At 40.6% G+C, this 144,179-nt stretch overlaps 1 protein-coding gene and 2 pseudogenes across 2 annotated transcripts; all 3 read left to right on the top strand.

The window, feature by feature from the left end:
- LOC129083478 (NADH dehydrogenase [ubiquinone] 1 alpha subcomplex assembly factor 4-like) overlaps positions 1-7,999 on the top strand; it is a 9,104-nt pseudogene extending 1,105 nt beyond the window's left edge.
- A 15,649-nt stretch (positions 8,000-23,648) lies between these two features.
- LOC129083524 (lysine--tRNA ligase-like) lies at positions 23,649-25,611 on the top strand (annotated as a pseudogene).
- Positions 25,612-40,195: 14,584 nt separating this feature from the next.
- Positions 40,196-141,488, top strand: GRAMD2B (GRAM domain containing 2B). 2 transcript variants are annotated; one of them, XM_054589885.1, is made up of 14 exons: positions 40,196-40,440; positions 115,919-116,038; positions 119,119-119,230; positions 122,041-122,107; positions 123,007-123,110; positions 126,406-126,501; positions 128,328-128,399; positions 128,499-128,579; positions 131,428-131,539; positions 132,080-132,202; positions 133,060-133,147; positions 134,038-134,142; positions 136,853-136,946; positions 140,298-141,488. In XM_054589885.1, exons 1-14 carry the CDS (start codon positions 40,316-40,318, stop codon positions 140,337-140,339), a joined length of 1,341 nt encoding a protein of 446 aa, XP_054445860.1. In that variant the 5' UTR covers positions 40,196-40,315; the 3' UTR covers positions 140,340-141,488. The 2 variants fall into 2 exon arrangements, with proteins under 2 accessions (XP_054445860.1, XP_054445861.1); XM_054589886.1 differs by lacking the exon at positions 40,196-40,440 and adding an exon at positions 83,425-83,638.
- The last annotated feature ends 2,691 nt before the right edge of the window (positions 141,489-144,179 follow it).

Genomic DNA, 144,179 nt, shown 5'->3' with positions numbered 1-144,179 from the left:
GAAATGAGGGAGGGAGGGAGGGACAAAGAGAGAGAGAGAGGGAGGGAGGGAGAAAAGAAGAGTGAAAAAGAAAGGCAGTAGAGAGAGGAAGAAAGAGAAACAAAACAAAACATCTAGCATACTCTGATGCAAGGTGCAAGAAAAAGGGCTACAGCTTCTAGAAGAATTTATGACATAAAACTAGGTGAATCCAGACAGAAAACAGGATGTCTCCCCGTTCACTTTCTAGCCTGCAGGTCCCAGGTCCACATTTACCAGCGATTTGGCTGCTGCTCTGCCCTGAGCCTGTCTTCACACCACAGGGCTCTGCAGCCAGCTTCCTGATGCCAGCAGGTACTTTGAGCCTATACACCTCTCCAAACATTCACTCATTTCTGCAGCTGGTCCAGTCTCACAGCCAAGATTTTCCTTGTTTTAAGTAGATTGTACACCTTCAGTTCTGCAATGTGGAAGAGCATCCCACTATGGTCCCCGGTCAGAGGGACACCTTGACCTGGCTCCATCCAGTATCTCCTTGGTCCTTCCTTGGCTAGCCATTGGAAATCTTCCTTCCCCACCAATATCCATTTTTGAACTTTCAGTCTGGGTATAAGGGGAGGTAAAATGAGTCACACTTAAGATTATTCTGAGTCATGAAAAGGGACATCTCCGCTTAAGAAGATGAGACACATATTGATGTCAATAGTGATGGGCAGGTACTGGCCACTTGAGATCCTGACATGAGAGCAAAGAAGAGGACAGTTACTATAGATCTGTTGCTTACGTGACATGCAATACCACCTTGGTTCACACCAATGATAATAGTTGATACTTTCAAGGGTTGTTGCTCAAAATCTTAAACAATGAGCATCTTTGGAAACATGTGTTCCTTGTGCTAAACCCACACCTGAGGATGCTGGAGTTGAACGAGGCAAAGGCATGGCCATAACTAGGACAATGACATTTAGTGAAGTCCTGGCATTTTTGTTACTAAGGTAAGGGTACATAAGGCCATTGTTACTGTTCTCACTCCAATTCAAAAATGAGGAAGAATTCCCCTCTATACTTTCATATTATTGCCACTTTTCATTCAGAATTTTCAAATCTACCTTGTTCAAAGAAAGAACCTTCAAAACTTAGTCTAATACTTGATTCCATTCTTTTAAAAAAAAAAAAAAAAAGCTTGGATAATAGAGGGCCTATACGTTTCTTGTATTTAGTTTATAACCTTGGCCATCATGGGCCCTCAAAATCCACATACCAGTCTTCATTTTACATTAAAATTAAAATACTTGGCCTTGAGATTATACTGAGCCACAGAGGACTTTGTACCGCAGGTCCTCCCACCTGCGTCTGTTTCCCAGCCTCCCACACACTCCACTGCACAGGCCTTAAATCATCCCGCACACCCTGCTCTTGTACCTGCCAACATCATCCACTGTCTAAATGCAGCTAGCAGCTGTTTATTTACAATTAGATCTGCCAGCTGGAAAGCAAACATTCTACATTACCGAATCAATCAATGTTACAGGGAGAGAAAAAAATCAGGTACAGCATGAAATGGAGGACAGGAACATTACATTATATTGCAGCTGTCCTTGTCTAATGCCATTAGATGTTCTCAGCACCAAAAATTAATATAACTACAGTCTATGATCAGCTGTCTGCTACTCACAGATTTGACATCTAAGAAATACAGCCCACTAGAGGTAAAGATTTGGGCCTGGGCAGCCCATTGTTTTCTGCTGATGACCTGAACAATACTGTCCTATGGATGGTTCTCTATAATGCAATCAGGGCTTCTGCCCTACACTATGTTTGCCAATTTTATTACCTTTTATTCAAATAGCAAGCAGAGCTGAACCATACATATTGATATTGGGCTTTCAAAATAGTATCATATTACCAGATAGATTATTTGGGGGTACCCTCTCATTTTGGAAAACTCAAATGATGAGATTATAAAGATCATAAAGTGGCCCTGCACAAGTATCCTCCCCTTTTTATTGATTTATATATTTACTGATGTTCATGGCCTTGATTTGAGTTTGGCTACTAATTCATAAAGCGTAAGTTCAAACACATTTGACTGATTTAGACCTCAAAACCAGTAAAGCAAAAAAATCACAATGTAGTAGGAATGCAACAAAAGCATAATAGTATGGTTTGGGCTTAAAAACAAATGCTTAAATTGATAAGGTGACTGGTAAGTCATGATGAGGAAGGAAAGGCCACTAATTATAAAATTATAGAATCTCACTGAACCTGAGATTGTACCATACAACCCAACATTTTTAACCCCCCAAAAAAAAAACTCCTCCGGAATAGGCTCATATTTGTCAATGCTCCTAAAACCCACTGAAGTTTGATTGAGCAGCACTTCAAGTAAATTATAAATGTCCTTCTCTGGCCCTGCTGTGCCATGAATTTGAAGGTTTGCCCTCTGTGAGCTGGCTCCTGATGGGAAACTCTAATGCCCATGGTGTACAAGGTTTGCCCAGAAGGTATCCAGCCATGTAATTTGAAAAACAGAGGCATTTATTGCAAAAGATACAAGGTACAAGAAACATTGTACACAGGACAACGACACCTCAGTTCCTTCAAATTAGGCACCTTGGGACCTCACACAGTTCTCCTATTTACTGTCAGCCGCCCCATTGTATTTTCCTGAATCTCATCAATGGTCTGAAATCTCCTTTAAAAAGATTTGAAAGAGATTCCTTTCAAAGATGATTTTCATTTTGGGAAAAGCCAGAAGTCACAGGACACCAAATCTGGGCTGTAAGGGGGCTGAGTCACCTGGGTGATTTGATGTTTTGCAAAAAAACTCTGCACCACTCGAGATGTGATGCATGAGCGGGGTCGTTGTCATGATGAAGCTGCCAATCACCAATTGCCCACAGCTTTGGCCTTCTGAATCATCCGAATAGTTTTTGCAGAGGAATGTTCAAGCTTAATGCATAATTTAATGAAGATTCATTGTCCTACTCAGCCATTTTGAATGCGACGGCCACACAGTACACACGCTCCCTCAACAGTGTCTTCTGCCCCCACTGACTTGTATGGTGAAGTTGTCATTGCTCGGGCATGTGCATTACAGTCCACTCTCCTTGGCTGCCAGGTTACATCAATGTCGTACAAATCATTCTCGCTACATCAACAATGGCTGGGTTTTTTCAGGACAGACCTCGTAAATGCAGACATGCCTGCTGCCACCACTGAAAAACTCATTGGAAATGCGTGGCCAAGGCTGCTGCAGACCCCTCTGCCCTCATTAGAAAACAATCTGGCAGTAAACAAAAAAAACGATAAAACTTGGAGAGCTTAAGGAATCAAGAAAAGACTGTGGAGGCCTCCTGGAAAATAAACACTCTCAGCCAGGTAGTGGGATTGGCCATTAGTGGATCCAGGACCTTCGTGAAGAGCTTCCCATTTTCTATATCCAGGTTTGGTTTAAAACTGCAGGCCCAGACTCCAACTTTTTCTGCCCCAAGGACTGGCCAAAAAGTTCATTTGGTTTTTTTCTGATGGCTCTAGTAGCACTTAGTTGTCTTTAACACCATTCAAAACAATTTTGTTAGATTGTATTATGACAGCTGTCAGATCAGCATGCATTTAAAAAAACATCAAAATTGGTGAATTTTTTGTAGCCAATTTAATATTGAAGATGGGAAAAAGCGACATTTTTGCCATATTATGCTTTACTATTTCAAGAAAGGTAAAATGCAACCGGAATGCAAAGATTTGTGCAGTATATGGAGAAGGTGCTGCAGTGGACTGAACGTGTTAAAAGTAGTTTGTGAAATTACATGCTGGAGATTTCTCACTGAACAGCACTCCATGGTCAGGAAGACCAGTTGTAGTTGATAACAATCAAATCAAGACATTAATTGAGAATAATCAATGTTCTACCACACAGAAGATAGCCAACATACTCAAAATATCCAAATCAATTCACATTTGGTAAAAATGAAAAAAGGTGTCTTTTATTTTACAGAAAAAACTAAATGGGCTTTTTAGCTAACCCAATATATTTCTACCACCTGGTTTACATAATGCTCCAAAGTAGCCTATAAACCCTGAACTTCCCAGAGTGCATGGGAGAGAATGTGGTTTAAAAATATAAGCAAACCTTGGGAGATAGCTAAGTTGAGGAGGTGTATATATAAAATTACAGAAGGGTCAGACTAAAGGGAAGGCAATCAGACCACTGCAGGACCACTCTGGGTCTGCGTGGATAAGGTACCAAATGAAAGTGAGATAAAAATGGGAAGAATGGGCCCAGTGGTAGGGAGACTATATTGGCCACAAAGTGTGTGGTAGTCATTCACCTCCCTGTTCATAGGACCAAATGTAAACATTTGTAGATTGGGACAAAGGCTTTTCCTCTCCCACAACAGCTCACCAAGTATAAATTTTGTATGACTTACTCAAAGTCACTGTGTCATTTTGGTTTCCTTCATTTCCATCTTTTCTTTTACTCCTGGAAGAATCCCTCTTTTCTCTCTTACTGTATTTACTCATTTCTATCCCTTATGATATCAAAGTAACAGCATCATACTATTTTTGGATTATTTGGTTGAATGCAACAAAAATGGGTTCTGACTAACTTTAGCAAAAAAAAATTAACTTTCTGGAAAGAAAGGGGGTAGTACATCAAATGGAAGAGCAAGATGAGTGAGCAGATCTCAGGAAGGATGAAAACCAGGGTAAAGCTGGGAAGATAATGGATGGTCTCTTCAGAATCACCAGAAGGATAAGTCATGTCATTCTGCTCAGGATGCAAGAGAAACCATGTGGAGTAAGGGAGGAGAAGGTCTCCAATTCTGGTACCGAAGGAAGGTAGACTGGATGCTGGACAGGCATCCCCATTGGCTGTCCATCACAGCCGTACATGGATGTACTTGCACATGCAGCAATGGCATGATGCTCGGGGTGGGGGGGGAAGTATTAGAAACACAGGTGCAACCAATGGCTCTATTTTATGGCTAAACACATTCTACACCACCACCTGCATTTGGTGCATTTTATTCCTCTCTTCAACATAAAATTTTTCATTTCAATATCCAACTTTCACAGCGAACATTCACCTGGCTTTAATTCCCTACTCTTACCCATTAAGTAATTCTGATTATTTCTGTTTATTATAAAGAAAAACCAAGATAAGGTTACAGGAAATGTCTCTAAAAGAGGAGAGGCATCTTCAACCACATCAATGCTGCCCAACAGAACATTCTACAATAACGGGAATGTTCTATATGCAGGCTGTCAATACACTGACCACATGTGGCTACTGAGCACTTGAAATGTGACTAATGAGACTGAGAAACTGAACTGTATTTAATTTCATTCAACTTAAATATAAGTATCAAAAAATGGGTAATAGACACCTTATTGGACAGTACAGAATAGATGTACACTCTCCAAGAAATTTCTTGTTCTATTTATTTGAAATCTATATTGCTTGTATGCCCTGCAGCACTCATGCGTTCTGTGAATGTGGGTGTTCAAAGCTAATTCAATATTTTTCTGAGAAAGTTCAAAGTAACTCTGGTGCCATTATATAAATAAGGCACAAAAAAAAGGCACCTAATGGCTAAATAACTTGCATAAGGTCACCCAAAATCTAACCGGTCCCCCAGACAAATAAACACCCGAAGCTCTAGAAGGCGCTGAGCTCTGGCGCTGAGCTCTGGCTCCGGCCCTGCCTTAGCACGTGACCTTGGGCACGCCCAGCTTTCTCTCATTTCTTGAAAAGAAAGGGGCTAGACTAGGTGCTCTCGGGCCCGTCTTCTAACTCTAAAAGCTTCATTTTTATTCTCTTCCCACTAAAATCTAGAAGCTGTAGTACAGAGTTGTATTGCAAACACAAACGGTAGGACCTAGAGCAAACCGGAGAATGTGTGTTCCAGGCAATCATACGACTGGGAACGTGAGCGCACCGTCTGGAGATTCTGATTTTCAAAGAGACCTCAGGTACCCTTTTTTTATTGTTGGAGTCTAAAGCAATTTTTCAGAAAACCTCTGTGAGCTAAGCAAAATTCATCCACAGCAGAGTGTGACATAGATTGCTTCAGACAGATTATAACTAAAAACCTGGGGCACTCAAACTCTGTCGTTTCAAGTGACCTCCCCTCAACCTTCCGGATTTTCTGACTTCCTCCACACTCCCATATTTTTCTCAGTTTAAATTAATATTTTTGAAACCTCCTTCTGGGATCCAAATGATCTACCTTAAAATGCTGATTATTAGATAAAGCCATGGTTGTGAAGGTGACTTTGTTTCTATTGATTGAAACAGAGAGAAAAGTTATCAGAATGTGCCAATGATAATTGACAGGTGCCCATCTCTCATGGGTCTTTCTTGATGCTACGAAAAGAACCCAACTACCAAAGGAACTCAAGGTTTCTGTGATTTGCTAAATGCATTTAATTTATTCTCAGATAAAACCACAAATAATTACTGCCTAGGAAAATCTAATCTGTCACTAAGCAGGATTTGACAACTCCACAAATCTTACTGCAGTAAAAGAGCAGAAACACCAGGTGGCAGCATTATATCATTAAAGATGCTCAGAACTTGAAGTAGTTTCATAAAAAATTGTCTTGGCAGAATGTCAAATCAACCTGCATTTCTTCTAGATCTCTTCTTAGCTAATTAATGTTTTTAGAATTTATTTTTAATCTATTATTATTATTATCTATTATTAATGGGATGTTCAGAGATACCGGTACCTCTGGGGTTAAGTGACATAAAATTGCATAAGGGAAATTTTTAATCACTTTTTTAAAGTAGTGTCTTTGCTTATTATTAACCTATTTGTGTTATAGGCTCCTGGGAGTGATGAATCTTCATTTTGTAAGGGAAATCCTGATGATTAAGATTCATGTCCCAGAGTCCCTGCAGTACTATATACAGTAGAAACTCAGGAGACAACTTAGATAATAAGCAAAGGATCTCTTTTCAAATCCAGAAATTGCACCTCCATGTACTCTGGAAATAAAACCCGAATTCGGACCTCAACATTAAGCTTAAAAAATTGGTCACCAGACAACTGGGAGTCAGAATCTCTTCTCCCATCCCCCACTCTCACCCACCCACCCACAACTTTGTTTCCATTCTACCACAGGAAACTGCCATCTCCTTGCAATTCAAATCAAAACATATTTTACTACAATAAAAAATTATATATGCGTATATGTGTGCCTGTGAAAATATGTGTGTTTATGTGTATGCATGTATAGATCCATCTTGCCATAATCTACCTAAAAAGAAACAATAATTCCTAAATATCATCAAGTATCCAGAAAAGGTTCTAATTTTCAAATGTCTTACAAATCCTCAATTCTTTATTTATTGATATCTCTCTCTATTTTTTTCTTTTTACTTAAAGAGAAAGATTGATTTGTTGTTCAACTTATTTATATAGTCATTGTTTTCTTCTTATATGTTCCCCTGACCAGGGATGGAACCCACAAATTTGGCATATCAGGTTGATGCTCTAAACAACATGGCCAATTCTTTTTTTAAAAAAATTATTTTAAAAAATGGGCGGACCAGGAAATCAGCAAGATGAAGCCCTCTGCCACCCCCAGGAACTCCTCACCACGTGCCACCTGTGGGAGCAGATGAGCAGCCATCCAGGTATCAAGAAAGAAATGGGTAGAAAAGATGACAAACTGCTGTCATTACTGAAAGGTGTGTATGTTGATTCCAAAGATCCAGTGTCATCTGTGTGGGTAAAAGATGCTGGAATAACTCAAGAGCCAAAGGAATTCAGCTTGCTGAAAGGCCATGCCTTTCACATAAATATTGAGGACATTCCCAAAAGCAAAAGTTCCATTGTAGAGGCATTGACGCTTCTCAACAATCATAAACTTTATCCAGATCCATGGACTTCTTAGAAAATAGCAGAATACCATCTAGAACAGAAAGATGTAAATTCTCTTCTCAAATATTGTTACTTCTGCAGTCCAAATCTTCCCTCCTAAAGACAAGAAAGCAGTACAATCAAAATAAAGACAATCTTGAAGTTCTTTTCCTCTGTGTACTACCTGTCCCCATTCCCTGTTTATTTTCTCATTTTTAGCTGTTAAATTATATAAAATACCAAATGTTCAGAGTTCAATAATAAAAAATAAAAAAAACAGAGCAATTTTCCATACCTTTTGCTCTCCCTGGCCCCTCAGCCGCACATGGCTCCATCAGGCTGAAGTCCTCACAGCTGGACTGGGGAATCACTGTTGGGAGGAGCAGGGCCAAGGCCCATAAGCAGGTTCTGACCTCAGCTGTCCGATGCTAAAGGCTCTCTCCCAGAACAGAAAACAAATACGCCTCTTCTCCGTTCTTAAAGGAGGCGCAGAAGCAAATCCCTGGCAATTTTAGAAGAGCCATTTTTATCCCTGATTCCAGCGTCATGAGTTCAAACAGAAAAACGTCAATTCTCAGAGCATCCTCATACAAGCTTAGCAGTATTTTAATTGTAAAAAAGAAAAGTATCTCTCTTTCCTTCTTTTACTCCCTTTGTATTTAATGAGACTACATCGAATCATTCAGCTCCTCAGGAGCCCTACCAGCCCTGTAAAACCCTTAGAAAACCTGAAGAAAGTCACAGCCCCTCTGTGCATGAGGAAAGTCCACATGCACTGACGCAGAGAGTACACACAGTCAGAGGACCTGGGGGTCGCCCGTGTTGGGCCCCAAGGTGACGAACCTGTGGCGCTTGAGAAATGTGTGGGCACGTGCGAGGGTCAGTGCAGAACACAGTCGACCCCGCAGAAGGTAGCCAACAACCCCTCTCCACCACCTGATAGTCACTTCCCCGCAGCTTGTTTCAGTTTGTCCTTTTACTTTGCATAGTTTTGTTTTCTCCACACAAGGCCCGGAGGGCATCTACAGTGTGTCTGAGAGAGTTCTAGGTACTTTCGCTCTAGCATCTTTGCCAAAAGCATTTGCCACAAACATGTTCACCGGGTAACTAATTGGCCGTAAGGCAATTTTGCTGTAAAAAAAAGTAAAATCATGAAAATAAAAGAGAAATATTAAAAAGGACATAAAATTTAAAAGACTTTATCACAAAATACATATATTTGGATACAGTTGTAATGTGTGTAGATTCGTGGCAGTGCCGTGCGAATAACATGTTATTTTGTGGATTGTACCTAAGCCCTTGCCTTCGTTCTGTGGGAAATGTGGGTTGCATTCTGTGCCATCAAAATGGCCCTGAGCCTCCCTTTCCCCTCCCAGTGTGATGTGTCTCAAGATAGGAAACCAGCGTGGGGCAAATCACTGCCATCTGGAAGAAAGGCTAACTATTTTAAGACCACTACCACGTCTATGTATCCCTGTATAGACCATTATGAGAGGTAAGATTTACCTATAATATGAAAATTCCCATTGTTATAATGAGAGAACTTTGTCAATGGAAAAGGAAATCAAACTGACTGTGGTCTGAGAGCCATCGCAGAAAGCCATGTTTAGGAAAGCGAGCAAGAAAGTCCAGGCAAAGCTCCAGGCTCCCTGGTCTTGCTGGGGGTGAAACGATGGGGGCACACAGTCTGCTGGGCAACCGGGCAACCTACGAAGAGACTTCAATGCTGCACATGCCTTGACCTGGCAACCCAGCTTCTAGAATTGGGCCTAAGGAAATCACTGTGACTGTGCAGGTGATATAGCCAAAGGGACGATTATTAGAAATTTGAAATAAACTGATGCGGGTGGAAATATCAAACCGACTTTGGAATATCCATTAAACAAAGTAATATTCAGCCTTTTATACTGGTTTGATAAAGGTTAGTAATGATATTGAGATACGTTGAATATATTACATGGGGAAAATCAGATTGTAAAATAATCTATGCTGTATGGTTATATTTGGTAATATCCATTTTGATAACATTTCCTGAAATGATATACACAAAATGGCTAATAGTGATGCCTCTGGATTATAGAATTATAATCGGTTTTATACATTGTCCATTTTTCTTTTGATCCTTATTTTTCCTCATCTGTATTTTTCTACAATAAAAATATATTGACTGTGTAATAAAGAAAAATTAATAAATAGCTTCCAAACATAAACACAGCCTGAGGATCCTTACTCATTAAAGTCAATGACCAAAAGAGAAAATGTTGAAAAATCGAAGAGGTATGGCATCTGTCAAACAGGAGCATCCACAAGGGGACAGAAAGACCTATTCCCATGTGGCCAGGCTTCAAGGTGAAGACCAACCCAGGGAGGAGAAATCCCAGGGGCCACAGGTCATGGCAGGGACCAGAGATGCTGCAGGTAAACAGGGAAGGTGATATTGACCCCCACTCAAGCACCCCTTTTCCTCCGTCTGAAGTGATTCTTGATATATAAACTCTCCTTATATAAAGCCGATAATGAAATAGATCCAAGTTTCTATAAATTTATAAAAAGGGTTCCCAAAGTCTTAGCCTGGGAAAAAGAAAATTTTTATTTTCACATGCACGTCCCTGCCCTAGTCCAGAGAAAATTGTCAAAAGTGTGGAGAGAACTTGGTCCTAGACACACAAGATTACTAATAGGCTCAAGCTTTGCTGCCAAAGGTGATTTTTAAAAAGGGATTTTGAACTTTTTCCTTGGTACGTTTGATTGCTTTTAACTCAAGTATATATTAATATCAGAATAGGTTCTTTATTTTTGCGAGCTTCAACTGATATTTCACTTATAATCCATGTTTCTAGTCTTGTCTGCCTTTCTGCTATGGGCTAAAGCGCTCTGAGACTACATCTGCAAAGCGCCATCTCTGCAGAGATACTCCATGAACCCATCCATGACACTGTCTGCTTTTAAAAAAAAACAAGAATTCTTCATTTGCATGACTGAAACACCATCCTTTAGGACAACATTACCTGAGACCAAAAACTCAGTGTCAATATTACGGGTCCAGTAACGTGACTTACATTTTGAGCTCCCGCTTTTGCCAGGATGGTGAAAAACTCAATTTTTATGAATTTGGAATTCCTTCCTTTTCATTGGTTGTATCTAACTTTGGGGGAGTTTATATATAAAGCCAGTGCCCTGAGAAGTGTGCTCCACGGTTTTTGTCTTCATCCCTAAGGTATCCCCCAGACTGCACCCAGCTCCCCAAAGGCTGAGAAGATCCACACCTCTGTGGGCTGAATCACCTGGAAATGCTAACAAAGCGAGTCAAAGTTGATGGAAGTTCACCAACTTTGTGCCAATGGTATTTTCTCCCTGAACCAAGCATTAAGTGGCCTATCCGAGTCTGATGAATTCAACGAGTGAGAGAATCTCTGCCCTAGATAGGGAAAAAAAATATTATTCCATTGATTCTATAACTAGTATCTATCATTTTCTTATGCATGTATATATCCTAGGTCTTTTTGGAACAGAAAGCTAATTATAACTCATCTTTATTCAAGTATCTTAAACCTTCCTTTTTTTTTTTTTTTTTTTTTTTTACGTTTTAGTGTTTCTAAATTACACACCACATAGTGTAATTAATTTTGATTTAGCATGTACTTATCTGGCTTTAAGTCACTTTGGTCTATATGCCATCTTCCTAATTGAATGTATTATTCCCAAGGTTAACACTATGGTCTTTATAGGACATTTTTGTGCCACTTTTCTCTTCAATCCACACTGCAGTAGGTGCTCAGTAAATGCAGGTCATCCTGTATTTCCCTGGTGGCGAGGGCAGCAGTAACGCATACTATCAGGAACAAGGGCTCTGGGTCCTGAGTGCCAGGTTTGAACAACTCCTCCACTTCCTAACAGGATAATCTTGAGCACATTACTTGTGCTGTCCATGCCTTCGTCTACTCTTTTGTAGAGTGAGGTAGTAATAGTTCCTGTCACAGTGAGCAGTTTGAAGGATTAAATTACACAATGTATATCAAACACGAAGAAGAGTATATGTCATAAATATAGGCCATTTTTAAGATTGCCATTAAATCAGGTTGTAAAGCAGACCACTGGAAAATGAATCATGTTTTCTCATACTGTTCTATACAGTACTACATACTTATATAGGGTTTTGGGGGTTTTTTGGTTTGGGGGGCATTTTTGTTTTTGTTTATTTGCTTTTTTGTGCAACGACTGGCATCAGATGACTAGATGCTACACCAATGAAATTCTATAGAAACAAAAATCAGGTAAATGTAAACCTTTGTAATTAATGAAAATAGTAATATGAGTCAATTTCCATATTAGTACATCCACCAAACTTCTATTTCTGAAAGCTTCATCTTAAGAAGTCTCACTTCAATACCGATTCTTATGAGATGGCAATGTCCATATATACAAGAGAGTCTAAATATAAAAAGACCCATATAAAGGAAAAGTCAATGACGGCGCATGTCCTCACTTCACAGCACATCCCCAGGGGGCAATCTTCATGTATCTTCTATAGAGTTTCCTGGAACAAGAAGAGGGATTACCCTTTTGACAAAACCCTTATGAATTACAATTTGCAAGATATATGTCTTTGATATTCTGGATGCTGACACTCTCATGTTTGCAAGATACAGTGCTGGAGGCTTTTTCCTTCTGAGACCTTCTACGGAGAAGTCACCAATCAGAGCCAGACCAAGTGCTGCTCAGCCAGGTAACTACCTGTGGGTTGATTTAAAATCCTTCCAAAGATAACCCTCTCTGCTGTGAAGAGGTCTTCTTCGCCCTAGGCATTTCATTCATCATCCTTAGCTCTTACTGAAAAAAAGTTAGCTGTTCACCTCTTTCTAAAGATCAAATCCACTGTGTTCAAGACAAATTGCTTCCTTCTTAGAGCTTTAAAACAAAATATTTACTTCTAAGTCCTAATGAAGATATATTACTTCAAAAGCCACAAAATAGAGGTCCCAGATACAGCTTTTGAGTGACTCCCAAGAAAGGTCAGTTGGGGTGTAGTCATAAGAGGCTTCTGCTGCCTTGAATCAATCCCCTTAAAATGCTCCTCCAAGTTCCCTGCAGGCTGTGCTAGCTGGCAGCCTTGGTAGGCTGGGGAAGGGCCTTCCAATGGAAATGACTTGCCTCTCTGATATAGCCACAGAACAATGACATGATTTTTTTTTTCCTTAAAGAAGAACAGTTCTACATGCTTTTCTTACACTATGTTCAGAGGGGAAGACCAAATGGCAGCATAAAATGCTTTCCACAAAAGAAGTAATAATAATTCTTTTTACTCAGCCCTTAGATGGGAAGTGGCTAAGAGTGTACTGTCAGACAAGGAGATACTCAGAGATACATCGAGGTCCAGAAGTGCTCAAACCTCCACTCAATCAAGTACAATAACACCGCTTTAAAGGACAGATAGCAGCTCCTTCTTTTCTCCCAGAACCTAAAAGTCATGTATACCCCAGTCAAAGGTCTTCACAGCATCTTTATGGAAAAATGAGAGGAAATGAGGTATAGAGATGCTGAGCAATTTTCAAAAGACCACTCAGCAAGACAGTGGCAGATAAGGAAAACAGTTTTTCTGATTCTGATAGCTACATTTCATTTTATCCAACACAGGAACTCATCCTGGGTACCCAAATACTAGATGACCACAGTAACACAAATTTTTTTCTTTTTAGGAAGACCAGCTGGAAATACAATGTGGAAAAGCAAAGTATCATTTTAACAAGGGCCTTTATTGTTCTTAAAATACTCCAGGCCATAGTGATTTCTCCTGAGTCTGGGGAGCACAGATTTAGGTCCAGTGGTTTTCATACCTGGCTCTGAGGAGTCCTTTAGAGAGCACTGGCAGAGGAAGAAGAGCCAGAGGGAACCTTTCCACCTGACTTTAACCAGAAGAGCTCTAAGATTATCTGCTTCAGGGGGTACATAATTTTTAAATATATTTTTAAACAATCTAGTCAAATCCTACTCCTTTAAAAATGAAGGAACAGAAACATAGAGAAGTTAAATAACCAGAGAGAAGTACTGGTAACAGAATGTGGGATGGACCCTTGGCTAATGTGGCTCAGTGGATTGAGCACCAGCCTGTGAACCAAAGGGTTGCTGGTTTGATTCCCAGTCAGGGCACATGCCTGGGTTGCCAGCCCAGAAGCAACCCAATGTGATGTTTCTCTCACACATTGATGTTTTTCTACCTCCACTCCCTCTAAAAATAAATAAATAAATAAAATCTTTTAAAAAAAAATAAGTGGTGGAAATCAAAATGTAAAGCAAGCAGCCAGTGCCTGGGGTCTGAAGAACAAAAGGAGGTAAACTTGGATTGTCCCAGGACCTAGAGCTTTTAAGAGCTGATTTCTCATAAGCACTAATAGAAACCCAAAATGGACTTTGTTAATGACTTTACATTGGTCCCCCTTGCTTTGAACAGCACTTTTCTTTGTAACAGGAAAATAACAAATGGCAGAATGACTATTAAACTCCTTCATCAGAAACACATTACCCTCCTGCAAATTAATCTCACTGATTCTCTTCCTTTCCTTCTCTTTGAATTCTAAACTTCTCCTTTCCTTGGCTGCCTCTTCAAACCCCAAACCTTCTGTGAGGTTTTATTTTGGATTAGTAAAATCAATTTGGTGCCACACAATTGCATGTACATTGTTTTATCCAAAGGCATCAACTCAATCTTGCACTTGTGGCCAATTTTGTTTTGTGAAGAACTCAGGAAAAAAAAATACTTAAAATAATACAAGAGCCCATATAGGACTGAGATTTCCCTTCCTCCATTGGAAAAGTGTGGAACTGGGTGAAGCAAGAAATCGCAGCAGATGAGGGCCTCAGGAGGCCAAACCACCACCACCTTCACAGAATGCCATCCTTAGGTTCTGATAATAAGAAGCAATTTGAAAAGTATCCCGGGATAAACTTTAACACACACTATAAATAAACTTGTCCCCCTTCTCTTCTCAGTTCAAGAATCCCATTTCTACATTCTGTTCCCATATTTTTACTTTCTATTTCTCTTTGCTATCCTTTCACCCTTCACTGTACTCCTCTTGGCTCTGCAGAGCCTCCTCTCATCTTGAAATGCCAGGCTGTCCACTAGGTTTTCATAAGGGTCAGAATATGGGGGGAAAAAAACAACATTTTTTCTAAGCTCTCATATACTGTATTCCTAACTGGGCATCTGCATTGATCTTTTCCAAATTACCCAAAAGCCTACTAGCAAGTAAATATTATTGTTACCATTTAGTGTACTGTATATTCTCTCAGTGTTTTTTCTATATAAATGTATTGATAAAGTGATAGATGAGAGAGAGAGAGAGAGAGAGAGATAACCTTATTGCTTATGTTTTTTGTAAACATTTTTATTCAACAATGTCTTCTGGACACCTGTCTATAACATTAAAATAGATCGATATTATTGTTTCCATGCTTTTACAGCATTCCATTATCTGAATGCAATAACTTATTTAAATCCAGGATGAATTCTGCCTTCCGAGAAGTTGCTTCCTTAGGCTAGTTCAGTGTTGATTATTCCAACAATTCCTAACTGGCCTCCTTCTCTGCTTTCCCCTCTATAACCTACAATCCACATCATGGCTGACCTTACCCTCCTAAAACACAGGGAGGACCATGCTACTCCCCTCTTTACAGTCCTTCTACTGTTCTTCAGGTAAAACCCAAACTCCTTCCCAGACCCTCCCAAACCCTGGCCCTAACCCAGGTTTCCTGCTCCATCCCCAGCACCCCACCCCCATCTCCCCAAGCCTGTAACTTACCATACTTCTCACCATTTCCTACTCACTCTGTGGAAAACTAAGCCTCTGCACTTTCCCCACTCCCTGTAACGCCCTTCTTCACCTTGTCTACCTGGCAAATTCCCATTCCTCTTTTATGGCCCTCCTCCGTGGCCTTCCACACCTCCAGGAAAGTTAGTTGATTTTTTTTTTCCTCTGTGTGTGAAGCCATTTCTATATTTCTATACAATGGCACTTATCCTACTGTTATAATTTTTATGTCTAAATTTTTCTCTCCCACAATTCTACCTTTATCCCTAATGTTTTGTACAGTCACTGCCACTCCATAAATGTTTGTTGAGGCAAATTCAATCCCTCTATCTGTGGACTGGGTTTACGGTAAGATGGGATAAGGCATTCGGTTCAGCCTAAATTCTGGGTCCCAAGGACGAACTGTACGTCCACTCAGCACAGGCGTACCCCTGATTCATCAGCAGCAGTTGAACTTGCTGATCTATTTTTCCCTAACTTCCAGCTTGAAGGGAACACCCCAGATATGCAGGAGATAGAGTCTTAAGGACAGTGTCACTGATATTATTCCAACTCTTTCTACTGGCGGGAGGGAACGATGAATTCAGGCATTGTGTCCAGCACTCCGTTACAGTCTACAAGCCTCCTGGGAGAGGCACCAACATGAGAACAGGCAGTGCTGTTACAGAACACAGTAAAATGTACACAGAAAACAATAGAAGTTCGCCAACAGCATGTAACTAACATTTAAATGTGAATTACAGTAAATGTGAAATATTTCATTAATTTTACCAGTCCACTTCCTTTTTCTTTCCCTTTCCAAGGGAGCATACACAACTTTCTGCTGAACAGAATCAACCAAGAAATATCGAATACCGTGGTCCTGAAGGTGTTTCCAGGAAACAAACAAACAAAAAAGAAGGGGGTAGAAAGTGTCTAGATAACATTGGTTTCAGTGATGTCAGTATGTACTTTTCAGTTTCCTCCTCGGGTTTCTTGGATTAGGGGAGCATAGTGATTCTTTCTTCAATCAAATACAGCCCTCCAGCGCTGCAATAATAATCATGTTGTGTTTTGCTTTGTTTCGTATTGTTTTCATTCTGTTTCTGATTGCCACTGACTTATGGGATGTTTGACCTCCTAAGTGTGGTTTATATGGAGACTGAAACCCAATAAAATCAAAATCAACACTGCAATAAAGTAGCTCTAAAAAAAAAAGTAAATGTTGCCAACTTAAAAATTCTTTTCTTAACAAACCCCTGGAGATATCAAATCTCACACTTCCCTTGAAAGTCAAAGAGAAGCGTTTTCCCTTTACTGTCCCACTTTTTAAAGAACTGTAACAAGGAAAGAGAAAAGCGCACCAATCATAAATTCACAGCTCAAAACATTTTCACAGATCAATCCCACCAGCCTCACCAGTATCTCAATCGTAAGCAGCGCCCCAAGAGCCCCATTTGTGTTCACGCCACAACTTACCCCCTAAGGAACCCCTGCCCTGGTTAAACTGTAGGTTAGCTTTGCCTGTTTCCCAACTTCACATAAATGAAGTATGCAACACACACTTTTTTGTGCTCCAGATTATATGGTGAGACTCATCTTTGTTTTCGCATGTGGCAACAGTTTGTTCATGGTCATTGTCATATAAAATTGCATTTTGTTTTGTTTCATTTCAGGAGCATCTAGACAAACACGTATTCTGAGGAAAGCAGGCTGAGACACATGGATCCCAGTGTCAGGCTATATGCAGGCTTTCGTCAGAAGAGGGGACAGTGAATAAGCTGACCTTTCGAAATAGCCTGAAGTCAATTGGTAAGAAGCAGATGTTTGAGGAAAGAAATGGAATAGTAATAAGAGCTCTGTGAGATAAGCCAGAAAAGCGGGCTTGGGAAGAAATGCCAAGAGCTGCGTCAGGGATCTTCGTTCAAAAGAAAATGAAATTTGTCCCTCTGAAAAGGTTTTGATTTAGGCTGGCTTTGCTCTCTCTAGCAAAATCTTTTTCTGCCTATGAAGTTCTGCCTTTAGCAGGTCTGAAGGCAGCACCTCTGTTAGAGAGCAGGTCTTGGTGCACAATTTTAACCAGTTCTCCCATAAAAAAGGCATTTGCATTCTCTTTCTGCCTTTTTTAAATACAGGTTGTCAAAAGCTCTCTTCGTAAGTTTCTGATATTTCCATTACCATGAATTACCACTTATGAAAGTTTATAACTTATGAAACTATTGTTACCAGCTGATTCTGATATTTGAGATACTGAAAAATTTTACTAGTGCTTGAAAAAACTACCTGCAGTTAAAACATAAATTATTTTATTTCTTATAAAGATTTTTATTAGTGCAGTTATAAAAAATGGTCCCAGAAATATTGACTGCTTCCATGTTATGAAAATAAAAATATTTTTTCTCCTTTTAAAAAAAAACCCAAATTCATAAAGTACTTTCACTAATTTTTTTAAAATAACTTATTTGAAGTGCTATAGTTTTTAAAAGATATTAATTAACTGATTCCAGTGAATTTGAAAAATATTCATTCTGAAAACCTAAGCTTTCCTTTAGATCTTTCTAGTTACAGAAGGTTCACGAAACCTATCACAGATTTCAAGGATCCTGGCTTAAAACATTTATTAACAAGAATAGAGGTGTTGGAATATTTATCAGGGTATTAGTAAGAGAGAGTAGGAGTGCCCTGTCAGCACATCGGTAGTCTGAATTCTCGTTTTAAAACCAAACCCAGATATAAGAGGATACCCAAAGTTCATTTCACTAAAATATATTATTATAAATTAAAAAGTGGTCATAAGTTATTTCATCTCCTTCTATAAGGAGGCGCAGAGGGTAACCCCACAATCCTTGACTGGGGGAAGGGAAAAGTGGATGGTACAGCCTTTAAGATACAGTGCATAACAATGACAAGTTAATAGCCTTGCCTTCCTGAAGGTGAGGGGGCTGCCGTGGTGGGGCTCATACTGCTCAAGAGGCAGAGGATGGATGCCCACCCGGCACCTGTGCATTGCTGGGAACTTTTGCCCTGACTAAATATGGGAGCCAAAAGAGAGTAAAAGATACTGGCAATAATGGCCAACACTAACACATCACAGGAGGGGCCAGATATAAGGTCATGCAGGGAGTTCCTGGCCGAGCAGTTAAATCAGGGCAGGATGAAAGAGAGGAGAGAGAGCCTTGGGGCCTGGAGTGAGAGAGAAGAGATCTGACTGGAGAAGATGGCAGCAGAGCTGATGGAGCTGCAGAGGACCTGCCTAGCCACCCAGATTCCAGAGAGATGCTTGGAGCTGAACTGTGACTGGGATGCTAAGCTGCAGGCTTCTGCTTTCCTCAAAGATGGTACCTCTGACTGGCATATTCTGCAACTGGTCTGGTTTGTCAAAGGGAGGTAAGACTGTGTGTTTTGGGGGGTTTTAAAGGGAGTGGGACTTTACAGCAGAAATATGCCATTCATTCTAAATCTGTATAACCTTTAAACAAACAACCCCTCTTCTTTTTTTACCAAACTCTTGCATTGGAAGTTACACTTCTTGGCAGCAGCAATCGAACCCCATAGCTGTTCTAGGAGAGCACAGGCGGGGTTCTGTAACACTTCCATCAACAGACTGAGTCTATTTCCCAACCATGTGAGTTACCTTGGGGCTGCTTTGACCAACAGGATGAGGGGAAGTGATGTGCAGCTGACTCGGGCTTCAAGAGCCCTTCTAACCTGACCCTCAAGCTCCTGGACCTACTGCCTCTGTGGGCAAAAGCGTGATCTAGTCTTCGGGGGAAGGGCACTTTGTGGAGCACAGACAAGCTCTCTTTGCTGGAGTTCCTGACTGGGTTGTTAATATTATATGTCAACTTGACTGACAGATGCCCAGGTAGCTGGTAAAACATTATTTCTGGGTGTGTCTGTGTGTCCTTCTAGAAGAGATGAGCATTTGATTCAGTAGATTGAATAAACAAATCTGAGGGTACCAATGTGGGCGAGCATCATGAAATCCATTGGGACAAAAAGGTGAATGAAGGGCAAATTCTCTCTTTTTAAGCTAGGATGTCCATCTACTCCTGCTCTTGGGCATCAGAGCTCCTGGTTCTCAGCCTTCACACTTGGACTGAATTGTACCACTGGTTTCCCTGGTTCTCCAGCTTGCAAATAGCAGTTTGTGAGACTTTCAGTCTCCATAACTGTATGACCCAATTCCTATGATAGATGCATAGATAGATAGATAGATAGATAGATAGATAGATAGATAGATAGATAGATAGATAGATAGATAGATGTCCTTCTGGGTTCTGGTTCTCTGGAGAACCCTGGCTAATACAATGACCAACAAACTAGCCAGAAGACAAAAACTACGTGAATATACCTCAGGTAAGAGCAGCAAAAGAACCACCCAGCAGAGCCCAGCCCAACTTTATGAACAGATTGTTGATTTAAGACACTAAATTTTAGGGAGGTTTGTTAATGCAGCAAGAGGTAACAGGCACCCAGAACATATTCCATTATGACACATAACCAATTCAGTAAGGGACACTGGCTATTATAGTTGGGGTTTTACTATCAAGTCTCCAATTTTAAATTTCTACAGCACTTTTCTGCCTGGTTTGGGCCCAATTTATTTTGAATCGGGACAACTGTAACTGACTTCTGATGTCTGTCTCTGCCACCACTGCTTCCCACACCAAGCTAACCTCCATGTTACCGCCAAAGTGCTAGGATCCTAGTTAAAATCCTCCTTGCCACCACTCTTTCCTTCAAGCACACTTCTGCCTATAAATTCCTGAGCCTAGCGCTCATACCCTTTCATCCCTGCCTGGCCCTGCGTAAAGCAGAAGAGGCGGGAGTATTTGCCCATGGACCCCTTTCCCCAGAGGTGTTAGCCTCCCCTCGGCTTCCACGTTGGACATGTGTCATGGCCTAGAAAGTCCCTTACAGCATCAGCAGTGCCAAGGGGGCATTAGATGAAGCACCTAAAGGGATACGGTGCCAACTGAGAATGAGTGGGAGCTTGCACAGCTTCCAGAACAGCCACTGCTGAAATCAAGGGCAGTCAAGCACAAGAGAATCAATGTGCCAGCTGTAACTGCTGTTCCAAGTCTGGCGCCATGTTTGAAGATCCGTTTCCTTGAGAAGCCTCAGGAAGTTTTATATAAAAGGTCTCCTGGGCAATGCCAGGCACCCCTGGGGGGGGGGGGTGCTTATGCAAACCCTGGATCTCCATGAATATCTGACAATCTCCTTTCGGACTAAATGTTATCTCAGTTAGACTCATCTGTGGCCAGAGTGTTCTTTCTGACAAACTTACTGCAAGACAACCAGAAACATCTCCTCAGGAGCCACCTGATATAGAATTATTTGTTTGTTTGTTTATTTTATATATAGAAATATTTTTTAATGATCCTTTTCTTTTTAAAGATTTTATTTATTTATTTTTAGAGAGAGGAAGGGAAGGAGAAAGAGAGGGAGAGAAATATCGATGTGTGGCTGCACATCTTGCATGTCCCCCGCTGGGGACCTGGCCCACAACCCAGGCATGTGCCCTGACTGGGAATCAAACCAGTGACCCTTTGGTTAGCAGGCCGGTGCTCAATCCACTGAGCCACACTAGCCAGGGCTAGGATTATATTTTAAAAGGGCAACCAGAGGAGCTTTTCATAACCTCCAGTCAGTCATGGGACAAATTGGCATCATATTTCTTGATCTGATGCATTGAGAAGAACACAATCATCACTTCTCGCCAAAAATACATAGCCTGAACTTAATCAAGAAGAAACACCAAAAAACCCAAAATGAAGGAAATTCTAAAAATAACTGCTCAATACTTTTCAAAAGAGTCAAATCAAGTTTACTGAAAAAAAAGAATGACTAACTGATATCACAGATTGGAGACTAAGAAAACAGGATTATTATCATATTTTGCCGTGTATAATGCACACCCACATCCCACACTTTCAGGGGGAAAATCTTTCATTTAATTTTTTTAACTCAATTTTTCATTTGTTTATATTTAGATACTTGTTTTTTGTATCTAAAGGAATTTTTGTATCAAAGGAATTTTAGCATTTATTTTTAAACACATCATGGTACAAGAAATTTTATGTAACAAATAATTACAAAACACAAGAACATACGCAAGGTACAAGAAATTTTAAAAAGAATTAAAAACATTTATATAGATACAGAATTAGTACTACCCATGAAGAATGCGCATCTTTATTTTTCCCTCAAAAATTTGGGCAAGAAGTGCACATTATACAAGGAAAAATACAATAAATACAATATGAGATTCTGGATTGGGTTGCAAACAAGGAAAGGAGCATTAGCGGAACAACTGGAAAATTCAAATAAAGTCTATGTATCAGGTAATAGTACTGTGTCAATGTTAGTTTTCTGATTTTGGTGACTGTACTGTGGTCATGTGAGATTTTATCACTTGGGTAAACTTGATGAAAGATTCCTGAAAATTCTTGGTTTGTTTGCAACTATTTTCTAAATCTGAAATGACTTTTGTAAGTCTTCAAAATGAAAAGTTAAAAAGTTTTAATTATTAAAGTCAATAAGATAGAAGATGGACAACTGAAGAAGACCCTTGAAATTAGACAGATTGCAAGTAACATCTATCATAGTTGGATACTGGCTGATTAGAGCAATGATTTGCAACACTGATTTGGGGCACCCCCACCCCATCCCCCCATACACACACCCCTTCTCACCTCTATTTTCATTTGAATGTCACAAAATCCTCAGAAAATTTCAGAGTAGTGTTAGTCAAAATTCACTTTGATTTTAAGTGTAAAATATCCTGTATAAATATTTTTCACAAAGGTGAGAGGAGAGGGGAAATCATACAAACAAGAGACTAATTTCCGAAGATGTTGCTTTCAGTTTTAAAACTATCGGCTAAAGCACAATCACTGGGAAACTTGTTTTTTTTCAAAACTCTGATGCCCAAGCCCCACATAAAACCTGTAGAATCAGGATCTATAAGAGACAAGGTCACTGGGTGATGCTGAGGCAAAGCAGTCAAGTTTGAGAACCACAATTTAGGAAAATGGTCTCTAAAACAAGACACATCAACCACTAGGTGGTGCCAGGCTATCAAAGATGGAGCTTCCCGGTACACAAGGCATTTTCCTCTCAGTATATAGCATACTCATTTCCCTTTTTCTCTCCTCCACAACTACCCAAACTTTTACAAAAGGATTATATCACATCAAAATAAATATGCCACTCAGTATGAGTGTCAGTGTCTCCTTGAATTGATTTAGTTACGATAGACAGGCTTGTTCTGAGGGACCCAGGGCAGTGCTTTAGCACCCACCCGTCTTTCCCTGAGCACCTTCCTTCCTGGCTGCAAATGTTTGAAAGGAGAAAATCCACTGGAAGTAGCGCCTCATTAGCAGTGAACGATCGGATAAGAGAGAATGAAGTGACGGGGTGTTCCTGAAGTCGTGTTTAACCATTTGGAGTTTTGATCCCTGCCCTTATCCAAAAACCATGAGTTCAAAAGTATACCAGAATCACCAGTTTGTTCTTTTCCAAACTCCCATTGCTTCAGTGCAAAAGTATTTGACAGCTTCTTAACAATTTTATCCTTTCTTTTTTCTCATATTTTTTCACATTAAAAAGCACCGTGTGGATGGTAATCTCATTTCAGAATTTTTCCGAAGAGTGCATTTGTTTGAAATGTGTTGTATGCAACCTTACATGCATTGAAATACTTTTTTTTAAATGTGCATTGAACAGAAAGTGCTGTAAAAATGAGCAAGACAAAGAACACATGTATTCTATTAATCTTACAAATATCTATTGAGTAACTGTATGTAGCAGATACTGTGTTACATGCTAGCATGGAACTACACGGTTGAGCAAAACAAACAACGTAGAAGCTTTCATGCGCGTGCACTCTAGTTGGGAGACACATATGGGGAGAAAAAAGGAAACAAATTAACAAAATAATGGCAGAGTGACCACTCTTTCTTAAAATAAAGCAGAGACCTTGCAGATCAGGCCCTCCGGAGAGATGGCTGCAGTGCAGGGGCCTGGGGAGAATGTGGAAGGTGGTGAGCAGAAACTGAGCAAGGATGAGCTAAAAAGACAACTGAAAATTGAGAAGAAAGTAGCAGAGGAGGACACCAAGCAGAAGGAGCTGAGTGAGAAACAACTAAGCCAGGCCAATGCTGCTGCCTCCACCTACACCACTGACAACGATGTGGGAGCCGAGGAGGAGGGCCTGGACCCAGACCAGCACTACAAGATCCGCAGCCGAGCAGTCCACCAGCTAAAGGTCCATTTGGAAGACCGGGACCCACGCAACTTCCATGTAGATGTCTTGTTCACTCACTTCATCCAGGAATATAAGGAATACAGTCAACTGCAGCCTGGGACCACCTGAGGCACATCGCCTTAAAGGTGGCAGGTAGGATCCATGCCAAAAGAACTTTGGGAGGAGAGCTAATCTTCTATGACCTTCAAGGAGAGGGGGTCAAGTTGCAAGTCATGGCCAATTCCAGGAATTATAAATAAGAAGTAATTCTTCATTTCAATAACAAACTGCATCAGGGAGACATAATTGGGGTTCAGGGGAGTCCTTGAAAAACCAAGAAGGGGGAGCTGAGCCACATTCCCTGTGAGATCACACTGCTGCTTCCTCATTTGCAAATGTTGCCTCATCTTCACTCTGGCCTCAAAAACAAGGAAACACGCTATTGTCAGGTACTTGGACTTGAGCCCGTCCAAGTGACTTTGTGAGGCAGAAATTTATCATGCGCTCTTAGATCATCACATTTATCAGATGTTTCATGGATGAGTTGGGCGTCCTACAGACTGAAACTCCCACGATGAACACCATCCCAGGGAGCCGTGCATAAGCCTTTTATGCCCTGCAGCAACGAGCTGGACCCGAATTTATATGAGAATTGCGCCAGCCCTCTACCATAGGGTGCTGCTGGTCGGTAGCATTGACCAGGTTCATGAAACTGAACACTAGTTCCAGGATGAAGAAATTGACTTGATTCACAGTCCTGAGTTCACCGTCTGTGAGTTCTCTCTGGCCTACGCAGACTATCACAAGCTCGTGGAAATCACAAAGTAGATGATTTCAGGGAGGGTGAAGCACATTACGGGCAATTATGAGGTCACTTACCATCCAGATGGCCCCAAGGGCCAAGCCTCTGTGACTGATTCACATCCCCCTCTCACCTCCCCCCCGCCCCCACCCAGAAAATCAGCTTATAGAAGAGCTTGAGAAAGCCCTAGAGGTGAAGCTGTGAGACAATAACTTCTTCCAATCTGAAGAAACTCTCAAAATTCTTGACATCTGTGTGGCCAAAGCTGTTGAATGCCCTCCACCTGGGACCACAGCCATGCATGGATGTGGCATGCACCAACCCTATATTTGTCTGTGATCACCCCCAAATAATGAGCCCTTTGGCGGAATGGCACCACTCTAAAGATGGTCTGAGGGAGCCCTTTGAACTTTCTGTCATGAAGAAGGAAACACTCAGTGCGGAACCGAACTGACTGACCCCCCGAGGCGGCAGCAGCTTTTCAAAAGACAGGCCATGGCCAAGGCTGCTGGCGATAACGAGGCCATGTTTACAGACAAAAACTCCTGCACCACCTGGACTGTGGGTTGCCCCCCACAGCTGGCTGGGCACGGCATCAACTGAGTCACCGTGCTGCTCGCAGACTCAAATAAAATCAAGGAAGTGCTTCTGTTTCCTGCCATGAAACCCAAAAACAAAAAGGAAAATGTAGCGATTGCTGATACATTGCCCTTTTGTCTACAAAATAATCATTGCAAGTCACATAACACAGGCATCTTTGCGTTTTTGCAAAAGACCAAGGACTGCAAGGAAATTCTTATATGTTACTATCCATTTGACTATCACAGTTTAGTCACCAGCAGAGGGAAAAGGAATTCAGAATTCCAATTTTACTCCTTGTTACCAAATAAACTGTTTGTCTCTAAAAGAGGAGGATGAGGGGAAGAAGAAAGAACAAAAAATAAAAAGTAAAGCACAGTGATGTGATAGTTTCTGGACAAGGTGGAATTGTTTTCGACAGGGTGATCAGGGAAGGCATCCCTGAGGAGGTGACATTTGAGCTGAGAGTAAATGTTGACAAGAAGAGCTGGAAGTCCAGCTATCTAGGCAGAGGATAGTGCAGATGCAGAGATCTGGGGGTAGGAACAGGCCTGGTATGTTGCGGATCAGGAAGAAAGCCAATGCAGGGAAGCATCCACCAGACAAGGTTGGCGACATGAGCAAAGACTGGGTCAGGACCATAGGTCACAATTTAGATTTCACTTTTTGTGAAATGGAAAATCATCCGAAGATTTCCAGCAGGAAAGTAACATGGTCTAAATTTATGTAGAAGATCATCTGGGCTCCAGGTTGTAGAGGGGACACAAGCTGAGTTTACAAGGTGTCCCTAGCAGGCTTTCAGGCTGATGAGACGCTTATAGAAGGCCTCAAGTTCCTTTATCTGTCAAAGTTGTACCCATGTGATTCATGAAGTTGCACAGCTAGTGACTGTGTTACATCTTCATAATATGGAGTGGGAAGTAGGTTATTAAGAAATTAGGCACAAATTAGACAATTAAACCGTTACTGAATTTATAACTTTTGTCTTCAATCACACATGTGACTTTGGCTCTGTCCACATTATGCAAAATCTCTGAACTTTCATTTTTCTAGCTGTTAATAATAAGGGCAGTAAAATGAGGGTTAATATTTACTAAAGCTGTGACCCATAACTCAAACTTTTTAAACCAGCAGAAAGTATTGTTGCCAGCGATCAAAAGAACATCGGGTTAACTTTCTTAAAAGAAATAGCTTCCGATTTTTCCCCATTTCGTTCCTCAGATGTAAGGTTAAACTGGAGAAAAAGAACCGAGCTTTGCTGAGGGCCTTTTCTCCTCACCATTTTGCGGAGAAAAACTGGAGTTTGCAGACATTAAAGCTTTCACATGTTGGAGGCTCCTAACACATCAGGCATGAGGCAGGATTGGAAGGAAGGCAGCTCTGTCTTCCACTGAATATGTGCTATTCCTTCAATGCAAAAGCCTGGAGTGCAGTCCATGGAGAAGTGAGAAGAAGGACTCCCCTAACAGACCTGAGAAGAGTGAGTGCTGGATACCACAGTAAGCTTTATGTGGGGAGGCTAAGAAAGGGAGAGGGAAGACTGAAGGAGACACTGGAAAGAGGGAATGTGGGGATGTGGTGGCAGTAGCTTGTAGGTCTACCAAATACGATTTTGAGATCTTTTGTCAATGTCATCTACCCTACCCTACCGCTACTCTTCCTTATTTCTTGTGATAACAGCCCTCTTAAATATATTTGGCCATTATCCCAAGAAGATTCCACTGTACTCCCTAAGTTCCCCCTGATCGCTTACTGAAACTGAAGACACTCTCAAAGTTCCAATCGTTTAGTTCAACCAGTTGACAGCCGTCCAAATGTACTTTCCCCTGGGAGGAGCTATTATCTTCTTACCTTATTAGTAATATGAATATAGAATCTGAAGCAGTTAGCTTTTGCTGCATAACAAACCATCTCAAAACATAGGAGTTTAAAACAATTGTTTATTATTTTTCACACGTCCATAAGTTGGCAGGTAGTTCTACTGACCTAGACCAATTAGCCATGCGTCTGTGGTCAGATGGCAGGCCGACCGGGAGCTGAGTGGTCTGTGATGGATGAAATGACTTGACTCTGCTCTCAGCGGTCTCACATGCTGCATGCCCCTAATTCAGGCTGTGGTCCTGATGACGACAGAGAAGCCAGAGAGGAAGCAGAAGCATTCAAGGCTTCTTGAGGTCTAGACTCAGAACTGTTATATTACTTTTGCCACATTGTCTTGGCCAAAGCAAGTGATAAGGCCAACCCAAGTTAGAGTGGGCATAGACTGCAGTCATCAGGCAAAGGGGATGGCTACATAGAGGCCACTAAATTAATGGAGAGCATCGATGCCTTCAATCTAACATAGAATAGGAGAGGAAACTTTGATTGATAGAGTAGGAAAGGGAATAAAAGTTATTTGTATTCCTAATAATCTCATGCATGGAAATCTCATGTTCTATTATCTAGTCCTCACCTCAAGCAAATTGTGCCCATCCTTCTCATTTGTAAATCTTTATCCTAACATTTCCTATGCCAGTAAATCATCTCCTCATATACATTTTGTTTTGCAGTGGTCTTTGATTAAAATTAGTTAAATACTTAAAAACATTTAATCATTTGAATTCAGCCAATTAGATTGTTTGATACAGAGTAAAAAAAAACTTTAATGCCATTTTATTCTTCTTCTAAGGAACAACTTTCGTGTTTCTTTGAATGTCATGGTGGAAGAGCTATTAAAAAAAGGAGGAATAAAGAAAAGATCAACTTCCCTGTTAATTCACCAGTTTTTCATCTGTAAATATTTATTGAGCCCCACAGTGAGGAAAGAACCATGATGAATACATTATATTAAATGTGTAAAAAAAAAAAAAGAAGCATATTCTGATTATAGAAAGCAAAGCTGAGACATGGATGGTCAAATATTGATGATATCATTTGACAATGAATATCAAAGTTGTTGTGTTAGATATGTTTAATTTAAATAATGTATAGTCATGAATTTAAAGGAGTAACCTGAAGACCACTTAGGAAAAAGGAGGGTAGAACCTTTGAGGTAGCATATACTTACTACCTTCTAAAGTAAGGAAAAATGTCAGGATTGGAGTAAGACATAGGTCATCATAAGCAAGGGGTCAGTAAAAGTGACCCCACACCAGCATCAAGATAAGATAAAGCTCCCAGCAAGAAGGGAATATTATCTCAAGAGACACAGAATGTCTCTGTGGTCATTTGCTGACCCACAGATGTAGGTTCCAGGTGTGGTTGATTGTGTCCCTTTGAGCAGACTCGGAAAGAGAAAACTTCAGAAGAGAAACAGTCCACTGGCTGAAAGGGCTGTCATTGGCCAGGTCATGAGTCAACTTAGCGCTGCTTCCTGATCCTCCCCAGAGTTTCTGGAAGAGCAGCTGGCCTCTAGAAGATGTGGAGAAGACAGCAGGCCCTGCCAGAAAAGAGAAGCACCCAGCAGACACTCCAAGCACAATTTATGTCCTGGAAGACCATGTGCCAGGGGAAGAAAGCAAAAATGGATGCAGACCTGAAATCGTGAGTGACAGGTCTCAGACCTGGAAAAAGGAAAGTTGAGAATAGAGTGCTGCCTCTTTGTTATATGAAAGGTCTTTTTGGTATCTCATGAACAGAAAGTCTCTGTATGCAAAGGGTCTCTGGTTGCCCGTTAGGGGCATTTTATCATCAAGGGCTTGAGCAAAAACAAGAGTGGTCCCACATGCTTTAATGTATTCTGGAAACTGACAGAGAGCACTTTGCTGATAGGCTGATTGCATAGAAGAACTGGCAGAGTTTGAGGTTTTTCGTGTTGTGAAAGCTGAAGAAGGAGAACTCAAGCAAAGGGAGACAATGAGCAATGCTAGCCAGCAAAGGCTTCAAAAGCATGATTGTAATCTACAGCTCCACTTGTTCAGGAGAACCCAGCATTGCCCCGGTCAGGGAAAACGGGATTATAGCACACGTACACGGTCGCACTTGCCGTGTCGACTCTGTAAGTTCTGGTTTTAAGTTCCTTTAAATCTAGAAAGATAAGTTTGATTTTAGGTTAAATTTCTTTGACTTCCTTGTAAACAGACATCATGGGTTAGGCTTTGGGTTTTTTAGCTTTTGCTTTGTTTTCTAGTTTAAATTTTGCAGAACGACTAGCAGAGTACCAAGTACATGTAGAGATAGTTAATTTTTTAAAAGTTCCTCTACAATACCAGCTACAATTGCTTAAATATCCCTCAAAGAATCCTATCTTCAAAATAAAGAGAATTTTATGGGGAGGTTATTCGGCTCAGCCCAGACCCGGGGCAGTGAAGAGAAAGCCTCCAGAAAGTCAGGTGAAGGCATCCCCATGCTTACGCTCACGGTCATCAGACACTGCGTGAGGGATGATGGGGACAGAACGTGTAAGATAAAGTGTAAATGGGCTGAGGAGACTAGACATGTGCTTTGCTTCCTTTGGAGAGAGACTGTGTGCCAGCGGGAAGACACAGGGCTTTGGCTTCTGCAGACCTGCCTTTGAGTGCCAGCTCTGCTGCTGTTTAACTGAATGTGCGGACTAGGAATAGAGACAATTTCTCTTGAGTTTGGTTTTTCTCATCTCCAAAATGATGAGAAATATACCTATTTCCTAGCCTCGGTCGGAGGATTAAAGAAAGTTCCCCTCTATTCTTTATCTTCCTCCCTGAAAACCTACTAAGAAACACTGGAATCCAATCTCTCAGAGAAACAGTCTACGTCTCCTAAGTTTCCCTGGTGGCCCAGCCCAATCACCAAGCCCCGCCCTACTCCGTAGAGTTTACACAGGTGCATAGGGCAGATGTCAAACTCAAACTCTGGTTTACCAGAAATCTCAAAGTAACATCTGACCCCTCTGGGCTAAAGGCTCACTGTGGCTGTGGAGGAGTTGGTAAGCATCTATATCTGTGTGTTTCAGTCTCTCAGTTCTCTCACTCACAAGTTGTGAAACACAGGATAAATTCATTAAGCTCCCTGTGCCTCTCAGCTTTTTCTTCTGCAAAATGAGGATAACTCCTTTATGCAATCATTTCCATTATTGCACACAAGCATGACCTTTAAAAAACTTGTCCAACTTGCTACCCAGTTGGGTCATTTTCTGCATTTTTTTATAACTAGCAGAGAATATTTTTCATTCAGCTATTAGACATGTGCATTTTTTTCTTCCATAAATTGCATGCTTTTGACATGACTCACATCTTAAAAGGTCCTATGAGCTAATTTCTCAGGACTAAACTATCACAAACAGCACCATGTCAGCCTTCTTTTCTTAATTCAGCCCAGCCTCAGTACTCTTCGCTATTTTTAAAAAATTGCAGGATGATCGCTAAATTGAATCAACAGTAACATAGAAATGTATTAGTGCATGAACACTTTCTCTTTGCCTATCTTTAAGAGATGATAGTTCATGTTCTTCTGAATGCCTGAAGATTTTGAGAGAATCATCATTATGTTTTCCTTGTTTTTAACGTTGTTACAAACAGGTGAAATAAACGACCCCCTAAAAAACATGATTTCAGGATTACCAAGAAGAATAAAGGGAAAATACCAAAAATTTTGGCCCTGGACTTGTGTAGACACATATTTAAAAAATTAAAAACACATGTCTTTAAATGGAACAGTGATGATCAAATTCATCAATTGTGAATAAGTTTCTAATTACATGGTTTAAAATAATTAGTTAGCCAGAAATAAACCCTAACATTTATGGTCAATTCATTTTCAACAAAGGGGACAAGACAATTCAATGGGAAACAAATAGTCTTTTCAACAATAGTACCCGGAAAACTGGCAAAAAAAGTAAAGTGCCAAGACAACATGCAAAAAAATGAAGTTGGACCCCTATCTTACAACACACACAAAAGTTAATTCAGAGTGGATCAAAGGACTTGCACCCATATAAATGCTAAAACTATAAAATTCTTGAATATATAGGAGTAAATAAGTCTTCATGACCTTTGGCTAGGCAATTATTTCTTAGATACAATACCACGAGCATATGTGATAAAAGAGAAAATCGGTAAATTGGACTTTATCAAAGTTAAGAACTTTTGTGCTTCAAAAGACACCACCAGAAAAGCAAAGCAAGGAGAGGGGAGAGGGGATTAGATGGAAAAAAGTGACCAGCCTAAGTACAGACATGCACAACTCACAGACACAGACAGCAGTGTGGTGATGGCCTGAGGGAGATGGAGGGAGGACTGGGTGGAGGTGGGCAAAGGGGGAAAATGAGGACGACTGGAATAGTGTCAACAATGAAAATAAAGTTAAAAAAAGGAAACAGATAACCCACAGAATGTGAGAAAGTATTTGGAAATCATATATCTGATGAGGGACTTATATTCAAAATATATAAAGGACACAACTCGATAATAAGAAGACAAATAACCCAGTTTGTAAATGGATAAGGGATTTGAAAAGCTGTTTCTCCAAAAGATATATAAATTGTCAATAAGCACAGAAAAGATGCTCAATACCATTAGTATTAGGAAAATTCAAATTAAATGCATAACGAGATACCATTCCACCCACTAAGACCGCCACAATCAAAAAGAAAAATAAGTAAGTGTTGGCAAGCATATGGAGAAATTGGAACCCTCATCCCTTGTGATTGGAATGTAAATTGTTTTGGTAACTTTGGGAAATAGTTTGGCAGTTCCTCAAAAAGTTTTTAAAGACGGCAATTTTATTCCTAGGTGTATAACCAAAATTGTTGAAAACATATGTCCACACAAAATTTGTGCACAAATTTCTATAGCAGCATTATTCATAATATCCAAAAATGGAAGCAATCCAAATATCCATCAGCTGAAGAATGGATAAATAAAACATGGCATATCCACATAATGGAATATTATTTGGTCATAAAATGGGTGAAATAGGGATGCATGCCACACCACGGGTGAAACTGGAAAGCACGCTAAGTGAAAGAAGCCAGATGCAAAAGATCACGCTTAGGATAATTCCACCTAGTGAAATGTCCAGAATAAGTACTTTCTCTGTGACAAAAACACACTAGTAGATTAGTGGTTGCCTAGGGCAGAAAAAGGGAGAGGTAGGGGAGATGAAGAACAACTCTCAATGGGTTTAAAGGTGATGAAAATCACATTTTCAGAGTAATGAAAATGCTCCAACGTTAACTACAGATTGGTAGTCACAAAATCATCCTGGGGATATAAAGTACAGCATAGGAAATACAGTCAGTAATATTGTAACAACTATGTGTGGTGCCAGGTGGATACTGGAAATATTGTGGCAACAACTTTGTAAGGTATATGATTGTCTAACCACTAAGCTGTACACCTGAAACTAATACAAAATAATACTGAATGTAAACTGTAATTGAAAAATGAAATCTAAAAACAAAATTTGCTGAGAGAACTTAAATATTCTTGCCAAAAAATAAATAAATAAAAGGGAAATAATGTGAAAAAAAAGTTCTAAAATTAGATGATGGTGGCTATGCAACACTGTAAAAATGCACCACTAAATTATACACTTCAAACTGGTAGATTTTATGTTATGTAAATATCTTATGCTGTTTTTAAAACCTTAAAAAACAGTTATTTTAAATAAGGCCATATAATGTTATTATAAATGTTGGTAATACTGATGGTAACACCTCCTGAGTTGTTATTATATGCCAGGAAATATTCAAAGTCTTTACAAATATTAACTAATTTACTTTCCTAAGAAATCTATTAAATACATATTATTATTCTCCCCACTTGAGAGATTAGAAAGCTAAAGCTATCAAATGGCACTGTAAAAATTCAAATAAAGAGTCTGTATTTTTAAGTAAAATATGTCCTGGCACTGGAGTCCAATAGCAGGATATGGGGAAGAAATCTCCAAAATTCAGGGAACTGGGGAGTGTTAAACATTGTAATTCATGAGAGAACTCAAGAAAGTTAACACCAAAGAGTAAAAAAATATTTTTTTGTTACTTCAACAGAAGTAGAAAATGAAAGATTGTAGATGGCGTGATTGTGTCCCTCCTTTGTCCTGTATCAAGACAATAGCAAGGCCACAAGGGTGGCCTATCGCTGGGACCCAGGGTATGTTTCCATTCTCCCATGAGTTACCGGAGGAGGAATTCTGTGGAGCAGCATGGTGTGACCAGATTACGAGGCCGGGAGAGAAGAAAGAGGCAGGAGGGCAGCCCTGGCTCTGTCCCTCATTATTCATGTGACCTTCGGTAGGTCACCTAAACCCTCTGTGTTCAAATGGCAGATCTATAATACAAAGTCTTTATCAGATGCTTCCCAGGGTTCCTATTTGTTTTAAAGTTTCATCATCTACCACCTAATTCCTAGACTAATCTCAAAAACATCTAGGCTAGTGTTACGTTTGCTCCCAAACAAATCTCCCTCAAGCTTGTTTCACAGATTTTTTCCAAATATGCCTTTTCTGCTTTTCTGGTAACGACCGTGGCTCCTGGAGCTCCCTTAGGGAGAGAGAGAACAGAAAAAAATTGCCTCTTTGTTTCTCTTTCTTCCTCACTTTGAATGGTAAGGCTCCTTGAAAATAATAGAAAACCTATTTAGTAAATGTTGGATATATTTCCAAGATCACCAAACTATTTTGTCTACCTGTTAGGGTAAAGCATAGTTTTGATAATGTGAAAATGTTCATTGTGATTATTTCTGGGGGCTGAGAATTACGGATGATTTTGTAATTTTCTTCTTCATATTTTGCACATTTTGTTTTATGAACAAAGAAGTATATGTTGAAAAACCTTATGACACAATATTAGAAAGGCAATTAATGCACTGAACTGTGTATCTTTTACCACAACAAAAAAAAAATACAAGAAAAACCCCTTATGAGGACATAAAAACCATAGGATATTCATAAATATTTCTGTGGAAAGGATTGCCAATTTATATAAAATCAAACAAAGGCAGATTATACAATAACTGCGATACAATTTGTCAGAATATAACGCTATGTAAATCAAAGAACACAGTTATTTACTGATAACTCTGGGGCCAAATTCTTACATTTTATGAAACACTGAAGTTGGGTGTTTAGGTGTTTACAGTGATGTGAGGGAGTTAGCTCATATTGGCCCAAAAGAGCTAATTATCAGTATCCCTTTCCAAAGTTATGTTCATTGACATCATGTTGGTAGCTTAAAGTCAGCCATGCTGGAAGTATTTTCACTCTGGAAATTGGCACAGAACTATAAATCAGAGCTCCTCCACCCTGGCAAACCAGTTTACCAGCACACCACTGCATAGATAATAAATATATCAATAGACAGAACGTTTACACTAACAGAATGTTTAAAATCAACTATTTCAACTCATTTTATACATTTAATCAAACGTAATTGACAGCAGTGAAAAAGCTTGCCCAAGTGAGTAACAGGGCTAGAATAAGTGTGTGGATCTTCATATTCCTTTACCCTACATCACAAAGACCAAATGCACGGAAAGGGAGATTACCTGAAGTCTGAGGCTGCCCTGTTTACTACAACGGCAGGATCCACTCTCTAATCTTCCTGGAGGCACAACTCCCTCTACAGTAACCAGCTGCTGCAGACACTAGTAGTTTTCTGCCAAGGGAAACATAGTGGTGTCTGCCTCCTCTCAGAGAAGGGCTCTCAACTTTAGGGCAGGAATTAATCTCCTCTCCAATATTTACTGGAAACTGCAGAGTAAAGGAGATTGTGGCCAGAGAAAGGGACTTAAGATATGATCTGGTCCATCAGTTAGACTGGAATAGTTCAGGCTGCTTGCTGGGGACATTAACACCAATATCAACATTCTACGGGCCCCAATTGTTACACTCGCTCTCCCTCTGAGATTAGATCTTCCACAAACCACATGCAGACACACAACTGATGTCACATTTAGAAAGGAAATCCTATCTTTCAATTGGATCATACTAAGTCTTCATTCAATTTTAACGAAAATATAACCAGTTCACATCATCGTCTTCCTCCTCCTCCTCCACCATAGCATTTTCTGAAGGCTTACTCTGTGCAGTCTTCATGCTTAAACTTTCCATTATCATCAAATCCTCACAATGGCCTTTTGAGGGAGATACTACAATCATTACTATTTTTACAGAGGCTTGGAAAGGTTAAGTACCTTTCTAAAGTAACACAGCAAGGAAATAATGAAGCTACCCTTCCAATCCAGACAACCTGCTCCCGAAGCCCATGCTCTAACCACAGCATCACACCGCCCACCCCAGGGATGTGGGAACATTCACCCAGACAGTGCTTTTCCACCTACGGCTGTCCCATGATAAAGTCTGAATCTCCACGTCACTTTGCCAAGCTGTACACTCCTTTGCTCAAATGGCAGTAGTATGTGCTTAGAGTATACAAACTAATTTTATTAATACTAGCCTGAGCACAGCATAATCCAGCAGATAAATCCTAATGCATGAATATCTATGTCACCTAACTGTAGAGGAAATCTAGTGTATTTATAAATGGAAATTTATATTCCACGCTTCTGGAAAGCTCAGTGTTGAAGTTCTGCTTACCTGGTATTGCCAGTTGGGGCTTGTGCCTCAACATCCAAGTCCCACACCAGGAACAGGAGAAGGAGCATCTCTGGGCATGAATTCCCCACCCCCTGTACAGGCTGGCACTGGGAGGTATATTAGTTATTTATTTGTGGACTTCAGAGTGGTTGGATAGAATAACCAAGGGTTATCATCATTGGACAAGATTAAATTCTTGAAGTTATCTATGGACCTTGTTTCAATGAAGAAGAGAAAAAAAAAAATCTTACAGTAAAACTTTAACAAGTGGGTTTTAAGGGAAGAGAACTAGGGCTCCCGGAGACTTTGGACATCACCTAGGCTGGGGGTTTTGAACTCAAATGCAGGTCATGGGAACAAGTGAAGCAAGTCAGGCTGAGTGAACAACGAGGGAGGCTGCAGGCTGAGGCCCGCTGTGGCCGCTCCGAAATACTGGCCAACTGTTGTCAGCCGTCGTCTTTCTTACCAGATCTGATTTTCCAGGCAAGGCCAGATTACCATGTTTTATATGAAATGTATTAACAATTTTCTACTCATAAAACATAGCAGTAGCCAAATAGAACATTGCAGCGGGCCAAATCTAGCCTAGAACCTCCTCATGTGGTAGAAGAGGGGCAAAGTCTAGAGGTGTTAACTAAACTTACCAAGTGGGGGACCCAAATTCCTTATTCTCTTTTCTATGTCACACTCTGTTTTACAATCTCTATTTATAAAGATGTGACATTGTCACTTGTTGGTGAGCATCAGAAAAATGAGATATTCCAATCATTGGTGGCCTTACTTAAAATCTCCTGCCAGTTGTCAGATTTTGTCTTATTTATGGTGTTTAATCTCTGTTTCCATGGAAGGATATAAAACATCTCAGCCACCTTTATTTTAGTTGTATTTAAGTTGTTACCATAGATTATTCTTTTTTTGCTATGAATATGCTCCTTTTATAGCTATAGTTATATAAATGTCCTACTCTAGTTATTTATCCTTGATCGCCTGGCCTCTGTTTTCGTTTTTACACATAAAAATGAAAGCTGTGGCAAAGGCTAGGAATGTCTTGAGCAGCATTCATGTCTAAACGGTTGAGGGGGTCAAACCGCAGCAGCTCTGTGCCTGCTGATGTAAATTGCTACACAGCAGTCAGCTGTCATTCATCTTAAAAATGAAGCAGTCAGACAGAATTTACATCTGCTTTCAGTGGTCATGCGCCATCAGAATCTTATTCCTGTTTGAACATGAAGTCCAAATGTGACTGTTAGTAGATCTTGAAAGATTTAGTATAGGCAGCTCCTGTCGAGAAGTGAAATTCAGGGGGCCTGCCACAGCTGACTCCTGCCCTTGGACCTCTTGAGATCGCCCCCCCCCCCACCAGCAATTGAGTTTAAAATTTGAATGCCACTATGGAGGCCATGAGCACCACCACCTTCTACCCCTCCCTGCAGGTGTCTCTCCCCATCTCGTGGTTTTTCTTACCTTTCTGGGTCTTGAAAGCATTTGAGTTTTTGACCCCTGCTCTAAACTGTCAGCAATCTCACCTTTAACATAACTTTTTTTTTATGATAAGGAATTAACATCTTACGTAAGAGTTGAGTCAATACTCTTTCAACTACTTCAGAGCTGCTTCCCATAGACTGGGAGTTGCTGCCTAAATAAAATAACCATATCAAGAGATGATTGCAGTAATGAGTCAACTCATCTTCTGCTTCCAAAGTTTCATCCATGTGGCCACCAAGAGAAAAACTACTCTTTCGTCATTTTGTTCCCATAATCTACAAGATAAAGCTTGCACTACCCACTGGCATTCAGGGTCCTTCAGAATTCGGCCTCCACATAAACGACCAGAGCTATTCCCCTACCTCACCAGCACAGCCTCTCCACTCTGACGCACACACCTGGCCCATGCCTACTTATTTACTCATGAGCCTTACTCTCTTCCCTCTTTGCCTCTCCAAAGGCTCCCATTCTTTGGCACTCAACTCGAATTCCATCTTTTCCATTAAGCTTTTTTAAACCATTCTAGTCTCAAATGATCTTGCCTCCTCTTGAAGGTAAATGCTCACTTAACATATAATGAATGAATTCCGGCATGACCACTTAATTATGGCCAACTTGCTTAACCTTTTAAAGATATAGCTGTATCATCTGTAAAAATGAACTTTGGGCAAGGATTAAATGAAATGTTATTATGAAATTATCTAGGGGGTGGGAGCCAGGTGGAGGTGGACAAAGGGGTGGGGAATGGAGACATCTATAATAGTGTCAATAACAAAGATAAAGGAAAAACTTAAAAAAGAAATTATCTAGCAGAAATGCTACATAGACTCAAAAGACATTAAGTATACAGAGACTCAAGAAATACTAGCCCGATTTACTGCTTTCCTCCCTCTTTTATTGTTAATTAACTTTTCAAATGTGTATATTGTCTCTTCCTGGTTACACTACTGAAGCAAGGACCCATTTCTTCAAGTTGTTTTCTATCAGTCAGTGCAGCTAGCATGGAGCCTTGCTGATAAAATATTGTGATTGAGTGAATACTAAGAAAGCTTCTCTATTAAAAAAAATAAGCCCAGAGACTGGCTGCTGACACTGGAATTTCCTTCTTTACAAACATTTTGTTCTAAGTTAAGCATTGCTCCCAGTGAAATTCCAACCCTTCCTGGGAAACAGTAACATATTATATTTCATAAGTTATTCACATCTGTGCTGATTAGACTTTTTTGTTTCACGAGGAGCAGAAACTGCCTTGCAGGTTATGGCTGTTATATGAGGTATGGGGATGAGTTTGTTAATAAAGGTAACACTTTATTATAACGTATTTAATGTCTTTCCGGCATAATTGCGATGGCAATATAGAAGGGAAGAAGAGAAATACAGACATTGCACTATCAAGGAAGGACAAGGGGCGAAGCTGGGTGCCGCCCACCATCGGAATCGCAGCAGGACAGCACGGGGAACCTGTCGCATTTTCCCCAGGACTAAAAGGGTTCCTAGGATACAGAGCATTCATTGTAAAACAAGGAAAATCCCAGACACGCTGGGAAAAGTTGGTCACCCTATTAGGCACCAGTAAAATCTCACCAAAAGACGCTTTGTCTAATTTCAAAAGTGTGCTTAGGAGTCCGCGGCACACAGAGCGGCACAAACCTGTCCCCAGCTGGTTAGAGCAAAGGGCTCAAGAGGCCAAGGCTAAAGGTTTGATTTTCCAGGAAACTTTGCTCTCTTCCACAATCAGAATCTGTGCACCTCACTTAAGCCAGTCCTTCTCCAGTGTCATCGACTAAGCACGAGGGAAATAAGGAGCAAGCACGGATACTTGGATGAAATCCTTCCCTGCTACGAGTAACGCTGGGGGAGAGACTCTGATGTTTTCCTTCTGCATGAATATTAAGTGTTTGAAAAACTACACACAGAGAAATTCATTTTCTGAACTTCCAGCTTAAATGGGTTCTAAATAACAACATCAATAACACAGGAGTGGGCAAACGGAGGTTTACGGTTGTGAGTACCTGAAACGCAGAGTTTATTCTTGTATTATTATTTATTAATTATTGTATTATTTATTATTATTGTTAACATACTTTCGCCCACCCCAGTATAGAGCCTATTTGCAAATTTCCACAACATGTTCTCCCATCTGATTCCATCCTAACCCTAACCCTGTGAGGTATGGGTGGCAGACACCAAGCTCATCAGGGTTGGGATCACCATGGTTACCCAGCCAGAGAGCAGCAGCAAGGGCCTGCAGTCCAGAGTGTTTTATTGTTTGCCTTAGTTGTTTTGATACAGGTCACAACCTCCTGCAATGCAGCAAAACACACAGCATTCAGGTCCCCTTGAATTTATCCATATTACTTCCATAAGAACCTCCAAACTCCTCAGGTCCCAGGACCAAGCCACACAGCCTTAAAACTCCTGGGCATCTCGCCCAACATTCCCCAAAGCTGGACTGGTTATTCCCCCATGTGAGATGCATAAAGACATGCACACTCTTCACCCTGTTTGTTGGTCCAGCCTGGGGGATTGGAAAAACTACCTCTGTTCTTAATGTTTAGCTACTGCCATGCTCTGCACCTCATTGGTTTCTTGCTTTTTTGTTGTGTTGTTTTGTTTTGTGTTCTGCTATTCATGTAGCATATTTTTATTGCATACTTTTCCATGACCATTTATCCCCCATTCCCTCTTTCACCTCCACCCTCTTTCTCCCCCCTTCACTTTATTATTATGAGCCTTTACTTTTCCATAGACTTTTCTGCCTAAATCCACAAAGTTGTGTGGTGTTCCTGTTAGTAAACTGAAAGCTGAATTTCCCAAACACGTTAATTTTTCCTTTAAAGCAAATGTGGGTAGGATGATAACCGCCCTGTGTCATACTTTCATGTTACTCATTAACTAACTTCAAAAAAAAAAAAAAAGCCTCAGCTAGATTAGGAGCCATGTGAAGAAAGAGCTTCCTGCAATGCAGGAACTGAACAAAGCAAAACCGTAGATTTTCACATTATTGGGGAGACTCAGAAATGCGCCTTTGAGTTTATTTTTTGACCTGGCATCTGACAAGTGCACAATGGTGAAGAAAAGGCTGTCTTCCAATGACTCAGTGTTCCGGTGGGAGACTCCTGGCAGCCCAGGCAAGGCCAGCTCGGAGGCCCCGCACAGCTCCACCGACAGCCCCGGCTCAGTGTTTCTCAGGTGGGTACCCCGCCTCTGATCCGTCGATGGCTTCTGCCACCTGACAGGTCCTCCTTAAAGAACTCCTTCCTCATTCCCTAAGGTAGCAGTGTGCCAAGGAGAACGAGAAGGCACAGCCTTGGCATCCAGGCCAGTGGATTAAAGGGATACACGGCAAAGGATGTGACTTCCTGAGCAAATAGAACTTTACCACTATTAAGGGAAAATTGTTAATTTTTAGTACTAGATCAGTGAACTCACTCTTCAGTTCATAGGAAGTGAAGACGCAACTGAACCAAAAACCTTACTTTAGTGTTAAACTTACCTGTATTAATTATTAACATAGTAATTATTAAAACATTAAAATGATTGCACTCTTTTTGGTTTCCTACATTAAATATTTAAAGAGTGCTAGCTATGCTCTGGCTCAACTACTTACTGTACCGTGATTTACAACAGCTGTGACCAGATTCAGACTATTTCCTTTTTAGCTGTTAGTATTAATATCTACAGCAACACCACTCAAATAATTACAGAGTTTAAGTGAAAATTCATTTATTGGCTCTGTATTCATTTTGTCTCATAATAATTATCTAGAACTTATAAAAGGTAGACATAAGGTGCAAGTGGAAATCAATTGCAAGAGAAGTTTCTCCTCCGCTTTTGATGTGAACATTAGTGTACCTTTCACATAAACTTCGCAAGTGAAGGCAGAGGGTTGACCTCCATACCTGAAGTTTACTTTCACATAGCACCATATCCAGAAAGTTGATAATCTGTGTTATTTTTTAATCATTTAAAATCACTTACACAAAGAGGTGCTCAAAATTATGTTTAAAAATTAAATAGAAAACAAAGAAATCCCATTTCATTTAATGGCATTCACACATGAGAATGCAGGTTATGAGTGCAAATTAAATAATTTTAAAAAGAAGTTTTAGAGACCAAGAGTCTGAATTTATGCAAAACGTTACCTAATACCTATTTGAAAGTTAGCTTACTTTTTCCATCCATCATTAAAACGAATCTACCTAACTTGCATTATTTTCACATTTTGCTGAAATTCAAGTATTTCTCAAATCACTTTGTCCACTTAATCCATATCTTTTGTAGATTTTAATGAAAATTCTTTTTGGAGCTCAAGCTCTAACCAGGAGAAATTAAATTAAATTAAAATGCATTAATGAATGAATGAATTAATTGCATAAAGTATATTTTTTGCAGTTCATAATAATTTTTACTTTTCAGTTACAGTTGACATACAATATTATATTAGATTCAGTGCAAAACTCAGTGCCTAGACATTTATATAACTTACAAAGTGATCACCCCAATAAGTCTAGTACCCACCTGGCACCATCTATAGGTATCACAATATTGCTGACTATATTTCCTATGCTGCACTTTATATCTGCATGACTATTCGGTACCTACCCATCTGCACTTCTAAATGCCTTCACCTTTTTCACCCATTTCCCTAACTCCCCGCACATCTGGCAACCATCAAAACAGTCTCTGTATCTATGAGTTTGTCTCTGTTTTGTTTGTTCATTTTATTTTGTTTTTTAGATTCCACATATAAGAGAAATCTTATGGTATTATTTTTTCTCTAACTCATTTCACTTAGCATAAATAAATATAACACATATGATTTAAATAAGTATAGATAAATAAACGGAATAAAAATAAAATAAAAACCTGCATCAACCTAATTCAAGCCTTTTATAAAAAGAACCCAGGCCTATTTCACCAGCGTATTTAAATATTCAACATAAAAGCTCTATATTAAAATTTATAAGTGTTTTTTTAATGTGTATTAGAACCAACCTAAAAGCATTACCCATATCTCCAAAGAGCTTGGGCATTGGAGTGCTTTCAGTCTAGTTGAAAGATCTATTTAAAATATGGTATATAAAATCATTGAGAATAATTTGTAGAAGCATTCAGGCACATGCTTGTTAATTATTTCAGGTCAAAAATAAGAACAGGTAAACACTTCTCTTGACCTTCTAAATAAATATTAAGAATTTATGTGGCAGTTGTGGTATCGCATTGTCCTTTTCAGGAACAAGAGCTAATAATTCATCTACTCTCAGATTAACTACAGATATAATTTATGCAGTATTTTTTGGTCAATCATTCAATTCAGCAAAGACTTATGAGTAATTATTACATGCCAGGTTATGTGGAGGGCACGGGGGATATAATCATGAAAAAGCAAGGCCTAGTTCCTGCCTTGCTTTGAAGGCTGTTCATGTCAGAAAGGCAAAAAAAGTTATGCATACATGCATACATACATATTAATATAACTCAAACATGAATGCATGTTATTGTAGGAAACAAACACAGGGCTAAGACAGAGAGTGAGATGGAGAAAACTAATTTAGATGGGGCGACAAGTAAGGGACTCTTAAGGAAGTGACATTTAGGCCACCTTACAGGATGAAAAAAGAGCTGACCATGCAATGATCCGGAAGGAGCCTGCTGCTCTGAGGTGGGGAGATCCTGTGTCTTGAGGAACCTGGGGACAGTGGCACTCAATGAAACTGCAGACATAAGCGGAGGTTGGAGGTGTTTAGAGCTCTATTCTAATTGCTCCTAATTGGGGGGTTTAGGATAAGAGAGTATCACATGTGGTGCTCCCTTTAGAAGGGCACTCTGGCCACCCTCTGGGTTCTTTCCAGTTTTTTACTCATTCAAGCAATTCTAGATCTTCCCGTATCTCTAAGGTATGTACCTAGGAGAGGAATTGCTGAGTCACAGATTATGGACATGATTAACTTTGCTCATTATGTCAAATTGTGTTCCAAAGTTCTGTGCCATTTATGCTACTACCAGCAGCGACTCCCCTGCCTCAACAACAATGGCACTGTCCACTTTTTAATTTTTTCCAATCTCGAAGGTATGAAATAGCATCTCAGTGTGGTTTTAGTGTGCATTTCCCTTATAATTATAGGGGGAACCATCTTTTCAGTGTGTTTATTGGTCATTTTCATTTCCTCTTTTGCAAAACACCTGCTATGGGTTGATGGCCTTCTGGGGCAGGAGTGGGGGAGAGAGATTACTATCTTCTTCTTATTTGTAGACAGTTTTTAAAATGTTCCAGATTCTGATCTTTTGTTAGTTGTATGTGTTGCAAATATTTATTTTGGCATATGACTTGTTTGTTCAGGTTCTCTATTATGTCCAAGTTCTTATTTTTAATTTATCAGTTTATTAATTCTGTTCCTCATGACTTATAATTTCTGTTACTTGCTTGAGAAATCCTTTCCTACCCTGAGGTCATAAGAATGCTTTTTTTTTTCTAAAACTATATTTCCCTTTCAAACTAGGAACCTACAAAGGAATTATAATTTAGTTTCTGGTGTGAATTAGGGGACATCATTTTGATTTTTATATGGATAATAAAAAATCCCACATTACTTATTGAATAGTCTTTCCTTTACTTATTAATCTGCAATGCTATCTCTGTCATACATCACTGTCTTCATAAGTATCACTTTATAATAAAAGTTTTGTTATCTGATGAGACTCCTTACCTAGTTCAGAAGTGATTGGCTACTCTCGACCCTTTGCTCTACAGTTTAAATTTTAGGATCTACTTATGGAATAAGTCTATTTTTAATTCAAATGGCATTGACTCTGTTCCTCAATTTGAGGAAATTTAACATTTTATGGTACTAAATCTACTTATTCATGCACATAGTATGTCTTTCATTTAAGTCTTCTTTAATGTTCTTCAATAAAGCTTTAAAATATTCTACACAAAACTCTTACACATCATTTATTAGATTTATCCCTAGGTACTTCACATCTTTGTTACTATGGGAAATATATCTTAAATTGCATTTTATTTTGTTGATATTGTACTGAATGTAATTAAATTCCTAAATTGATCTTATATTCAACATCACTGCTAAGTCTTCTTACTAATTTAATGATCAATCTGTAGAGTATATGAAATTTTCTTTGTAGACAATGTTATTTGAAATAATAAAATTTTTATTTTTATTTTTCTGATCTTTACTCTCTAATCTTTTTTATTGTGTTACACAAGCAACGAACTCCATTATAATGTTGAGCATAAGTAGTCATTCCAGGCATTCTGGTTTTGTTTTGTTCTTAATTTTTAAGGGAATGCTTTTAACGTTTTAGATTTTGTCAGCCTTTCTCAGGTTAATAAAGCTCCCTTCAAACTGAGGTTTTATAAGAAATTGTTAAAACTATTGAGTGCTTCCCTGGTCTCCTCTGAGATGACCCTCACTTGAAAATCTTTGATGTTCAGGGTGGGGGGAGGGAGAAGAGGGTAAAGTGGGGATAAGCGGTGACAGAAGACTTGACGTGGCGTGGTGATCACACTATACAATATATAGATGATGTATGACAGAATTGTACACCTGAAACTTATATAATTTTATTAACCAGTATCTCCCTGATAAATTCAATGAAAAAAGAACCTGTGATGTATAGAAACCTTAAAAAAATAAATAAATTCTTTGACATTCATAATGAGCACAGTACCCCCTCATTCAAAATTCACAAGAAATCATCAGTCCCCAAAATACAGAGGACATCAGGTGGTCCTGAAAAACCATGATTTGCTGTAAGCTTTATTAGACTGAAAAGGGCTCTGGAGAATTAACAGTTTCATAAATTAGTCAGCAAACAAAAATCAAGAATTTTTATTCAATTACCTAACTGGTTTTTGGAAAACTATTATACGAATTAGCCATTAGATCTATTGCTTTTAATAAATTTTTTTTCCAAAATATTTTGTTTGAGATTATCAGTCTATTTCAATTTTAGGCAAAGGTGAAAGTTTCCCAGTGGTGCTAATATGAAGAATGGGGAGTTATAAGCTTTGGGGGCACACACAAGGTCCAAAATAGCAACTAAAAAAGCCAGAGGTGAGGCAGCCCTAAGCTGGAATGAGACACCAGAGTGGGACCAGCCCAGGCCTGCTCAGACTCCTTCTGTGCTCCACTTTGGGAACCATGCCAGGCTGTAGTCAACAATGACCTTGGCAGTTCTAAGGCAGCCTTGTAGTTGCACTCCTGTCTCCACTTAGGGGCTCCAATGTGTCTGCTTTTATTCCTCTCCTCTTCCAGCTGCCACCAGTGAATAGAAAAGGAAATGTTTATTCTTCTTCCCTTTCACTCTCCTCTCCTAAACCCACTTTTCCTCGTTTCTTCTTAGCCAAGCCCAATTCTCCTGCTATTAGGGAAAGGACAGCAGCACTATTTGGTACCTGAAGACCAAGAACACATGGCTGTGGTACCATGACCCATTTCACTAAGTGGCCTTAGCTCCTGTCCCCCGGAGCTGCAGAGGTAAGGGTGATGTTTAGAAGCTGGAGGGAGGCTGAATTCTGGGAAATCAGCTTCCTTCTCCAGGAGCAGGGGTGAGGAGGGAGCAGTCAAAAAAAGCAGGACTGTCTTAAGGGCATATATGATGGTATTAGCCTTGAACCTGGAGCGAGTATTTCAGTGAGCGGAGTAAATCTATTCTCAGGGGCCTGGGTCAGGGTGGCAGAGCCCGTGGACTCTGCAGAACCTCAGAGAGGAGAGTGAGGGGCGGCTGTCAGAAGGCAGACAGAATGAAGTGCCTCAGGATGTAGTGAAATGGGGATGTAGGTATTATGATGAGGAGGTAAAGGACAGAGGAGCAGGCCTCTTTGAGAGGAGAGCTAGAGTTTGCCCAGCAGGAGAGAAAGGGGCTTCCCAGCAGCTAGTGTTGCCAGGAGAAAAGAGACCTACAGTCCCTTTCCCCAATTTCTCCAGGCGCTTCCCCACAGTCCACTTACACAAAGCACTCAGTATTCTCTCAATATATATGCTTTATCCTGTCATCAGGCTTTTGAACATACTGGAAGCCCACCTTGACTGCCCGGAAAATTTCTATTTGTCTTTCAAGAGGTACCTCCCGAAAGGTTTGGCTAACTTCCCTGTGGTCTTCTTCTTCCACCCCTCAGAACTGGCAGCTTTTTCTTATTTGTTGGCTCCATATCCCATCTGAACCACGCATCCGAATGTGCTGCCATCAGGGGTGTATTTATTACACAGCCGATGAAGCTTACGCTTCCACCCTCACATATAAGGCCCCTTCCAAGGCCCGGGAAGAGTCCCTGGCAAGTTGTTCACATAGTCATAGATTTTCATAAACTTTTCAGACAATACTTAAACTGCAATTATAATTGCTATCTCTCTGCGCTCCAATGATGCCCCTCACACTGTCCCTCCAGTCCAGTAGCCAAGGGCATTTTTGACATTCTGAGTTAGAGGGGAGTTGTTTAGAGATACACTGAATAGGGAATTAGTGAAAGGTATTTATGTGATTTACGATCATTTCTATGTGCACATAAGTTATTGCCAGGCATCCTGGTTTCCAGGAATACTCTCAGCACCCACTAAGCCAATTTTCCCTGCTTGCTGACACAGAAGTACAGATGGTTCATGATATGAACCTGTCCCACAGGTGCCATGCTTCAGAAGCATGTGGGTAATGGAAAATAAACAAGACTGGAAATGTATGGAGCCAGAATCAAGTCTCCAGTAAATTCTTCCAGTCATCAGATATATACATTGCAAGCGCACTCCATTCTCGTTAATGCCAAGGCAAAACAGATGTTCTCTCCTGTTAGTTACATACCCAATAATTCAGCTGACATAATTACAGGTACAACAAAGATTTTTATGCTAACATTGCACAATTTGTCAGAAGTCCTGTGTTTATGGGGCACAAGCCCAAGGTGGTACTGAACATCGCTGTCGTCTCTGTGTGTGTCACACAGTAAATCCCATTCTAGCATTACATTATTGAGAACAGGTTTAAGTCTAAAAGAAAATGTCTACCTCATCAAAAAAAATAGCTTTTTTCTAGAGAAAAGACTAAATTATCTTTTTTTCACTTTATTTACAATTACAAAATTATTGCCATAGACAGAGATCAATTAGTATCAGCTAAAAACTGTAAATGTCATAGAGCACATCAGGCAGTCAGTTCATGAGAAAGTTACATTCCTTTCCTGGATTTGTCAGCTTTGATCTCTTTCTTCATTCTAAATAAATACTCGCTTTTCTACCTAATTTTTATTCATAATTTTTCTCAAAGAAGAGCCTACAGTGGCGTAAGCTTCAGGTCCAGAAAACCTGGATTGGCCCCTGATTCCAACAGCTTCAATGCCTGGGTTCTCCAACAGACCTGTGCTTTTCATACCTACAGAGTCTGGCAAAGGCCGTGACTCTCTAGAGCTGATGCAGGGGTGGAGGTGATTCTGCCAGCTTGTGCGCGACTGCCTGGTGTCAGCCCCTCGTTTTCAGCAATTTTAAAAATATAGAAAAATTAATTTTACAAAAATGTTTTTGAGGAGTGTTCACTTCGTATTTTTCAGAACACCGAAATTGTTTTTTAAAAACAAAATTCAATAACGTATGCTTTAATCTTTGACTATCTTTTTAAATGAAATTGTAAAACCTCATGGAAATCTATTTTGGATGAGTTCTAAAGCTATTTAAAGTAACAAATTTAAAAAATCAATCAAGTTCATTTACATGCCATTATATTCTCTCTCCCCACCCCACCCCCACCCCTCAACCACCCTCCCTCTCAAACAAAAACAAAACCAGGCAAGTGTAATTGAACTGAAAGCTGTAGGAGTTGTAACTATGAGGATCTACATGGGGGCAAATTGGGAACCCCTGCCAAGAAGTATGTATATGATGAATGAGGGTTTCTATGTAACCCAGCAGTAATAATAATAATAATAGCCTCTTCTATTTGTGCACTGGCTTATTCATGGGAACTTTTCACAGATGTGACCTTATAAACCTTGGTGGCTTTTCACTATGGTAGATGGATTACAGAGGTTATTCTCTTCCCTGTTTAGATGACCAAAGCAAGTAACACAAAAGGAAAATAAGTTTCCTGTTGTTGCTATAGGGCAAAATTAAGACAAGATTTAGTGTCAGTAGTGAATGCACAGCCCAAGACATGACCTAAATAGCATTATGCAACTCCATTGACCAATTTATTCACCTGGCTTGGTTTCAGATTATTTGGTCTATTCCAAAAATCAAATCCATCTTCCAGAGTCATTTAATTCAGTTTCTTCATCTCACCCCGGGTGACTTTTACAACTGCAGAGGGGACACTGGTTTCAGAAGTAGTTATACGTAGTTACGCTATTCCGTTTGAAAGAGCAAGGTTAAGGAGACCTACCTGGGATGCTCAATTTTATACTAGCTCATTATGTGATTTTGTGGGTTTCATTTAAATTTAGCTGTCAAGAGGCAAGGGCACTTTCCCTAGGTACTTTGGAGAAGTGGTATATGATGGGCGGCCTGGCGAGGTGGCTCATTTGGTTAGAGCGTTGTCCTGATACACCAACGTTGTGGGTTAACTGATCCCCGGTCGTAGCACATACAAGAATCAACCAAAGAATGCACAAAAAAGTGGAACAACAAATTAGTGTTTCTCTCTCTCACTCCTTTCTCTCTCTCTCCCCTCCCCTCTTGCTCTCTAAAATCAATAAATTAAAAAAACAAATATGATGGGTAATTTCATTTAACAAACACAGAAGACTTTCTAGAACCTCTGTATAAGGATGCTATGTAGAGGGAAGACTCTGCTGCATACATCTGGCTTCATCACTTACTAGCACTGTGATCTTTCTGTGCCTCACTTTCCTCAACTGCAAAATGGGGATAGTCATTGAATTGTGGAAAGTATTCAATGAGATAACATATACAGTGCTTGGCACACAGCAAATGCTCCAATGCTTGCTGTGGTTATTATAAGGCAGTGGGGGAGAGCCACATGTGGAGTAAATAAATGGCTGAAGACTGAGCTCCCACTTCCAGGGGCTCCAATGTCTGTTCGTGACAGACACACACCCAGGCTGCTGTAGAAGGCAGACAGTGTGCATGCATTTTAAAGATTAAGTGATTAGCCTAATTCCTCAAGCTATAATTTCCTACAGCATGTTTCCTGTTCATAGCTATGCTGCCATACTTAGATCTAGAAATAAACTACACTGTTCAAATATTTAGTGGAACAAAACAAACTTTGCCTAATGTGAAAAACTAATAGCTGCCAGGATGATATTGGAGAAAAAGAACCCTTCTATTGTATGCCTTCCAACAAACCCACAAGGGCAGAACAATGTGCCATGAACGAGCCTTACTCTGAATGTGCTCCTGCCAAAGGGGAAAGAAACCTGGAAGTAGGAACGGTGAAGTCGTAGACGCGTGTTCATTTATCTCACAGGATTGTCCTTTGGACTGTGAGCTCAGAGAGCCTTTGTGACCTGGTCAGCTTTTGGGTCCCTTCTCTTGCCCTCTTTGTGCCCAAGACCACATGCCAGTCATGCACATAGTTCCAGGTTTTGTAACGTCTTGCCTACAATGCTCTGGTGGTCCTTTAAAACTCAACCAGGTATCACTGCCTTAAGAAAGCCTACCTTGACACCAATCTCCCTGTCTCTGGGCTCACGTTATACCTTTACCTCCACTACAGCATTTATCACACACTGAATCAGACATCTTAGATTTCTTTTTGTTCACTCTGCTGCCTTTTGTTTCCAACACATCACTCAGTACTGTTCCTGGCACAAAGTACACATCAATAAATGTTAGATGAAGGAATAAATGATGATGAGTGATGGATAAATAAAGAACTCCCCTGAGTTGACAAGCAGGGCTAACCCTTCTGGGGTTCTGCTGAACTCACCCCAGAAAGGCTGAAGCTCAGCAGAGCTGACAGGGTACATAAGTGAGGAATCTGTCTGATGCAGGGACAACAGTTAGTGGCAAATTCAGATGACATCTCAGGCCTTCTGACTCATATTGCAGGACGTTTTCACTGTTCCACAGTGATTTATTATTAGATCTTAACTAATAATTGCCTTGCTATGGTCTCACGTGTTTTATCCTTGCCATTAGGAAAAGAGAGGGAACAAAAGACTACAAGAAGCCACGTAGGCTGAAATTTCTGTTTCCATAAATTTAAGCATAAACTTAATTTTAACTTAATTTCACATTGAATTAACTTTTAAGATAAACTTAATTACTGGAAAATGGAATTAAACTGGATATGAAAGAAATAAGAATTTAATTTAATAAAGCATTGATTTTTAATTATATTTTATTGTCTATGCTATTACATTTGTCCCAGTTTTTCACCCTTTACCACCCTCTACCCAGCCTCCCCTGCCTTCCTCAAGCAATCCCCACACCATTGACCATGTCCATGGGTCGTGCATTCATATAAATTCTTTGGCTACTCTACCTCCTATGTTGTACTTCATACCCCATGACTCTTCTATAACTACCAATTTGTACTTCTAAATCCCTTCACGGTTTTTGCCCATCCCCAACCCCCGCCCATCTGGTAACCGTCACAAAGTTCTCTGTATCTATGATTCTGTTTCTGTTCCGCTTGCTTGCTTATTTTACTTTTTAGAATCAATTGTTGATAGATATGTATTTATTGCCATTTATTGATCTTCTTCTTAAAGAAGACCCTTTAACATTTCATATAATACTGGTTTGATGGTGATGAACTCCTTTAGTTTTTCTTGTCTGGGAAGTTCTCTATCCTTCAATTCTTTTTGTTTTGTTTTTTTATTTTTATACTATTACAGTTGTTCCAGCTTTTCTCCCTCTGTCCCCTTCCCTTTGTCCTTCCATTCTAAATTACACCTTTGCTGGGTAGAGTAGTCTTGGTTGTAGGTCCTTGCTTTTCATCACTTTGAATATTTCTTGCCAATCTCTTCTAGTCTGCAAAGTTTCTTTTAAGAAATCATCTGACAGTGTTATAGCTAACTCATAGCTTTTCTGTTGCTGCTTTTCAAATTCTCACTTTATCTTTAACCTTTGATATTTTAATTTTAATGTGTCTTGATATGGGCCTCTTTGGGGTTCATCTTGTTTGGGACTCTTTGCACTTCCTCAGCTTGTATGTCTATTTCCTTCACCTAGTTATGGAATTTTACTGTCATTATTTTTTCAAATAGGTTTCCAATTTCTTGCTCTCTCTCTTCTCCTTCTGCCACACTCATGATGTCAATTTTGGCAAACCTGAAGTTGTCCCAGAGACTCCTTAAACTATCCTTATTCTTTCAGATTCTTTTTGTTTTTTCTTGCTTTTCTAACTGGTTCTTTTTTGCTTCCTTATATTTCAAATTGCTGATTTGATTCTTGGCTTTATCCACTCTACTGTTGATTCCTTGTAAATTGTTCTTTATTTTAATTAGTTTATTTTTTATTTCTGATTGGAGTTTTTTACAGTGTTGAAGTCCTCACTAAGTTCCTTGAGCATCCTTATAACTAATGTTTTGAACTCTGCATCTTGAAGGTTGCTTTTCTCCATTTTGTTCAGTTCTTTTTCTGGAGCTCTGTTCTGTTCTTTCATTTGGGCCATATTTCTTTGTCTTCTCATTTTGGCAACCTCCCGGTGTTTGTCTTTATGTATTAGGTAGAGCTGCTATATCTCCCAGGCTTGGTAGAGTGGCCTAATGTACAATAATAATGTGTGTCCTATAGGGTCCAGTGGCACAGCCTTCCCTATTACCCAAGCTGGGTACTTAAGGTACACCCACCATGTGGGCTGTGTACACCCTCCTATTGTAGTTGAGCTTTGCTTGTAGTTGGCACACCCAAGGTCAGCCCCCTACTGTATTGTGTCCAGAGTCACACAGCATAAGCTACAAAGCAATCTGCAGATGGCTGCAACTTGAAGGTGCCCAGGTGAGGCCAAACTGTGAACCCAGGCTGGCTGCTGCTAGTGCTAGACCTGGGGCAACTTAGCAAGAGGTATAGGGCTCACTAAAGCCAGATATTGCTTGTCTGAGAGAATTTAGGAAAATCTGAAGCATGGACCAAGACAAGCCATTTGTGTGGAAAAGCCACTGGAAACAGCTTGGGTGGGCCCAAAAGTTGGGTGAGCAGGGCCTCAGGGAATCACCAGGGCAGGGCAAACAATGTGAGCCAGGACAACAGAGTCTCAGATATGGCTCCTACCTGTTGGCTCAGTGGTTCTGTGGGGAAGGGCTCAGAAAAGGAACAATGGCCTCTGCTGCCACCTCTGTCTGGCAGAAAGCTGTACCTCAGCTCTCACCCTGATGTCGGACAATTCAGTTTCTCCCTGTATATCTCTGACGCCTTTCAATCTGCTGCTCCCTGGAGCTCAGTGGGAGTGAGTCCTACTATGTCTGTGGGTGGGCTTTTTAAGAGGAGCTGCTTAGAATTCCAGAAGTTTCTGTCTCCCACATCTTCAAGCCCTGCTGGTTTTTATGGCCATAAGTTATAGGGACTTCTCTTCCTGGCCCTGGAGTCCTAGGTTGGGGACCTACTGCGGGCTGGAACCCATCATTCCTGAGATATCCCTCTTGATTTTTATCCACCACATGTCGGTGTGGGACCAGCCTGTTCTATGTCTCCCCCCTCCTATCATCTCAATGTGGTTTCTTCTTTAATTCCATAGTTGCAGGACTTCCATTCAGCTCAGTTTCTAATGGTTCTGAATGATGGTTGTACTTTAGTTCAGTTGTAATTTTAATGTGTTTGTGCAAGGGGGCAAGCTGTGCTTACCTATGCTACCATCTTGACTGGAAGTCCCCTCAATTTTTAATTTCATAAATAATCCCTCACAGATGCCACAAATTTTCATATCTTCATGACTCTATGCTTGTTTTCTCTCTGCCTAGAAAAATATTTCCCTCAAACAATACTTAACCAACAGTATGGTACATTTTTACAATAACCTGTTAGTTTCACAGGCCAGCCATGTGTGTTCAGGGTGGGTGGGAACAACACAAGGGTGAGAATACCAAGAAAGGGGGATCATATGGGGCCAACTCAGAGGCTGGCCACCACAAAAGCTGTGTGTGACACCAAAGCTACCTCATATTTCTAATATGAAAGATGGTATATGGTGACAGGGTAGTGGCCTTGGAGTTCTCAGGCCTGTATTTGAATCACAACTCCAGCCCTTATTGTGTCACCTTTGTCCAGTTATTGAATCTTTCTAAACATCAGTTTTCTCATTTGTAAGGTGGGACAAATATGGATAATGCATGGTGGCTGGCGAGTAGGAGTACTCAGGAATTGCTAACTACTAGTATAGCCACAAGGTAGGCCAAGTTTTACCATAGAAACTCAGTTGGAAGTCATAATCCACACAACACTATGTCAAACTCTAAGGGTTCTTTCCTAGTTGTTGGATTATCCACATATATTCTTTTATAACTTATCAATGATTCAGTAATAGCTAAACATGGTGGGTAGGGGATGAATATGAATATGAAAAAAGTTCCTTTTACATATGTGAATACATGTAGAGACATGGAGACTTTACAATCCAAACCTGAAGAGCCAAAGGGCTGTCAAACTATCTCATCTCTCCCACATGGCTAAAGTCTATAGTATAATGACCTTAAAGAAACGTGAAAGTAAGGTAGGGGAAAAACTCACTGGTACTGAGCTAAGTAGCTTTCTCAAAACTACAGCTCTTCTGGGAAAAAAAAAAAGATAGGTTCAAATGGTCAAGATCTGTTTCATATCAAAATGAAACACTTTTCCAGCAGTACTGCTGGTGTACAAGGTTGAACAATGTTCTATACTTAGGAATTTGAGACTTTGTGCTTTGTCTTTGTTGTAAATTTCGCCAACCTTTGTTTCTTCTCTGGCAAAAGAAGAATAAAGGCAGGGAGAGGAAAGGCTTCTTGATATCTGCCTCAAAATATTATTTCTCCAAGTTTATATACTGAAAGTATAGTGGAAAGCACCCAGGCCTGACTGTGACAGCTTCTCTGACCTGGAGCAAATTACTGACTGTCACCTTCTCCTCACCTCACAGAATGGAGCTATCCATTGTGAATAGGAATTTTCCAGACAGAGGAGAAATAAAAAGGAGGGGGAAAAGTCAAATGAGGGAATATACATAAAGTCTTCAATTGCAAGCTCCTTATGGGGGAAAAATGAAGAATTATTTTCAGGCATTATTTTATCCTTATTCTTATGGTATTTTCTAAAAATTTATTTCAGTTGCTTAACGAAGTGCTAAATTTACTGTGAAGCTAGTAAACCTGAAACGTCAGGGCCTATCATTTGAATGAGCCTCTTTTTAGTCAATATTCATCATTTGCAACTAATTTTGTACTGTTTTTCTTAAAGAAGTCCCCCATATTATATAAGCTTAGTTGCTACAAGATTGAATCTGCTCCACTTGCTGTTGCTAACTTAAAGATAGATTTTTCAACCACGACCAATTTTCCAAATAGTATCATCAGTATTTCTTATCATGAAATGGGATATTATTTACTAACAGTTAACAAATCTATATAAGAAACTGTTATTATGGTATGAAAGGCTATTTCCAAAATGACTGATTTCTGGAAAACATGGAAGTGAAATTTATCTCCTACACACACATAATTTTTTGGAACATCAATATTGTCATTGTACAAGGTGACCATATCATATAGACCACATAAAGTAAAGCATATAACATATATTTAATGTACAATTGAATTTTAGAGTAAAACATAAATCAAGGTGGTAGCATCTTTATTTTATTTCTTAATAGAGGGAAAAAATACTGAATTTTTATCTACCTACATTATATACCATATTTCAGAGGTTTAAAAAATAAGAGATTTCAGAAATCCAAAATCTACTCTACTACTAATTCTTATTTGAGTTGAGAAGTAACACAGAAAAGTAGGTGAAAATACCAACTCCTTAGCCAGACTTCATGGGTTCCCATCTCATCTAAGTGGCTTGGTATGTCCGTACCTCAGCTTCCTCTCTTGTCTCATAAGAATGTTGTAAGGATTGAATGAATGACCATATTTGTGAGTGCTTAGAAAACTACCTAACATAGATAGGCACTATGTATGTGTCACTTAAAACACCTTAGGCTGACTTCTAACTTGGGCTGCCATTTTACAAATTGCTTTAACAACCTGGGTAATTATTAATTTTTTTTCATTTTATCCCACCGTCATTCTCCCATTAGTGACAACATCTTGCTTCTAGATTACCTATTGAACTGCTACATTTATAGTGGGAAAAAAAAGAATTATTCATTTTGTATTCCCCTAAGGTGTTGTGATCCCTGAGTGGTTTTGAGGGGACAGGGGGAGGAATTGCAAATTAAGATAGGAATAACAAAAATAGAGAACCACTTAGTTTAAAGTAAATGTTTCACAGCATAGAATTATTATGTGTTATTTTTCAAAAAGGCTTTTAATATTTGCTAAATTGTCCACATTGGGAAATATAATTATGCCAATTATTAACCAAGAGTTTAACTTTTGATGATGAATAAAGTGGCAAAATTTTAGATTGAGTTGTTTAAACAAAAGTTTGCTTTTAAAGGCCTCTTTCTATTAAGTATTAATAAGCTTATCTCTATTGGAAGGTGGCTTGTTTATCAGTCCACCTGCCATGCAGTAGCAGGCTTAACAGATGATATGACTTTGAACTTTCACCATTACCTAAGTTTATAATAATAAAACAGTTTGTTTCACTGTGGCCCTAAACTACTCTGTACTGTGTACACCAAATGATTGGGTTATTAATATGAAAGTTCTGGGGAAATGCTGTAAAGCATGGTAAATATTTAACTGAAATATCAAGAGACCTTTCTTAAAGTCTTCTAAGTGACAGGGAAGGAGTTTTTTATTAATTTCCAAGTAGTTATATAAATGGCCCTTAATTAATTATAAATAACAATAAGAACACACTGTGAATAAACATTCAATTATGCTAACACCACAGTTTTTTGGACTAGGGCTCATTTTTGTATCCCAAAGAGCAACAGCATTGTTTATTCCTGAATTCAAAAGAAATAAAATTCTGCCCTGGCCAGGTAGTTCAGTTGGTTGAAGTGTCATCCAGTACACCAAAAAGGTTGCAGGTTGGATCCCCAGTCAGGGCACATGCAGGAGGGAACTGATCAATGCTTCTCTCTCACATTGATGGTCCTCTCTCTCTCCCTCTCTCTCCACCCCACTTCCTCAATCAATCAATCAATAAAAACATATCTTTGGGCAAGGATTTAAAATAAAAAGAAGGAAAAAATTTCTTCTGTGTGCTTATCAGGTTTTTTCATGGTGCCTGATGACTCCATAACCATAAGCAAAATTCTAGTTTTATGTAACTTCAACAGCCTTTCAGAAATGCAGTTAGAAACAGAGTGATGACTTTAGTTCCATTAGGTAAGTGTCATTTAAACCCAGATTTGACTTCATGACTTCTTAATAACAACAACAACATAACACTTATTAGCTGTCCACTGTGTGCCAGGCACACGTGAAGCTCTCTTCACAAATTTGCTAACTCAAACTTCACAATAACTTATGAAATAGGAACAGCATTTTCCAGCTAGAAAACTGAGTCTTGGAAAGATTAAATATATAATTCCAATGATAGAAGAGCTGGACTCAATCTTAAGACTCTAAGACCCAGGATATTTCTATCTCACACTACTCTAACGCCTCCCACCCCTAATTTCCTTCCATAATGGAGTAGCACATTGGGCTAGTGGAAGTAGACCTCCTAAAGTAAGCTGGGTGATTAAAATCTGACATGAGAGTAGGATATGACACAAAAGCATGAACCCTAAATAGAAATAAACAAATTTGACCTCATCAAAATTAAAGACAAAGGACACCATCAAGAAAGTGAAAGGCAATTCACAGAATAAAAGAAAATATTGTAATTTATCAGATAAAGGTCTAGTATTTATTTGATAGGTGTCTAGTATTTAGAATATGTAAATAATTCTTACAACTCAATAATAAAAATACAACACATTTAAAAATGGGAAAATGATTTGAATAACTTTTTCTCCAAAGAATATATATGATGCCAATAAGATGCAATATGGGGCTTGACACCATAGTCATTACAAAAATGCAAGTTAGAGGTCCAAGACGGCAGTGGAGTAAGTGGAGGCTACACTAACCTCCTTCCAGGACCAATCTAGAATTACAACTAAATTGAGAAGAAATAATCCTGAATAACTAACTGAACACTAGCTGGAGAGAAGCCTTATAACCAAGGGCAAACAGAAGAAAACACTTAACCACAATGAGTCTGGTAGGGAGTGTGGAAGAGGCATGAGACAGCTGGCTGGGATCCCACAGGTGGTAGCTGTAGTTCCAGAGGGATATTTCAGCAGCTGGGGGATTCCCCCTGAGAAGTGTGGGGTCTAAACCCCAAGCTGTGGTCCCAGCCTACAACGCCAGAGCCAGAAAGGAACCCAGATAACATCCATCTGTGGAAAACAGCAGGGTTTCTCTCTGCCAGCGGCAGATGGCCAGAGACACAGAGAGCCTCTTAAATTTTTGTGCCAATGCACAAAATTTCATTTGCAGCCACTTATCCTGGGCTCCAGTAGAGGAAGGGCAGAGTGGACTAGAGACACTTGAGGAGAGTCTGGGCTTGACGGCTCTGGGGAGAGAGCTGAAGGAACAGTCACCAGGATCCCTGTGCTGAGTCATTCCCCATACTGCAGAAGCCACCTTTCTCAGGGAGAGTACTCCTCTAAAAGTGGCATCAGCCTGAGGGGAACCAATAGCCCCACACACAGGAATTTCTCTGTCCCACCCTGTGATGCTTAAGCCAAGCTGCTGATAACAGCTTAAGGCTATATCACTAATTAGTTTAACTGCTAAGTCAGAAAATACAAAGAAGTAGCCAAAATTGGAAGACAAGGAAACAGACCCCAAATGAAAGAACAAGAGAATTCTCCAGAAGAAGAACTAGATGAAATGGAGGCAAGCAATTTAGCTATAGAGAGTTTAGAATAATGATTATAAGGATAGTGAACAGCATGGAAAAAAGGGACAGAAACCATAAAAAAGGACCAGTCAGAAATAAAGAATGAAATATCTGAAATAAATAATATACTAGAAGGAATAAATACTGGGTTAGATGAAGCAGAGGATTAAGTCAATGATTTAGAAGACAAGGTAGAAAAAAACACCCAGGCAGAGCAGCAAAAAGAAAAAAGAATTTTAAAATTAGAAGAGCTTAAGAAACATTTTGGACAACATGAAGCATAACAACATCTGCATAATGGGAATACCAGAAGGAGAACAGAACAAGCAAGGGATGGAGAACCTTTTGAAGACATAATGACTGAAAACTTCCCTATACTGGTGAAGGAAAAAGACACACAAGTCCAGGAAGCTCAGAGAATCCCAAACAAGTTGGACCCAAAGAGGCCTACACTGAGACACATGATAATTAAAATGACAAGGCTTAAAGACAAGGAGAGAATCCTAACAGCTGCAAGAGAGAAGCAGGTAGTTACCTACCAGGAGCACCAATTAGACTGTCATCTGATTTCTCAACAGAAACATTTTAGGTCAGAAGGGAGTGGTGTGAAATAGTCAAGGTGATGAAAAGCAAGGACCTACAACAAAGGCTACTTTACCCTGTAAGGTTATCATTAAAAATCAAAGGAGAAATAAGGAGCTTCCTAGACAAGAAAAACTGAAAGGAGTTTATTAACATCAAACCATTACTGCAAAAAATGTTAAAGGACTTGCTTTAAGAAGAAAAAGAACAAAAGAGAAAGGAAAGAAAAAGAGAGGAATATAGTCTAACAATAAAATGGCACTAAATATGTATCTATCAATAATCACCTTAAATGTAAATGGCTTAAATGCTCCAACTAAAAGACATAGGGTAGCTGAATGGATAAGAGAACAGGACCCATATATATGCTGCCTCCAAGACACCCATCTCAGATTGAAAGATATACACAGACTAAAAGTACAGGGATGGAAAAAGAGATTTCATGCAAGTGGAAAGAGAAAAAAAGCTGGGGTAGCAGTACTTATATCCAACAAAATAGACTTTAAAACCATGGCTATAGTAAGAGATAAAGAGCAACAATCAAATAGGAGGATATAACCTTAATAAATATTTATGCCCCCAACAGAGGAGCACCTAAATATGTGAAGCAAATCTTGATATGGACATAAAGAGAGATATCGACAGAAATACCATCATAATTGGGGATTTTAACACCCCATCGACTTCAATGGATAGACCTTCCGGACAGAAAATCAGCAAGGAGAAAAGCGGCCTTAAATGACACATTAGAGCAAAGGGATTTATTTGATATCTTCAGAGCATTTCACCACAAAGCAGAAGAATATATACATTTTTCAAGTGCACATAGAATGTTTTCTAGGATAGATCACATGTTAGGACACCAAACAAGTCTCAACAAATTTAAAAAGACTGAAATCATATCAGGCATCTTCTCTGACCACAATGCTATGAAACCAGAAATCAATCACACGAAGAACACTGAAAAACATGCAAAGACATGGAAGCTAAGTAACATGTTATTAAACAATGAATGGGTCAACAACAAGATCAGGAAGAAATAAAAAGATACCTTGAAACAAAAAAAAAAGAAAAAATATGAACACAACAATCTAAAATCTGTGGAACACAGGGAAAGCAATCCTAAGAGGGAAGTAGCATTATAAGCCTATCTTGAAAAAAAAAAAGAAAAGAAAAAGAAAAAAGCTCAAATAAACAATCTGACTTCACACTTAAAGGAACTAAAAACAAAAAACCAATCCCAAAGTGAGTAGAAAGAAGGAAATAATAAAGATCAGAGCAAAAATAAAATAGAGTCTAAAAAAATTATACAGAAGATCAATGAATCCAAGAGCTGGTTCTTTGAAAAGGTAAGAGAAATTGACAAAACTTTAATCAGACTTATCAAGAAAAAAAGAGAAAAGACCCAAATAAATAAAATCAGAATGAAAGAGGAGAAATAACAACCAACACCAAAGAAATATAAAGGATTGTAAGAAAATATCATGAACAACTATATACCAACAAACTGGACAACCTGGAAAAAGTGGGTAAATTCCTAGAAATATACAATCTTCCAACACTAAATCAGGAAGAATCAGAGAATCTGAATAGGCAGATTACACCTAGTGAAATCGAAGCAGTAATCAAAAAACTCAGAACAAACAGAAGCCCTGGACCAGATGGCTTCACAGGTCAGTTTTACCAAACATTCCAAGAAGAACTAACACCTCTCCTTCTCAAACTATTTCATAAAATTCAAGAGGAGGGAGGCTCCCAAACATATTTCATGAGGCCAGCATTATCCTAATTCCAAAACCAGATAAAGACACTACAAAGAAAGAAAATTACATGCCAATATCTCTGATTAACATAGATGCTAAAATCCTCAAGAAAATATTTGCAAACTGAATAAAGCAATGCATCAAAAAGTCATACACCATGATCAAGTAGAATTTATTCTAGAACTACAAGGTTGATACAACATTTGCAAATCAATAAATGCGATTGGCCACATAAACAAAATAAAGGATAAACTCCGTATGATCATATCAACAGATCCAGAATATCATTTGATAAAATCCAGCACCCATTTATGATCAAAACTCTCAGCAAAGTAGGAATAGAGGGAACATACCTGAACATAGTAAAGGCCATATATGACAAACCCCACTGCCATTCAATGGGCAAAAACTGTAAGTATTCCCCTTAAGATTAGGAATAAGACAAGGAGGTCCACTTTCCACTCTGTTATTCAACATGGTGTTGGAAGTCCTAGACACAGCAATCAGACAAGAAGAAAGAAAAGGTATCCAAATTAGAAAGGAAGAAGTAAAACTGTCATTATTTGAAGATGACATGATCCTGTACATAGAATACCCCAACTATTACACCAAGAGACTACTAGAACTGATAAATGAATTTAGCAAAGTAGCAGGATATAAAATTAAAATTCCGAAATCAGTTGCATTTTTATATGCCAATAACAAACTAACAGAAAGGGAAATTAAGAAAAGCACTTCATTCATAATTGCTCCAAAAAAGAATAAAATACCTAGGAATTAACCTAACCAAGGATATAAAAGACATGTACTCAGGAAATTATAAGACACTGAAGAAAGAAATTGAAGAAGATACAAATAAGTGGAAGCACATACCACATTCATGGATAGGATGGATTAACATCATTAAAATGTCTATGCTACACAAAGTAATCTATAGATTCAACACAATTCTTATCAAGATCCTAATGACATATTTCACAGAACTAGAACAAGTATTTCAAAAATGTATATGGAACCACAAAAGACCTGACATAGCAACAGGATCCTGCAAAAGAAGAACAAACTTGGAAGAATCATACTACCTAATTATCAAACTATACTCTAAGGACATAGAAGTCAAAACATGATGGTACTGGCATAAAAATAGACACATAGATGAATGGAACAGAATAGAGAGCCCAGAATAAACCCACACCTTTATAGTCAATTAATATTTGAAGGAGGAAGCAAGCACATACAGTGGGCTAAAGATAGTTCGTTCAATAAATGGTGTTTGGGAAATTGGACAGATACATGCAAAAAAATGAAATGATACCACCTTCTTACATGACACACAAGAATAAATTCAAAATGGATTAAATACTTAAATGTTAGACCCCAAACCATAAAAATCATAGAAGAAAACATGGGCAGGGAAATCTTGGACATTGCTCATAGTAATATTTTATCATATATGTCTCCCCAGGTAAGAGAAACAAAAGAAAATAAATAAATAAACAAATAGAAGCACATCAAACTAAAAAGTTTTTGCACAGCAAAGGAAATCATCAACAAAATAAAAATACAATCAACAGAACAGGGAACATATTTGCCTATAATTCTGATAAGGGGTTAATGCCCAAAATTTATTAAAAAGTTACAAAACTCAACACCAAAAAAACAAACAACCCAATTAAAAAATGGGCAAAGGACCAGAAGAGACACTTCTCCAAAGAGGACATACAGATGGCCAATAGACATACGAAAAGATGCTCGACACCACGAATCATCAGAGAAATGCAAATTAAAACCACAATGAGATACTATCTCATACCTGTCAGAATGGCTATCATCAATAAATCAACAAACAAAGTGCTGGCGAGGATGTGGAGAAAGGGGAACTCTTTGCACTGTTGATGGAAATGTAGTCTGGTGCAGCCACTGTGGAAAGCAGTATGGGGTTAACTCAAAAAACTAAAAATGGATCTGCCTTTTGACCCAGCAATCCTACTTCTGGGAACATATCTGAAGGAACCCAAAACACTAATTCAAAAGAACATAGGCACCCCTATGTTCATTGCAGCATTATTTACAATCTCCAAGGTATGGAAGCAGCCCAAGTGTTCATCAGTAAATGAGTGGATAAAACAATGATGGGACATTTATACAATGGAATACTACTCAGCCATAAAAAAGAAGAAGGTTTTACCCTTTGCAACAGTGTGGATGGACCCAGAGACCATTATGCTAAATGAAATGAGCCAGTCAGAGAAAGACAAATACCATATAATTTCACTCATGTGGAACCTAATGAACAAACTGAACTAACAAGAAAATTAGAGAAAGACTCATAGATGGAGAGCAGGATGACAGTTGGTGGGGAGGGGGATGTTATGGGGTGGAGGGATTGAGCAAAAAGGAAAAAGGACTCCTGGACACGGACAACGGTGTGGTGATTGTTGTGACGAGGTGGGTATAATGGCAATGAAAAAATATATAATAATAAAGATTAAATTTTTAAAAAAGAGAAAAAATAGAAAATGGACATTCCCATCTTGCGCCTGATCTTAAGGAAAATGCTTTTAGATTTTTGCCATTGAGTATGACGTTAGCTGTGGATTTGTCATAGATGACCTTTATTATGTGATGTTCCTTTTATTCCCTCTTTGCTGAACCCAGTGACTGGATTCATACTATATCAGAAATCGAGCCAATTAGCCCCACGAGCAGCACAGCCAAAGGGAGGTCTTAGCAGGCCCCAGACATTGTAGGGCAAATTCCGCTTTTTGGGGTCAGGCCACCCCACCCACTAAAGCTAGTACACTGTGGGTGGGATCTTTCCTCATTGCCAACCATCCTGAGGGTCAACCCCACCCATGAATGGACCAATAGCAATCAAGACTCAACTACAACAGGAGAGCTCACATAAGCTACACAGGGACATGCCCGGAGCACCCAGCTCATGTGATTAGGGAGACTGCACCACTCAGCCCCACAGGACACATACTACATACGGCCACCCTACAAAGACTGGGAGACATGACAGATCTACCTAATGCACAGAACAAATACAGAGAGGAAGCCAAAATGGGGAGACAAAGAAACATACCACAAATGAATGAAGAGGAGAAATATAAAAAACAAACAAACAAACAAAAAAACACAACTAAATGAAATGGAGGCAAGCAATATACCAGATACAGAGTTAAAAACAATGGTTATAAGGATGCTCAAGGAACTTAGGGAAAGAATGGATGAACTCAGTGAGAACCTCAACAAAGAGATAGTAAACAAAAAAGAGCATAGAAACCATAAAAAGGAACCATTCATAAATGAAAGATAAAATGTCTGAAATGAAGAAAACACAAGAAAGAGTCAACAGCAGATTAGATGAAGTGGCTGTCCTTGCGCAGGTGCCGGGATAAGCGCCCACAAATGAGATTTTGTGTGCTGGCCCTTTAAGAGGGCATCTGGGTTTCTCCTGGGGAGAAACAGCCTCATGTTTCTCCTGGGGAAGACTAAATCCCCTGATTTTCACCACCAGATGTTCTATGGGGGCTCCTCTTCCCAGCTCTTGTGCTTCAGGTTAAGAAGCCCAACAAGGAGTTGAGACCCCTTGCTCCTCAGAGGAGACCTCTGCAGGTGAGAAATCCCTCGGGATTTTCAACCACCACCCGTGGGAGCAGAGTCAGCCCTTGTTGTGTCTCCGCCCCTCACCAGTCCTCACATGGTTTCTTCTGCATATCCTTCATTATAAGACTTCTGTTCCGCTAGTCTTCAGATGGTTACCCAGGCTGATTGTTCTATAATTTAGATGTAATTTTGATATGGTCCTGGAAGGAGGGGAGTGTAACTTCCACCTACTCTGCCAGCATCTTTGTCCCAAACCTTGTTTCTTCTGTAAATGAAAAGAGTACAATCAAAAATAATGATAAAAAGTATAGTATGGTAAATACACAAACCAGTAACACAGTCATTTCTTTTCATTATCAAGTATCATGTTCTGTATGTACATAACTGTGTGTGCTGTACTTTTCATATGACTGATAGCACAGTAGTTTTGTTTGCAACAGCATCACCACAAACATGGGAGTAATGTGTCGCTGGACTTTACAATTGCTATGACATCACTAGGCAGTAGGAATTTTCAGTTCCATTATAATCTCATGGGACCACCGTAGTATACACAGCCTATCATTGACTGACATGTCGTTAGGTGGTGCATGACTGTATAGGCATCCTTATACTCACTCCCTCCAGGGAAAGGTCACAGAAAGTACATTCTGCCTTCACAGTTAAAATGTAGCAACATGTTTACCATGTTTCCACCCAGGGAAAGTAGGCCCAGACTCAAATTCAAATTCAAGATTTTAGTTGGAAACTGGTCACATAGCACCTTATGCTTAGTACATGGCCCAAATTTAAACTCCAAGAAGGAAAGCAGATGTTTAGCATAAATCTTTGCACAGTCTAGGCTCAATGAGCCACCCTTATCAGCTAGGAAATACTCCCAAAATGCAAGTCCCCAAATGCCAACTAAGGGTCAACCTTGCAAACAGACCTTTTAAGAATAGCAGTCTCAGACCTACTATGCTAACTCTTTTCTGCACAGGGGTGGAAAATGAAGATCTCAAAACCACTATCTAATGAAAACAGATCATTGAGGAAAAGAGTAACAGGACTAAGAGATTCCAGAATCGACTCAACAGGGTATCAGGGCCAAGTAGATACCTTACAAAGTTTGGTTGCCAAGTCAGAAGTCTACTGACAGACACCCAGGGCAACAGCAAGTTGGACTGGTTCAAGGACTAGCCTTAGGGCCAGTTAGGCTTAAGTCATATCTACTGTCACCATCACAGCCTTCAACTCTCCAGCCCTCCAAGTACAAGTAAACCTTGGGTGCTTTCCTGGAATCAGCATGTCCTTTAGAGGAAAGATAAAAGGAAGGATAGATGAAGTGCAAAGCTTCTTTGACTTTTATAATACCATTTGCCCTGGCATTCAAGAAAGAATCTCATACATGTACAGATGCCAAAATAGTTATCACCAAGAAGAGTTCATGACATGTCCCTAAATAATACTAGCCCAGCTGTTCTCATTTGCCCAAATGCAATAGTCAAAGAGGTGAGCTGGAAAAATAAACCATAAGCAGGAGGACCTTAATTTAGTCCTTTTCTCTACTGCAAATGCTTAGTAAGAATTACTACCTATCTCATGGAAAGGTAGGAGTATCTGCTGCTGTCTCAGCTCTTTTTAGAACCAGTAGCCATCATATATCAACTAGAATATATTTTTAAAATAAATTGTTCTTCTTCCCAGAACAAGAAATTTTGGTTACAGCCCTGGCCGGGTAGTTCAGTTACTTAGTGAGAGTACCATCTCAACACTCCAAGGTTGCAGGTTTGATCCCCAGTCAGGGCACATTCAAAAATCAACCAATGAATGCATAAATGAGTGGAGCAACCAATCAGTCTCTCCCTCCCCCCTTTCTATCCCTCCTCCCATCCTTTCTCTCTCTCAAATCAATAAAAATGAAAATAAAAAATTAATAAATAAATTTATTACATAAGAATTATTTAACTTCAACCAGTGAGTTACAAAACATATCCTTAAAGTGCATTCCTTAAAGTGCATGTAAGAAAACAGTTAAGGACCCTGTGGCTACTTAGAATTTCTGAGGTATTCCACCCTCTCTGCCCCTCCCCCTTTCAATACCCCTTTCTCTTTTTCCCTTTCCTACTTTTACCCATCAGCTTCCTCTGCCTTTCCCCTCTTCCCATCTCTCCCATCTTCCCAAACAATTAGAAACTGATTGTAATTTCAAAGGATTCAAATAACTGAAGTTGTTCTTTTACAGTTTTATTTCTCTAATTATCCAAATGTAAGATATCACTTCACTAATAGATTGTTTCTAATAAAAAGTCCTACATGTTTGCATATACATGTACCTGCATCTTCCACATTAATAGTTTGATTTTTTAAATTTCCTTCAGTAAATACCAAAGCTCATGAAAATCAATTAATTCTTTTTGCTAAATTGTACCTTTAGCCCTATGAGAAAATACATAGTAAATGCTTATTCAGAAGCAGCCTTACAAAAATCTTCCAAATTCTGCCTTAACTATCAAATAGCCGGGGGAAACCTTAGTGCCTAAAGTCAGACTTGGTCATCCCAACGGGTGGCTTGGCTGCCCTGGAGGAAACGTTCCTGGCAAAGATCATACACGGAGGGGACCCTCCACTTAACTCTTCAGGTTTAAGTTTCACAAAGAGTCAAATTATCATAATAATTTACTTACCCAAGTAAGTCAACTTGGAAAGAAGACAACAAATGAAGCATTAGCAGGCTAAACCTACCTCCTAGATAATATTAATAAATGATCTCCCATTTATTTAATTTGCCTTGCATTAAGGTACAGTTTTGTTAAAACCAAGATAGAAGTTCACTTTGGAAAGCTAAAAAAAAAGAAAGAAAGAAAGAAAGAAAGAAAGAAAGAAAGAAAGAAAGAAAGAAAGAAAGAAAGAAAGAAAGAAAGAAAGAAAGAAAGAAAGAAACATGATTCCTCCAAAGACATAAAAAGTTAGTTTACTAACAAGTGGCATAAACAGACTCTAGAATGCATAAATTAATCCCATGCAGATAGGGCCTTCCCTGAACCATCCCTGAACCAGGCCTTCCCTGCAACCATGCAAATGTGCTCATCTGGAGCACGCTCAGAAGTGAGCCTGTGAGACAGCACAAGGAAACACTCAGATCTATTTCAGTTATGAAAGAACGAGGGATATTAGTCTGCAGAAGCAAAGCTCAGAGGCCAGTGGAGGGATTAGGGCATAACGTCAACTCAGATATGCAAAGGTTTGTCATGAAGCAGAGCAACTCTAAACGCCTATAGGGCTAAAATGGGACAAGTGAGTTGGAAGAAATGACAAGCAGTCCAATCGTTATAAAACAGAACTCTGAACAATCAGAATTGCCAGAACGTGGACTGCGCCTCTTTGAACTGTAGTGAGTAGCCAGAGCTGTTCAAGTATTTGATAGATTCATTCAACAGTCTCAAATCCTTTACTAAATATGTATGTGGAAGGTTTAACACTGGCTACACGCAGGCATATAAAATAGTCATGGTTCCTACTCTCAGCCAATTTAAGAGTCTGGTAGGGTGCTTTGGTCACATGTATACAGGCGACTCAAACATACGTCCAGATAAGCTGTAGGAAGTCTTTCCTAATCTCAAGAAACCAATTTTATGAAATAAAAGTTAGGGGTTTTCTCCATTTGGAGTACCTATAAACAGCTAAACATTAGCCTAAAGAATATTTAAATATTGCTGAGATCAAAGCATTAAAGTTGTAACTGTGGGTCTACAAAGTACTAGAATGAAAAAGCCTCAAACCTGTTTTCCAAGTACGAGCTATTTAGAATCATCCTTTTGCTTTTGATTGCAGTTCTTACACCTTAGAGTTATATTTCTTTTTTATGGTTAGATGCTTTTCCTTTGGAAACTTGCAAGAATGGTGTTTTGTAATTAGGAAAGAAATACAAGGCTGAAATATATTTATTATAGGAAAGATACTAGGAAGGATTTTTTTTAATGGTTAACATTTAGTCTCCTAATTAAATCTCGTAATGCACAAAGCTGATTAAGTACCACTTCTTCTTGCTCATTAATTATAATTAGTGAAGTTCATTTCCTAATCACTTTTCCTAATCAGCACGCTTCAAGATATGATCACTTTACCTTAATCTAAATTTAATAACTATAATCTTAGACTTGAATCACATGATGATTAGGAAAAATGACCTGTTGTGGCTAAAAGGCCTAGCTCAACAAAAGGAGAAACTGCTGGACAAATTCCAAGAGGTTAGCCTCACTGAACTCCCAGCATGCTCCAGGCATCAAGAACTCACAAACATCGCTTCATGGAAAATAAACTAGCATTAACAAAAGCTCATTTCTCTTCATTTTTTAAGCTTTTTTTCCCTATTACTAAAACTAATCCAAAAAAAAAAATCTATTAGCAACCTATGCATTAATTAATGCTAGAAGAAAAAAACAATGCCAGGGATTGAAAAGTTAAAAGCAGCAGGAGAAAACATGCTGCTCAGTTTCCAGAACAAGAGGGCATGTTTTGTGGAAACTTCTGGATAAAGATCTGCTTTACCTAGGACTTACACAGAAAACCTTACTACAAATAGAACAATGATCCTTTACATTATTGTACACTTTTCTAACTATATGTCAAGTTGACTTTGTCTCTGCAGCTGGTTAGGTTCAGACAATTAACCACTGAGATAACCCTGATGACCCCAGGACATACACGAGACAGGCGCTCTAATCCCAGCAGGTCGCACAAGAGTGTAAATCATAGCCGCGGCCAGTGTGGCTCAGCTGGTTGGAGTGTCATCGGGTACACCAAAAGCTTGGGGGTTTGATTTCTGGCCAGGGCACATACCTAGGGTGCTGGCTCAGTCCCCTGTTGGGGTACATATGGGAAGTAACCAACTGATGTGTCTCCCTCACATTAATGTTTCTCTCTTTTTCTCTCTCCATTCCTCTCTCCTTAAAACCAATAAACATATTTTTTAATTAAAAAAAAGTGTAAAGCATAGAAATAATACAATAAGGACCACGGGCCAACAATAAACTGGAACATTTCCAGTTCATTGTTAGGCTTTCAAATTCTACAAAACTCACTGGTCGGTCGTATTTAGCTGAGGGTCACTATTCTGTGACTGCTAAACTAACCACAGGGAAAAATCAAAAGCGTGGGCTGGTGCGGGTAGAAGTGGGAGGCGTCCCTGAATCAGGCTTCACGCCCCACTCGGTCCAGTATCAGGCCTCCTCTCCAGCAGCTTCTATAGAATGCCCCCGTCCCCCACACCCCCACACCCCCACACCCATACCTGGCCGGGTAGCTCAGTTGGTTAGAGCATAGTCAGGATACACCAAGGCTGAGGGTTTGATCCTTGGCCAGCGCACACGCAAGAAGCAACCAATGAATACATAAACAAGAGGAACAACAAGTCAACATTTCTCTCTCTCCCCCTTCTCTTTCTCTCTCTCAAATCAATTTTTAAAAATAGCATTCCCCCTCCTTCCATATCTTTCTGGGGTTTCTGCCAACCCCACTGGAGCTCCAGGCCATCCCTGTGCCTTCCTGTCACCCCACCCCAAGTGGAAAGAGGTTTTCTCTCCAAGTGTGACAGTTCTTTCAGCCAACTCAGAAAGCCTTGCAATGAGCCCCCTGATAACAAGGTTTGGCTGAGTGTCAGTAGAACACCACCTGGAAGCCCATTCTCAGCCTTCCCTAAGGAGGTGATCCTCCTCTGTCTCCTCTGCGAAGGGACCCTGCTTCTCGACAAGGTCCTGGGACTGAGACAACCTCTCCATTTCTTCCTTGAGACATATTCCACAATCCCCTACCAGCCACTCTGAGATAGAAAGAGCTCTGAAAACTAAACAACTTTTATAACTTTACTAACAAAACCTGAATTGGAGCAATGTGAAGCAGTATCTATTTATCTCACTTAGTGGGAATATTCACATATTTAGCTAAAGAGATGTAATTGTGTTGAATTACAAGCTCGGAATAGTCTGTAACATGCAGCACATGTGTCATATTACCTTTTGAAAATCCAAAAATGTCTCTGAATTCCAAAACACATCTGGCCCTGTGGGTTTTGGATAAAGTCCTGTGGATCTGTGGTAGCTTCAAAATTAGTTCCAGAGGTTTCCTTCACTATTTTCCTCAAGGAGCTGAAGTAATTATACAGGACATGTGGCTAAAAGGAGAAGGTCACAGATAGAAATTAGAAGTCCTCATAACTGAGTGGAAAATGTAATGGGAGGAGAGTACTTTTAGAAAGCCCAGAGTTAGGGCAGAGCCTCCCCTGAAGCCCCGAAGCAGGCAATATTCACCCCTTAGGGGCCAGTTCCTCATCTCCCTTGGTACCTTTGACTAATATGTACACAGCAAGGAGGCTACGTAGAAGAAAACCTACCTTTTTTTGAGAGAGAGAGAAAGAGAGTGAGACAATGATTTCTTGTTCCATTTACCCATGCACTCACTGGTTGCCTCCTGCATGTGCCCTGACTGGGGATCGAACCAACCACCCTGGCACATCGGGACAACACTGTAACCAACTGAGCTACCTGGGCCAGGGGGAAGGAAACCTATCTTTGATTTCAGTGGAAAGTTCACCATACAATAAGAAGTGCCTTCCCTTTTATAAACAAGTTTTAAAATGATGATTTGATTCCCAAGCTAGCCCAGGAAAGTTTGCTTCTAGAATAGCTAAAACAATGGAATTTTAAATATGGGATTAAGCCACTTTTGTGAGTAAACCTAGGGATTTAAGTCCTTTTCACATTCCTCTTTATATGAGAAAATGTAGTCTGCATCTCCAATAATGAAATGCAAAATGCCATTTAGAACACAATGTATTCTAACTTGGATGTCACTTACGATGTGTAATGTTTTTCTAATTGTCATCATTAATTGTTGAAGAAATACTAGGTAGCAGGAACAGAGGCTCAGCAAGGGACAATGAACCATCCCTAACACCGCGTAGACACTAAGGGGAGAGACAGCAGGGGGACAAATGTAACAAGAGATAAACTCATCCTAATGTAAAATTAAAGTTACATTTTTATTGTTGTAATTTTATACATCAAAACTTTTCTGACTTTCGTCTTATTTGAAAACAGCTTTGTATTTCCTGATGCAGAGTTTGACGTACTAAAAGATTCACCTTTGAGTAAACATTAGAGACTCCAAACGTTCACAAAGGTCAGAGAGACTCTCTGAATACATGTATTTACCCCCCAAGTTGGTTAACAAGGGAGAGGCTTTCTGGGAAAGAAGAATTTACAAAGTTCACAGTGGAATAACAGCACCATTTTCCTAAAAATTGGACATTCAATAATATTTGAATCTTAAAACATTAGAGCTGAAATTTGTCATTAAAAAAAAAAAAAATCTACACCTTTGCCAAAGAGGATGGAATGCTAACAGCCGATAGCTGTAGTCCAAATGTTTTAGAAAGTTGGTCACAACAGTCTACATACCATCCCTCTGAAAACAATGGAAGCCCCCAGGTGAAACTGTCTGAGTAGAAGTTAAAGCGCAGTAACTACTTTCCCTGAAATCAGGAAAGCTCAAGATTCCACAGTCTTAACACAACCTAAGGAAGTGAAGCCTTACACTAGCTCTTTTTATGACAGCAGCATTTGATGGGGTGGAGGGTGGGGGTGAGGGATGTAAAAGGAAGCCAAAAGAGTTTAAAAAGCCTTACTGTTCTTCCTGAAGGCTCGTAGGGGGAGTTGAAGGTACCGGTGCGGGTGGAGATGAGAAATTGTGAATGGAAAGCACGTATTAGAATCTCTGACTTGTTCATTAGACTGGTTTGCATCAATCACATAATACCAAGGATAGAGAGTCAGCCTCTGCTTGATGTTAATCCCTTAAAGGAACAACAAAGAAATAACTAATTCCCAAATGGAATCATGTGCACATGCAACTACCCGTGTCCTTTCAGATTCCTGAAAGCAATGAGGAATCCGAGGGGCAAATGGCAGCCCGAAAATCAATAATCAGGACCCTTGAGTAGCAGCAAAAAGGTCTGGAAAGCTGGGGTTCTGTACTTAAAGGAGTCATTGACTGGGGATATTTGGAAATTGTGGAAAGTCATTAACTAGGAAAATGAAATCAGTCCAATTGGCCTTGTTCAGTTCGTGTTCTAGGAACTGTTAAGCTGACCTTGACCCTGAGGGGAGAATTACAAAGATGTGCAAGACACCATCTCCATCTCACTGGGGAGACAAGCCTGTGCACATGTAACTAAACCAAGAGAAAAGTAGTTTGCAGCATAATAATAAAAACTAATTGCTAATAGTCATAAGATGCTTATCACATACACCACACCCTATCCTAAAGGGCTTTCCATGTTAATTCATTTAATGACCTCAACCACTCTACGAGATAGGCACTATTATTCTCTCTCTTATTACAGTGAGGAAACTGAAGCCCAGAGAGGTTGAGGAACTTACCCAAGGTCACACAGCTCTTAAGTGGAAGATCAAGAATTTAAACCAGTGTCCAAATGCTACTCACCCTTGCCCACCACACAATATAGCATGTAAAGGATTTTAATTCTGACTCTGGTGGGTTAGGGGGGCAGGATGAGGTGGGGATATGGGGAGAGGAGTAAAAAAAGCTTCTAGGGGAAATGTCCATCAAGAGGTGCATTGCCCTGATAGGCACAGCATAACCTCCCTAGACCCATTTTCCTTACCTCCACACAAGTGAAATTGATGTGATTATCTCTAAAATTCCATTTAAGTCTTTAATCACTTAAGAATTCACCTCTTATGATGTCACCAGAGATAGCACAAAACAGAACAAGCTTTGGAAAACAATACAACAGAAATATTAGCTATGTGATCTCTCTTGGGAGAGTTGCTTACCTTTTCTGAACTTTAGTTGCTTCATTCATGCAATGAGACAGTCCTCCTAGAGTTGTCTTAAAGAGTAAATAATCTATAGTAGACACAGTGCCTGGCACATAGGAGGCACTCAATTAATTTTAGCATCTCCCTCCCTGTTTTTTTCTTGAATTGTATTTAATCTCAGTTCTTGAACTCATTGTGTAACTGGCTACATATTATAGAGTCCACTGTGGAGGTAGATTGAAAAATAAAAGAATACTTTAGAGCATCAAATATTTTCTAAAATATCTGCAAGGTTCTAATTTGCAACACATCTATTTTATGTTAAAAAACTGATTGTTTCTCTTGATCCTTTTAATCATTCAAGACAACTACCTTATTAAACAGTCACATGATAAACTGCAAACCAAGAGATGAAAACACATACTATGCATAAGTCATGACTGATATGGCTTAGGAAGCTTTCAACAGAGATTTCATAGGTTATACAAAAAGTCATAGTTAAGAGTTAAAGACTTTGTAATGTTTTATACTGAAATAAATATGGAATGAAAGGGGGTGGAAAAAGTCCTCTCCAAAAACCATTGCCATAATTTCAATTTTTATTATCAAAGATTAAGACAGAGCTAATGAGACATATATCCATAGAAAAGAATAAAAGGACAATGATCACATCACTATCCAAGATTACAAAAAAAGATTAAAAACTGTAAGTAGGTGTTCTATTTCTTTTTTCTCCTACTTTATTAACTCAGAATACATTTTTTTAAGCAGCTTTGGCTAAAGACATTTGAGGCTTTTCTTTTTACTTTTTTAAGTTGAGGTTTAATTTAAATATATTAAAATGCACAAATCTTAAGTGTACTCTCCATGAATTTCTATATATGCATTTACCCACGTAACCACCATCCACAGCAAGACACAGACCGTTCCCAGAACCCTTGAACGTCCTCTGCCCCCTCGTCAGCCCATACTCACAGGGTAACTGCTATTCACACTTAAATAGAGCAGGTATCAAAAACAGAAATAAAAAAAAGGAAGAAAGAAACCCTAAACCTGATTTTGTGTGTGTATTTTCTGTAGGTGCTAGAGTTTTCCAGTGCAAAGCTTGCTCACTGGCAGCTTACCCAAGGCTCTAAGGAATTTGCTCATTGGTGACAAACTGAAAACCAGAGCCCAGGGCTTAAGAGAAGCAGCCTTCAAGTTTTTACTGTAGAAAAGTCAGATGCCTGGGGAAAGAAAGCATCTGGCGATTTAAACCAGATTGCTCATGGCTTCATTGTCAACCTAAGTGTGACTCAATGAGGTCTAAGCAAAAATTCTGCCTTATAATTAGCAAAGTCATTATATGTAATAACAGTGAGTCACTTAGACCCAAACTCTTGATTGGGTCATGAGGCTATCAACTCTGTGCATAAGATGCCTCTAATTTGACATTAATGGAACATGAGCTTTGTATTATTTTTCAAGTAATTGTAAAAATTTGACATTCTTGCATGCAGTTGTTTTTACCTCATTATTCTGATAGCTTTCAGGTCATTTAATAAAAGTTGGGAGTAAATGAGTGACAGGAAGCAGCCTAGTAGACAGCAAGGCAATCAGATCCAAGAGTTTGGTTCATTAGAAACCTTATCCAAACAACTGAGCTAATATGATATTTTAGTTTGGTCAATACTATAGATTGGCTATCAGTAAATTTTCCAAATAGGGAAACCTTTTCAGAACAAAAGGTGACTGTAATAATTACACTAAAACCCAGGACTAAATCAAGCATGTCCCAAGTGAACTGGGACATACAGTTGCCCTAGCTATCATAAGCATCCACTCCACAAGTTCTCACATTGATTAACTTATGAGTCCTTTGCTAGTTAAGCTAAATTTTACAGTGGCAAAGACAACTGAGAGGAAAACAACCCAAGGACAAGTGAGAGATTATGGCTGAGATCAAGCAAGTAAACATATCAATACCACCGTTCTGAATATGTAGCTTTAGCTTGTGACATAAAGAAATCAGCCTGAAGAGGACTCAATGGGGAACAAAGATTACATCTTCTACAGCTTTAGTAACTACCTTTAGCATGTGACGCGTAGTACTCTCCACACTGTGTGCTGTCACTGAATAACGAGGGCTGATGAAACTAAGGGAGGGCAATACCCTCAATTTGCTAAAATATTATGCTGGTCAATAATAATGTGATGGTGATAATCAATAGTTTATATGAATTGACTGCTTAGAATGTACCTGGCATGCCATACTAATTTCTTTATATACATTAGCTCTTTAAATTACCCTATAAAATAGGCGCTTCTGCTATTCCCTTTTTTTTCCCTAACAGATGAAGAAATTGGGGCTTAGAGGAAGTAGTTAGATGCATACCAGGATTCTCAGATCAGCGTGACTCTTACCCATTCCTTTATTTTACTCCCCACACCCCCACCCCCGCCCCCACCAGGTCAAGGCTCTTTTATTGCCAGGACAAGTCAGTCAACAAGCTCAGGCAAGAGTTGTTTACTGAAAGGATACCACAGGCAATGCCTTGGACAGGAGCTGAAAAGCAAATGCTATTCCCACCAGCTCTCATCTCCTGTTCCTTTGTACTGTCTACTACAAATTTATACAATATTTTCTCAAAATCTGGGGGCCTAGATTCTACAGGACCGAGCATTTCTAATGCCTGAATCTTCCTCTACTATATTATGTGCCTTATTAAAGATCTTATTATATATTTTTTGGTATGGAGGAAAGATGAACTTTTAACTTCATTTCTTTGATAACTACTAACAAAAATAAAAATAAAATTCTGATTTTAATTGGTCCATGATCTTAACACACAGGGAAACATTCTGTTTGCATCTGGTTTGCTTTTAAAAGTAGAAACTAACACAAAGAAGCACAAGGCCCTATAGAAAGGAGTAAATGCACTTCGCTTCTCAAATGAATCGATCTCAATAATTACTCTCTCCAAATAAAACTTATTTAAAATCATCATTTTGCAATTTGGTAGATGTAACATTTCCGTGTAAAAAGTTTTGGGGTTTTTTGTTCATTATTTTATTTTATTTTTTCATTCAATGACTTTTTATTGTATTTTTTTCTATAACCATTTACCCCCCTACACTCCCTGCCTCCCACAATCACAACACTGTTGTCCGTGTCCATACTTACAGTTAGTCTACGTAAGGCAGAAAGTGATATTGCTGCGACCATGAGTTCTGGGGTCCTTCCCTTGAGACCAGCATCCTGTTACTTAAATGCTGTATTCCATTAATAGATTCACATTCCAGAACAAAGCACGCTGCTTGGACCAGAGCCCAGCTCTCCCAACTTTCAGTCTAGGGTGTCTAGAGCCTTTTCGACAAGTTGTGCAGATGGGGGAGTGGGGGAAGTGGGGGGAGTGGGGCGGAGGGTGGCTTATGTGTGATCCAAAACAGAAGAATATGATCCATCACAGAGACATTTCCTGCCCCTCCCTATCATTTGACATCATGATGTCACTTAGTCCAAGTGTCTGGTTGTGACATGTGAATCTGATAGTTTTTGACTAAAGTTCTGTGTATATATGTTTTGTAAATATCTGTTTCTTGAACTCTTTCCCACTGGACTAAAAACTCATTTATGGCAAGCAGGTGCTTATTTATTTTTCATAGCTCTGTTACCCAGAATATAGCCTGGCCCACAATAGGCATGAAAGAACAAAAACAAACGAAAAAATGTTAACAGGAAGGAAGGAAGGAAAGAAAGGAAGAAAGGAAGGAAAGAAAGAAAGAAAGGACAGGCTGCTCAATTTGCCTCAAATGAAGGGTCTATTTATGATTCAACCAAAAGATTCTGAAGCTACATGAGAGAAACAGAAAAACTTTATTTGCCTCAGGTGTTTTCTGCATTCCTTTCTTCTGTGCTCCTTCTGTGGCAGTTTATTTTTTGGAAAAATTTTTTAAATGAATAATGCTACAAAGAGAATGGGTTAGAAGAAAAGATACCAAAATGCTAATAGGACTTGTCAAGAAGGAATAATAATATGAAAGGATGTAAAAAGGAATGAAAAATCAGAAAAAGCAATAAAAAGTATTCAGAAAGTGATATAAAGAAAACTGTAACATGCAGAAACTAACAATAATTAAATATTAACTACTTCAGAACAATGTGCTGATTGCTCTGCACTGACTGCATTGTCAAAACATGTCACAGGCCTGGCTGGGTAACTTAGTTGGTTAGAGCATCTTACTGATTTGCCAAGGTTGCGAGTTTGATCCCCAGTCAGAGCACATAAAAGAATCAACAGATGAATGAATAAATAAGTGGAACAACAAATCGACCTCTCTCTCTCTCTCCAAAATCAATAAATTAAAAAAAGAAAGAAGGCAAGCAAACAAGGAAGGAAGGACTTTAAAAAAACTCACAGGGATGAAAACTGAACATGCTTAACCAGGTGTGCGGAAAGAGGAAGGCCAGTCCTCATATGGACAGTGTGATCATTAGTTCCCAAAACCAGAAAAAGGAAGTAGTTGTATGAATTCCTCTAAGAAACCATAAAATGCTCCATTACTTTAAATTGTTGCCTGTGGATTATAAACAGTGATTCGTGGATGTGCTCTGGAGCTAGACCATCTGGGGGTCATGGGACCTCTCTGGCCTGTCTGAAGCACTTGCAGTCAACCAGGAGGCAAGTGAGAAGTAGCATGAGCCAAAGATTTCCTTTTTCAGTTGTTGGGGTGGGGTTGGAGGCATATGAGTTATCTTTCTTTTTCATTCACTCCTTTTTCCCCTCCATGTTGAAAAAAAAACTAATATTATTCAACATTAGAACATCTCAGGTCAACTAGAATTCTAGGGGAGCACAGTTGAGAACCACTGGTTGGAAAAAAAACCAACAACTCATTCATTCATTCAACAAATATTTATTAGGTGTCTTATATGAAACAGCAAACAGCACCATGTGAACACAACAAACATGTCTCTTGTTTCTGAGAAGATTCCATTCTTGTAGGAAAGAACAGATAATAAACAAATGGACAGAGAAGATAAAACCTCTCTGAGAGCATCTCCCACCAGCCTTCTCTTCCCTCTTCATATGCCAGGCATAGCAGAGAAGAGAGGCCATCCTACTGCCCGTAGAGTAGGCCAGGCTCAGTCCTGCCTTGAGGCCTCCACACTTCCCTCTGCCAGCCAGCTCTGCAGACAAACTTCACATGCCTTCTTCCTTCCTCTCACTCAAATTTCAGCTGAGATGTCACCTCTCAAAAAGGTTTCCTCATCTTCCTGTTTACACAGGCCTTCCTCACTCTCCATGGCTTTCTCTTTTACTTTCTTTATATCTCTCATCTGCTGAAACTATATTATGTACTTACTTTTAAAAATTGTGGTCTCTCCCACTAAACCAAAAGAGCCATGGTAGAATGGGCTTTGTCTCTTTTGTTCACTTCTGTATCTCATGCATTTAGAACAATGCCACTAGAAATGGCCGTTTACTCACATGCCCAGTGACAAAGTACCTATAGTCAGAGGGCCTAATCTGTTATTTGCATTGTGGTAGCTGGTCTCCAGAAATGGTCCCCAATAAACCACACTCATGTGCTCACACCTTGCCTTGAACCGAGGCTAGCCCTGTGGCTTCCCTTTGACCAACAGAATGCAACAGAGGTGAAGCTGCCTGATGTCCTAATCTATCTCATAGAAAGCTTTGCAGATTTTTACCTTGGTGTCAGGAGACACATGCTCTGAAGAAAGCCAGCCTCCAAGTAAAAAGTCTAACGACACTGAGACCACTATGCTATAAAGAGAGCCACATGGAGAGGCTGAAATGCTCAGCCTGTCCCCTGCTGTTCCAATCGTCCCAGCTAAAGCACAGACACAGGAGTGCACATCCAGTTCATCTGAGTCTTCAAATGACTCTGACCCCGGGCGCCATGACTGCTAGTGTACGGGAGACCCCAGGCAAGAGCCACCTTGGGGAGCCCCATCAACCCGCCATACCATGACAAAAAAAAAGTATTGTTTTAGGCATCCAACCTTTGAACAGATTAGCCAAGCTTTGGACACAATAGACAACGGCAAAATGCAGCCCTCAAAGACAACCCGAGATTCAAACACTTCTTTCCCCACAAATATTATATATGTCTGAGGGTTCTTGGGCTTCCCCCTTCAACATCCCCTCCCCACCCCCACCCCCCACACACACTCTCCTATACTGCATGGGTCACAGCCATTAACAAACTGTTTTACTCTGTTCACTCTCCTGTACCCCTCTAAGCACCCCACTAAAAGTCAGGAAAGCTGGGTCTTCATCCTCATGGGACACTGTAATTTTAGCCAAGTCACTAAACTCTCTGAAGCTCAGGCTCTTATCTGAAAAATGATGATGAAGATTTGATTTGCAAATGTTTTTGGTTTGTGGCAGGCAACCTTTCTCCCTATCCTCATACAGACACTAATACAGAGCAGAAACATACAAAAGACCTACAAGTGGAAGAGTTCTAGCAGAAGCAGGAGAGGCTGTATATTAGAGTGGAGGCAGGAGGTAGGCAGTGGAGTCCAAAGACTTAAGTTCAAATGCTAGCTCCTCGTTAGCTCAAAGAGCCCTGGACTCCCTCAGAACATGGCGGGGCCTCAGAACCACTACTGAGGCCTCCCTACTTCACATCTACATTACCATACAGAAAATAGACATATATATTAAAACTTCGGGGTGTGTTTTAACATTGTTTTTGTGGCATTATTTATTTTTTTAATATTGAACTGGAAGAGTTTCTATTGCTTCTGCTTTCTCACAGAATCAGATTTATACTAATATTTCCCAACTACCACCTGTGGCTACATCAGTGAGCCCTTACCACTTACCTATTCCTCTCAACACAGGGGCTAAGCTTGGTCCTTGCCTCATCCCTAGAGAGAGAAATAGAGTACATATTTCAGATCTACCCCTCTGCAACACAATTTGGCTTGGGAAATAATGGTGCAGAACCATTCTATTTGATTGTTTTAAATATTTTTTCCCAAAGGCCTCTATAGTAGGAGATTCCATAGATCACTACAGAATCACATCCCAATGTTTAATGACTTTATTCATCAAGAAACTTTCTTTCACGTTTGACAAAAATCATTCAATAATGGTCCCTTTCACATAATACTTCTCGACTTTCATTCTTACAATTTTTTTTCATAAAGTCTTATAATTAACTTCTTCAGTGTCACTATATGGCTCTCTCCTGAACTCTTGAGTTTTTCCCATTTCTTTCTTTGTATTATTGACCTTAATTTGGAAACAGAAATGGTGTGATGAGTGTTCCTGCAATTCTTTGACTTACAACATTAATATATCAAATATTATGCATAGTTAAACTATTATTCAGCTTCCAGTTTCCATCTTGATAAGAGCATCAATGCCTTCTAAAACATGTCCTTGGAGAGCATGCATAAAATTACAAGCATGTGACAATACTTAACGTGTACTTACATTGGCTAATAAGTAATAACCTGCCACATGTCATAAATTAGGTAACTACTGGGCCATACATAACAACCTTAGCTCCATTCATATCTCCAAACTCATATTTGAACTCTGCCCCTGGGACTGCAGACAGATGCACAGTGTAGCTGGTCAATCTTAAAAGGAGACCAAGATTCGATCAACCTTTTTAAGCTATTAAAACAAAGCCCCTACCTCCTGAAAGGTTATGGGTTAGACACGCATTTTCTACTGGCCTGCTTCAATAACTGGAAAAAATATCAACTGGAACTGCTCTTTGTCATTAGAAACAAGAAATTCTGTTCCCAGAGGTCTGGAGGAATAGAAATGAAGGGTTTAGGACAGAAAAATCAGAAAAATCAAAGATCCTCCTAAAATATATTTTACATGTAGTCTAAAGCCTCTATTTTCTCATACCATGAGGAAAATTTCCCTGTCATTTGGCTGCTTCCACCTTTTAAATACTGCATTCCATTTTATTGTATAAAAGCCTCAAGAATAAACAAATTAGGAAGCTGTTTCACAATGTCTTTTAAACTTAGGCAAATGTCACTATGTAAAATAATGTAGTTTGCTTGCTCTTTTCTAATTCCTCCCCACTCTAGGAAAGGACTGTCTGCTGTTTCCCCATCTGTCCCTGCCCCCACTCCCTTCCCTCCTTTCTTGCTAAGATCATACTACTGAAGTCCTCATCCACTACACTAAAGAACAAGTTTCAGGACAACTTGAGCACTCAGTGGTTAAGCTGTAAACCCATACTGGGGAACACTTGCCTTTACTCATGCAGTAAGAGGCCTGACTATGGTTTGTTAAAGGTTAAAGACAGAGCTGCCTTTATGACTAACAATTCCATTCATACGTATATGCCCAAAAGAATGAAAAGCAGGACTCCAACAGGTACTTGTACATCACTGTTTACAGCAGCATTGTTCACAGTAGCCAGAAGGTAGAAACAACCCAAATGTTCATCAACAGATGAATGGATAAACAATTGTACATATAATGGAATATTATTTAACCATACAAAAGAATGAAGCACTGATACATGCTATAGCTTGGAGGAACCTTGAAAACATTATGTTTAGCGAAATAAGCCAGACACAGAAGAAATAATATTGTCTGATTCCACTTATATGAAGTACCCAGAACAGACAAATTCAGAGACAGGAAGTACAATAGAGATTATCAGGGGCTAGAAGTGGGGAAGGAAGAGTTATTGTTGAATGGTTACAAAGTTTATGCTGGGGGTGATTTTTTTTTTTTAAAAGCACGTTTTGGGTATAGATAGTGGTGATGGTTAACCACACTGTGAGTATGTTTAATGTCACTGAATTTTATACTTACCAATGTTTACAATGATAAATATTATGTATATTTTACTATAATGAAAAAAATTAGTAGAGGGCCAAAGAAATCAGTTCGGGTCTGCGTTCTGTAGTGGGGGCAGTTGGGAGGGCACCTGAGATTTAAGGAGAGAGTCACTACCCAGAGTTTGGGAGGGTGACAACCTCATCTATATTCCTATCTCATCCCAATCCTGAGTGGGAGGTGGAGCCAGGGAAAGGATGTAGAGGCTGAAAGATTAATGTTCCCAGAAAGAGCGAGCTATGGACACTGAAGAGCATCTCTCCAAAGCTTCCCCGGCACCCAGAGCCTTCCCCACCTGGCCCAGCTCAGCTCATCCAGGAGGGGTCAGTAGTCAGGACAGGGAAAAAAAAATACCCAACGGGAAAATAGAGAATGCTCATGGAATTTTATATCAATGTTTTTCTTTTACTTATTTTTCAAGTGTCATGAGAATCAATTTTGAAGCAAGCAGGCTACAAAAATATACTTTTGCTTCCTAATGATATAAGCTAGTAAATGGAGAAGGAATAAGAAAACTTCAGAAAGGACATGCATCTCCAAAATGTTTGAGGTTATTTAGAAAGGTAGGTGTTTTGTTTTACACACACATATATATTTATATAAACACTATGTTTGCATAGTCTAATTATCCTAAAATCTAAAATTAATTTTAAAAGAAAAACGAAGGACTTGCAGCCTCAGAACACAGAATTAGTAATTTTTTTCCTCAGCTGCTGTCATGATCTACAATGGCCACTTGAAACTGTTCTAAAGTAAAGTTAGGCTTCCAGCCAATTATTTCTTATCCTCAAATACTCTGTAGCAAATTTGTAAATTGCCAACACGTAAGTTATTCGTTACAAGAAGTGAACGTTTTGAAAAATGCCTGGAACATGGTAGCCCTCAAAAAAATTGTTCAGTGTATAAATGGATGATTCAAATGCAAAACTTCAGACAGAACTTGCAAGTCGAAAGCTCATCAAGAGGCGGGAAGAAGCATTCATTTTATTGGTTGAGTGCCTAACAAATATGTTGTTAGATTTTGATGAGAGCTTCTCCCCTACAGAAGTAGGAAGAGTCAACCTGACAACCACTAAAGACAACCGCCTCTTATTAGCATTGTTATTGAACAAATACATTGTTTAAGGCCCCACTAATTAGTCCTCAACGAGGCAATATCCTGTTTGAATAATTTAGGCTGGGGCACAGGCCAGCCCACACGCTGCATCCGCGTGAGAAGCAGCCTCTCTCAGTCGCATCCATTTCCTGTATCTACGGCTGCCTGCTCATTTTTCAACCTTCTAGTTACAGTCCGGGTAGAAAAAAGCCCCTCTTACCAGGAAGCTAAATACAGAGTGTGATGCCTGCTTAGGCAAAGGTTTCACCTGCTTGGCCAATTAGCTTCCTCTCCCAGAAAGACTAGTTCAACAGGTTTCCTTTTTCTCTTCCTCCGCCTCCTGGGTTGGGGAAGGAGGCTGTCACTTCGCTTCGGCCCTCCCCTTCCCTCCTTCGCGGCTCTGCCACACTCGCTCGGACCAATCGCGGCTGCTTGAACGTGTCCAGGTTGGCGGCGGGCATCGCTGGCCCAGCCTGGATGCGCGGAGCCGCCGCGGGCGGGGGCGGGGGCGGGGGCGCGGGCGCGGGGGAGGGTGCGGGGCGGCTCGCTGGGCCTGCGCCCCCGAGGCTGGCAGCCGCGGGAGGAGGACCAGGAGGCGGGACAGCAGGCGCGCGGAGGTCTGAAGGTGCCCTCCAGACGCGGCCCCGATGACCGAACTACAGCAAGATGTGGAAGACACAAAGCCTGCCAAAGTGCTCGGGAAGAGAGAGAGCAGAGTGGGCTCAGCCCAGTAAGTATTCTCAGCCGGGACGGTCCCCGGCGATGGAGAGAACGCTCTGCCCAAGCCTCTTTGCCAGGAGCTCAGTTTGGGGTGGAGACTCTTTTCTGAACTTTTCCACGAACAGCCTTCAGGCTTGAACGCTTTCTGCAGTGCCCGGTCTCTCTTTTTTCTTATTCTGTGGTAGAGAAAAGGCACAACTGTATTTCAGCAAGGTATGGTAGCGTGCAGTGCGGTGGGATGTGAATTATTGCAGCCGAAAGCACGGTTTATGTTTTGTAATTCCCGAGGGAGGGATGGGGATCCCATTCAATATCTACGCCCTGTCATTTATTTCTGTTGTCCTACTTCTTAATGACGTGTGGGAAGATGCGGTTGTGTCGTAGATGGTATCTGGTCACCCAGTTTCACAGTGATGTGTATTTGTTCTTTGATTGAGACCTTGAGGGTGTCTTTCCCACAATTCCTTCACTGTTTCCTTTCAAAGAAGTGTAAAAGTAGTGGAAAACATGAAATATGCTTTGTCTTTGCCCCTCAAAGGCTGCCTGCCTTAGATTGGGTACTGAACACAAACTTGTTGTACAGTTTGTGTGTGTGTGTGTTTTTGTTTTCTGTTGTTTTTGTTGTTGTTGTTGTTTTTTTGAGAGAGTTGAGTGTGTGGAGTGGGATCGAGGAGCACAATGAGTATATAATAAAACACTTCAAATACTGGGTTGTGACTATCCTCTTAAAAGATTAACGTGCATAATAGGATTTGCACAGTGTTTGACCTATACATTCTTCTGGTTTAAGAAACTTAAATCTCATATATATTGTGGTCACATAAATTAGCTTTCTGTAAGGAAACTTGCCTTCCCTGTAGTGCTTTGTTTTTCTACTCAGAAGCATGAGTTATTTATGCTCATTCTTTTAAAAAGGAAAAGAATCTTTTAGTATTTGCTTATTTACTATCCCCATAACATTAAGTGATGTTAAGATAAATATCTGAGTAAGATAAATATTAAGATATAATATCTAAAGAAGCTCAATATTTTTATGGTACAGGCTATTGGGCGTACCTAAAATGCTTTATTGATACTAATATAAAAAGATGATAAATTATTTAAATGATTCAGTCTTCATCATTATTTCAGCATTTACTGATTTTTAAAATTCACAGCCTGTTTCCATGTAAAGATTTGTGTTTATAAAAGCATTTTTGATCTGTGTCTGTTCACATTTGGGCCAACGTTTTGGAAGAAGAGCTTTCTTAGCTGCTTTGATTTATTGTTTCAAAGGCTTTGGTCATATTCTTGTCCAGTGTACACTTTCCTTGGCTGCTCTTCCTTTCCCTCCCAGCACTGTCAGCTTAAGCTGATGTTCTTTACTTTTTATGTACAAATCGATGATGGAAAAAAATTGCTATCAGTGTAATCCTCACAAAATGTTTTTTTCCTCACCCTAAAATAAAAACCCAACTCTATGCTAATAATTCATGTTCAAGAAAAAGATGAACTCTCAAATGTTATCTATCTCCTTTGCATATAATTATTCTTTTATATACATTACCTCCCTGAAAAAGAAATATTGTGGATAGTCTTATCACTATTTCATACATGTTGGGGGTGAGAGGAGTGTTGGGTGGCACAAACAAGATTGGAACCAGGACTTTAAACTTGTAGTCCAGAACTCACCCACAGATAATATTGAGTTGTAGTTACACAAAGTAACATGACTCACGCCTACCCAACCGCCACTGAGTTTTGGAATCTTCACGTTCCCGGTCATCTAGATTTTCAGTTAAAGAGATTGTTTTGAATGACTAAAAAAAGTCCACTACAGCATTTGGACTAGTTCTCTGAAATCAAAATGCTTTAGATTTTGAGAACATATTTTTGTAGACAATAAGCATTGAAGCTTAAGGCCCCAACATAGCCTTTCATTTGGAACAGCCAGTTTCAGATTCATTTCAGTTCAACAAATTATGTTGGTGCAGTAACAGTGGAGACTACAAGAATGTATATGATATGGTATCTGCCCTTCTGGAACCTCAAGAGCAGTTTTGAGGGGGTTGAGGACAGACACATATGTACATTAATGTACTCCTAGGGACATTGGTGGCCACTGTCACATAGCATGCAAACATGATGCTATTAAAAGTTTGGCCTTTAACCATCTCCACAGTTGGGATGTTTATCCTGTTGGCAGTCTTTGTTAAATTTCCCTTGGTTTATTGGGGTTTTTTGTTTGTTTTTCCCTACAAAGTGGTAGTTTCCAGGCCTACTGAGGTCACTTGTGATTCATTCTAAGATTTTAGACACTCTCTTCCTCTGAGCTCTTAAACTCTTGCTTTGGTAGCAGAAGAGTGAGTTTAAGAAGAAGGTAGATAGATTATCACAGTGATATATTGATGTGATAATTCCATATCTGAAATCATTTCTGAGCAGCCAAATTGTTACCCCTAGAAACTCAATCTAACTTCTCTGTTTTGAACTTCCTAACTTAGAGTAATGCCCACTAAGCTCAAAATTGTTAAAGTTCAGGTGTCCCAATGGACATTTTCTTTCAAGAGTCTTAGAATGGCTTGCTCGTCCCTATTTCCTTGCATCTGTAACTACACCCACATAGGCTTCATCACCTAGAACCTAACCTCCCAGGTAGTAGCCGCTGGCATTTATTGAGAATGCTTGCTATGTGCTGGGCAGTGTGCTTAACACTTTACATTCATTTTCATTCAGAATGAGGTAGACACCATTATATCCATTTACCAGTAAGGCCACTGAAGCTCTGAGAAATTAAGCTACTAGGCAGAGACACAGTTAATAAGAGAACAGCTCAAATTTAAGTCCAGGTCTTCCAGCGCTAGAGCCTGAACTTGAATACTCAATTTGTATTCCTCTGCTTAAGAATCTATGATGGGCCTCCATGACTACTCTAAAAACAAAGGCTCCTCAGCCAAGAACTTAAGACCCTTAAATATCCAAACACACATATACCATTTCAACCTGATTTCCTAATACTGGCCAGCACACACATCTTTGATAGCCAAACAGTCATACTAGCACCCCTGCTCTCAAAAGGTGATAATACAAAAGAAAAGGAACAGGTAAGTCCTGACTACCATTCCCTTCATGCTTCTCTTCTCTTCACCTCTGTTCCTCTGCTCCCTCTCTTCTTTCTCTATACTTCTGTAAATCAACTTGTTTTCCTTCATTTAAAGCCTTCCTTTATCACTGGCCATACTCATTTCTTCCTATCAGTGCTTACTTTGTATAATATGTATGTGGTCAGCCCCATAAAATTTAGCTGCTGTTATTGTTCTTATCAATTAATAGTTAACATTTCTTGAACGATTACTATATACAAAGTACTGTTTTAAGTTGCTAACATATTAACTCACATACTAGTCTAGTGTATATTCGTTAACTTTCCCGTACATAGATTGCAAACTCCAATCATATTTTTCCGTTTTTAATTTCTCAGAGGACCCAACAATCACTTTCAATCACCGTCTGTTGGTGAGCTGGGGAGGATGAGACCCCATTCCCTGTAAATTAAGGTATAGAATACACTTACAGCCTGAAAGCTGTGGCTTAGGTATTCATCTCTGTGCTAGAAGTGAGGCTGTAGGTTTACTTATCACCAAAGTGCACTTAGATACCCCCTTTTCTTACCAAGAGTTGGTAATTTAGCAGCCAATTTTCTTTTGGGGTCCTAGTTTTTCCCCACTTTCATTACCCTTTTCATTCTGAATTTTATGTTCCCAATACATAGGCAGTTCTAACGTAGCCTAACTTTCTTGATACCCATTTTATGAGATACTTTTATTTCTTACAGTCTCTTGTGGATCTGATTTAGAATGGGCAGGTTACTTTTAATTACTTTTCATTTCAGAAAGTATCTGACACTAATGCCGGTACATTTCTGGGCATTCGTATTTCAAATAGTGAACTACATTATATGTGACCTATACGTGTAATGCAATTTGAATTTTTAACATTTAAACTTTAATAACTTGGGACATAAGAATTTTAGAAATTTGTTCGGCCCCATGCATAGGGAGAGCGAGAAGGTGGGTGGGGCTGCATGAACACTTACGAAGGGAGTTCTGGGATCGTCAGGAAGTGGTCATGATTTTAGGGACCTCCTTTAAGTGGTGAATTCAAGTAAAAATAAATGAGGTGAAAGCATTTATTATTCAACTATCCTATCTTTGTACATGGCATCTTGGGGTTTGAGGTTGGGAATGGGTCTTGAATTGGAAGCGAGAGGAGCAGAGACAAATAATTATTGAAGATAGCTTGATTTCTAGTGCTTGATTAACTGCAAACTTTGGAAGTGCCCATTTAGTAAGAGAATCTCTAAAATATATATTATGTGTGTATTATATAGCTTCCTGTTTGTGTGTATTTGTAACCTAATTTTTTTTTAATTTTAATTTTCAGGTGACTAGCTCTTATAAATTACCCTGTGTACTTTCCAATATAAAATTTGAGGTAGAAAGAAAAATTATAATATATTTAAAGTATAAAAATTATATTAAAGTAACAATCAGTGGCAGAGTTTGAAATGATGGAGAAAAACAGTGTCTTCTGGTTTAAATGTTTTGAAAAAAAATATTCAATGAACCAAATCAGTTCTAGAGATTAGTATCATAGCAAATTGCTGACTTATGAAGGCGATATATGAAGTTATGAAGAATGTAGGCTCCAGGAAACTAGGCTTTGAAACCTGACTTTCATATCTCCTAGAAGTGTGGCCCTGGCAGGTTATGTAGCCCCTCTAATTCTCAGGTTCATTATCAGTAAGGGTGATACTTATGTCAATCCTTCCTATAGACTTGCTTTGAAGTTTAATTGGGAAATGATGAAATGCACTTTGCTTAGTGCCTGACATGCCAACTCTCCATAAACCGTAGCTAAGTTAGTCCTCGCTGTTGAGGACCTGGGACACGCTGTGGGGTGGAGGTGGGAGGCTGAATAAAGGTAATTGAACTAAATAGTCAAAATTCCAAAGGCCTAAACTCTTAACAGTAGCGTGCACCAGTGTTCTGTTGGGTGAGCCTTCATTCCGACTGTTCAGCCTGAGGACACTTGCTACAGCATCTGAGTGTTGCCATCACTCCAGCTCAGCATCTTGGGGTTTAGTTTATGCTAAAAGGATTTCATGTCATAACTGTGTATCAGCATGCCAGCTTATCTGTGTATTACTTTGTTACATCTGTTGTTCAAAACTTTTATCTGTGATCCATTGCTTTCCACACCCCACCCTGACACTGAGCTTTTCTCTCATGGCTCCTCGTCTTCAAACAGCTGAGTGTTTTTCCATTTGCTAAACTCCAGCAGAACCCCCTTTCGACATCTTTCTAATTTTCTAAGTGCTCAGTTTTAGGCCCTAAACACATTTTGAAATCGCATAAAGCAAAGGTGCTGGAGAGAGACTCCTCCACATCCACCTACATGACTACTCTTTCTCCTCAAAGAAAAGGAAATATTTTGATGCAAGCTTAAATTCATTTACTCTTAGAAAAGAAGCAAAGCCAAGTTTAACTGCATCCCCTAAGATAGGCTAATTTATACGCACTCTCTTTTTGGCCACTCTGTGTGTGCCGTAGGTTCCCACACTCATAATGGAACATGATATCTAAAGATGCAGATTATTTTATGCAGGTTTACTGAGACATATTTTACATATCATAACATTTTTGTTGATTTGTTATGATAGCCCATATGATCTTCTGCTTCTACCCTGGCGGATGCTGCTCCTTTCCCTCCCCCTGGCTGTTCTGTGTCCTGTCGGTGAGGTGTCAGGCACTGAGATGGGTGGCTGACCTGCCCCCTCTGCCCTGATGGAGATAGTGACCTGTGTATGCCTGTTGATGTTTTCTCAAAGTCCATACTATCAGGCGTCTGATTATATTCATTATTTGTCTTCCTCTAGATTTTTCAAATTATGCCTTCCATGTGCAGTGGGTTAAACTCTACAAAGAACCTCAGAAATATGCTAATTTTTGCATCTTTTACTGTTAAGGATTATTATCTGAACACAGTTACCTTGTGATCCTACTAATTATTTTGAAACCCCTAGTGTATAGCATAGTAAAAAAGTGTATTGTAAATTGAGTGAAAAACTAGTTAATCATGACAGCTTTTATTACCACTGTGTTGTTTCTATAATTCATTGGAAAACAGCTCCTCATTTGATTCTAACAACTTAATATTGTGCTAGGTGCTTTATATAACATATAATGTGTGCTCGGAGAGCCTATATGAACTGTCCAGAGTGTCTTTCTTTCCCTCCTTCTCTCCTTTCCTCTCTCAATAATAAAGTTCTGTAGTATATAAATTTGGACTAGTTTTGACATTTAGTTGTGACATGAAGTTGGTAGATTTCTTACGTACGCTTTTCCTTGATTTCATAAGAACCTTTTCTGAAAATTTTTCAAAAACAATCCTATTTTTTTTTCTGAACTGCAATTCTAAAAATCACAAAATAGCAGACATATGAGAGAATACAGTCATATGAGCTAGAAGAAACACAGTATTTAACAGTTGATACGGACCAGAGAAATCTGCTCATGTTCTCAACTGAAGTTACTAAGTACTTGCGTGTTGGGCATCATGCTGAATGTCGGCTGTCGCTAAGATGAAGAATATAAGGCCTTTGCTAATAGAAGAATAGAGTCAGGGAAAGGAATATTTTGTTTTGAGATTTGATCCTCTTTCAGAGAAGAGACTAGGTAGCTCCAGACAAGATGAGGTAATATTGCTGTGCTCTACAGACAGTGTTCAAAGTGCTTATACATATATACATGCAATGAGGTAGGTATCACTACCACATTTTATGCATGGCAGAGACACAGTTGCTTGTCCAAGGTCATACCAGCTGTTGCAGGGTTGAGCCTCCTCAAATCATTCATACACAACCTCACTCGATATAGGGGTCCCAAAGAGGCAGAGGGCAAAGGGGCTCCCATGAAGTATCCCTGCATCCTTGAGTAGATCTTTTCACGTGTCAGTTTTCTTAACTATAAAACCAAGATTCATTTCCATTCTACAGATCTAAAATTGAAAGGATTTCTTACGTTCTGTAGAGGACAGGGCAGTGAGAGCACCTTTAGCTGTCACTTGGGCTGTGGTACTTTCTCTGTGGATTCTCAGGCACAGGCCCCTCTCTGGATACCTCTGTATTCATCTGTGCTCAGACCTGACTATAGGAAACTCAGTGTTTCAGCTGCAGCTTTACACCGTGATTGTCAGTCATCACTAATGAATTCCAATTTTTAAAAACATAAGTACAGGGCACTTTGCACAAGTAGAGAGTGTTTTGACAAAGTAATGTGACTGATTTGTTTCAAATGTATGTGAATGTTGTCTCTCAAGTAGTCACTGAATGAACCCAAGAACCTTTCCAAAAATACTGCAGTCGTACAAAATCTTTTTGAAATTCTTGCAGAGTTACTTTCAAAGCCTGGAGCCCATTCTTTGAATAGTCTTAAGGTTGGCAAACCCTCTTCCTTTGAGAACAAATTCAATTTTGGAAACAGCCCAAAGCCAAATTTGGTGAATAAGGCGGATAAGAACAGTTTAAATACCTTTGTAACCTCTCTGGATTTTTTTCATCAAAAAAAGTAAAACGTATGGTTATTATTCTGCCCTACAATCATTTTTTAGTGTTTGTAATATACCCAGCTAGGGTTGAGCATATCATACCTTGAGGATGCAAATGTCACACATGGTAGGTCTTTTTCTTGAGGCATAGACCCTATGATTTATGGACAACAATATTTTTAAAAAATTTACTTGAATTTAGACAGTGAGAGTTCAGCTATCACAATCTCCTTATACTGCCTTCTCCTTCATTACACAATGTGGGAATGTGTTTACCAATTACATTTTTCAAGATCCCCTCTTCATATAGTTGTTTCATTGTATGCAAGGCCCTATCTCCGACTTTCCCACACGGTAGCTCTCAATTACCGGAATGAAACTTTCCCTTTTTGTCTAAGTGTCACCTGCTAGGTAATATCAGGGCGCTGAGATTGGTCTACTACTGGTAAATCCCTGAGCTGAGCAAAGAAGCTTGTTCAAGCATATTTTCCTGTCCTGTTCTTGGCTTCTGGTCAGAATGGATTTATTACATAGCATTTTTATGAGAGGTCTGATTTTAATACTCTATTGTTCTATGAATTTTATGTGCTATGCCTCCACTCTTCTGTAATCTAGCATAATTCAACAAACATTTCCCCATTGCTTACTCTGTGCGGGGAAGCCAAAGCTAAAGACATGGGTGCAATGCCCTTTAGGAGCTGCCAGTGTAGGGGGAAGAGCAAGACACACACACACACACACACACACACACACACACACACACAACTAATACCATGGGATGAGAATTTTGCAGTAGTAATCAGCTTCCGATGGGAACAGCGATGTAGCAATTCTTTTTCTTGAGGTGAGCTGAGACGTGATACTTGAAGGGAGGTTGATGAGTAAGACAGAATTTGGCTTCAGCTAGATGGAGGAAATCACTCCAGGCCAGAGAGGAACAAGGTTAGGATACTCGAAAGTTCACATTTGTATTTTTGATCACTACTTAGGGGTCTCCTGTGGCTAGACCCGTTGGCGCAGGAGGACGAGCAGCAAGAGCGGAATGGGAAGGACTTGGAGCCCTCATTCAGAATTCTGCTTCTTGCTTCGTTCTCTTTGCTTCACTTCCGGCTTTGGCTCTACTACTGATTCTTTGAAACTTCAGGGAAATCATTCTGTCTGGTCTTCAGTTTCCTCCCCTGTAAAGAGAGAGGCTGACTGACCTGATTTGTTAGATCCCTTCCAACCTGAAGAGTACGAGTCTTTGAAGAAACTGCCCTAGTTCTCTGCACTCCTGTGTAGCCTTTGTGTAAAGAATTCTATCAGACCGCACAAACTGAGGAAAAGCGTTTTGAATATGAATAGAATCCTTCCTTTCTTACTTGCTTTGGCCTCTTTTATTTTTTTCTTTTTCTTTTATTTCTTTCCCTGGGTAAACCTATACCTGGTTAAGGCAGGATTGCCGCTGGAACATGCCTACACTCTCCTCTTACGCACTTATAAGATACACATCAGCATTCATGTTGCATTCAGACAACTCTGCTTTGCCATTTGGCCACAGATGACTGGGCCACGGTGCCTCTGGACCAGTCATAGTAGAAATGTCTAACCAAATAACAATGTAAAACCTATAACACAAAAGGGGACCAGACGCATGAACAGTAGATTTGCAGGTTTCTCTGGTATAGTTGAGGTCTGAAATAATCATATATTGCACTTGAATACAGAATACAATTAAAGGTTAACAAGCCTTTTTCCTCAGAAATGAAGTCAGGATACTAGCTTACCACTTCAATTTAATAATTATTATAACATTTAAAAAACACTGTGTAGTCTTGAAAATCTTTTTATTTATATCAGCAGTTGAACTTAACACACATTTTTTTGAGGACCTCCTATTATTAGACACTATATTAAGTTATAAAGGATATTAAGATGTATTAGCCCTCAAGATCATCAGAGCTGATTTCACTGTAATTTGAGCAATATCATAATATAACATTAAATATGAGTTTTAATCTGTTGTGATAACTAAGAATATGTACAGGCATTTTTTAAAACATCAGTGATTGCCTCAAGGACTATTATCTTTTTATTATTTTAAGACTTCATTTTCAGAGAGAGGGGAAGAGAGGGAGAGAAAAGTCAATGTGAGAGAAAAATATGAGTTGGCTGCCTCTTGCACACCCCTGTCCAGGTACCTGGCCACAACCCGGGCACATGCCCCGACGAGGAACTGAACCTTTTGGTTCACAGACCAGCACTCAGTGCACTGAGCCACACCAGCCAGGGCTGTACGAGCATTTTTAAGACAATAGTGAAGAAGACACTAGCCCAGTGTGGGATTGAGTGAAGACTTCTTAGAGGAAATGATAATACCTAAGTCTTGAAGGGGGAATAGAAGTTAGCCTCCCCTTCCGAGAGAGAGAGAGAGAGAGAGAGAGAGAGAGAGAGAGAGACTGTTCTATCCAGAAATAATTGCCTGAATGAAGTGATGTGAAACAGCCTGGTGAATATGGAGAACTAATATTATTAGAACATAAAATGTATAATACTGACTGACCATACATTGAGGCAGGAGCAGTAGATGGGAGGAAGGTCACAGAATAACCTTTTACGCCATAAGGAGGAGTTTGGACTTACCCATGAGGCACAGGGATCCACTGAAGGGTTTACCCAGGGATATGGTAGTGAGGTTTGAGTTTTTTAGAAATGACTGTAGTAACAAGGTTTAAGACTTTTTTTTTTTTTTTTAAGAACAGAATAGGAAGCAGGGATCAGCTCTCTCTGAAACAATGCAGGTGAGATTGTTTTAGTAGGGAAAATAGGGGGGAGTAGTTCTGGATGTCAGGGGAATAAAACTGGAGGCCAGGCGATGGATCAGTCTGACAGAGGGCAGAAGCTAGAATGGCTCCGTTTTCCTCTCAGGGAAGGCTGTGTGGGTTGCGATGCCATTGAGTAATCATGGAATGTAGGAGGAGAAGGAGATTTTGGCATGGAAATGATGAGCTCCCTTTTTTAAAAGTTGAAGTTGTTATGGAAAGCTGTGCTATAATAAGAAATATATTTGGTCTCTGTGCCCAGTTTCTGGCAGGGAGTTCCTAAAATTGGAATTTCCTGAATGATGGGATTGCCTTTTTTTTTTTTTCTTTCTCATAAATAGCCCCTTCCAATCACACCTGAGTTTATGCTAATGAGGTGTTTTAGGGTTTGGCTCCTAAATAGCCTCAGGATGGGGCCGTTCACCAGAAGGACCAAGTGTTGAGAGGTTGGGAGCTTTCAGCCCCATCCCTAACTTCCTGGGAGGGTAGTTGACCTGGAGATGAAACACTATAAAAACTCTAGAACAAGATTTGTTGAGCTTCCAGACTGATAAACAGGGGAAAGTGCTAGGAGGATATTGCACCCAGAGAGGGTACGAAAACCTCACAAGCCCACACACCTTGCCCTACGCCTCTCTTCCATCTGGCTGTTCTTGAGTTGTAGTCTTTATAATAAACTGGTAAATGCAAGTTAAGCATTTCCATGAAATCTGTGAGTCATTCTAGCAAATTATTGAACCTGCTGAGGGGGTCATTGGGACACCTGATTTATAGTCTATTGGCTGGGACTTGCAGCTGGGATCTGAAGTGGGGACAGTCTTGTGGGCCTGCACCCTGAACCTGGGAGATCTGCGCTAACTCCAGGCAGTTAGTATCAGAATTGAGGTGAATTGTTGGACACCCAGTTGGTGTCTGAACAATTAGAGAATTGGCTGCTGGTGTCAGAAAACACCCCAGAAGTTTGGAGCTGGGAGATAAATTTGGGGATTGTCAGCATATAGGTTGATCATGTAGGTAAAATCATGAGAGTGGCTGGAATTTTCAGGTGCAGAGAAGAGAACCAAAGAGAGACCTTAGGAGTGATCCTGTGTTGGGATAAAAGTCAAAAACGAGGCCGCAAAGGTGGAGAAGAAACAGCACAGCAGAAAACAAAACAAAAATAAAATTAAACAAACAAAATGAAATAGAAACATGAAAAAACAAACAAGGGAAGGAGAATCTCAAGAGAGTCAACAATGGCAGGTTCAACCAATAGCAGCACTGAGAACTAAAATGCCCTTAGCATTTAGCAATACAGAGATTACCAGTGAACTTTGTCAGAAAAGTTTTAGTGGAGCAATAGGAATAGAGGTCAGACTCTACTGGACTGGGTTATGGGAAATGAGGAAGCAGACACAGTATAGGTAGATTATGGCTTCAGGACACTTGGCTGGGAAGTGAAAGGAGAGGAAGGTAACTAGAAGGAATGAAGTCAAAAGAAGTTTTGGTGTTTAGATTAGAGAGCCATGTTAGCCTGTACATAAACTAGGAGAAAAAGCCAGATGAGATGGAAAAGGAGATGTAACACAAAGATGGAATAACTGAACAAGCTCAGAGGTACCATAAAATGGGCTTGCACATCGAAAGGAGAGAGACCTTATCTTTCTGAAACTAGAAGAATGTACAAATGCAGGAGATGCGCACAAAGGTAATTGTAGGACAGGGGATGACGAGGCTGCCATTGTCTGAATACTTCAACATCCAGTTTTCTCAATAAAGTTGTTACCTGGCCCCTTTCATACAGAAGGATGAGTTGTTTTTGTGTAGGAGCTTGGAAGTGCTGGGGAGTAAAAACTTTTCCGCTACCCTCCTAGGTTCTTCTGGCTTGTCTGGGAATTAAATTGACATGAGACAGATTCAAGAGGAGAAAATCAAGGAAAGAGAGGTTCAAAGGGTTCCCCTTGCCCTGGCTGTTTCTCCAGTAACTTTAATCAAGATAATCAACATGCCACCTTGGCATATTCGTGGGCAGACTGCCCCAGTCTCCATCAGGAGCACAGAGAGTGTTTTGAATACAAATTGAAGGAATAGGAGAGAAAGATGTACAAGAAATGCTGAGGGCTCAGCTGACAGCAGAGACACCAGTCACAATAAGGGCTAATTTGTCACCCTCAACAGTGCTGAGAATCCAGGGATTAAAAGTTATAAAGGCTAAATCTGAGCTCATCTTGTTGTGTTTATGCTGCGTGCAGAAAGACTGACATAAGTGGAAACCGAAGGTGATCAATCACGTATATGGTCTGAGCTGCTTCAGGAAACAAGTCCAGAAGGGATTGATAGGCTAGGAGAGCACGGAAATATCAAGGACTGTTGTCTGTCCCTGGGGCCAAAAGCACAAGTGGTGGGAGCGGTGAGGGGTGGGAACTGGGAGGATAGAAATTAGAGGCAGGCAGCGGGAGGGTAGAGAGAGATTGATGGAGGACTTCTGTCTGCAGCAATCTGAACAATGACGAAAGCCAGGCATTGAGCATGTTATATGTGAAGAGAAAATAAAGATCACTGGAATTATGCCACGTTGTTGGATGTCATCCCAATGTACACTGAAGGATCCCAGGTATCAAAGTTCTCAAGAAAGAGAAAATGATCAGTATGTTAGATGATGAAGGCAATAAGGAACATTCAGTGCAGCCAGGTCAGGTCACGCACAGGAGGTTGTACTTGCTGTATGCTGAGTACAGATGAAAATTGATTTTTTTTAAGTCAAGTGAATTAATACAAAAACAGTGAGAAACAGGAGTATTCAATGAGATGACTGATTCCCAGAAATAAATTTTAAATTACCTTTCTTACCAGAAATAACAATTTTTTTAAATAATAAATTGGAGGAAAAAGTACAGATAAGCAACAAAAAATATAAAATACCCAGAAGTAAATTTGATAGAACTTCAAGTAAAACAATATACCTACTAAAAAGACAACCTAAATGGAGAGTTTTGCTTTCTTTAAAAGAAAAACTCAACAGTATAAAGATGGCTCTGTTTCTTAAATTTGTAAGTTCAGTGCAACTAAACAAATCTCGGTGACTTTAAGAAAACATTACAGAATGAGTCTAAAATTCTCCTGAAAGAATAAGCATGTAAGAATATCCAAGCTAAATCTAAATGACAGAAGATAGGCTCACGATGTATTCTTAAACTACAGGATTTAAATTTAGCACATTAACCCCTAATCTCATCTGCAACCACCTCTTTACCTGAGTTTTTACATCAGTCATAATTTTGAAACAAACTCATTCAAAATCCTATTTAAAATGCATTATATACATATAAAATGCATTAATTATTTCAAATTAATGCATTATAAAACTTACAGACTTACAGATTTTTTTTGTGAACCTCCTGCTTAAAATCCCTCCTTAAACATTTATTTGAAATCTACTCTCGTTTATAATATTGTGCATAACTGGTGTCTCAAACTCTAATGTCCCTTTTCCTTCTCTTTTTAAAAGAACTTTTAAATAAATTAACATCTATGATTAGAGGAAGCCCATTGTAGTAACATTGACAACTACAGATCTTTGTAATAAATAAAAAATAATCAACAGTAATTATACCGCCCAAAGAAAACTCAAACATGGTTCGTATTTTAATTTTGGATAGTGCATTTAACTAATATAGGCAAGTCATTCCAGGAGTGTGCACTATGTAGTCATCTTCAAGGGGGATTATTTTTCCAGATGTGCTAATTTGTGCTGATAAATTTACCACCCTCTCCCAGCCTTCTTTATAAAATTGCTGGGTGAAAGAAACAAAAGTAATTGATTGGCTTCCCAGTTGGCCCAATTTTCTCGACTTGGTTCACACTCAGCTCAGTAGTTCCAAGACTTTAGTGGGTATAAGATTCAGTTCTTAAAAGGGTCTGCTATAGGGCTAAGGTGGGCATTTTTACAAGCTCTTCTTCCCCAACCCCCAGGTGGTTCTATCCGAAGGTCCTTGGGCCTCAATTTGAGAACCACTGATTTAGGGTCTTCACGGACTGTGATCTTACCAGAAACCATATGGCACAAACACACCTAAATGACCCATCGTGAAGGAAAGAAAAGTTCTTCCACCTAATATATTTGTATTCTCAGTCCTGGTTCTGGTATGTGTTGTTTCAGTCTGTGCATTTGTGTCCTGAGCCAGGGCCCCTGCAAACAGAACCTTGAGGCTGTTGAGCCCTCCCGCACCCTCTGTCACATGTTTTCTCCTCTGTCCTCAGGGACACCCTTTACCCAGGTAACCTAACCCTGTCCCAGTGGCGATGTTGACACAGTTGATGACTTTCCTATACAGGACCTTTGCTGTCTTTGTCCATAGCTCGCTCTCAGCTGGGATGGTGAGATGCTACCAGTGACTATGCATTTGTGGTGTTATATTCAGATCAGTAAAACATATAGGTGCCTTCCAATACCTTCATCCCCAGTCCTGGCTTAATCTTTTCACAGATTATTCCAAAGGAATAGACATGAAACACACTGGGGTAGGGGCTGGGGGCCTCCAGGGGTTGTGATAAGGGAACTCAGGTGTGCTACAAAGTAGGGGTCGTAGCCATTATCTTCCTGTATTGAGCAAACCATACTATGCAGATAACTTAAAAATAATAGCTGGCCTTACAGCTTAGAGAAGACCTTTCCTGAGTGCCTATTCTAAAGTAATCTGCTTGTTTGATATCTGAAGCCATTCAAGGTCAGGGAGGGAATTATTGTTACATAAGAGCTTTTTCTCGAGAACAGAATTCTGTAGGCTTTTGTTCTATGAATTGGCAAGAACGTCTTGCATAGATAAGGGGCAGGTACCTGTTGTGGCATATATTTATGACTGACAAATTCTAAGAATCTCATCTTTTGAGAAAGCTCATCTTTGCACCTAGAACTTCATAGTTTGTTTCAAACCCACGTGCTGCTTGCTTTTTAGATCAGTGCAGAATTGTCACTTTCCTTTGCTCACAAGATCTGACCTAACCCTGCGAATCCTCAAAGGCAAAAATGACCGCCTAAGTGCCAGCGCAGCCTGGACTTTAATGCCACATAGTCCTGATGGGCCAGAGGAAACAGGCAGTCGAACGGTCACATCACTACCTGTGTCCGCTGCTGTTCTGGTCCCTGTCGAGACTCTCCCCTGGGTGTGAGCTGGGGAGACTGGAGCGGAGCAGCCGTGGCGGGAGGCACAGGCAGGACGCAGGTTTGGCTCCATCATCCCAGCTTGAGTCTTGGGAGCTGATCCATTTGCATACCTTCTGCTCACAGTTACAACTAGCGTCATGTTGCCCCATGTCATTATGAATCTCTTTTCCTTCATCCCCAAGAAAAGGTAGTTTGGCCTAGGCATTTAGATTAGGGAATGGCCTCTCTGTTTCTTCCTCTGCTCAGAGCAGCCAGGGCAGCCAGGCTCCCAAATAAAAGGAAATGGAGGTACCAAGGGAGGTGCCTCCTGTTGCCAAGCCGGGCACAGCCGGGTAAACCGACGCAGGGAACGCGCCTCCCCCACACCCCGCGCTGCACACTGGGATACCCAGCAGCGTGCCCAGGGGTGATTTAGTCCACTTTAATCCTAAGTACCGGAGAGGAAGAAAATAATTTTTCCTGTGCTCTTTTAAATGTTTAGCTGCAACTCCTATAATAAAGATAGACTAGTAAGAGAAACACAAACAAGTTTATTAACATGTATAGCTCGTGTATACATGGCAGATACGCAAGGAAAAATGAGTAATTCCCAGATGCCATTAGGACTAAATACCATCTCAATAAGGAAATGGGAAGGCGGATGTAGGCCTCTCTGGGGAGAATAAATGATTTTTAGGAAAGATGAAGGGCCCATAGAATCGATGGGAGGTCTGACAGTTTGTGACAAAGTTTGTCTGGGTGTGGTGTTGACTTCTAGGCTCCCGTCTGGGGATGAGTCAGTCCTCTCTGGTGGATGAAACTCCCAGGGAGGGATTTATGACAATGCATTTCCTTTTGGAGGCTCTGTCCTTAGGCAGACAGGCGAAGTTCATAGAAAGCCTTTCCCTGCGTTTGTTGTTCTTCAAGTGCCTACCGCTCAAAATAATCAATATACCAAAGTGACATCTCCGGGGTCAGCATGTCCTGCTTCTCTTCAGCAATAATACATAATGCTGATGCCTTCCCTGAAGAACAGCTAGATTTCACTTATTTTTTAATCCAATTACGATTGTTAATCCTTTTCAGGTTTGAAATTGGTATTCTGTGTATCTGTTATTCTAAAAAAAAAGAAGAAGGTCTTCTAGAACTACATCCTGCAGTCATTAAAGATGTAAATATAACGTGGGGATTTGTTTCTACACCAATAAGGGGTGGGAGGAGTGGGCAGGGATGCAGATGAAACGAGACTGGCCCTGAGTATATAATCATTCTTCTTTGCATATGTCACAGAATTATCATAGATAGTGGTTGGAAATTTTGCTAATCGCTTGTGAAAATACATGGGTACCTTTCATTACTCAATCAGCTATGACGTAAATTAAGGATTAATTCCCCCAAAGTAGATCAATCTGAGTTTCTCTGATGGAATCTGTGGCCGACCTTCCAGCACTGCCGCTGTTCCTCTTGTCAACGGCCCCTGGTTCCATAGGCCACAGAGAAAATGCACACGTCCCCTAAGCGCCTTTACCCAACATTTTTTAAATGAAAGACAAGGGGAGGATGTGATTTCTGAACCCAAGTTCAAGGGGACGGAGAGCAGCCCTGCCCACTGTGGCTCTAACACAGGCTGTGGGAGGCAGCGCCTGGCGTGCAGGCGAGGGAGCCGGGCTCTTATTAAGACACTGAAATATGATAAACACCCCTTGTGAAGATGCCACTCCCAGAAACCGTGCTCTGGGCTACTCTTACGAAGACAGACTATGGTCTAGATTCTTCTCCTTAAGCTTTACCTGTGTCATTGCAGAGGCGAAAATGAAAAAAAGTAATCCTGCTTCCTTCTGGTTTCTTGGAATCTACGATATCTAAGCATTGCCCTTTGCACTCTTAACAAAGTAAAACCAGCTAAGGCCGATGGCCCCCCAGCAAGAACAAGGAGCTCGTTTGGCCTTATGAAGGCAGGCTCCACTGCCTCTCACCCAGTTTCGCAGGAAGAAGCAATAAAGCTTCCTCGATGAAAATGTGTCTTTACCCATAGCCTTTGCGGGATGGATACGTCAGGTCTCTGTCTGAAGAACTGGAAGGGTGGGCCACTGCCTTGCTAAAGCTGCCCCTGACTAGTTCAGCTCAGGTTTGCCAGAACCCCATCCAACCCCCAGTGGAAAACTTCTCTGGCCTTTCTCGTGCCAGTCTGCCCAAGTGCAGGGATTTCCAGCACAGTACATCCTTTCCTGTTGCTATTTATACTGCCCGGTGTAGCCAAAAAGGGCTCTGGGCTGGAAATCAGAACCTGGCTCTGGTTCTGGTTTAAGGCACGTGGGGACTTAAGGGAAATGAGGGGAGCACCTTCCTCCCTAGAGATACAGGCTCGTTATTAGACCCAGACCCTGCCTTCCAGGGGTTTGTGGTCTAAGGAGAGGAAAGGCAAGTAAGCCGTAGCCCATTTGTCATTTTAAAGCAGAACTTGTGTTGAAGTGTACAGCTGCCATAGCTGTCATACCTTAGAAGGTACTGAGCCGGAGCATCACAAAAAAGGAGGGTCAGTCCTTGGGGCACAAAAGAGGCTGGGGAAGACTTCCTGTAGGAGGAGGCCCCAGCCAGAGCTGAGCCCTGGGAGATGAGCGGCGCTGGCCAGGGCCAGGGGGCAGGTCTTGGGCAGCCTGAGCACAGGGCTGAACCGTGGCAGAAGCCAAAGAGCCAGCGAGGGAGGTTCTAGCTTGCCGAGGGCCTCCTGTCCTCAGCTTCAGCTTCATCCTGCAGGCAGTGGAGAACAAAAGGGTTTTTTTATGGAGTAGAGTTGGGAGAAAAAACACAGGGCAAAGCAAATTTCCATATAGATGGAAGGAGGCGAGATGGGAAGAGGAAGCATCGCACATACTAACTCAAGTGAGGTAGGACAGAGCACTGGTCCCAGCAGGAGACAACTGAGGACCCTAGCTAGGCCAAGGGAAGCAGCCGAGAACAGGGCGGGCATAACTGGAAAACATCAGGGAGGTAAAATCCACAGGTCTTGGTGTCTGCCTGGGTTTGGTGGGAGACGGTCTAAGTAAGTGTGAGAGTAATGGAGGTTCCAGTCACTCACTGTTGTGTGGTCCCTCAACATTCCCATCTTAGTTTGCTCATTTGTGAAATAAGAATAACACCTGTCACACATACTTGCCTCATAAAGTTGGCGTGAGGGCTGGAATGGTGTCATGGTGTGGGTGTGAGTGTCCTTTGAGAACAGCAATGTAAAGGAAATGTCATCTGGAAAATCTGGTAGGAAGGAGTGGCGAGAAACAGGCAGAGGACAGGTGTTTTCCAACACAATATATCTTAGCACAGGTAAAAAGAGTTGCATATTTTCTGTGGAAGAAATGAAGAGACAGGAAGTAAGACTGATAGATGTCTCTTCAACAACAGTGAGGAGTTGTTAGTTCTACAATTATCCCATATTTTGGTGCCTACTATAACAATTATATAACAAATATTATGATTGTATATGATATTTATATCACATGTGAGATATATTGTGATATAAATATTGAATAATTCCATATCGTTGACAATAATATATACGAAACACAGGGATAGATTCCAGGGAAAAACAAATAACAGTTAAGAGGCAGTTAATAGGTTTATTAGGTTACATTAACACTTTCAACCTCACAACTTCAAATAACTAAAAATGTCCTCTTTTTTTATTTGTTGCCATAGGATAGCATGAACTGTTCTTTCTTTAAGTAAGTGTATTTAGTTTGGATGTGTTTTGGTTAAGCCCAAGCCTTTTAGAGGAAACTGTTTTCTCTTACATGTAGGTAACCTATTTTTAAAAAGTGACAGTACCTTTCTTTAGAAGTTGAGTCCCATTAATTTTTCATTAGAAGGGAATCTGAGTTTTAATAACACATAGCATTTAAGCAAAGAGAATTTTCACATGTGCTAATGACATCCATACATCCGGCGCCCATTTTGATCACTGTTGGTGGGTGATGTGGCCGGAGGTGGGCCGCTGACTTCCAGGAAATTCCTGTGTGGCACAGCCCAGTCAGCATCCTGAGCTGTCCTCATGCACGTGCACTTGCGAAAACAGGAGACTGAGGAAGTACTGCTGTCGAGTTTGAGTGGGGGAAAACAAAGGAAAGACAGTTTTCTGGAGCATTCTCTGTGCTACTTTGGACTGTGGTGACAACTTTTAACTCTGCTGCTGTGCCCACAAACCTTGGTCTTTTAGGTTTTTGATTTTTTCCCCTCTGCATGGAACAGAAAGAGTTCAGGAAATGAAGGGTATAAGAGGAAAGACAGCATTTTAGTCATCCCAGATGACAGCCAGGGAGGCAGGAGGCAGCTCACACCTCCAATGCTTCATGTCCAAATGCCTCCACCAGCTGAGGGCCAAATAGCACAGCTCGTCTCCATGGAGACAGGGGTTCTTAAAACAAAAGTAAACACTCCTCTCTTCTCAAGTCAGCTTCTAATGGCCCTGGGTTTTTTAATTGTTTTTTTTTTTTTTTAAGACTTCAATGTTACTGTGCTATTAATAGGTAAAATATTCCCTTCTGGATAACTGCATGTATATCTGGCATGAAACGTTTCCTCTCTCTCCAAATAAAAGTTATCATAGGTATGGTAACAAAAGAAATGAAATTTATTTGAAAAGGAATTTGTGTTAACATGAAGGAATGTTCTGCCCGTGAAGTTTGCTAGTGATGTCTCCTCCCTTTTTCCTTTCTCACTTACCATCTGGTCCTTATTCCTTCTCTTTCCTGGACAAGTACCTCTCAACTGGGTTTCTCTGACATTACTGTCTTCCAGTACCCATCTCTCAGAAGATAGACAATGATTTTCTCAGGAGTTCCATTTTTATAACACTGTGCCTCATCTCAGAAAACCATGGCGGGGCCCTGTTTTTCTCTCATAACATTTTTTTTTAAAGATTTTATTTATTTACTGTTAGAGAGAGGGGAAGGGAGGGAGAAGGAGAGGGAGAGAAACATCAATGTGCAAGAGATACATCATTTGGTTGCCTCTCACATGCCCCTGACTGGGGACCTGGCCCGCAACCCAGGCATGTGCCATGACTGGGAATCAAACCAGCAACCTTTTGGTTCGCAGGCCAGCCCTCAATCCACTGAACCACACCAGCACTCTCATAAATTTGAAACTTCTCTGCTCAGCCACACTCTTATCCCTCCATCCTTATAATTATGCTCACCTCTCAGGTTCTTATACTACAAACATCTTCCTTTCCTTCCTTCCTTCCTTCCTTCCTTCCTTGGCAATTTCTGATGTAAGTTACTTGTTCTTTCCTTTCTCCTTTCTTACACACGGAATATTTTTATTACTTTTGCCTGAAGTCCTCATTCTCCCAATGTTGTGTGATCCTCAGTCCTCCTTTCCTTTAAAATGGGACTCCAAAATTATACTCTCTGTGATGGACCCCCACTTAGTTCTGAATAATCTGAATAGAGGCATTAACATTTTTTATTCTGGGTTTTCACGGGTTGATGCAGCAGTGAGTTTTGTTTTTTTGTCTGTGCTTAATCTCTTCATTTCAACTGTAAACCTATTGAGAACCGGGTTAGTCCTTAGTATCCCTATTTATCTTGAGTATAGGATTTCTTTGGCATAGAGACTTAAAAATAGACCAGATTCCCATTTGAAATTTTTTCTTGTGGCATTACCCAAAGCTAGGTGAAAGAACTCCTTAGCCGTGGCTGGTGTGGCTCAGTTGGTTGGAGCGTTGTCCCCTAACCAGAAGGTTACAGGTTCGATTCCCTGTCTGGGCGCATCTGGGAGGCAACCAATCCGTGCTTCTCCCCCACATAGATGCTTCTCTCTCTCCTTTTTTCTCTTTCTAAAAGCAATGAAAAAATATCCTTGGGTGGGGATTGAAAGAAAGAAAGATCTCCTTAATTACTTTTAAACTTTAGAGTTCCTGCTCTGGGAAATAGACAGTTGTGAATTTGACCAGTTGCAAGTTCAGTTTATATAAACACCTTTGCGTCATTTTATCATTCAGAATTGTCCTTAATTCGAAATGGCTATTTTGATTTATCACATGATACATTCTTTTTCTGTATTACCTCACAATTACTCTCCATAATCTAGGTTTTAATTTACAGTTATTTCTAAAGTACCCAAGGTACTTTTCAATCTTTATGTGAACTTATGATATTTAAATACGTGCTGTGATAGCTGAAGAAGTCAATATTATATTTTCTCTAAATATTTTTTCCTGGATTTCATGCCCTATTCCTTTGCATTCCTATCTTTCTGTTTTGGTAAGTTTTTCATTCTACTTTTAAAATCTAGTTCTTCCCCAAACACATCCTTCAAGCCAAACACTTTCATTAAATAGGTGTCTTCTAAGATATCTTAGGTATATGAAAAGTGGCTCCCTTTGACATTCAGTAATTGCTGGTTTTGAAGCTGTTTTGATGAACAGCTTCAAAGAAGGAATGATGATAGAAATACAAAAAAGAATATTTAAAGCCCCTGCCCCTGAGAAAATTATTTTCTGGTTTGAAGGAGAAATATATATATATTTTTAGAAATTTTATTAGCACTGAGCAATACAACATAACAAATAATGTTTACATGCTGAGGCTGTAGATAAAAAGGAACCACATCAGAGTCTCAAGCTACCTTTCTGGGAATTGGAGAAGTCAATTACTGCTTCCTTGATGTATTTTCTTGTCATTTTCTTTTGTTGTTTTCTAATGATGCTTGGCCTCAAAATACCACTGCTGCGAATATTTTTAGTTTGATTATGATTTTGCTTACAATTGTTTCTTCCAACAGTGGAGACAGTGTGATCAAGTTTCCATATGGTTTCAAATTATTGCTCGCCTAACCAATGATCAGTTTGAAAACTAAGTTTGCACATGTGATTCAGTGAAAGATCGGTGAAAAGGCGGCCATGTTCCCCCCTCTCCCGCCTTTAGCATGGTCCTCACCAAAAGAATTTGTAAATGTTGGAAAAGAATTCACTACATAGGTTTTGAGGCAAAATTCAAGCCCAGTCCCTGTATCAAATGCTGATTGTTGTTCTGCACTACAGATATACGCAAAGTTGCCTGGTCAACAAGTGTTAATTGCACAATTTCTTAGAGCCAGACATTGGGGCCAGTATCAGAAGGGGATGTAACTGGACATGCCTTGGTGGGGGACAATGGATAGTTGGCGGTAGTTAGGATCAGAGAGGATATTCCTGGCCAGAAGAACCAAGAGCCAGTGCAGAGAGGATGGAGCCGATGTGAGCAAGGCTGTGGCGAGGAGACCAGCATGGCTGGAATGCAGAATTCTTCTGGGAAAAGTAGAGGGAGACTGCAAAACTCTGGAGGTCTTGGCTCATCTCCAGATGCCTTGAAGTGATGCTCAATAGATAGAAAGACATTGTTGGTTCTGGACCAGTGGCATGACGTAATGGAGGCGGTGTCTCAGGAAATGAATCGGGCATTGATGTACCAGAGACTCGGAGCGGGAGGCCCTGGAGATCGCTGCTGTGTTTCTGGAGGTCGGAGGGAAGCATCTGCAACTGTTCTCTACTTTTGACTTCATCTTAAACCAGTGACAAAAGCCCTTGGGGACGTGCCTTTTAAATATAAGCTCATTTGATTTGGGTTTCTCTCGTCTCACTCAAAATCCTGACATTTAAACACTTTGGGGGGTTATGGGAGTTGCCTTAGGCAGTGATTTAAGAAAACAGAATTGTAGTAGATACAAAGGGGGAATGAATCACGTGACTGTTCAGGGAGCAATGACTTACCCATTTTCAACAATACAGAGGGAAGCCCTGTGACACCAGGTTAAAGAGGTGTGTTGGGGCCACTTCGGTGGCCTGCAATAAGCCATCCTTCCAGTCCTGGTATTGCAGCTGAGCATTAGGTATTGCTCTTTGCCCTGGCCTTGTGCTTGGGCCTCAGCAGAAATAGTATCCAACTGGCAAAATCTTCTTCCTCTGCAAAATCAGATATTCTTTTTGTTGTCCTTTTGGGCTGTTTTGGTTTTAGATACAGTTTACCACCTGCTAATAAGGTCCTAAGTTTATTCTACTAAGACTAGATGCGCAAAATCCCTCACAACAAACTACATTTCCTCTTGTGTTCCCTGTAACTGTTCATGCCAGTGCTATCTTCTCCATCCCCCAGATACCTAACCTTGGGGTTATCTCGGATGTTCTTCTCCATTGCTTGCACTCTGTACTCCTGGTGTTATCTCTGGTCATTTCTCCAATGCAGTCTCTGCTTCTTGCCACCAAACTGCCCCCTCCCCTGATCTTCCTCCAGCCTCCACTCCCCTCCCCCACCTTCCCTGTGCACTGACACAGGTGCAGTCCTCCAGAAGCACGTACCTCATCAGGAGCCCCCACCCGCATGATCTATGTGTAGGGAAAAAATGGGCACTTCATATCCCACTGTTTCATGCCTTCTGATTAAAAGTTTTTAATTAATCCCTATTGTGAACCAAATCAAGTCTAAAAGTAGCCCTCTCTCTTTAGGAATCACAGCTCACAACAACTGTATTTCTGCTTCTTTCGGCTCCCTGTACTCCAGATGAAGCCTAAGTGCTAAATGTCCTTGGGCGTGTGTGACCCTTCTGTGTTTCCTGTATCGCTCCTGCCCTTCCAGTATCTCCGCACGTCCAGGTTATTTGTACGCGGCTCAAATGTCAATCCTTCCACAGTAAACGTTGCACAATGCAGTGTTTCTTTAGGGAGAGAGGGGCACAGATGACTGCAATGTGATAATGGGAGGTTTTGACTTTTTCCATCCAAAGGAACTGTTTTCTTTTTATTGTTTTATAGGACAAATAGAGATGTAATTCACACTTCTGGTTTCTGCCGAAATGTATTTCAGTAGAAATACAGTTCTATTGTGTTGGTGTCCTAAGCGAGAAAAGACTTACCGACCCGCCCCACGCAAGCTCACGCTCATGTCCTCCCCGAAACTCCCCTGTTTCTGCTCTTCACAATTAGAGGGGATTCCTGAACTGCCAAGGCACCTCATGGCAGATATCCCTTACAGCCGGCGTTATGCTTTATTCGTGTGATAAATGAAAATTCCCAATAAAAGCTAAGTCCCCTGAGAGCACAGCATCTGGCATTATCTACACATAGTAGGAACACAAACATTCAGGGAGAGTAAATCCACCTGTTTTTATGACCTACTCTGTATTTTACATCTTCTCTGAGGATGTTAATAAACGTTTTGTAAATGTTTATCAAAATAATATAGTACATTGACATTTATAATGAACTGAATCCCCTTTTCCATTCTCCACCTGCCTCCCAGTAGCCTCGTTTAAAACCGTACCTGATTTTAGGTGTAGTGATCATTTTATTAGCTATAAAAATGTATGCATCCTGCTTCTTTTTTTCTTACCAATTTTAAACCTCACCTCCCAGCTTCCTGTTTTGATGGAACATAAGAGTCAGCTCACACTAACTGCCTGCCTCCCCCTTCCCACTCCCAATTTTAAATAGGTATTCTTTTATCTCTTAGAAGACTACCTCCACCTAAATCTCTTGTTAAGTCAGTTTGACTCCACACTTTTTAGGATAAGAAATTAGTAATCTCTGCCTTTCTTTCCTTCTTTTATGGCTCATATGTTTTCTTTCATCATACTTCCTTTCTTTTCTGTTTAGAACATCTATTCATTTGAAATGGAAATGCCTGGCTTAAATATGTCTTATTGTTCCCCTTCACTTTTTCTCTTTTCATATTTCTGTATCTTGATGCTCTCTTTCAGCCCTTTGATGAAATACACAGGTCTGACTGAGAAGGTAGCATTTGAATTAAAAAGGAGAGGAGGGAGGGGGCTACGTGGCTGTATAGAGGGTAGAGCACCCAGGCAGGGGAACAGCCAGTGGGAGCGTGAAGTGACTGAAGGGGATCAGAGAGATCAGGACGGGTGGACAGGGCAGGTCACCGAGTGCCTTATGGCCTGTTACGGATTTAGACTCAGAGAACTGGGGAGCTAAGGAAGGTTTCCCTTTTCACAACATTGTGTCAGTACCTTCTTTCTCTGAAGATCTTTATTATAAGGTTTGGGGGTTTTTGTTTTTCTTGTATTGAGTTTTCTTCTGTTCTCTTGAGTCAGTTTCCTAAGATTTTCACTTTCTTATTTGTTTATCTCGATGTTTTCTGGAAGACTTCAGATGTTCTTCAAATATCTGGGGCGTAGCTTTGTTGTCCTTTCATATTTAAGAGTGAGGGACCAGGGGAAAAAAATGAGGGACTAGAGTAGCCTTGGAGGAACATGGGCAGGGAGTTGGCACTTCTCCTGGAGACTCATTTATTTAAAACGGACAGATGAGAAGAGATTTATTCTGGGTTCCACCTTCTATACTAGATACCCTGGTTTTCTGCACCTGAGTTGTTCAATTTTTAACTGACACACTTTCTGGTATCTTCCCCACAGGGGCTAATGACCTGACTGCCCTTTGGGTCTGAGGAGGGGGGTTGGGAGCCAGAGTGGGTCAGGGAGTCAAAGATTTCTCACCAGAACACCTTTAATTTAATCTTATATTTTCATCAACTTCCTCCTCCTGTGGCACCTCATTGAACTCCGACAAACAGCTCACTTTTCTCTTCCATCGGTGCCCATGTTCTCAACTACAGCTTCCTCTACTTTGCTGCAAGAATTAAATTGTACTTCAGTTTCTACTTTCCACTTTCCAGGCATTTGGGAAAATGACTTCTGTTGACGGTTTCCCTCCAATGTTGTAAGAAGACTTACTCTTTTATAAATACTATTTTTTTTAAACAGGACTCTGAAAGGAGGGGCGAACATTTGGGCTCCTGTTCTCCGTCTTAAACTGGAAGCCTGTCATGTTTCACTATAGGTTTTGCTGAAACCAAAAAATACTATTTTTGACATTCCATTTTTTTTCTGCCAGTAATGTCATTAACATTTTATTTTAACATTATACGGACCCCTACTATTGGCTTAACTTTTCTAAATGTTTAAGATTATTTATTTAAAAAATCATTTCTAGAATATTGCCAAGAATCAGTGAGGCAGTCGTGGTAAGAGTTGTTTTCCCCAAATGTTTTAACCAACAGCTTACTAGAAAAACGGGCAAAATGTACAAACAGCTCGTTCGCAAAACAGAACACTTTAAAGAATCTGAAATATATGAAAATAGTACACTCAACCTTACTCGTAAGAAGAGAAATGTAAATATCAAAACTATAATGGGTTTTCTAAAAATTTTATTTATTTTTTAGAGAGAGGGTAAGAAAGGGAGAAAGAGAGGGAGAGAAACATTGATGTGGTAGAGAAACATTGATAGGTTGCCTCTCACATACCGCCCGCCACCCAGGCATGTGCCCGGACCTCTCAGTCCACAGGCCGGCGCTCACCCCACCAAGCCACACCAGCCAGGGCAGGATTTTTTTTTTTTTTTTTTTTTAAGTTTAACACCTTGTCAGTGAGAATGTGTAATCATTGCTGTATATTGTGGGCGTGGGTCACAAACCTTCTACTGAGGGCAATAACTATAAAACTTTTAAATTATGTACATTTTGACACAGTTCCATTACCAGGAAGTTATCCTATGGAAATAGTCACACACATAATAAACATACAAGGACATTTGTTGCAGTGTTGTTTATATTTGTAACAAGACTGAAATCCACCTAAATGTTCATCAGTAAGCAACTAGTTAGATTATAATTCACCCATTGCAGTGAACTCTTTTCAGTCATTAAGAAGAATGAGGAAACTGTGGTAATTAAGAAAGAGCACCCAGGTGCAATAAGTTTAAAAAAAAAAATCCCAGTGTAGCATAGTAAGCTATTATGTGTGCTTAAAAAAATATACACATAGGCTCTCCCTGGAAGGACACACGGAAGTTGGGACAACAGTGGGTCCTCCGTGGGACAGGGGTAGAAGGGCAATTTGTTTTTCCATTTGTAACTTTTGAATTGTGGACTTGTGCTTCTGGTACCTATTTAGAAATAAATGCGTAGATAAATAAGTAAAATTTAAAGTTTCTAGACAAATGTATATCAGAATTGTAAACGAAAGGCTATTCTTCCTACCTTACAACAATTCAGTCTGGGAGATTCTGAGTTTACTCTGCAGTCAGAGAGGCTGAGGGCCTTGGGGAGGTCCTGGTCTCCTTCACAACCCCTGCACCTTCTGCATCCCATTCCGCTTCCTTGTTTTCTGGTTCATGCGATTGGTGTCTCTGGACGATGGCTGCTGCCCCGCAGTCCCCAGAGGCACCCTCTGCCCCTGTAGCTCACCTCTGCTTCCCAAGTGTTGCCTCTAAGCAGGCAGCACACCAAAAACAAGGTCTGTGCAGCCCCAGGTCTTGGCGAGTCCACGTGCAGCCCGGGTTTCAGTACAGGGTTCAGCAGCACTGGGCTTGCACAGGCCGGGCTGGAGCCACGACAGTCCGCTGCGGGGACTTTGGCCGGTGGAAGCCCTGTGGTGAAGCACGGCCTCTCTCCAAGCCCCTTCTGAACCCTCGTTGGTCCGGACTGTGGTTTTAGGAAATGGTGATCGGAGATTTTTAAAAAATGATAACGGATGTAAAACTCCCCACCCCGTTACTATCATAAGGGAGTTGAGGGACATTTTTTTATCCCTTAGCTTAGACTGACTTGAAGGTAGATTCACACATAGGTGTTTGCTACTATAATTAGAAAGGAACACCGCTTCCTGAACTGCACTACAGTGAGGCACTTGTTTTCATTTACCTGAGATGCAGCTTCATCATCATTGGGCCCAGTAGCTACTTACTCTGCCCTGCATGAGATGAAGCCTGAATACAACACACTCTCAGCAGGAGAGACAGGGCCAATGATGGATGTGACCGGAGAACCGTAACCTCACAGAGACCCTCTCGGGGAGGAACAGTGGTTGACCCCATATAAGAATTCTCATTCTGAATATTTGTGAAGTCCAGATCAAGTTGGCATCAGATTGACGAGGTCTGGTCATTGACAGAATTGGACTGCTGATGGGGATTGTCCGACCTGCTCTTTATTTATAGGCTGTGTAACAGAGTGTGGCAGTGTCTCAGTGAAACAAGCACTTTCTACCTGGTAATAAAACTGCTGTCCCCTAATAGGTGAAGTCAGGCCCAGCTGGTGTAAGCCTGACTCTGTCTCACTTCATTGAAATTCCTACTGAAAAGCTTTTAGGGCCCGTAACTAATGCTTCAATTGGGTTGGAGATGGAGAGCAAATAACCTGCCGTGGCCCAAGTGAAGCTTGGTCCGGTGTTCCCAGCATCTGCTGCTGCTGCGATAGCTGCTTATAACCGTCCCTCACTCATCCCTCTCACTTGCCCAGCTCTGCCAGTAAGTCAGTCAGGAAAAGCTAAGAACCATATGATTTCACTCATAAGTGGGATACAAAACTGAAACTCACGGACACAGGCGGATAACGGCATGGTGGTTGCCACAGGGAAGGGGGTGGGGAGGTAGTAGAAGGTAAAGGGGGCCAATTATATGGTGAGGGAGGATGACTTGAATTTGGGTGGCGGGCACACAGTGCAGTGTACAGATCATGGGTCCTAGAAATGTGCACCTGAAACCTAAGCCCCTATGAACCAATGTCACCCCAATAAATTTAAACTTTTTAAAAAATGTATCCTAGAGAAAGAAAAGAGAACTGCTTTTTTTTGTTGTTTCGTGTTGGTTTTCTTTTGTTTTGTTGGCTCTTTAGTCAGTATCCCTGAAAGGGCCTTGCTTCTCTATGGTCAGCTTCCCTGACAGTAATTTTAAAGTTGCTAAGAGGCCTTGAGCAAGCATTCCATTTCCCCTCCCGCATTCTGGTGGCACAAACCCTCCTGAGCCTCTGCTGTTTGGCTGCTACATAGTTTCAGTCTGCTGCTGACAACACCTCTGAGATGTAGTGTGCTTGCAGAACAATCTCTCTTGTGGTAGAAATGAACTTGCTTGAGTTTCCACAGCATTTTCAAGCTAAAGTCAACAAAATTCTAAAATTGAGTTGGTCCATGGCACGGATTTCACTTACTCTTTGAGATGCTACCGAATTCATCCGCCATCAGTCAACACCTGTGAATGACCGCTATGCGCGAAATGCTGAGCTGAGTGCAGTGGGGGAGAAAAAAACAAAAACAAAAACAGGAGCTCCCTGCTTTTAGGAGATTTAGTCTAGTAGTTGGACAAGTAAGCTATTTGTGAGGGAAAACATTAACACAACAGGCGTGCATTAGCTGGGGCCTGGTGAGTTATAAAGGCAGCAACAGCAGAGCAGAGACTACTGGGTTGAAAGACTTTGGAGCTTGTGCCCCCCTTCCTCCCCTCCCCCAGGGTCTTGAAGGACAGAACTACTGGAGGCCAAGTGCAGTTTAAGGAAAAGAAGGATGGAGACTAGGTAGAAAGAAGCCGTTTTAGCTTGAGCAGACCTTTATGTTCTGTCATTACAAAGCACTGCTTGTGGGTGGGTGAATAGAGGCGTGCACTGTATCTTCCAGTGCTAAGTGGGGGGGGGGGGGGGGGGCTGAATCAGGACCACCATGCACTGAGGCACCTCGCGCCCTGCACTGCACAGAAGTGCCTGACCGGCAAGGGGCAAGGAGAGGCTGAAATCCAGCCAAGCTTTGCTGATATTTCTGCCTAAAGCAGGAGGCGCCTTATCTCTGCCAGGCTGTGTATCAGGAGGGCTACATCCAAACAGGGGGACACCTCTTTAGGAGTCCTTCCTAGTGTGGTGGCTCTTTGGAAGCTCACAAAGGTGCTGTACCACAGTGACGGCTCTGTCTGTCTCCGTCTGCATCTGACCCTGCCTAAACTGCAGCGAATAGTTGAATGAACACTGAGATGGAATGGTTGAAGTTCTGCACACACTCAGTCTCCCTGCTTCAAGAGGGACTCTCATGTGGTTTCCTGCCTGATGCTTTTGAAGAACAGGAGGGTCTTGGGGCGTTGGGGGAGAAGGCAGAGGTGTGCTTGAAGGCCCCTTAACAGTTCTAAAATTCTTTGGGTCCATACATTAGACTTGATGCTAAATTTAAATAAAATCCTCCCTTTCAAACCAAAGCAGTTTTTGCCTATTAACAGTTCAAGGCTTTCCACCCACCTTTTGTAGCATGATGCAACTCAGTTATGGAGTGAGCCCTTTTATTGTACGCCAGTGGTCTAACTATGAAAGGAACTGAAGAAGTAGAGGGTTGGACCTTTGTTCTCAAATACTTACCTATTTAGGAAAAGAGAAGTGTTAACTACAAAATGAGGGCATCAGCCATTCATAGAGGTTATTAATGGATACCATGTCAGAGGTACCTGGTCTTGGTTTTGACACCACAGTGGAATTTTCATGTGCTGTAAAAAGTGGTAACTCAGCAACCACAAAGCTTAAACTAACCAGTGACATTTCCTGCCTGTGTATTCATTTGCAGGTAAAGATACCAAAGGTGTGATAAGTTAGGATTAAAATGAACTAAAGTGGCTCTGGCTGGTGTGGCTCAGTGGACTGAGTGCCGGCCTGCAAACCAAAGGGTCGCTGGTTCAATTCCCAGTCAGGGCACATGCCTGGGTTGCAGGCCAGGACCCCAGTAGGGGGGCGCTCAAGAGGCAACCACACATTGGTGTTTCTTTTCCTCTTTCTCCCTCTCTTCCCACTCTAAAAATAAATACATAAAGTCTTTTTAAAAAATAAATAAAATGAACCAAACTGTCATAGCAATGCCATCGAATATGTCTTCCCTGATGCTCAGTCACCATGGGGTTCTTGCATTCTCAGGAGTGTTATTTGTGAGTCCTTTGCTGTGCAGGCTGAGACAAAGGAGCGTCTGATCCACGTATAACCCCTGCCATCTCCGCCACCTCCCTTCCTCCTTCCCGCATTGGAATGGTTTTCTCTGTCCCTGAGGCTGAGGGGACACTCCTGTGCCCGCCACACTGGCCAGCCTCCATCCATAGTGGTTCAGTGTGCAGACCCTCTTGACTGACTTTCCTCTCTATTCCCTCTTTACCAAGGTCAAATCTAGTTTTCTAAAAGCCTGGTGATCATGATTGTAAATCACCACTGTCCTAGACCCTGTGGTTGGTATATAAAGCAGCAAGATCCCCACCCCATCCTGGAGCTCTTGCTCTGAAGAGCTAACGAAGGGACTCGATGAACACATGGATGGTTGGGGAGTGGGGAGAATGGATGCATGGGGAGGGGGAAAGACAGACAGAGCACACACTCATGTACACAAAGGCCTAGCAGATGGACAGACCTGAGTTTGAATCCCGACTCAGTCCGGTGCTAGTTCTGCATTTAATATCTGAGAGCCTCAGATTCTGCACCAATAAAATGGGGGGTAATAATCCTAGCTAGTCTGGGTGGTTGTGCAGGTCAATGAGACTGTACGTTGCATAAAGAGTTGCCAGTTTAAAAGAACAACCCTAAGTGGGACCTATAGAACTGCAACAAAAGGTGGTAAGTGGCACAGGACAAGTGCAAACAAAGGGCAGTGGGGGTTCCCCCACTGGAAGGCCCACACCTGGCTGAAGGCACGTGATTGAGTGTGTGTGCAGGGCCCTCCCAGCCTCCAGGTGCTCTGCACTCGAGCAGCCCGGCAGAGCAGAGCCAGGCCCACGGGAGCAGACCTGGGAGGCAGCAGGTCCCCACAAAGTCAGATGTTTGCCTGCTGAAGCCAGCGCAGAGGGTTTGGAATGGAGATTCGGAACGGGTACAGCTGCCCGAGCTGACCTCAGCCTCTTGGTGGGGACTGAAGATCATTTTATTCTCCAGAAAGCGAGGTGACTTCGCTGTTTTGTCTACTCACCCCCCAGGATGTCTAAGGTGAAGCGTTTTTCTCTCTTCTCCAGCTCAGAGGCTGAGAATGGTATGGAGGAGAAAAAGAAGGCCTGCAGGTCACCAGCATCCCAGCCTCCCACCCCATCCAGTGAGGCCGAGTCCCCAGACCAGAAGAGACTCATCTGCCTGCGGTGAGTCCTCACGTTGACTCTGTTCCTTTTGCTCTTCTTGGGAGGAGGGGTTGCCAGAGGAGGTGGTGTTTCTAGTGCTATATGGAGGTTGTTAAAAGAGTGAGTGAGGATTGTCATCTATAGGCAAATAACACTCCTGGGAAAGAAGTGGGGTGCTTTACCTTGAAATCCCTGCATTGGCGCTTGCCTTCCTTGCTCATCACTTCCTAGAAGCACCTTTTGCCCTTCCTGCCCCAGCCTTCTGCAGAAATGTCTGCCCTTTTCTTAAAGCACGGACTTTGCTAACTGATAAAGCCAGGGTGGCCCTCTTTCCAGATTAGATTTATAAAGCACCTGGGAAGGCGGGTCAGGCTGTTGGTGAGGCCCACCCAGGGTGGAATGTCTGCTTAGCCTCTGGGTGCGCACACCTGCTGTCTCACTTTCCTGGCAGCCGCGAAAAAGAGCAGAGGGGAACCCCACCTGGGATCCCCAGGCAGGGTGTTCGTAGGGGTGGGTATTTCCTGGGGTGGGTGCTGGGACCACGGTTTGGTTGTGGGGCTGTGGGGGGTCGGGCAGTTTTGAGCTGTGGAGCTGTGGTCCCCGTCACCCTCAGAAGCACCAATTCTGTGCTTTCCTTCACTTGGAAGGAAGAAGTAGGAACTTAAGAGTGGTTTTTTAGCCCTCAAAAGAGAATGGTTAGACCAGTGGTCAAGTGTGAGTAATGCAGTCAGTCATTGATGTGTAGAAGTTGAGGAGTGATTGCTCTCCTCCCTGTTGTTAGAACCGGCAGACTGCTACCTTCTGCGTCTTTTGGCCTCTGCTAAAGGATGATTAAATATCTCCTGCTTTCCCTCCCCTCCCGGCTACCCAGCCCACACCCTCTCTCCACATCTATGCTTCATGCAGGACCACGCGTAAGTCTTCCCTCTCTGCCCCCAGATTTTTCTGTCACTCTCAGTTATCGCTCCATCCTGGCTGCACGCCTTGATCTGATCTCTCCCTTTAACCATGTTTTCTGTAGCTGTTTCCTGTCACGGCAGCCTGTGTCACTCAGCAGATGAGTCCTTCCGCGACGGCACAAAGCATGTTGCTTCTTGTGTCTTTCACTGCTATTGACTGGCTACAGCATGCACTTGTAAAATAATGTTGGTTTTACTCCAACTTCCCCAGGCTTGAGATGAGATTAATACACTCATTATCAGGTTATGCTTGTTGAACTTCACAGGGCCTGGGCCTTACGTAGTTGCAAAGATCCCAGCACTGGGTTTAAGGCTCTGCTCTCACTGCCTGGAAATGCTTAATGTGTGGTTCTGCCCATGGTCACTTGTGGGAAGTGAGAATAACACGGTTGAGAGGCCCCAAAGAACTCAGGACGATGTAAATAGGCACCCTTCCCCCCACCGCCAGAGACCAGGGCTCTGCAGACAAGCCCCATCTGCGGTTCCTCTTGAAGTCGTCAAGGCTACAGCTGCCCTACTTGTCACATTTGCTTCCTGTCCATAGTTCTTCAAAAGGTCTGATCATTGCCTTGACAATTCCATTAATGTTAATTTGAAGGTCAGTAGAGTTGATAAATCCAAATTAGTGGGTAGTATAAATAATAGGTAATTTGACATTGGAAAAAATCATTTTCAAGTACAGTACAAATGTTTACTCCTTTTTTTTTTAAGTACTCCCCAGAATTCTAAAGAAATTTCAGTCTGTAAATAGGCTCAGTGCCCAGCACCTGAATCCAGATCAGTGTACCTTGAATTGCTGAGAGGTCGTTCACCTGCGGTTTGAGCAGCACAGATTCAAACTGAGTCGAAAGGGGCCCAGGACAACACACAGTCTGTTTTTTCACAGCTGAGAAAACCAGAACCTGACGTCTCCCTAACTTTAGTCATTTCTGTCCCCGTCACACTCATATACCACTCAGATTGCTTAAGATTCTTCCTAAATTAGCTTTGAACCAAAATTTTTTAAGTGCACCTTATTCTGAGGAATCATTTTTAACTGTATCTCATTCTAAGAAATCCATGTGAAATCATGGATTTCATATGCCATTTTCCCCCAGTAAACAAAAAAAAAAATCTACGTAATCATAGCGTAAAACTTGTTCATATATACATCTCTAAAAATCATACATGCATTCCACTTTGAAATGCCTGGGTTGAAGGAATGCGCAGATTCACAAGTCTGCTAAAATGGAGAGCCTTTACAAGAATCACCTTAGAAAGCCATCCTGGACTTGCCTTTTATCCCAATTTCACTTCAGCTGTTTTCCCACTCTGGGATGCTTTGTCTCTTTTCCTTATACCCAAATCTTGCTCATCGCATTAGGCCCCATGTATGAAACCCACATTGTTCTACTGGTCTCCCCTTTTCTCCTGTTAGACTAATTGTCTCATACCTCCTCCTACTGCCTATCATATGCTTTGTTTTGGTGCCACATCATGTACAGCCTTTCTAAAAAGTTTTTTGTTTTTAATTTATTTTCGTTTTTTTTTATGGAGGTATAATTGACATATAACATTACCTTAGTTTCAGGTGTGCTATGATTCAACATTTGTATCCCTTGCAAAATGCTCATCACAGTAAGCCTAGTTAACATCTGTCTCATACATAGTTACAAATTTTTTGTGTGTGATGAGGACTTAGAAAGATGTTTGATGTGTGCACAGGCTCTTGTGTGTCCCAAGGCATTTAACACAATACCCCATTTAATTAACACTTGTTAAATATTAATAGATCTCTGAAATAAAAATATTTTTTATTGAACTATAGCTGCAATTTTGTTTAATAGTTTGCCTCCTCTACTCTTTATAGTGATTAAAATACTTTTGAGATTATATCATTACTTTCACAACTACATTGTTATTTTTCTCTTCTACAAATTACCACTTCTTCAGTTTGGGATTCCACCCAGCTGAAATCACCCCAGTCCTACAACATTTGCTATGGACATCCCCTCAGAGGACGAGTGATTATTGCTATCCAGAAAAGAAAAATGAAGTCAGGTTTTCCTGTGAGATGGCATAATAATTGAGATTTATTACAATAAAATAAATGAGTAGTGTAAAAAATTCATTCTATAGACTCCCTGGATTTTCTTTCCTCAGGTCAAAACCCAATTTCGATGGTGCCTCTTTAGCAAGTGATAAGAATGACTGTAAAACAGAAAGCAAAAATGACTCTAAGGCGGAAAGGAAAAAGTCTTCGTCTTCCAGCCAGGTAATCGGGGAATGAGATGTGCGTTGTCTCAGAGGGCGACAGAGGCATAAAGCCAATGGGAAGAAAGAACCCGAGTGTGCAACTTTCTGCTCGTCAGGACTCACATAAGCATAGATTTTAGAGACTCTTAAACAAAACGAAACCAAGAAAAGGCTAGGCTGTAGTTGCTTTAGTTGATTTTCATCACTGACCTTTCAACACACATTGAGTGGGTAGTGAGTCCCATGTGGAATAACGCGACAGGGCTCTCAGGCATCCCCAACAGGCGCCAGCACCAGCCGAGGGCTTGGCTTATCATGGTCAAGGCCGGGAGAGGTGTGACATCTTTGCATTAAAATGAAAGAGTGATAAGGCACCCCTGTGAACAGAAGGCCACCCAACTGCACACAGGAGGAACACCTGTGACCAGCGTAATGGTTCTCTCCCAGAAATAATTTTGGATAGGTGTTGAAGCCCAGTTCTGTGCCACAGAGTGTGACGTACTCTCTGGGCCAGCAGTCAGGTTTTTGATACTTCATCTCTAAGTACTTGAATATATGACTCCTAAGAACGATTACAGAACAGAAATCCCAGTCAAGATGGAGGCGTAGGTGGACATTTCACCTCCTTCCACAGCCATAAGAAGGATCACAACTAATCTCCAAACAAAAAACACTCAGAACTACCAGAAAATCTAATTGTGTGAAAGTGCAACAACCAAGGATTCAAAGAAGCCACGTTCATCCAGATGGGTAGGAGGGGTGGAGGCAGAGAGCCAGGGTGGAGAGGACGCAGCGTGGCGGCGGCAAGGCGGCAGTGGCGTCTGTGGCCAGTGGAACGGGCAGGACAAAATAGGGGGATGTTAAGAATGGTATAGGTTCTACATTTCTTTCAAAAACCCTAGTTAAATAACTGATCTGTTAGGGGGAAAAGAAAAGACCAGGGCACATGCCTGGATTGTGGTCGGGTCCCTTGGTGGGGACGTGTGAGAGGCAACTGCACATGGATGTTTCTCTCCCTCTCTCTCTCCTCCCTTCGCCTCTCTCTAAAAATAAATAATCTTTAAAAAAAAAATAGAACTATTACGAAACACTGTCAACACACCCAATAAATTTAACTAAATAGTAAATATAAAAAATATATTATTAATATACTATCTATTCTCAAATTTCCACAATTTTCCCAGCAGTGAGTATCCTTTATAAGGGTTATTTCTTTCCCTCTCTAAAATCCAGTCAGGAGTCAGGCACTGCATTTGTCACGTTGCTTTTTATTTCAATCAGTCCTACTACCTTTTTCTTAAATCCTCACCTGAGGATATGTTAATTGATTTGAGGGAGGGAGGGAGGGAGGGAGGGAGGAACGTTAATGTGGGAGAAACACTGATGGTTGCCTCCCATACGCGCCCTAACCAGGGATCGAACCTGCGCCCTTTTGGTGCATAGGACGATGCTCCAACCAGCTGAGTCACTGGGCCCGTTACCTTTTTTTTTTTTTTTAACTTCTTATCACAGTTACATGTGTGAAGAGTCCATGGCCCAGGATATTTTTAAATCAAGGGTGCACCCAAGTTCACTGTAGCCACTGAAAACAATCTCAGTAAAACCCCCATAGAACATCTGGCTTTAATCAAGGTGACTTCCTGGATGCACGATGCACTCCCAGGAAGCAGCATATGGTAACCTCCTTTATATGAGGTGTTTATCTATAAAACAACTAACTCGTAGGGGTCTGTCTGTCATCGGCATGACCTGTCTGAAGCTCTTCTTTATAGCAGTACTAGGACCCATTTTGCCGTTAAGACCACACCTAGTTTAGATAGTAAAACATCAAGGCCTAAATGTAGTATCTCTCTATTTTCCCCATGAGGTTTTTTTCATCAAAAGCCCCAATCAGGCAGAGTGGTCCTGTGGAAGGAGGACCCAGCTCCATCTCTGAGTAACTCAGTACTCAGTGGTTCCAGTTACTCAGTATTTTTGAGGCTCAGCATTCTGACCCGTGCAATGGGGGTGTCGACCCCCAGGTTATTGTGCGGGTGGCTTGTGAAAGCACCTTACAAAGCTTAAAGTGCGGTCTGCACATTGCTGTCCCAGTTGTGGGAATAGATGCCTTGAAAATGAAGTGCTTTGCAGCATTTCCAACTCTTGGGCTTTCTACCTCCCTTGAGAGAAATCCGTCTTGTCTCGACAGCCATCTCCCCTGAAGGGATGCCTTCACAACAATAACAGTGTCAGAGACAATGTCAGAGAGTAGGTCCTTTAGCTGTATGATCCCATTTAAGCCTATGGCATCCCACTGAGGAAAGCACTGTTTCTGCCCTCTGGCACAAAAGAGGAAACTGAGGCTCAGAGCAGTTAAGCGACCAGGCCACAGTCACAAACCAAAGAAGAGATGTAGCCACAACCTAAACTTGGGTTGATGTGACTACAAAGTTTTTAACCACTGTCTCCTGAGAGTACTCACTGGTATAGCGCCCTGGGATCTTTGTCTTGCCTGGTGAGATTCCTTAGAATTTCTTCTCATTTCTTATTTAGGGCATCCTTACCTAGCTCTTTGGCCGAAGGCTGGCCACGAACTGCATCGTGATTGTAGCTGTCTATCCATCCAGCAGGTCACTAGTCTTGCTGGAAACAACAAGGGTTTGTGCCCTGCCTCCCACTGTTTTTCACTGAAGGGTTGTGTTGGAGACTGTAAGCTCAGAGAAATGGAATTCCTGAAGATATATAATAAGGGAGGGAGAATGTGTCATGTACTTTCAATGGAAGTTAAAATGTGTGATGGTTCACAAGAAAACTAAGACCAGTGATTTCTCTGTTTTGTTCTCACTGCAGTACAAGGCAAATATGCACTTTCACAAGTTGTTTGTTGATGTCCCAACTGAGGAACCACTGAGGCAAAGTAAGTTCTGACCTGTTTGACTTTTTATGCTATGTATTTGAAAAGATGCTCATTGATTTTGTGAGAGAAAGAGGGCAGGGTCTGGGGAGGGCGTCGCCAAGGGGGATCCGTTCCTGAAAGCCGTGCTGCAGCAGTGATGCCGGCTGCACGCATCGCTCACCGAGTACCTTGAAAGACAAGAAAGCAGAGTAGGAAACTGAATCTCTCCACATGCTCTAGAATCCGTCCAAGAGGATTCCATATTTCCTGCTGAAATGCATTGTGTTTGGCTTGTCCTGAGATACAGGACAAAAAGAAACACAGGCCTGGGTGGACAGACAGGCGTTGATACCTGCATTGTGCAGAGCTCATGATCCCGTCTGCATGCCTTGCGCAGCCTGCCAGGGAGGCACCTGCTCTCCTTGTGGTTCCCGGGGCCCGGGGCTCCCGTCGAGCCTCTCCGTATACAGTGTTGACGCAAGGTGCTGGACTCCAGCCACGGTCTCCAAACAGGAAGGTGCGGGTCACGCGCTCTTCCCGCAGTTAGACTGTCCATAGTGTTCCAAAGGGAGTCACCAGTGACCGTCCCAGGGAAGGCGGGACAGGAGTGCCAACAGTAGCCCAAAGGTGACGCCCCTTCCTGCGTAAAGGGGGTTTCTGAAATGCCGTTCCTGAACTCCCATTTGTAATGGCAGACTCGCCTTCCCAGTTTGAATTTCATACTAAACTTTGTAAGACTTTGCATGAAAAGAAATTGTTTCACTATTTTTATTCCACTATAGATGATTGAAAAAGAGGTGACAGGTCTTTTGAGTCTGTGAGTGTATTATCTCTACCCATCTCTGAGTCACAGCATATGTACAGAAGTCTCATGTTAAATTAATTGCTAAATGATGTTATACCTGTACATATTTTCCCAGGTTTTACCTGTGCCCTGCAGAAAGAGATATTATACCAAGGGAAGCTCTTTGTATCAGAAAACTGGATCTGTTTTCATTCCAAGGTCTTTGGAAAAGACACTAAGGTTTGTATAATTTTTTAGAAAGAAGGCTAACCCTCTGCTATATTTATGAATATTGTTTTAAGTGTAGCAATATTTGTAATATTTGTGTCATTATTTTACCCTCACGCAAAGTTTCCTTTATGGTAGTTCCAAACAATGCTGGTTCTAAATGCCTCTCGATGACACATCTCTCTCCCCCACAATCCGGCCCTACATCCTCCTTACCCAGGTGCCACCAGAGAACACTCAAAGTTGTTCATATGAAAAGCATCCCATAATCAGTCTCAAAGATGTGCATTACACCCAAAACCATTGTTTTAGGAAACACTTATTTCGTATTGTATTCACACCAGTTAACTATTGGAGCTGTGTAGAAGAACAGGCCTCCAAACAAGCAACTTAGTAGAGCTCACTTTGTACCGTCAGCAGCACAAAAGGAGCGGGAATTGGAGCATTTAAGACCTGGTCTGAGAGAGCTGGAGACCCACAGTCCCCAAGGGATGTGAGTGCCGCCTTTCCCTTCTCCGCAAGCACAGATCCGGGGGAGTAGAGGCCCATGCCACATGGAGCCACTAAGGAGAGCAGCCTGAAGGAACTGGCAGTTTTCCCAGGGCACCGCCTGCCGAAACAAGGGCCCTGGGCCTGTGCCATAAGAAGGGAAACACAGTTCCCTCCCACTGACATTCTCAGCCTTTGAGCTATGCTGTCACATTCAGGTCACCAGAATAAGGAGTCAGAGAAACATCTTCTGAGGTTTGCGTGACCTCAGCGAGTTTTCAAAGATGGTGACTTACGATTATGAATCAGCAGCATGTGTATTCATGAAGTAGCTGAGTAAAAATTCTTTTTAAGTGGTAGGTATGTTTCATTTAAGTGTTCTTCCTAAAGCCACTGGCAGTTTTATAGATAAAGACCACTTAACAAATAAAATGGAGAGTCTTGTCTTTGTTGGTGTTGAGTCAGCAGACAGCATTCTAGTTTTAGGTCAAACATGTTATTTTTATATCGTTCCTTTGCTAGATGGAGTTGTTTAGATAAATATTTTGATGCACAGTACTAGCTGAATCAGTGTAAGACAGGGCAATGTTAAGCAGTAGCTCACCATATTTCTAGATTTCTGGTTTCTAAGATCGTGTTCCTGGAGTGGGCAAGGGGATTGGGAAGTGCTGAGCTCCAGTCCAATGTGGTAAAGATAATTCTCAGGAATTCAGAGCGAGCCAGCGCCTTTGACTGAAGCAGCAGGGTTTGAAGACATTAGTGAGCAAACAATGCCGTTTTTAAGGAACAGGGGAATTCACACAGCCAGCCTGTGCGGTTTCAAGCTAATGTGATCCTGCCAGTGGTTTCAAAATCCTACTTCTACCGAAGAGAGAACTGACCCCCCGAAAAGGTGAAAAGAGTGACCCTGGTTTTTTAAAGACTTAACACACTGGGATTGCTTTTTGCGTGTGTTCTAAGAGAAAAGCGATTGAAAACTAGTAGGAATCGGGACAAAGAACCATGAGAGGGACTTGTACATTTCTTCCCCTCAAAGGATGATGTCAAGGAGATGGGATTCAGCTCTGTGGCAGTTTCCTCACTGCCTGTAGATCTTGGTCCAGCACGATCCAGTGTGAACTAAAGGCAACCAAACAGTCTGCCCTAGGAAGGGGAGTTTTCCAGCATCCTACCCAGGAAACAATATTGATCAAGCATAGTCTTAATTTAATCAGGACCTTTTAGCCTACTGGTATTTTCAGATGCTAGTAAAATTAAACACATGTATCACACTCCATCTAGGCTCAAACTAAACGGTTATTTCTACTTTATGTCTCAGGTGTTATTTAGTTGTCATTATATACTTATGAAGCAATTGATCAAAAGTTCTTTCTCCAGGGGGCTCCATGCTTAGATTATGCAGGGGGGGATCCAAATGTTTAGACCCTCAACACGGTGTATATGTTGCTGTTCAGAAACAAAACAAAATGAGACTTGTTTTTATATCACCATCTGTCTGAGTAGATCTTAACTTCTTTCCAAAGTTATCTCATACCTGGAGGGGCAGTACAACAATTCCATCTCATAGACCTAAATATGAATGCAAATATTCAACATTAAAAGCATTTTTTTCTTCCTTTAAGCTGGCAGTACTAACATAAAGCCCTCCTCTTCCCCACTGACCTTATTAATCTCTTTCAGAATATAAAAAACATTTTTACAAAATATATGTTCAAGTGAGTGGATGTACCTATCGAGAGATTCAGGTCATTTTCCTTTTACCATGAGTGTGTGTGACTCTGTTTTCAGGAATCAAAGTGATGTGATCAATTTTTTTTTTTTTTTTTTTTTTTTTTTTTTTTTTTAGCCTAACCTGGTTGAAGGGATGTAACATAAAAGTATCAGGAACATCAACTATTCTTTGTGGTATCTGATACATTCTTGCAATACACTGTATGAAAAAGAACTACATTTGGAATCAGATTTGTTCAGATTCTGTCTTTGTAACTTGCTGTATTTATGACATTGAGCAAGCCATACACCACCCTAAACAAATGTCCTTATCTCTTAGACTATCTGCTTTACAGGAATGCCATAACTAAATGATCTTCTCATCTGGTAAATTGCTATTCTTTATTGTTTGAACTGGAAAAGCACTTAAGAGTTCTTTTATTTCACCCATCCTCTTTACTTGAGGCAAATGAGGAAATGAACAACACTTTCATTGAGTGCTAGGTATTTTCCATATATTACCTCATTTAATCCGGAGAAAATGCTGGGAAGTAGATAAGACTATCCTCATTTTACAAATCAGGAAACTGAGACCTAGAAAGGATAACTCATAAGGCAGAGTAGGTCCTACAGATAATGACAGAACCGAACTGAGGGTTCGTGTCCCAGACTTTTTGTCCAGTCATGGCTCTATACGCCAGTGCTTTTCAACATTTGTTCTACCCGCCTGGGCCTAAGGACAGAGGAGAGCGGGGTATGGGAGATTAACCCAAAGTGGATGACCACCAGCACGGAGCTTCTTTAGAGCCGTGGGCTTATCTTTAACATGAATGTAAGTAAAATACAGGTTTCCCAGGAAGCCCTTCAGTAGAACTAAGGCTCCAGATTTACCCTCTGGCTTTAACACCAGGTGAAGGAGCTCGGTGACACAGGCATGCCGCTCTTTAAGATGCACTTTTCTTAAGGATCCCAGAGAGCCTGCTGCTGATTTTGACTTCTTTGTTGTTGGTTTTGTTTGGTTTTGTTTTGTTTTTCCTTTAACGTGAAGATCTGAAGTGTTGTTCTGTGAAGCCTTAACCAGTGCGTTAACTCAGTGTTTCCGTTTCAGATCTCTATTCCAGCTTTCTCCGTAACCCTAATAAAGAAAACCAAAACTGCCCTTCTGGTGCCAAATGCCCTGATTATAGCGACAGTCACAGACAGGGTAAGTATGTGACAGCAAAGCTTGCTCTGTCCTGCTCTGACCTTCCACTGCCTCAGGGGCCTCTTGCCTGGACCCTGCCCCGAACCCTGCGGACCACCCTCTCCCACAGGAAATCAGCACATATGCTCTAAGACTAATTTTTAAAATCCTGGCCTTTAGACATTTGTATAGTGTTGTTTCCCCTCACAAGATGATTTACTCTAATATAAGCGTTGCCAGTTTTTAATGTCCTGCTGACTTAATTATACTTGCTTGACCAAGGTCAAAAGGTAAAATAAAATTCCTTCCCAGCTTCCCTTTTTCTAACATCTGTTAGGTCAGACTAACCTGCTGTTCCATTTCTTTAGTGTTATTTAGAACAACAACCATCACCAGGATGATGCTGAGGCGTCCCTGGGGTGGGGGTGGCCGGCCGCCCTATAACCTCCATTGGTACCTCTCCAAAGACACCCCAAATACATAAAACTTGTCTTGCCCTGCGCATGCAGCTTCAGACCTGTTCCTAGCTCCTCTTTGCTCCCGGGTTACTTTATCCCACTTCCATACAGAAATCCCCAAGGCGTCCGTGACTGTTGGGATATCGCAGACATGGGCAACCAGGAGTATTTGCGCTGAGAGGTGTTTGTTTCAGCTTGGGAAGAGAGAGGGAGTGGAATATTGTGGTTATTCATATTTCACTTGAAATTTTTGTTTAATATTTTACCTATTATTTCTATGAAAGCATGAAGGCCACATTCCACCTCTATCGATACTGGATAGTTGAAGAGGAAGGAAAAAATGAAAAGGCTGTTCTCATGAACTAGGAAATATGTTAATATCTGGTTTCTAAAAATTGTTTAGATATATTAATGGCTAACAAGCATCAAGTTCTTCTAGCCAGGCATATGCTAAATACTTTCCTTGCATTTGTTTCACATGTATTCCATACTCCCACCCCCTGAGAGGTAGGTACTGTTAGGAAAGCAAGCTTAGAGGGATTAAGTAGCAATTTGCCCAACGTTGCCTACTTACTGTCAACAGCCAAAATTTGCAACTGGGTCTGGCTGATGCCACAACCCATAATGTCAACTACTTTGGAACACAATGCTTGTGTTGTATTGTATTGTATTTCCATGGGTGATGAGAGGGGTAATCGCAAACTTTGGAAAGTGAGTCTGGGAAGATTCTGTGGCTCAAATAGATGGAGAAAGAATGAGTTTTAATATTTTCTCAATGTACTGTTTATGGTAAAATCATTTTTCCTACTGTCATTGGTCTCCAAATTACTTGTCTAGTTCTGATTTTACTTCTTTCCCATAACTTACTTGTGAGCATCCACTACAAAACTCTCTATATTTGTACAAGGAAGGATCTGGAAGTGGCTTTAAAAAGAACGAGCCTGTTAGAGCTCCTGGGAAATTTTCAATGGAAATCTAGGTCAGGGCAGAGAAAGCAAACCCTCAGGAATTGCTAAATACCTTTTTTAAAAAGAAAGTAGAGAGACTTTACAGAGGATCTAGTAAATATCACTAGCCTTTTTTTAATGTCCAGTTCATTTCTTACTTGTGCTTATTTGGGGCACCTTCATCAAGAAGTTAGAGCCTTCATTTTTCTCTACATTTGTTTATTACTTAAATTGGTTTTGAGGGTATGGTGCTATTGCTGGGAAATATATTTCTTTTATTCCAGGAATGGAATAAAAACCAAATGTGTGGGTGAACAGAATGAGAATATAGACCAGAGAATGGTCTATATCGTTTAAAATGAAAAAATACAAATTTTTGAACTCTGAATACTCACTTCTCGTCAGGCAGTATCTATTATTAATTACTTTGTTTGTTTTTCAGTACATATTTGTCTCCTTACTCTCCAGAGATTCAACTTATAAACTGCTAAAATCTGTGTGTGGACACTTGGATGTGAGTACAACATTGCCAAGCCTAAGTTGCTGTCTGTCTTTTGTGTTTCTGCCAGTTTCATAGTTAATCTAATGTTTCATTTTGTTTCAATAATTTCAGAGTACAAGTGTTGGAAACAGTCCCAGTCCATCTTCTCTTGAAAACAGTTTCCGGGCAGAACACCCTACGTCTCTGCCTCTGGTGAGTTCCCTATATAACTACCTAAATACAAAAAAAGAGAGGGAGAGAGAGAGAGAATATATCCCTCAATGACTCTTCTTGCACTATGACCAGGGTGCAGGAGGTACTTAGGGCCACAGTATTTGAGGCAAATTGAAGAAACAGGCATTTCTATCCTGAAGAAGAGGAGGAGCCATAGCAGGTCATAAATTTTTTTTTAAGTAACTAATTGAAGGGTTGTCCTGCAAAGGAAGAGACACCCCATAGTGGGCTGTCTTGGGGATTACAGGACACTGGAGGTATTCCTGAAGTTTTGCTGTGTTTGCTTTGTCAGTGTCGTTTTGGAGGGATTCACCGGTCTGTTTGGGGTAGAGCATGATTCATCCCACAAATAGTTCAGTGTCCCCTGTGTTCAAGACACTGTGCTAGATTATGCTGTAAGGACACCCGGGAAAATCTAGGCTAGTTCTTGCCTTCAAAGACTTGACAGCTTAATGGAGAAGATGAGGAACACCCAGAAATAACTGTGAAAAAAAGAAGGAAAGACAGAAAGAAAGCTCTAATGCCCTAGTGGAAGGCAGAGATTCTTTGATTCCTTTAGACTTTGTTGACTGTAGAGTTAATCTCGAGTGGGGTGTAACTCCCCCCATGTCTCTGTACAAGATGTATGCCTAGATGGTATAAGTTGGCCCAAAGAGTCCTAGCCATATGATTCAAGTGACTGTTCCCAAGTTGATTATTGTGGAATGTTGACATGCCTTTCATGAAGTGGTATGAGCCCATGGTTTCAACATCTACAAATCTTGGGGTTATTTTAAGATTTTATTTATTTATTTTCAGAGGAGGAAGGGAGGGAGAAAGAGAGGGAGAGAAACATTGCATGCCCCCAACTGGGGGCCTGGCCCACAACCCAGGCATGTGCCCTAACAGGAAGTAAAACCAGAGACCATTCATTTTGCAAGCCTGTGCTCAGTCCACTGAGCCACAGCATCTAGGATTACAAATCTTTTTATTGAGAGGTGTTAAAAAATAGTGGGATTGAAAATACATTCCTATAAAAACTTCAATTCATAATAGCCAAAAAGTGGAAACAACCCTAATGTCCACCAACTGATGAATGAAAATACAAAATTTAATCTATCCGTACAATAATGGAATATTATTTTCCTAGAGAGGAATGAAAAACTGCTATTACACACTACAATATTGATGAGCTTTGAAAACAGTATGCTAAGTTAAAAAAGCCAGGCACAAAAAAGGCCACAATATTGTATGATTCTCTTTATACAAAAGTATTCCAAAGAGGCAAATCCCTACGGATGGAAAGCAGATGAGTGTTGCCAAGGCATGTGAGAGAGGGAAACATTGAAAGTGACTGCTAATGGGTAAAGGTTTTCTTTTGGGGGGTAATAGCAATGTTCTGAAATAGGATAATGGTGGCGGTTGCACAGCACTGTGAATAGTCTAAAAACAACTGAATCATACATTTAAAGTGGTGGATTTTATCTCAATGATTTTAAAAAAAACTTTTTAAAAACCTTTTTTAAAACCTTTTAAAACTAGTGGAAAGCAGTGCAAAATGGAATGAAACACATACAACTGGAACCCAACAAGCCTGGTTTCAAACCTGGGTTCCCCCCAGCTGAGCTACACCATCGCACAAGCTCTTTAACTGCCCTTACTCAGCTTCTTCACGATGTGGCATAAAGGTTAAGTGCAGTCATGTAAGAAGCTTTGCATACTGCCTGGTACATGATAGGCATGCAATAAATAAATATTAAATTGAAGAGACTTGAATTTTGTCCATTTTCTTACCCTATAAAAATCTTGCATGAAATTGAAATGACCAAAGGACAGGTAGTTGAAGGTGAAAGGTTGGTAATTTGCTTGCAAGATGAGTCTCTTTCATTTGACAGCTAAGTAAATTGTGGAGAGCTCAGCCTAACTGCACCTTCACCCAGATGTTTTCATGACAGTTCTTGTCTCATCAGTTCTTAAGCACTTCGGGGAAATGAGTGGGATACAAAGGAAAACATTCCTGCCTCTTTCCCTACTCCCCACTTCTCTACCATCCTTCTGTAATTTAAATGTAATATCACTGATGCTGTTTTGACTTAGTTAAGGGAAGAAAAAAAAAGCTGAAATTTTCCTTTCAGGGTCTAATTTGTTAAAGCCATTTTCCCTCATCTGTTTCCAGTACCTTTTTAAAACTGTAATCGAAGAATACCTTTCTCTGCGTGTACCTATTCAAACACACATTTAGATCTCTCTGCCTACTTTTTTCTTTTATATACGTCTATTTCAGTCACTATTTCTCATTACATAATGCTCATTGAGGCTTCTGCAACTTTATCCTGGAAGCTTTTCCATCATCAGCATTTCAGTTTATTTTTCCTAGACATTTATTATATCAAACAAGTTGCCCACTGCTGACAGAATTCTAACTGCCCAGAAGAATCTGTTTCAATAACCAGATACTCAGTGATCTGTGGGGAAGATCCAGTAGTATGGGGTAATCCTTCCTTTTCCATATTTTATAGGTCAGGCCTAAGTAAAAAGACTGGAAGTGACAAAGGTCTGCCTTTTTAATGAGGGGAAATTGGCCCTGGCTGCTGTGGCTCAGAGAACTGGGCACCATCCTATGAACCAAAAGATCTCCAGTTTGATTCCCAGCCAGGGCACATGCCTGGGTTGCGGGCCAGGTCCCCATTTGAGGGCATGTGAGAGGCAACCAACTGATGTTTCTCTCCCTCTCTGTCTCCCTCCCTAACCCCATTCTCTAAAAAGTAAATAAATAAAATCTTTTTTTTTTTAAAGGATTGGTGGAGGGGTGGAACTGGCCTCTCTTCATTTCATTATTTCCCTTCAGGATTTCAACGATGAATTCTCAGATCTGGATGGAGTGGTTCAACAAAGAAGGCAAGACATGGAAGGATACAGCAGTTCTGGTTCTCAGACTCCTGAATCCGAGAACTCTAGAGGTGAGGGAAATTTTTGTACCTTGGGTAAAATTTAATTCTCCGCAAACATCTTCATCCTACCCCTTAAAAACCAAAAAACAAAACCAACAGCAAGAAACCCTTGCCTTCCTACTTAACAATTGGAAAGAGAATCTAAGGAAAGGGTAGTTTGAAAGTTCCAGAAAACAAAATTGCCTATGTGGTAAAAATCCATTTCCGTTTATGCATATTTAACAAATGTCCCTTAAATTGGCATAATACTAGGTTGATTGAAAGAGAGAAACATATAATGTGTCCTTCCCATTTTTAATAATATTAATTGTTATAGCTGAATTGTTTCCAAGAGTCAGTGGGATAAGGACACATTGTCCTTATATCATTCTATTACTTATTTGCTTGATGATTGGATTTCAATCCCCAATCACTCAACCAGCTTATGAGAAGATCCATTTATATACTTGGCTCTTAGGCATGTTAAGAGCTTGATTTGCTTTTGTGGCTGACACTACAATTTGAATGTTTTGAGAAGAAAACTTACCCAGCCCCATTTTGGCCTGATAGATTTCCATGTGACAGAATCCCAGACAGTTCTGAATGTCTCCAAGGGAGAAGCAAAACCAACGAGGGCAGATGCCCATGTGAACAGAGTACCTGAAGGAAAAGTCAAGAGTCTCCCTGCACGTGGTAAAGAACAGATTGGGGTGGGGATGCGGGTAGAGGGGCATCTGCTTGTAACTTTTTTTTCTTTCTCCATTTTTTTCTCTTTTGGTTTGTAACTTTTAAAGGGATTTCATTTTATGACTGCCTTTCATATTCCCTCCCTTCCCTCCCTGTTGTCGATCTTTGCATTTTAAATCAACAAACATTACCAAGTCCCCTGCTTTACTATGGGGGAAACAAACGTGAATAGCCTTCATGGAGGTTCCTCCATTATAATGAACACTTTGAGACTGTGTCTCAAAAAATGCTGTTAAAATTACGTGTTGAATTATTTCTCATTTACTAATTATTCTAATAATTGGTTACCAGTTGTACTAGTATAAGAATAAGGATGATATCTACATGGTTCACCATTCACTCCAACACAGTGCTCAACACAGAGAAAGCTCTCAGTAAGCAGGGCTGAATGAAGCGTTTGGAAGGAATTGTAACTACTGGTTAAAATGACAGCTGGAAGGCTTCAGTTAGTATTTTCTGTGATTTCTATTACTTGGGAATAACTATCTCTTCTTTAAGGCATTTTTTTAATTTTATTTCTTGATTTTGGGGGGCGGGGGAAGAGAGATGGAAGGAGGGGGAGAAAAAGAAACAGAGAGAAACAGTGATTTGTTGTTCTACTTATTTATGCACGCATTGGTTGATTCTTGTACGTGCCCTGACCAGGAGATCAAACCCATGACCTTGGTGTAAAGGGATGATGCTCTAACCAGCCGAGCTACCTGGCCAGGGTCTGATTATCTCTTTCCAGGACCTCTTCCCCACAGCAATATGGCTGGATGAAGGTGTTTTAAAACCGTCACTTTCCATTTTCCACCCAACAGGTCAGTCAGAAACCATTGGAATATTACACGAAGTCAAGTCTCAGAAATATCCAACTCTCCGCCATATTCTTATATTCTATGCAATCGTGTAAGTAAATTAATTTACTAAAAGTGACTTAAGAAAAGGATTCAGTTCTTTAAAAGGAATAATTTTTTCATGTTGCCAAGAGCCATTGTAAATCTCAGTTGTGTCTAATGTGACCCAAATCTATTTGCAACCATTTTTCTTTTTTACTTCAACATTTTTTTCCTTATGCTGAGGTGACATTTTCACACTCATCCCCTTCTCATTTAAATAGTGAGAAGGAAGCAAGGAAAAGCAAAATGATTGTGCCGAATCCAGCAGACGACTAAGTTTTGAGTGGCTACAATTAGTTGGGAAATTATAATGAAGCATCTTTGTGCTTATTGTTTATTTTCCATCCAACCCATGTTCTCTGGATAGAGGCCAGAACAACTTTAAAATGTCATCCCCTTTATTGAAATCTTCGGCATTGACTTTTTTAACTTCCGCCTCGGCTTCTAGTCTGTAATCAGTTGTTGTTCTGAAAATAGCCTGACCCAGTTCTAGGCCGTTCCTTACAACCAAGGAGGACGTGCCTAGTGTGATTTCCAGATAAAGAGAGGAATTGGTGAGTCACCAGAGAACAAGACTGGGTGCTCACTGTCTGGGCCCTTCTGCTGAGGGACGTGGCGCCGAGTGCAAGGAAGCGCACTGGCTTGCTAATCCTCCTTGGGTGCGGCCTAGAGAGATCCCATTGGAGTTTCTTGTAAATTGAGAAGCTTTAACTACAGCTTCTAGCTCTAAAGTTTTTTGACAAGCATCAGCCTGTTGAACAAAGATCTTTTAAAGTCTCTTTGGCCAAGTTGTTTTAGAAAATACCTTGCCTCAACTGTATGTTGGCTCTGAGTTTATTATTTTATGAACATCTGGGCCTGGCCATTAACCACTGAGATTTCTCTTTTATCCCCTTCCAGGGTCTGTGCACTAATCATCTCGACCTTCTACATGAGATACAGAATTAATACTCTGGAGGAGCGGCTGGGCTCACTAACCTCCACTGTGGACGGCCATCATACCGAGTAAGACATTTCCCTCCCAGGCTGTCATCTGCTTGCTGTTCAGATTAGTATGGTGTTTGACCTGAGCTTGGCAACCTTTGTAGCAAGTATTAACTAAGGATGCATTTTGTATGAGACATTTTACGTGCATATGTGGGAAGAGGTAGGAAGGTCCTAGGCGTAAATGACCTGATTGCACGTGTTCTTGAGTTGCTCTAGTGTTGCCAGTGATAAGGCGAGAAACAAGCCTAACTTTACATTATCTTGTTCCATTTCCCTAAGACTCAGTTGTGACCTTGGCCCATTTACTGAAATATAAAAGTTTATCTTAGTAAAAAGGCAAGGAGTCAAGACATTCATAGGAAAGAAGTAATTCAAGTAACTCAGTACATTTCATCCCCTATCACTCTTCATAGTAGCCCATTTGTTTACAAAACTCCAGCTGTGAACATTTTCCATCACAGTATTTTTCACATGCCTGAACTTATGAAACCTATTCAGACATAGAGCCTTTTTATTCAAACCCATTTCCATGAGGATTTTGACACACTGCCTAAAAAGTAAAATAAGCTATTCCATGTTAGAAAGCATACTTAGCACAAGTTTTAAAAGTAGTGGTACTCCTTTACAGGGTGCACACCATGTGCTAGCAATTTTAGTAGAACGGATCCATACATGCACAAATGCAAGTTCTTCTCACTCTGTCACTCACTGTACCCTATAAGGTGGCTATGATTCCCGTGTTACAAATGAGGTAACTGAGACTGAAAGAATTAGCTTAATGCCCTAAAGTCTGAAATAGACTCAGGATTCAAATGTAGGTCTGTAGCACTACAAAGACCATAGGCTTTCCAGTCTCCCTGTAGCTGCTTGGCTGTGAGAAACAACCTAGAGCTGGTTCAGGCTGTTGTCAGTGAGCTTCAGAAGCATTCAGGGGGCTTGTTAAAACAAATCACAGGGCCCATCCTCAAAGTTTCTGATGCAGTGGATCTGAGTTTGGGCCTGAGAATTTGCATTTCTCTCAAGTGCCCAGTGATGCTGCTGGTGCCAGCCTGAGGTCTACGCTTGGAGAACGATGACGCTCTATCACTCTAGGGCCTTTCTTTGTGCTCTAACCATTACCCAAAAGTCTCATTCTGTGCGTTAATAGTATTCTGGCATACAGGTTACTTTTGAACCATAAATACACATTTGAACCAGTAATACAGAAGCCTAAAGAATGATTTGGAATAGATTCATACCCTGCCCATACTCTTCTCCTGTCTTGTTCAAAATGTTAATACACTTAGAATTAGCACTGATTCTAGATTACTGCAGACTGTTCTTGTTCACTAGCATATAAGGGTTTATTTTAGGAAAATGTGCACCATGTGCTATTACCATTCAGGTAACTTGGTGATGATGAATGGGAAATTCCACTAACAAAGGCAGGTAAAATATTTATTCTACTATTTAATTAATCAGCCCAAGAAGTACAGTCTAAAAAATAAATACTTAAAGGACAAATCACAAAGATCACACATGACATGAGATCAGGGAACCACCTATGGCAGAAAGTTCTGTTAATGAAATACTTTTACAGAACCCGAGCCCCCTCGTATCTTCCTCTGTCCAGGGTAATCAACCCAGCCACAAGGCCCAGGTTGCTAGATCCACATGCCTAATCCCATATGAATCCGTATTTTGTACCAGCTTTGTTACTACAGGTACAGCCTATAGATTGTCAGAATTTTGTGGTGATAAAATCTTTCTGATACAAAGCTGTACTCTGGGTCTCGGGTCCCTCACCTAGAAACTGAAAGATTTAGATTCCGTTTCATTGATGGGATCTAAGATTTTGACAGTATGGATCAATGATAGAAAGCTGTTTTAGAACTAGAAAATAAAAAAACACCTGATTGTTTTCTTCATATGGGTCATATGTAAAATATGTTAGACGAGGCATCATCATCTAAAAATTTAATGGCTACAGATAAATTACAACCAAGAAATAGAAGCTATAGACCATAGTTCTTAACCCTAACAAGAACATCTGATAAACAGCTTTAGACCATATCTCCAGGAAAAAAAATATATTAAAAACTCTAAATTTCCTACAGTTTTAGCTGTTATAGGACCCCAGTGGACTCCAGAGTAAGAAAGAGCCCATGCCATAAGTAGTCTAATGGTAAATAGTGAACACATCTGATAGGTTGTAAGACAAGAGCAAATTACATTTGTATGGCAAGTCTCAAAGAACTACAACAGTCTCACACTTCAACAGAAATTCGATGAAAGACATTTCTAAATGTTGTGAAACTTCTCATGTAAAGGCTTCCTGCTCCCACAAAAAAAAGAAAAAAGAAAAAATATATATATAAAGAGCAATAATTTTTGCAAACTTACACTGTAGTGGGGATAGAGAAGACATTGGAAGCTAATAAAAAGGGTTTAAGAAACCACACACTTGAGAGTAATTGTATGATTTTTGTGTGGAAGCCGAGGCACAACATAGCCACTTAAACAAAAATAGCTTCAGGGGTTTGTTTCCAGCTGAGCTGTTAAGAAACAGTATGGCGACCTCTAGTCTGGCGTTGTGGATTCCTGCAGGGCCTTTCTGATGTTAACAAGCTAAATGCTCACGCTTCTCTCTTATAACCTAGTTTTCTGTTCAAGTGCATTTTACGTGTGTTTATTCAACTTCTTTCTTTGCCATTCCTGCCCACAGCCCTTTTCCTCTTTATTCTTCCAGGCAGGCAGCACCTTCCAGCCTGGGGTCACAGGTACAATTAAACGTGGAGGTCCTCTGCCGAGAGCTTACAGCCAACATACTGAAATTAGAAAAGGTGACTGATTCTCGCCTATGTCGGGGGCAGTCGGGGGCGGTCGTGCCTGTCACTTGCCATGGATCAGTGGTCACGCGTTAAAACGTTTCAGGTGCAGCATGCAGCCTAGAGGACCAAACCCAGCCAGGGGTTATGTGGTAAATATGAAAGACTGTTTGTTATTTCCACAAAGAAATAGATTTCAATTTCATTTTCCTTGTTGGTCTATCTTCTGCTTTTCCTCCTTGGTTAGACATATTTCTCTGTGCCATAGGGCCCAGTGGCAAGTGACCCCTGACACAGGGCTCGAGGGGGACACAGTAGGGAGTGTCCCCACCAGAGAGGGCCAGCCTGCCTCCACCCAGGCCACTTGTTGCCCTACATAGAATGTTGCCTTCATTCCCTATTATAACCTGGGAGATGGGTGCTATTGTTCCTCTCTGACAGAGGAAGAATCCAAGTTTCTATTAACTTGCTCAAGGAGCCACATCTAGAAAGTTGGCAGGCCTGAAACTTGAAGCAGGTGTGTGTGACTTCAGATTTGTGCTCGGAAACCTCCTGCTCTACAGACCCTCGGAATCCAGCCATAGTCCTTGCTGATAAGGCTACTGACGTACCTTTACAGCTAAAGGCATCATCCTATAGGGCGACTCCAGGGCAGGCTGTCCTTATGCTTGTGGCAGTCTGAGATCTCAATAGGAGAGTGAACAAGAGAAAGAGGTAGGCATGCCCAAAATACCCAAGAGTTAACCCCGATTCACATCTCTTACTCCTTTCAACACGTTTATCTCCTCCTGTCTAAAACTGTTTTTACCCTGATCCTTAAGGAAAGAGCTAGAGTTAAGTGCTTAAGGAAAGAGCTAGAGTTAAGTGTTCAGTTCAAACCCACAAATGCCCAGTAGCTTTCCATAACAGCGCAGTTATGCTTACCTGGGGGGAAACATGAAATACAAGTGAGTCAAACTGTTTATTTTGCTACACTAAATGTTATCTAGCATTTAACCACTGATGTGTTGAGAGCAAAGGTGTTTCCAAACTTCTGTTCTTAAACCATGGCATACCAGATAATTCCTATTGAATCATTATATCTGTGGGGTGACTTGAAAACTTTTTCTCTTTTCAATCCAAAATCAACCTAGAGAACGTATGGGATAGCAGCCAGAATTGTTTTTCTTTCTAAAATATTCGTTGCTGGGAATTGAAGAGAATTCCCTTTTTGTGTGTGTGATGAAATGTTTACCAGTGTGTGGCTTTCGTGCTGACCAAATGAATGGAGTGATTTTAATTTTCCATTTTGCTCCCTCTGGCTTACACGGGCTTCTTTGGACCGGAAGCACAGAATCCTGCTGCCCTTTCCTGCATTTCTTCCCATCCTCCTGCCCGGCCTGGCCAGGACACCACATTCTGTAACAAGGGAGAGAAAAACAGGAGCTCGGACAGAGCCCAGCTACTCAGCTAAGAGGCCTGTATACCAATAGAAACCTTTGTCCCAGAGCAGAAGCATCAAAAGTGGACTTAGGGTCAAAATGCATATGGTGACGGTCTGCAAAGTTATAAATTGCACATGTGGCTCAAAGGAGTCAAAGCAGAGAAAGTTACCAGACCATACCCACGTTCCTCTTGATTGGTCTGCCCCTCCAGCCAGAGGCAGTCTGGCTAAGAGGCAGCACAGCCTGGTGGTGAAACCAGCTACGTGCCATGAGGACATGGGAGCCCTGTCTCAGCTCATTGTACCCAGTACCAGCCGTTCCTTCTACTCTCCTTCAGCGACGCCTCACATCCAAGCCTCCTGATCTGCACTGTTGTAACTTCGGGATTTCTGTTCATGGCATCACGGCCCTTTCAGGGAAACCTAAGAATAGTTTTTAACTCCCTCCTTTGTTTCACTTGCCGCTGATTGACTGATCAGTTGAGAAGTCCTATGTGATCTGTCTTCAAATGTCTCCTCAAACTCGCTTCTCAGTGACACCACCTTAGTCCACTCTGGCTCCCAGCTGCCAGTCTAACAGTGGGAGAATGGATCTCATTATGGTTTTTATTTGCCTCTTCCCCATTTCTACTGCTTGTGAACATCTTTTTGTATATTCATTGGCCGTGTAGATTTTATTCTGTAAACTGCCCGTTTATTTCCTTTGTTTTATTTTTGGGTTTTTAGTCTCTATAGGTATGTTTTATATATTTTGGATATCAGTTCTTGGTTTCATTTCTTTTTCTACCTCCCCAGTCCTGCTTTTGTGTTTGGTCCTGTGGGGTCAGTAGGAGAGACATGAAATAGAAACGTGGAGGATGAAGGCAATGCCTTTTTGGGTACAGAAGTACCTCATTTTGCTGTGTATAATAAGCACTTTTTTGCCCAAATTTTTGAGGGAAAAATAAGGATGTGCATTATACATGGGTATAACAATTACATACTATAGGTATATAATGGGCACAAAAACATGGGTGCACAGGATACGTGGCAAAATACAGTAAATACTTATTTTCTTAGAGCTGGAAATGGCATTTATGGTGGAGCAGGACAGAAGAGCATAAATTCTGGAGTCAGACCTCTGTTCTTATCCCTACTCTGCCATTCGCTGTCTGTGTAACTGGTCTTGTTCCAGAACCCTCTGGCCCCCATTTTCACGTGTAGCCCCTGCCTCTGTGTGGTAGCGGCGGTGCGTGGTTACGGCGAACGGGCATGGAGTCCCGGGCATGGACACAGTAGGTCCCCTCCCTTCACGTACCCGGGTGTGCCTGCAGGGCCCCACAGACTTCCAAAGGAGTGTGTTCTCTTCCTTTTGCTCCTCAGGGCTTCTTACTCCCATCGCAGTGCTGCTTGTTGAGAATTCCTTGCTCTGAAATCTTTCAAGTTCATTTACTCAACAAACACTTAGTAAGCACATTTCTAACGTACTCTAGTCTTGAGATCCAAAGATATGGCACAGTCCCTGCCCCTGAGAAATTCACAGTCTTCTGGGAAATGTATGCTATGTAATAGGAGTGTTAAACACTGTTAGGTGGTGTTTGTCTGATTCCCGCTCTCTAATAGGCTGTGTGAAGACCAGCTCCCCATTGTGTCCGAATGCTTTTGGGTCACACCTGGTGTCTCCAGCGTGGCTGTTCTTTTTCTTCCATCTGATTTCTCTTGGTCTGCACTGACATTTTCACCTTTGTGCCACTCTTTCTTTTCCAGCCCTCTCTTTTTTTTTTATTTTAAAGTGGATTGTCCAGCAGAGTTCTCTTCCATTAAAAAGCATTTGTTTGCCTGATCCAGATTTAATCCGTGTTGCTTTTTTGAATAATCTCAAGCTTTATATAGACCATAGTAAATATGGCCTTAATATATTCCATTCTGTTTAATAATGAAGGCTTCTCTGTTATTATTTCAAGATACAGAACAACTTGCAGAAGTTGCTTGAGAATGGCGACTGATGGACCAGATTGCTTGGGCCAACACGATACCTCGCGCTTCCCTTTGAAGAAGGTGCTCCCGCAGGTGTCCTGGTGGACGCTCCCTGCTGGCCAGAGGAGCAAGTAGCGCGGCATCCCCAGCCATGTTTGCACTTGGAGGTCTCCAGCTCAGGAAGGGGGGGGGGGATAATTTTGGTTCCTGTGCAATAAAGTTGACCTTGACTCTGACGAAGTTTTCAGTGCTGCTGCCTGAAGAAAACACCCATCTCGGGAGGTCTCAGAAAGGACCTGGCGGACACTCTCTTGGATGACTGTGGGTCAGTGGCCGTGGTGACTGTGTCAGCAAACACACTCCACAACATGCCTTTTCAGTCCTTCCCGCTCTCCCTTACACCCCAGCCTTCAAACTAAGGGATATATCATGTGCCAACAGACCTGATGTGGTCCTTTGAAGAATTAGCCGTAACTCTCCAAAGGCAATAAAGAGCTCTCATGGACAGACTTGCTTCAAAGAAATAACACCAGCATTTTCCCCCTTCCACTCTTCTGTCCTAGTTTAAATCATGTGTGTATCTTAACTTCTCAGTTGAATATTGGCAAGAATATTGGGTAAAGCAGATAAAGCATCCCATTTGTGTTTTGTTTTGCTCTTCTAACTAATACTTAATTGTACTGATTCTCACCCACCCCAGATCAAGAATCTGTGAGACATGGGACTGAAGTACTAAGTAAACTTACTTTGAAACCAAAACTAATCTTTAAACCAAAAAGGTATAATGTGATTTGACACAGGATGAAAAACACCGTATTTTTAAGATGATAAGTGGACTATGTTACTTTTGAAAAAGGATGTCTGTATTGAATGCTGAAGCCCACGTCAGCATGAGGATAGCATGCTTTTTATCTTTTACTGACTAAAATAAATAACTGGTGGTTTGCTAACTTCTATTTACCATATGGGTTGCCTGGTTTTTATTAATAATTATTTAGGTACCATAAGATCTGTAATATAAAAGATACTCTGTTTCTATCTGCAATGCATTTTATAATCATTTCTATGAAATGTATTTTATTTAATCAGATAAGCTAATAAGTGAATTGGTTACATCATTTGTATCTGTTAGCCTACTGGACAAGAATTGTGCCTGGTGCACCCTGGCTTTTAATAAATACCCATTGGTTAAAATACCCTTCTAACACTGTGCTTTGTCAATTTCTAAATTCATTTAACTAAGACAATAGGCTTTTTAACTGCTGCTTTCTCGTTACTACTTCCGTCTCACCCATACTTCTTTTCTCTCAAGTATTCATTTCAGAACTCAAAAAGTACAGTGTACTTAAACTGAGTTGCAGTAATAGAAAAGAAAATGGACTTTGGAATCAGGAAAACCAGTGCTTGATTCCTAGGACCATATTTTATGAGTTATGTGACGTTAAGCTAGATATTTGGTCATTTTCCTCCTTTTATTGAGGAGATTGAAAGGACCAATGGAAAGTGTCACTGTGAGGATTAAGTGTGATATTGTCTCTAAAGTACATGTGTGTGTCAGGCATGTAGTATGGTGACTCTCATAACAGTCACCATATTCATTATTTTTTAAAAGTGTTTTCATGTCTGACATTCCTTTTTATGAAAGTTCTATGTCAATGCTTTATAGTCAAAATCCATTAGAGATTCAAAAGGAAGTCAGCCACCTTTGGAGAGAAATTTTACAACTGTAGGAAGAGCCTTTAAAAGGTTCAAATTTTACTGATTTAGTAATCTGCCTAGGAATTTATCCTAAGGCAATAAGCAAAGATCTAGTCAAAAATTTATATACAAGAATATTCGTTGAACCTTTATGACAGCAAAATATTAGAGACTCAAAATACTCAATAGCAGAACAGTTAAATGATGTAGTTATTTAGAAAAGTATTGTCAAAGAATAGCATAGGAAATGGCATTAAAAGGGTAGGCACAAAACTACATGGTTTAATCCCAATTGTACAAACTTCCACATACGTGTGTGTGTACACACACAGATACATACAAAAATACACATGTTGACCTTTTCCGTAGTCTCTAAATTTTGCATAATGAACAGTTAGTACTATTTTTTAGTGGAACATTATTTTCATTTTTGGAAATTGGAAAAGTTATGAAAGGGATTTAAACAAAAGAACCAGAACAGAATGTGCATGTGTATAATCCACATTTAACTGCTGACATTACTTCTGCCACTGTTTTTTTCGGAACCTATCATGTCTCATGTTTTAATTAGTAAAATTTAATCACTTTTTCATAAACCTGAATTATCTGCTGTAAACTCAGTTTTATCTCACGCTCACAGGGTACTTTACCATTGCTTTTTTTCCTTTTTATTGAATTTATTGGCGTGACATTGGTTACTACCTTTTTTAATCAGATAAGCTTATTTAAAATATTAAGTGGTTCTCAGGGAATCAGATCTTGAACTGTGCACCTCCTTCCTCCCAACGCTATCGGTACTTTTTAGTGGTTTTTTTCCCCAACAATTAACTATAGTTGACTCTTCTGAAGAGAAACAGCTTCATGGTTTCTAGATTTAGACGTTGTTGTTACTAGGACTATTACTTTAAGGAATTTGCTGCTTTATTTTTTATAACTAGCTCCTAAGTCAAAATCTGGTGCAAGCAGACCTGGGTAGCGAGGTCCAGATTGCATGGGTGCATGTTAACTACAGAGAAGCATGGGAGAGCTGTCTGCCAAGAGAAAAGATATTTCGGATGTGCTAAACAAACCTGGAGGTAAATGAGCTGCATGACTAACTTAGCCATTGCTGCTAGTTACCTTCAGACAAGTAAAAAAGAAGGAGAAGGAGGGGAAGGAGAGGAGGGAGGGTAGGGACGAGGAAGAGGAGGAAGAAGCAGCAGCACGGGAAAGCAAGCATCTGGGATTTTCAGCCTCTACCACCTAAGTTACAAAAGTAGGGAATTCTAACCTAGGAAGGAGTTTCAGATGCTGAGTGGCCAAAATAATAGCAAATGTCCACCATATACCTTGTCGTTTTAAGACTTCAGTATTGGCCCTAACCAGTTGGTTGGGCATCGTCCTGCAAAGCAAAAGCTTGCCAGCTTGACTCCTGGTCAGGGCACATGCCTGGGTTGTGAGATGTTTTTCTCTCGCATCAATGTTTTTCTCCCCTACTTTCTCCCTCCCTTACCGTCACTCTAAAAATAAATAAAAGTATTTCTTCCCCTTTCTCCTCTTAAAAATAAAAAAATAAAACTTGAGTATTACCTTTATAGAATCAGAAAAAAATAAACCTTAAAAAGGGATTATTGGTTGTAATGCTATTCCTATACATTCTGATATTTTAATCTATGATTATATATTATTTTGGCAAATAGAAATTACCAGTCTCACATAAATGGGAAAAGCTATTATTATTGACTTTTCAAGCTTTGTGAATATTTAAGATACCTTTCTACATATATGCCACAACACTGCAATGCATTTCCCAGGTATGCATTTATGCAAGTCTTTGAAACCATCCCAGGCACATTTTTTAAGATGCCTTTTCCTTGCCTTCCAGAATTCATCCTAATTCATATATTCATGCAGTCAGAACAAAAATTTATAATTTAAATATGAACTGTTTCATATGCTCTTTTGATTTATGTATTCTAATAATGAAATTCAGGAGATGTTTTCCTTGCTTATCTGTTTGTTTCTGATGATCTAAAGTTCATGGGCACTAACATGTAATAGCCCAGGTGATTTTACTTTCAAGCATTTTATTAAAAGTCAGAATTCTAAACATCGGTAATAGGCCATCATTTGGGATCCATTGACCTGATCTTCTCACAAAGGAGCCCAATGATATAATATTCATTTCATGT

The sequence above is a fragment of the Pteronotus mesoamericanus genome, unplaced genomic scaffold (genome assembly GCF_021234165.1).
Source record: "Pteronotus mesoamericanus isolate MK-2021 breed Mesoamerican mustached bat unplaced genomic scaffold, CSHL_Meso_final scaffold_167, whole genome shotgun sequence".
In the NCBI taxonomy this organism is placed as follows: domain Eukaryota; kingdom Metazoa; phylum Chordata; class Mammalia; order Chiroptera; family Mormoopidae; genus Pteronotus; species Pteronotus mesoamericanus.
This window is presented reverse-complemented; position numbering and strand designations above follow the sequence as displayed.

Bases quoted from the DNA above. Each gene is read 5' to 3' on its own strand.
- GRAMD2B (XM_054589885.1), top strand. From the start codon at position 40,316: ATGGTGAAGAAAAGGCTGTCTTCCAATGACTCAGTGTTCCGGTGGGAG. The intron at 119,231-122,040 runs GTAATCGGGGAA...TTCTCACTGCAG, and splicing joins AGTCTTCGTCTTCCAGCCAG to TACAAGGCAAATATGCACTT. The intron at 122,108-123,006 runs GTAAGTTCTGAC...ATATTTTCCCAG, and splicing joins TGAGGAACCACTGAGGCAAA to GTTTTACCTGTGCCCTGCAG.